At 36.7% G+C, this 144,179-nt stretch overlaps 1 protein-coding gene across 1 annotated transcript; it reads right to left on the bottom strand.

Annotated features, from left to right (window-relative positions):
* Positions 1-35,481: 35,481 nt before the first annotated feature.
* Positions 35,482-139,839, bottom strand: ZBBX (zinc finger B-box domain containing). Its single transcript, XM_027112489.1, has 19 exons — positions 139,725-139,839; positions 135,593-135,706; positions 132,831-132,921; positions 126,054-126,102; positions 125,073-125,182; positions 119,140-119,235; positions 88,670-88,828; positions 83,320-83,494; positions 75,666-75,786; positions 66,586-66,695; positions 66,106-66,206; positions 64,828-64,907; positions 62,897-63,036; positions 57,554-57,861; positions 53,727-53,880; positions 52,861-52,977; positions 46,809-47,066; positions 37,570-37,708; positions 35,482-35,795 (listed from the first exon to the last, which is right to left on the bottom strand). Exons 1-19 carry the CDS (start codon positions 139,790-139,792, stop codon positions 35,669-35,671), a joined length of 2,517 nt encoding a protein of 838 aa, XP_026968290.1. The 5' UTR covers positions 139,793-139,839; the 3' UTR covers positions 35,482-35,668.
* Positions 139,840-144,179: the final 4,340 nt, after the last annotated feature.

The raw sequence follows: 144,179 nt of genomic DNA, 5'->3' as shown, positions 1-144,179 counted from the left end.
GAGCCACTAGAACTATATCTTTCTGGTAGAAATGCAATAATGGTAAATCACTTTTGAAAATATTTTGGTAGTTTCTTATAAAATTAAGCATACATTTACCATATGACCCAGCAATCTTACTCCTTGGTATTTACCAAGTGAAATGAAAACATTTTTTCACAAAAAAACTTATACATAATGGAGTGGATGGGCAGAATAGTCAAGAAGGTACCAGTCACATCAAGCAGCCAGGTCCTGGAGGCCTCCATGGGCATGAGATCCCTCTTGCCCATCCAGAAATATCCAGTGCCCTTGCCTGGGGAAAGCCCTTCTGTCTCTGGAAGAAGCACCAACAAGAATTAGTAGGAGTCCCAGTGGCAATAAATAAACCAAGCAGACCAGAACAACATGTCAAAGGCTCTATAAATTACACTGCCTTTGGAAACACAGCCCACAATAGGCCAGGACTTAACAGGTTAAACACAACAGGGTAACTGCCTATTAAAAGATTTAAATAGGACCCCAAGTCATTGTCAAAATATTGGTTGTGCTATTGTACTATAGTTTTGCAAAATGTTACCATTAGGGAAAACTCAAGATCTCTTCATTATTTCCTACAAATTCGTGTGAATTTAATAATATCTCAAAACAATTAAAATACAAAAAGAAAATCTATACATAAATGTTTTTATAGCAACTTTATTTGTAATTGTCCTAAACTACATCCAACCCAAATGACCCTCCCCCGGAGAATGGATAAAATAATGGTGGTACATTTATACAATGGGAAACCAATAAGCAATAAGGAGGAAAGAACTACTAATACACACAATAGCATTTTAAAATCACAAATGCATTATGCTGAGTGAAATAAGCAAGACTCAAAAAGCTACATATTCTATAATTCCACCTATATAACGTCCTTTCAGAAGCAAAACTATGGGGGAATAAAATCCAAAGATGGGCATGGGAGTAGCAGTTGACTCTTAAGGACATGATAGAATTTGGGGGGATAGAACTTTATTTTATTTCCCATCTTTTCCTTTTTTAATTTTATTTAATTTTATTTTTTTTAACTTTCTGAACTGTTTGCTATAAGGGTAGATTTTGTTGTATGTGAACTTTACCTTAAGTAAAGAAAATGGAACAAAGAAGCCACATTAGTTTCCCCTGAATATGCAATACTGATTGTGATCATAAAATGTGGTCCCATTATGAAGCCTATAAAAACATTAAAACTGCAATCATAGCATTCTTTAAAATCACCCACAATCCTGCCATCCCAGGCTGTCACATTCTTTCATTTTTCCACGTATCACCTATGTTTGCTATAATTCTTTAACTGAATTCAACATATATTCTGCTTTTCCCACATAGAAATAAGCATTTTTCAATACAAATATAGTCAATATTTATAATCATCATTTTCCACCTGTACGTTATTCCATCTAGTTAAAGTATAATTGACTTAACCTTTCCTCAGTAGTGGACTTCTGGGCTGCATTAAATTTTTTTTAGTATTATAAGCAAAAATTCATTGAACATCTTGATATACATAGCCAATTTTTCTTTAGATTTTTTTCCCCTAGGGGTAAATGTCAGTGCATGGAATTATATCCATAAGCCCTTAATTTTTCTTCATGAATGTTGCCCATTTTTCATAAAAAGATTTTTACTTATTTTTCCATCCACAGTGGAAATTGAGCAATTTTATAATCTCTCATATTCATTGGGGTATATAGATGTTTATATATATAGATGACACATTATATATTTTATATAGCATAGATTTATATATAGCATTTTAAACTTAATATGTGTGAAATGGGGTATTTTGCTTTAATTTTCATTTTTTTGTGTATTACTGATCAAATTATGTCAGAAGTTTGCTTCAAACTTTTATCCATTTGAGGTATAGTCTATCCATGTCCTTTGTCCATATACATTTTTAATATATAAGCATAGCAATTTTGCCATGAATCAGTAGTCTTTCCCTAAATGTTCCCTTCTGGGTTTTGGTCAAATTACACTGGGAAACTCTACTAAGTAAAATTAAGCTAAGGGCCATGTGTTGTTCATCAGTTACTTGCATAGTGGCTGCCATATACCAGATGCTCAAAAAATATTCGTTGAAAGGAAGGAAGGAAGGAGGGGAGGAAAGAAGATAGGAAAGAAGGAAGGAAAGAAGGACTCAAGGAAAAAGCAATTATAAACAAGTACCAATCATCTTAACAGGCAGGTCTGGGAGAAGTCTTTCTGAGATAATCCCTAACACTGAAAATTATGTGGTCCTTATTCTCTCATGAGTCCCCTGGGCTTGAATCCCATAATATTTCCATTATGTAGCTACAACTGTATTGCTGCTTTTCTCTGCTTCAGAGGAACAATTACAAAGAGAAGCACAGACTTAATATAAATTACTGACCTCAGTAAATTTTCATTCTAACAGTGAAATATATACAAAAGGGTTTCTCAGCCAACAATATCAATAAAATGAAGCAGATAATTTGGAAATGAAGAATTAAAAAGTAGTACCCACCTTCAAATATATTGCTGATACAGATGGAGGAGTAAAGTCACATTGAGAAGGTTGCCATAGTCACAAAACTTCCTCTAGCTTACCATATGTTGCTGATTTGAGCTTTCTTTTCATTAGAGGAATTAGGATGCCATATTTTCACCCTTTTACATGTTGACCTATTCAACTTTAAAATGTGTTTTTTCTGGTAAGGTGAGCATGAAGTGTCATCTCTAACTACATTTCTATTCAGCAAAAAGTAACAACTCCAGGTATTTGGCTTTCGGGGTTTTCATTGTTTATATTGTAGAGAGGAAAAAGTGCTAAAAGTAGGGGAGGTTTGCTACTAGACCCAAAATACTCAGTTTTGTTGCGTTTTGTGTTTTAACTTCCACTCTGTTGCCATTATACTGTATATGATACCAGTCTTATTCAGATGAGACATTTTTGTTTGCCAAGTGAGATGGCAAATGTAACAAATACATTTCTGGCAGAAGGGCGGAAATAGTGAGAAAGCTATCTTTGACAAGGAGTAGCAACATCACAGATTGGTGGTCACATGTGAGAACTGTACTACACAGAAACATCTTCTCCCACCCCACCCCCAGAAGAATAGCTCCTGGGATATTGGTGGTCCATCTGGAGTGCTCAGAGCCAATTCTGCTAAATGCAGGAGGATGGTGTGTGCATCAGAGCAAAGCTGGAATAATCCTGGCAAGTTAGAAAATGATAATTGGTGACTGACATTGAAGGTTTTCAGAAAGGACAGAATCAAAGAACATCTCTCTTTTTACTATGAATGATGGAGCTTTGCGTTCGACTGTCACACTAAATCCCCTTGTGCTGTAGCTTTGTAAAATGAAAGCAAACATTATTTGGAACATTAGCTGTAAGTCATGCAAAATTCTGTAGCTCCAATTTGCATTTGAATAATAAATTGAAAAGAGCCCAACAAATACCAAGTCTGCAACAGACTAATAGTGGAAAATATATTCTTAAGAATATTACCATCCAAGGTCACAAGGGATACAAATGAATGTTGGAGTTCAGCATAAAACTGTCCAGTATTTCATTCATCAATATTTACGAAAATTTGCAACTGATTTATGATTTCCATTTCTGGCATTGAATCACAGAACAGGAACTTTTCAAAGAAACGAGTTAATATTGACAATATATTTCATTGTTATAAAAACTGGTAGAATGTCTCAAAGTAGAAATCTAGCACCAGAGAATCCTAGGGATCTCCAGAATGACATACCTTCCAAACTTTACCTCAAAGACAAAGAAGACAATTTGGGATTATAGTAAAAAAATAATAGAGAAAAAAATATGACTGAGGTTAAAGACAGTGTGGTTAAACTCTGTGGGATCAGTGAAACTACTATAAAAGAAATTATTTGGAGGAAAACCTTGTGGGAAGAGACCAAAGAATTTTTTGACACAAGAAAGTAGGGTGGTATTGGGGAAGATTTAGTTTATTTATTTACTCACAGATTCATTTGTCAAAATATTTCTTGAGTATATAATGCCTCTGATCTGTCTGGTAAGATCTAGAAATAAACAGGTAAATATAAAATATGCATTTTTAAAAGATTTCATAAATCAGTGGGAAGACGACATGGAGAGAGAGAGTAAAACAATGTGAAAGTCCTTCAAGGGAATTATGTACAAGGAAATCATTATTAAGAGCAGCTCTAACCTCTTCTGGCCGACTGTGATGCCTAAACTAAATCTTTTTATAAATTTATTTATTTATTTATTTATTTATTTATTTATTTATTGGGTCTTCATTGCTGCGTGTGGGCTTTCTATAGGTGCAGCGAGCAGGGGCTACTCTTCACTGTGGTGAGCAGTCTTATCGCAGTGGCTTCTCTTGTTGTGGAGCACGGGCTCTAGGCACACGGGCTTCAGTAGTTGTGGCACATGGGCTCAATAGTTGTGCTTTGTGGGCTCTAGAGTGCAGGCTCAGTAGTTGTGGCACACAGGCTTAGTTGCTCCGCGGCCTGTGGGATCTTCCCAGACCAGGGCTCTAGCACGTGTCCCCTGCATTGGCAGGCGATTCTTAACCACCGTGCCACCAGGGAAGCCCCCTAAACTAAATCTTAAAAGATGAATAAATGTTATGTGATCAGCTCAAGAAAAAAAGATCCACAATGTAATTTTAAATGTTCATTATTATGATACTGAAAGTCCGACACACATCTAATATTTATGATAAGAGATATTAAGAATACAAACTATTTCCTCATCCTTATGTTGACTCTGAAGACCTGATGACTTTAACCTTTCATCTCCAACATGGTTTTCCTTTGCTCATTTACTGCCCGGCTGTTTGAGTTAGAATACCCGTGTAAATGAGTCTGATTCTCAGGAATTGCCTGGAGGCCCAGTTGGTGTTTTCACTGCCATGGCCCAGGTTAGAGTCTCCAGGTTAAGCAAGACAGTGGTGGAAAAGGTAATGTGTGTGTGCTTTTTGCTATCAGGTGTATAAGTTCAGGGCTGCTGATTTTTGGCAAAAGGCCCCAAAAGAAGTTGTTGAGGAACCCCTTGAAATTTTAAAGGACAAATTAAGAATTTGCTGAACAAAAGTGGTTTCCATACTTTACTCTCTCAATCTTATGAAGGTGATTGTTACATGTTTGGATTGAGGGATGTGTTGGAGAATGGGAGTAAAATTACAATTAGAAAATTACAATTTGGGAGATTATAAGATATTTAGAATATTTGTTTCTTAGAATTAAGTTTGGTCTGGGATATCATCTGATTTGCAAATGTCACATTGTGACTCCAATTAAGTTGCTAGAATTTCTGGCAGGGCAAAGTCCCTGTCCCCTATAGTCTCAGATCACATTATTCCAGAAGACTGGAAGTCATAGAAAGGCCTCAGGTTTTAGAGAAGAAAACAGATTCCTGTGATCTGAACACAAGGCAGCCACTTGCAAAAATTTCTCTCTCCATTTTGACATCTAGAGACTCTTCCTTATGCTCCCCCCACTTCAGCCTTCTACATTGAAAGATGTCAACAAGCCCATGAGGAATGTGCCATATTCTTCAAAAGTTTCAAAAAGTAAAAACCAACCATTACTTCACCACCATTTTTTTAACCACAATTTTGAAGTATACTAATAAGCGAATGCCAACCACACACACACCCATACCAAATCCCCCTGAATTCTACAACCCAGAGTAATAATTATAAATAGGTACAAATATTTCCAGAATATTGTCCATTTTATATAGATATATATGTAATGATATATGATATATAAATATTTGAAAACACTTTTTAAAAAAAAAGACTTTATATTTTAGAGCAGTTTTAGGTTCACAGAAAAATTGAGCATAAGGTATAGAGAGTTCCCAGGTATACTCCAAAGTCCATGGTTTACTCTTGAATTAGAGTTTGCTCTTGTACATGCTATGAGTTTAGACAAATGTATAATGACATGTGTCCATTATTATAACAGACAGATACATTTACAATATTTTCTTATTTTACATAGTCATCTGTAATTTCCTTTTTCACTAAATATCTGTTTAGGTCCATATAGATCCACCTTACATTCTGATAACATTATAGAATTTCATGAACATCTGTACTTTAATTAGAAATACTTTGTTGATAAACATTTAGTTTTTTGGTCTACATTTTTTATCACAAAAAGGGTACAATAAATATTCTTTCTCGTATATATTACCATTTCATGTACAAAGTTCTGGAGATCATATGTATAACATCTAGGTAATACAGTAAAAGGATTATTGTCTTTGGAACCATAAATATTTTGCTTTCAATTACAGTTACATCATTTGCAATTTAAACAACTTTGACCACGTGAAACTATAGTTTCATCATCAATAAATTGGTGGTAATGATAATCTCTTCACAGGATTCTGAAGCTAGAATGACATATATAAAGTTTACTTTTGAAACTGAAAATAATGCACATGGTTTTATTGCTAGAGGTTTTGTGCAGTTGTAAGAATATCAACTTGTCAGTTGTTATCACTTATCTGAAGCAAGGCTATTCATTGAAATTCACACCAAAAAGATTTGGGGTGGGGATGCAGAATAGGGAAAGGAGGATGCCAGTGAGCTGGTCAGCCTTTGAAGTGAACTTCAGAACATCCTGGTGCAAAGAGTCTACTGGAGGTTCCTAGATTGGGAACAGGAATTGGGAACTGTACTTCTCTTCGTGAAGGCATGGCTCAGTTTGAAAGCAGAGTAGGCAACAGGAAGCATTAGACAGCTCTCAGCATGGTCCTAGAAGAAGTGGCTGCCAAAATAAATATGGTGGTTCCAATGTGACAAATCCTGAAAGGCAGCAGCCTTAAAGAGGTCTGCTGGTTTTTTTCAACTAAGTTATTAAAATAGACAACCCAATCCAGAGATCTAGAAGTGTCTCCCCTAGAAGTAAGGGGTAAGGGGAGCTCAAACAGATTTTGTCACATCCAGTCTCTGAAGAAAAAAGAGAAAGAGGCTGCATTTGCTGACAAGAAAACACATACTAATTCAGGCTATGTGTGTGATTCCTGCAGAGGAGATAGAAAATGTATAAATTAGGACCCTGCATGGCCTTTGCCACTCTAAGAGAGCCTTTCCCTCCCCATCACCACACTCCTCCATCTTCCTCCATCTCAGCAATATTGGGAAGAGATCTTGTGATCTTGTTGTGAAGGTCTGCATTTACCTCTCCCCAAGAGAGAAGGTGTGGTCTTTTGATTGGTGAAACTGGCACATGGAGCACAGGGCAGAGCAAGCCCAGTCCACACTGCCTTTCCTTAAGATCCAGTCTGTCCACAGGCCACATGTATTGTTCACTCCTCCACACTGTGAGTAGCTTGTGCAGCAGTGAGAGAGAGACCTGAGTTCTCTGCCTTCTCTGCCTATGACTGTGTGAGTGAATCAATTCATGGAAAAGGAAACAGGACCCCTTTTGATCTCAAGTCCAAGGTTGCTTCCCCAAAATACTTGGTAGAATAAAAGGGATGTTTTGGTCTTAGACTCTTGTGTGTAATTTCTCATCTGGTTCAGAATTCGGAAATGAGTGAGATGTGTATGAAACTGAACAAACACAAAGAGTGTGGCAATGATCAGCCAGGGAGCTGTCAATGACCACATTGTTTAGGCTGAAGCCGAAGAAAGGCAATGACATCATTATCGGACTTGACTAGTTTCCATGTAGCCTCCAGCACTCATTTCCTTCAAGTGGACATTTTTTACTATTTTAACTGTTGGCTTGGGCTCCACAGAGCAACCAAGACTGATCTTAGGTAGGAAAGATTTAAGGGAAACTGAGTCTAACCTTTAAGACTAGAGGCAAGTTCACTGTGGAGCTAATGAAGCTCATTCCCTTGCACAGGAACTTCCCAAGGTTTCAGTGGCTTCTCTTTCTGAAACACTGGGAGGAACCAATGACCCTGGCCAAGCACCAGAATTATGGGACACTCCTGACTTCCTGGAGATTATCCTTTAAGGTACTGGGCAATAGGAAGGGTCAACAAGCTTCTAGCATTATCTCTACTCAGTTCCCAGCAACAACCTATCCCTGAAGACCTCTTTGAGCAACCAGATTCTATCTTTGACCCCAAGGAATAGATGCTGTGAATTAGATGCTGTTTGCTCCATGGCAACCTCCTCCCTAAAGAATGACCCAAGATGAGGAGGTGATGGTGTTGAGAGAGTTACCAGCAACAAGGACCTGGCTGAGCTGGACCAGTTGTAGAATCAGAGGTAGTTCCAACGAATAGTGAAGGCCTGAAATTTCCTGAGGGTTTGCCCTGGTCAAGAACCCCCAGCAACCAACTACAGAAGTTACAAACATGGGATTACCAATAATGAGATATGAAAATGATAATAAACACATTTTGATTAACCAAGCAATAATAAATTTACTTCTCTTCTCAATATTGAAAACAATATTTTAAAAAAGCATTGTCAGATGAAGAGGCAATCATACATATGACAAATAGTGTAAAAATTATATTTTAGAGATGTACCAAGTAGTTAATAAATATGTCATTATACTGATTTGTGGCAGTTGTGATTTTGTCAACCTTTTAAAATTTATAGTTTGCTTTGATTTATTTTTTCATGGCTTAATAATCATTTATCTTTCACATCTCTGTGGGTTTACTGGGCCCAACTGAGTGATTCTTTTGTGCCAGGAAATGTGGGCTGGACTCTAGTCCTAGGAGAGCTTGCTTAGACTGGACCATTGAGATGGCTCATCCCATGGACACCAACTAGCAGCTCACCTGGCTGGCTTATCAACCAGAGCTCCTTCACGAAGGCTCTCTGTGTTCTGAGTTCTCAGTGTGGTGTTCAGAGTCTAAGGAGCATCCTGAAAGTGACATTCTAAGATTAAGAAAGCAGAAATGTCCAGTCTTCATAAAGGCTAGGCCTGGAACTAGCACAGCACCACTTCTGCCATATTGGAAGGGGAAATCTAGTCAACCTCTCAATAGAAAGAGTGACAAATAATTTGTAGACATTTTTAATCCACCATACAAGAATATGGAGTACCAGATTCCCAAACTTTACCATTAAAGTCCCAGATGGTAGTTGTTATGTGAGGTCAGTGGCTCTTAGGTGAATGGTCTTCCTCTTTTGTACATTTGCCTTTGAATTCTGCCTGAAATTGGGTAATCTTGGGATGGATTAAATCAGAGTGTATTTCCCTATGCTAAAGGACAATCTGACAACTCCTTTTCCTCCTCCCATCTATTTTTCCTGTCTAACAGAGCATTATTTTCCTAATGAGAAAAGAAATCTGTTAAGAATAAAGTTCATCAATATCATTGAATGCAAATTCATTCTTAACTCTTAGGTTAATCATTCAAATTGACATGGAGCCTCGCAATAAGAGATTAGTGTTAGTCAATCTGCTTTTGAGTAACTGTGAACTGAGAGCTTTCCTTCCTATCTAGAATAAAATAATATGAAGACTCCTCAAAAGAATCATGAATATTCTAAATAACCTGGAGACAAAACACATGCCAAACTAATCCTTTTCCAAATACTATTTTACATAGAAATTCAAGTCACACGGTACTGTTGAAAGTATACATTTAATCAGCATCAGTCTTAATCAGACTAACAATTAATAAAACAAATTTTCTTCCTGGTATATGTAGTTATTCTTATATTGAGAGTCATAGCATCTGCTGTGACAATAATATTTTGGAGATTTCTTAGAGAACAAAATCACCATGTATGCTGTTAAAATTGAAGCCTCGTTGGTACCCTTTAAATGCATCAATTCCGATGTTTATAATGGCCTACAGAGAGCCTCAAGCTATCTCTACATTTCCAAGAATCTAAAGCAGTGGTTTCCAATATAAACTAATCAAGAGCTGTCACAGGACTTTACACCATCTGGTATCCCATAAACCCAAGTCTTCACTTAACATTGAAGTTCAGGAGTTTCACTCTCTCTAGATTAGCTCATTTCGGGATTGCACAGTATATGCAATCAGTAAAAAATGGTACATGCACACTGCAACTCTCGTGGTCTGTCTGAAAGCAGTAAAGCCATTCTTCAATCATTTCTTGCCCCATTGTTGTTAAAGTTACTATGGCTGCTATACATTCTTCCCCACAACATCAGTTACTGTATTCTTCAGCTCTGATGGGTTCTTTCTTACAGTTTCTAACTCAAAGTACTAATGGAGTTCATCCATTCTTCTCCCAAGTTTGCTGAGCCTCCTTATGACCATTGCTTTGAACTCTTTATTAGGTAAATTACTTATCTCCATTTCATTTGGATTTTTTTCTGGAGTTGTATTTTGGTTTTTTGTTTGGAACATATTCCTTTGTCTCCTCATTTTGTTAGACTTTCTGTTTAGGTTCTGTGAATTAGGTGAAACAGCTACCTCTCCCAGTCTTAAAAGAGTAGGCTTCTTTGGGAGCCTCCCCTGTGTAGACTGCATGCGTGTACTGGGTGGCTTTGGCCAGCCAGCTAGTTCTAGAATGGGCCTGGGCTGCAGGAGAGTCTTGGGGTGCTCCTTGCTGTGGTCACCTTGTCGGGATGACTGGAGCTAGAGTGGGTGTGACCAGAGGGAGTCCAAGGTGTGCTACACCTAGGCCAGTTTGGCAGGATGGCTGGAGCTGGGGTGGGCACAGGATGGGATCAGTCCAAGGGGTACTCAAACAATGGCACTTGCCTGGTGCCTCCAACCTTGGAGAGAGTCCCAGCAGTTCCCCGTGCATTTTGACAAATATTTTAAGCTTAGTAATTGGATTTCCTTTCCATATAGTCTAGGTGCCCTTTCAACTGCTATTTTTTCACTATATCCCAGAGTAGGCAAGTCTGCACTTGGGCCCTTCAGTTATACTCCTCTTACTGCAGGACACTGTGGCAGGGGTGGGTTTCCTGTGGATACCATGTCTACATCTTTCCTATTCATTTCTGTGTGGTCCCTCTGTGTTCAGAATCTGTTCAATCAGCCCTCAGGTCTCCTTCAGGAAAAACTGCTCTGTATGTAGGTGTAGATCCAGTGTGTCCATGGGAGGAGGTGGTTACAGAGTCTTCCTTTGTTGCTATCTTGGACTCCTCCAAAAATTTCTTTTTTTATACCATTATTTTCTTTGACAGCCTCATGTTATACAAGGGAGTCAAGTAATATCACTAGAGTGTTTGTTTTTTTATATGAGCTGCTATTTTCAAGTTTATCTCAGCTACGTCTATGAAATGGTTAATTCTTTTAGTATATGTGTAGGGAAATATTGTTAATCATGATTAATTTCATTTCTTGATCTTGAACCATCATTCTAGCTAATTGTCTGTTTTCCACCTTTTTTTAAATTTATTTTCCACTATATTTTTATTTAATATTTTTTCTTTCAGTTTTTATTGAGATATAATTGACATATAGCACTGTATACATCTAATGACAGCACAATGACTTGACTTACATATATCATAAAATGATTACCACAATAACTTTAGTTAACATCCATCATATAGATACAAGAAAAAGAAAATAAATAAATTTTTTTCCTTGTGATGAGAATTTTTAGGATCTACTCTCTTAACAACTTTCAAATATACCATACAGCAATGTTAACAATAGTCATCATGTTGTACGTTACACCCCTAGTACATATTTATTTTATAACTGAAAGTTTCTACCTTTTGACTGCCTTCATCCAATTCCCCCATCCCACATCCGCACCTCTGGTAACCATAAATCTGATCTCTTAAAAAAAAAAACTTCTTGAATCTTATAAATATGTTATGGTTTTCTACACATCATTATTTCTAATAGAACTGCTTTTACCACAATTAAAGACATTTTTAACAGAAGAAATCTTGCCTGAGCTATCACGGTCAAGGCTCATTTATCTAAAGCAGTCTACAAAGGCAAGGTACATTGTTGGATGAAATAAATAATAAAAATGTTCATCTTTCCATCTCTCAACATGTCATTCTTTGTTCAGTTACCCTAATCAGTCCTACTGAATTACTAATCAAATGGTATCTCAATATTTGCCTCAATCATCTTTACCCAGACTGAGCTGACTTTACAAGATATATATAACTACGCACCCTTGCGCATACACACACAAACACACATATAAACTAGATGTTTCTCTGCCTTTACCTCTTTGTCATTGTCATTTTTACAAGAGTTAATCTTTTCTCATTCTCCAGGACTGCTGGAGCTGGACCAAGGTAAATGTGTGTGTTCATGATACAAGTCTTGCAGCTCAGTCTGTAAGTACCACGTAAGTACCATTGTACTTACAGGCTATTTTAGAAAAATCTCATTAATCAACACTGAAGGAATTATTCCCAGGATTCATTGCTTGATAAAAACAGGGCCATTTGAACGATCTCTTCTAGAAGACTGACATTGATTTTTCTATCATATTATTTGAGAATTAGCCAAGACCCAAGAGGGAAGGAAAACATAATAACCCTCTCCAAGCATCTTAGTTATTTGAAGAGGAATGTCCTGGTAGTCTATATGTAGCATTACAGAAATGATTTCTCAGAATCATCCCTATACTTTCCCCTTTCGGTTTGCTGTATTTTTTAACATGTGTCAATGAATGTGGGTAGAGTTTGTATAAGGGCTTTATTAACCCTAAAAAGGCCTCTGTTTCCTTTTCTATTTTATTGTCACAGACACATGGGTATCTAATATAATAATGTAAAAATTTATTTATAATACTCTTGAAACATATGTAGTGTTGTGAAGACAAGAAAATCAACAGTACTACATTTGAAGGTGGCATAGCTCTTTTAAAGGTCAATTAAAAAGTTGTTAGCATAGATTCTGTGACTATTTCAAAAGAAGAAAGTTTAAAAAAATGAAAGCCATAAAATAGTGAGGCTGTGTTTTAGGACGTGAAAGATTAAATGGAAAGGGTCTTATGTAAATGGTCCAGTTTATAATTATGACAGGTTTCCAGCCACATGATAGAGATAAAAATACTTATCAGGTCTGAATGGAAACACAAAGCTTTAAAAACAACTGGGCAAAAACATAACTGGTTTTTGACTTAGGCATTTTGAGCAACTCATTAAAATTTCAGCTGCTGGACTTGTTAATGACATAATGTACCTTCAAACGTGCCCTATACCTGTCAGGCAGCCAAGGGTTATCTTTGTTACACAGGATTCAGAAGTTTGGGCAAGTCTTTAATTTGGTTTTGAAAAAATGAAAGTAAAGCCCATTTAGTAGGAATGCATGCAGATTTAATCCTTCTGGAAAGCAATTTAATGGTATTTATTTTAAAACATAAACCTTTTAACATGTTCATTCACTTCTGTTTTTATTTGGAGTTTTCTAAAAGCAGAAAAAGAAAGAAAAAACAAATAAATTGGCATGTGATTTCAGGGGAAGCAGGACAAGGAAACAGGGGAAGCCAATGAAGGGTGAGTTGATGAGCAGGTTACCTCTGTGGATAACTTTGTCCCAAACCCACTGGGGACCATCTGAGAGACTATAAAACACACCTCATGATTGTACCACTGAGAAATGATAGAGCTGGAGGATCTATCCACCAACTCTCATCCTTTGTTGATTGAAGGTCACTTCAAGGACATGAACTTTCTGGTTCATCTGGCCTTATGTTGCCAAGTAGGCTAACTACAGCATTCAGATAATACTTTAAAGCAGAAGAACTCAGGAAACCATCAGGCTGTATAGGAATTGTATGCAGGTGACCTCCTGGGTAGGCAAAGAGGACAAGAGTGGGGCACTGATGCCCTCTGCTATGCCCTTTGACCCGGGGAATCACATGTAGAGACACATTCTTTCATCATGCCTCTCACAGTGAGTAGAGGAATGCTAACAGTAAAATTTCCAAAAGGTTTTGTTATATGCATATGATTATGATTATGGATGAAACCAGTGGAGTTTTTTTTTTTTTTTTTTTTTTTGCGGTACGCGGGCCTCTCACTGCTGTGGCCTCTCCCGCCGTGGAGCACAGGCTCCGGACGCGCAGGCTCGGCGGCCATGGCTCACGGGCCCAGCCGCTCCGCGGCACGCGGGATCCTCCCGAACCGGGGCAAGAACCCATGTCCCCTGCATCGGCAGGCGGACTCCCAACCACTGCGCCACCAGGGAAGCCCAGTGGAGTTTTTTGATGTGTTAGAGTTTACCAAAAAGTCATCTTTTCCTATACTCAATTCAAATTTCCATTGAAACTATGGTCTATTATATTTGTTTTACAAATATATAGCTATAATCACAACACATCCTGCTATCATGAGATGGGTAATATGACCAAATGAATATTCTTAGGAGGCTGAAGAGATCCTCCACAGGGTTGCAAGATTTGGCAAATAAAAATATGGGACACCCAGTGTATTTGCTTTCTCAGCAGCCATAACAAAGTGCCACAACCTGGGCACCTTCAAACAACCAAAATGTATTGTCTCACAGTTAGGAGACTAGAAGTTTATAATCACAGTATCAACAGGGCCAGGCTACCTCTGCAGGCTCTAGGGAAGGATCCTTTCTTGATTCTTCCAGTTTCTAGTGGTTGCTGGTACTCCTTGGTGTTCCTTGGCCTGTAGATATATCACTCCAATCTCTGCCTCCTTCTTCACTTGGCCTTCTTCCCTCTGCGTCTGTGTGTCTGTTTCTCCTTATAAGGATATCAGTGATTGGAATTAAGGTCCACCCTCTTCCAATAGGACCTCATCTTGACTTGACTACACCTGCAGCGACCCTATTTCCAAACAAGATCATATTCACGGGTTCCAGGTGGCACAAATTTTGGGGAGACACAATGTAACTCAGTACACCCAGTTAAAGTTGAATTTCAGATAAACAATGAATATTGCCCCAAAATATTGCAGGAAGCATACTCACACTAAAAATTACTTGTCTACTTGAAATTAAAATTTAATTGGATGTTCTGTATTTTATCTGGAAAAAATACTCCTGGAGGGAATTCAGGCTTTTCAGCATCACCTGATTTCTACCAGTCTTTTGAAGAGACTCAGCTGCACTTGAATTTTAATCCACTTTATCGACATATTTTCATAAGTAACCTTCCTCTTCTTTTGTCACATTTTCTCTTGACGTCTAAATTCTTGATGAATGCTTCCTAATAAATATCTATTGAGTTATTCACAATACATGTGAAAAATGAGTATGGGCCCTCAGTCAGATGATAGAAGAAGAGAATTAATATGTGCTCCCTGTCCCCAGAGAACCTACAAGTTAGTTCTAGTGATGAGAAGACACCTCCCCCATAAGTGCTGCAAGACAGAGCATGTACCGCCTAAGATGTGTAAGCAAAGTGGAAGGAACTTGAACTCATTGCTATCCCACCCATTCTGGAAGGTTCAGGTCAGATTTCATGCAAAGGTAGCTTTGGAACTGGGCCTTAGAAGATGGAAAAGCTGGAGAGAGTGCCCTAGGTAGAGAGAATAACTTGATCAAAGGAAGGAGTCATTAGCCTGTTTAAGGATGAGTCATCTAATTCAGTAGTCCCTAACTTCATTGTCTGTCAGAATCCCCTGTGTTCTGCACATATGTACTTCATCCCAAAGGGTGCTGATTCAGTAGGCCCAGGAGGGTTCAATTTTTTAAAAAGCTCCCTAGGAATCACAATGTACAATATAGACCCTAATGTGCAATAGCTCAAACACAACTTAAGTTTATATTTGGTTCACATAACAGTCCAAGGTCCATGTGGTAGACTAGGGTTGGGTTTGGTAAAAGTAGATTGAAAGGGGAAAACTATTTTGTATTTCCAAAGAAGAAGTTATTTTTAGATCTACTCAGTAGTTTGAGTAGAGAATTTTATAGCCAAGAAGATTTTTCATTAATACAAGTCCCTTCTTTCCTTCCTTTGACATATACTAAAACATTCTTCTCATAATTGAGGAAGAGAAGTAAGATGTGCTCCCTGCCCTCAGAGAACCTACAAGTTGGTTCTACTGATGAGAAAGACACCTCCCACGTAACAATAGGGCATGTACTGTCAAAGATGTATAAGCAAAGTGGAAGGAACTTGAACTCTTTGCTATCCCACCCATTCTGAAATATTACTCATTCCTCATTAGACGAAGTCAAAGAATAATTCACATTCCAAACTAATTTGTAAATGCCCCATTACTAATGATTTCCAATTAGTAACATAAAATGAAGACTGGATGTTCTCAGTTCTAAACATGAACAAAACTATACTAATTGGTGATTTATTTTACGTTACTGTATAAATGAGTCAGGAAATCCTAAGGTAAAAATTGCACTAAAATAGAGGAAATGGCTAATTTTTCATGTAAACCACCAAAATAGTTGTCTGAAAATAACAGTTTAAATAACTAAAAATAACAGTGTGAGTCAAACTCCAGGAAATGCAGACTGTAGCTTGCTGTGTCTCTGCATTTCAAATAATGTGTATAATTTAAAAAAAAAAAAAAGAACTTATCAAAACAGTAAAAATATGCAACTCTCCACATAGGAACGCGAATTTCTAGAGAGATGATCCCTGACAGTATGAAAAATGCTTAAGGTCTTTAACGAGGAAACGTCTGGTTCTCCTTGTTTTAGGAAGGCCTCGCATTTTAAGCACCAAGCACAAATTATGTATTACCTCTTTGAAAAGGTCAACACAGTTCTCATCTACATACTAGTTAACAATTATAAATGACGTTTGTGATTGGTGAAGCACCTGGGCTCGCTTGGTGGCATGTGGTCCCTAACAGTTGTGTTGGGTGAGGAGGGACAAGGGCTACTGTCAGCGCTACATCTATCATACAGGTAATCAGTGTGAGGCTTAAGGATGTCCTGGAGATAGCCATGGTCGCATGGCTACTTAGTGAGAGAAGCAGGGTTGAACCTGATTCACAACCCTGACTAACAGTCTGGTGGTCTTCCTATCGTGCTAGGACGTTCCAAACTGTTTCAAGAAAAGCTTATCCTCATGAAATAATGTACCAGAGCAGAGAATGGGCAACTGTTCTCTTCTACTCAGATTTGTGAGAAGTATTATCAGGATGTGGGTTAAATAGCTGAGAAGCAGCTATTGGAGATATGCAACCTTTCTTAGAATTTAATGTCTCTGTGGTTTTGTTTTAAAATAACTTAGTAAGCTGAACTAATCAACATGATCAAGTAATGGTCTATGAAATTCTATTTTAAAGCAAAGCTGTTAGATTAAAGAATCAAAAGATAAAATCTGAAATTAGTAAGCTTCTGCTCGTAATCTCCTTTATCATTTTAATGAAATTCAAACCAAGTCACAATGAAAGCTCAGAAATGAAGGGTTTATAAAAGAAAATGTGAAAATTGATTCTGCAGAGTTTCATTACAAATAAAGTCTTAATAGCCATTAAAACCCTGAAAATGGAGGTTCATATGACAGGCCTTTAACTGTTTTAGCAATAAGGAGGTGCCTCTGTAATCAACCTTTTTTGTGGTGGAAAGTGGGATGCCTATTTTACCATTCTTAGTTGAAATAACCGTCGGTATTATTATACCCCAGAAAATCAACCCAATAACTTCCTATTCACATCATCTTAAGGGACCCATGGTTTCATTAATTCTGAACTTTGAAATTTCCTTAGCAAACAGGAACAAAAGCTGAATATCCAACAATAGGGAACAGTTAATTAAAATATGATGTTTCCCTTTAGTGGCATATTAGCTCATCAAGAATTTTTATTGACATGGCAAAATGCTCATGATATAATATTAATTGTGGAAAAGATGTGATATCAATTGAATTAGCTTGTGAGGGCTGCCTTAACAAAATACCACAGGCTGGGTGGCTTAAACAACAGAAACTAATTTTCTCACTGTTCTAGAGGGTAGAAGTCCAAGATCAAAATATTGGCAGCTCGTTTCTCCTGGGGCCTCTCTCCTGGGATTGCAGATGGCTACCTCCTCACCTGGCCTTTCTTCTGTGCATGCTGGCTCCTGGTGTCTCTTCCTCTGCTTATAAGGACACCAGTCATATTGAATTAGGGTCCCATCCTAACAGCTTCATTTTTACTTAATCACCTCTTTAAAAGCTATCTCTAGGGCTTCCCTGGTGACGCAGTGGTTGAGAGTCCGCCTGCCGATGCAGGGGACACGGCTTCGTGCCCCGGTCCGGGAAGACCCCACATGCCGCCGAGCGGCTGGGCCCGTGAGCCATGGCCGCTGAGCCTGCACGTCCGGAGCCTGTGCTCCGCAACGGGAGAGGCCACAACAGTGAGAGGCCCGCGTACCGCAAAAAAAAAAAAAAAGAAAGAAAAGCTATCTCTAAATAAGGTCACATACTGAGATACTGGGCTTTGGGACTTCATCATATGAATTTTGAGGGGACATAATTTAGTCCATTACACCAATCATATGCAGAACGATTTTCCTCTGGCTAAATGTATGTATATGTTATGACAAAAACAAAAAAGAAATATGACAAAATGTTAACAGAAATAAATAAGTAGGGTAAATGAGGTTAATTTTATTTTCATCCTTATATTCTTCTAAATTTTAAAACAATGCATGTTTATTTAAAGAGAAAGGAACCAAATTATTAGTCATGAAATATCAGGGCATCTCCTTAAGGAAGTATTACAGTGGTGAACCGAAGGACTTCTACACTAATCTATCTATGTCAGTGATTATCTTTTTCTCTTTTCTTTTCTTTCCTTTTCCTTTTTTTAAACTATAAATTATTTCTTCAGCAAAAGTCTTAGACAGTCACCCAAGGTGTAATATTGGAAAACGCAAAACTACTCTAGTTAATGCAAGGCCATTTTCTTCATAACCTATAAAGAATTCTGTTGCCCACAGTAAATTTTTAAGTACTTTAAGAGCATAGACTAAATCTTATTCATCTTTGAAACTTTTAATCCGTAGCATAGTGCCTTCATCTGAACACATACTCAATAAATATATCAAAAGACAAGACACTGAAGTATCTCATAGCTATTTCTTAAATAAGAAGACAACAGAAAATGTATTGGATTTAAATGCAAGCAATTCAGTTCAAGTCCTTGTTCTGTTGCATATCATATGGGTAGCTCTCATCAATCCACATAAGTTCTCTGAGTTTTAGTTTCCTCATGCGGTGGTAATGCAGAAGAAAAATCAATTTTCTTAACAGGTGGTCTAGGTCCAGGGAGAGAATTGCCTTTATTTAGAAAAAGTCTGTGATAAGGCACTTGCAATAGAAATAAGGTCCTGAGAACAGGAACCAAGACAAAAAAAAAAAAAAGACGGCTTAGTTGTTTCTTTACATGAGAAAATGAGATATATTTGGTTCTTACTTTTAAAGGGACAGTAAGAAGAGGCAGAAAAATCAAGGAGGAACTAGAAGGAGAGAAAGATGACAGCAAGATGGCAAGAGTCTGGGGACACAATATAAGATATCATAAGCCTGGGAAATTTCTGCAGCGAGGCAGGAGCATGGAATAATATACAATTTTAAGTTGTTAGCTGTGTAAGGTCCAATCTGACCACTTGTCAAAATTTTCAAATTTCAGTGGAAGTTCTATTACACTGAAGAGTAATATAGTTACAGTATATTGATAGTTGATGGTAAATAGTAGGGGACACAGAGGGAGAAGGGGTGACTCAATGAGAAAGGGTGAGTCCTCCTCGAGAGTAGAGCGAAGGAGCAAAGGCAACCATGAGAAGGCGAGCCACGGTGACTGCAAAAAAACTTTTAGAAGAGTGTTGGGCTTCCACAGCCCATGATCAATCTCATGAAGATCTTAAGTGGTTTTGAGATCTCAAGTGATATGTGGGTCATATGTTAAATGGGATAATCATGTGCTACCGCTGACTTTATAAAATGACTGTATTAATCAAATAAGATGATAATAGTTAACATTTATACACAACTTACTGTATGCCAAGCACTTTGAGGAGCACTCTAGATATTTTTAACCCTTTAAGCACTCACAAGAATGTCAGAAAGTCCCTACTGCAAGCTTCATCTGCATTTTATAGGACAGAAGTCACTTGCCCTAGTTCACAGAGCTAATAAGTAATTGGTGGAGCCAGGATTCAAAACCTGTAATAAATACACTATTATAGCCCAGAATAATAATTTATGTAAATTAAAGTATATTGCAAGCAATACAAGGTACCGCTCTCTGGCATTTAGACAGATTGGGGAGTTAGAGTTAGGAAAAGAAAGAGTGGGAAAATTGTGTAGGATTTATCCCATCTCTCTTAAATTAATAATGCCCTCACAGATGTGAGGTCATAGAGTTTTTCCTAGTATGATCCCTCGGCATGGAACATTCTTCTGCTTACATTGTGGAGATTGTGCCTGACATAAGAATTTAGGTGCAGGGAGGAACTGTGGCTGAAATCCAGTCCTCCAGCCATTATTCAAACTATGTGCCCATTGGGCTGCATCTTCCCAAGGAGGACATCTTTTGAAACTTTACACAAAGGTGCTTGTCATCCAGAGTAGGTCCCACTTCCTCCTCTTCTCAACCTAACAATCATCTACTCATCAGTAGACTCCCTCTCCACCCCTAATATGGCCTTCCCCTCAGACTCCTCACAGCATGCCCAAATCTGGAATTCTGCTTGAGTTCACCACACTCTATACCATCCTCCCAGCCCTACTTGTATGTAAGCCCCTTGAAGCCAAGAGCTTATTGGTTCCTAATTCCAAAATGTCCAGCAAAATGCTAGGAAAACAGTAGGTCCTCAATAAAAATGTGTTTTCAATGAAGGAATAAAAAAACCAAATGGATTTTTCTTGAGAGAGATATGTTTGGAAACCATAAGTCATACATCCTGGAAGAGATTTTGTATGAGAATCCAGAGATAAAATTTAGTTTTAGCTCTGATTGTAACTTACTCCATGACTTTAGGCAAGTTACTTAACCTTTTCTGGTCTTCAAGTTTCCCTTATAAAATCATTGGTTTGGGTTAAATTGATCTTTCAGGTCAATTTTAGCTTTAACTTTCTATTAACACTCTTTCTCCTCTGTCAGAAATATGATTAATGACCAAACACACCTTATAACCTATTGAAAATAGTTCAACTTGAAAATTCAGGAAAATGTCTGCCTTTAAATCATTATTTTTTGTTTTCTTGGTCCAAGATCAAATATTTATAGCCCTTGAGAATTCACAACTTCTATTCTGTTATTCTTGCTAAATGTGTTCTTAGCTAGCCCCATGATCAAACTTGTATATCCTTATAACTAGTAGCTCTACCTAAACTATGTGACATTAAAAGAGAATGATTTCTCTATGATAGCTAATTGTTCCAACGTTTCTTTTATGAAGTACTAAAAAAATTTTAGTAGATGAAAGTGAAATGGCTGGAGATTTTAATGCCTTAAGCACTTTAAGCTTCTCCAACCGCTCAGGTTGGTCTGTTTTGGCAGACATGCCAACAGGAGGGAACATAGCAGGTGGGAAACAAAATATTAACAGGCTCAAATGTATGCCAATTAGCAGTCCATTATCTCCACATCAGGGCTAGATTGGTTTCCCAAAAAGCCTCTGAATTAACCAGCCATCACATTCCATGTAAATCAATTGAAGATATTTACTATATTATTTTCAGACTTCTCATAAGTAAATTGATTCATATTTGTTTAATTCAATGTATTTTTGATCAACTGGTATACCAAAGGTTTTGCTGTTCTGCAGATACGATAGATATCACTTTTGAATGCTATCAAACCACAGAAGAAAACAGTGTGAATCTCAAATTAATCTAATTTCATAGTTTATAAAAGTTAAAAATCATCATTAAATGCGGGAGTAGGTAGTTCTACCTCTGACCAAAAATATATATTTGAGAAATGTTATGGTATAGATTAAATATATAGTTGATTAAATACAGGAATATATAATTATATGAAATTTTCCTTTTGAAGTGTGTCACTTGTCATAACATTCCTGTAAATGTCAGCACCATCTCCCAATTTGACTTAAAACTTGAGAGCCACCTTCCATTACTTTCTCTTATCCATGACATCCATGTTATTGCCAGTCCAGCCTAATATTACCTTCTTTCCACCACCAGAGTTATAACATCCTCCACAAAACTTCTATCCCCCTTCCTGCCCCACAGAGGGTTTTAAGAAGTCAAGAGGTTTAGAGTCTATATATCTAAACTAGTCCAGGAAAAAGACTCTAAACTACTCTTCCTCACTTAGTTTTTCCCCATGATAATAAATTCTCCACAGAGAAGCAAGAGTGAGCTTTTTGAACCCTAAATTCAATCATGTCACCTGACTCCTTAAAGGCGTCCAATGGCCTCCTACTGCAATTAAAATGAAAGGCAACTACCAGCCCACTTTTTCAGCCTCATTTTCAACCATTCTCCTCCATTCTCTGTTATTTTCTGGTGACACCAATCTTGTGTATGTCCCTAGTGTCAACTGAAAAAATATATATACAACGTGAGATTTATACGTTAAATTTTGTTTGGGGCAAAATGAGGACTATAACCCAGGAGACAGCATTTCAGATAGCTCTGAGAAATTGCTCCAAAGAGAAAGGGGGGTAATTCAATATATATCTGATTTTGATGAAGAAGGATTATATACAATCAAGCACATATTTTTCGCAGAAGGCTACTTCTAGTCATGAGGAGCAGACGTCACCATGAAAGATTTTAGTGCTTTTCTAGATATGAGTAGGTGCAAAAATTGGGTTCATAAAATCTTCTCCTGAAAATATCTATCTGAAGACCTGTTCTGCCAGTTTTCCCCAGAGCACAGAGTGCTTCATTCCTGATCTCCACCCTGAGCACATTTCAGAGGGTGCTGAAGGTCAGTAGATGCAGCGGCTCGTAATTTGATACTGTAGAGGTAGATGGCAAGTGCCAATTTGTAGGTGACACTAGAAAACTCCAAGTTCACTCTTATCCATGTACGTTGTTCTCTCTGACTAGAACTTACGTCCCTTCCTCGTTTCATTGTCTTATAAAATAGCTAGCTTTTTCCTTATCCTTCAGATCTCAACTCATATATCACCTCTTCATAAAGGACTTTCTTGACTACTTAATCTAAAGTAGCCCCCCCCAATCATTCTTTATGTTTCTTTAACCAAGGAAATATGAATGGAAGTGACATGTGTCACTTCTGGTCAAAAGTTTAAAGAGGGAATATCTGATTGCCTCATCCTCTTTCCCTGTGCCATAGTAACTGATAATGTCCCAGATGGGAGAGATGTCATCAGCTTACTCTTCAAACCACAGTGATGTAGAGTAAAGCCTCAGAGAACCAGCAATGGACACATGGCATGAGTTGTATTAATCCACTCATTTTAGGGGGATGTTTGCTATTGCTGCATAACTCAGTCTGTCCTAACTAATGCAATCTCAGAACCCTACTTATTTCCTTTATCTCTCTAACCACAATCTATAATTAATTATTATCTTTATAGTTGGACTACCCTACTAGAATATAAGTTTCATGAGAGCTGGAACCCGTTATATGCCTACACAGGGTGGATTACATTGTAGTGCTACATAAGCATTTGATGAATGCAGGAGAGAACCTAGGTCCTGGGAGATGCTGCTCACTGGAAAGGAAGCATACAGATCTCCTCCCTGATGAGCTGGGAGTGGTAGTCTTTGTTAATTGCCCTAAATCTGGCTAGAAAGAATCTTCAGGAAAGACAGAGCTGCACTTTGCCTAATTTCCCCTACCTCCTCTCAAAGCAGAGGCCAGCTAACCCTTTTGGTAGGCTGACTCCTACACACATTCTGGGTCCTTCCCTGTCCTTTTGGGAAGCAGTTTGTTATTCAGATATCTCATCCTCAAGTCTACCTTTACCTCAGTCTAATCTACCCTTGGGTACCATACACCATACAAACTTTTTCACATGGACTCTTTCCACAGTACAAAATCATGCAAGTTTACGATTTCATACGATTCACAAACTCCCTGAAGCTTCTTCAGGGACTCCTTCCCCCATATTTCCAGAGACCTCAGGTAAGAAATGGACTTCAATCTGATCAAGCCTCCACGTATCCCATTGTTTCTGAGCTCTGGTTGTTTTTTGTTTTGTTTTGTTTTGTTTTTTTTGCGGTACGCGGGCCTCTCACTGTTGTGGCCTCTCCCGTTGAGGAGCACAGGCTCCGGACGCGCAGGCTCAGCGTCCATGGCTCACGGACCCAGCCGCTCCGCAGCATGTGGGATCTTCGCGGACCGGGACACGAACCCATGTCCCCTGCATCGGCAGGCGGACTCTCAACCACTGCGCCACCAGGGAAGCCCCTGAGCTCTGTTTTGATGATCTGTTCAACACCCTGCATCTTCTCTTGCTGGGGTTCTGCCTTGATCTTACTCTGTTTACTCTCCTGAATACCAGGTGGGTGGCAGGGGCTGGGCTAATTGCTCCTCCCCTTTATTTCCAGTGCATCTTCTGTAAGGCTGGACCATTGTCCTTGCCTATAGATGGATAATGGTACCTTCCCTGAGACCCAGTGCATGTCCCACCAAGGGAATATGTTTTTAGTCTAGGTCCTGGACCTTTCCAATCTCTTCAGGTCCATCCCGAAAACACTTTCAAACACTCTAAAAGTAGAAAAGAAAATCCTCTGAAATTGAATATCTCTTAAATGAAAAGACTTTTAAAATCTCTCTTATTTGTTCAGTTCCTTATAACTATAAATGAATAAAAATAGGTTGTAGAGTCACTTCACACATTAAGAGGTTATCTCTTAAACTCCTTTCAGCAGAACCAGAGGCTACAGAGTTAAAGTGCTTTTTAAATTGATAAAAGTACATCATCAGAACAATGACTCAGCTTCTGTGTCAAGCTGAGTTTTTCCAAAACAAGGTGCTCTGCAGTCTGTCTTATGGATTTGTGCATTATGCTGCCCTAAGCATGTACACAGTACTATTCCACTCAATTAGAATGGCACCCATAAGAAGGGCTCCTTTTTCATTACAGCACACTTAGGATTGAACAGTGCTATTTAAATATTTTAGATGAGAAATCTTTGGTGGAGAAAAATCTTACACAAAAAAGTGATAGGGAGAAGACAGAAGTAGAGTTTCTGAACTGAAGCGTAGATAGGGGTTGTGACCCTGCCCCCTGATGCCCTCCACCCTGAGAGGTCTTCTTAGAACCACCAGCACTCTGTGGAGCAGAGTTTGAAGCATATTGACATAAAATATTTTCTGCTTTGTTGAATCTAAGCTGCATATGACAATACAGGAGATACATATCTCAATAAAGAGTACAGATAATGCTTCCCATCTTCCACAAAATAAAGAAAGGAAGACAGCCCATGACACTGTCAATCATTTTGCTAGATTTTCCCGGTGATGACTATTTTTCCAGGAATTCAAGAAGGCAAATCAGTGCATTGCTGTTCTGCTGAATGACATACTCCTGCCATGTATGGCTGGCTTCAGCTTGTCCCCATGTATCAGTGGAGGTCCCCTTGCTCTTTTTCCATCCTGTCATCACTACTTAATGTATAAATTGAAAAATAGATTCCATTGTTTCCTGTCCCTTTAGGACAGAATGTCAAATCCCTAGAGCTTAGAAGAATATACTGATCCCTGATGTCAAAACTTAAGATAACCTTAGCACATGAAAATTCAGAATCTTCCATCTTCAAAATTCAGCATCTTCCATCTTCATAAGCTGTCTGAATACAGAATGATAATTCCTGAACTTATTAATGAGAAACCCCAAAAGGCAACTGTTGCCCTCTCTATTGGGGGCTATTTCTGTCACACAAGTTTGTCCAAGACTGCTTTTCAACTTCTACCCAACTATCTTGGTTGAGATGACAAAACCTACCTCATTCTCAAGACCCAAACTGAAGATCACTTCATCTGTGAAGATGTCCTTAACACAAATCTCAGAGAGGTGAGGTCAATCTGCATTCATTAGTGCAATTATTCATGTGTGTATCCTCCTGATCAGACCATACATTCCTTGAGGCAGGATTCACACTTTATTCATTTAGCCCCAGAGCCTACTTCAGGGCCTAGCACATAATGGATTGTCAAAAATGTTTATTAAGTGGATAATACTGACTACTGATATAAATGAGGTGCCTCACAGAATTGCTTTGTAGGCAGGCCGCGTCCCCTCCGCGGCACGTGGGATCTTCCCGGACCGGGGCACGAACCCGTGTCCCCTGCATCGGCAGGCGGACTCTCACTGCGCCACCAGGGAAGCCCTAAGGGGTGATTTTTAAGGTGAAGTTATGTATTTCGAGTTGGAAAGGGTCACTTAGAGAGAATATCGATATAGGAGGTCACAAGATTGTTCCCTGAGCACATCGATATTCAGAAACTGAGAAAAGGAGAAGGAATTTCAGACAACACTGTAAAGCTGCAGTCTGAAAGGAAAAATCATGAGAATGTTGTGTCCCAAGGATATGTGAAGAAGAGTTTCATAGAGGATGGAGGAGTCAACCACATCAAACGGTGCTGAGAGGCTAAGGTGAGCTCTGAGAGATATGGAGGTTACTATGGACAAGAACCCTATGATCAGATGGTGAGAACAAGAGCTTAATTTCATGGGTCAAAGAGAACACAGGGCGTGAGGAAATGGAAGTGTGTATAGACATCTTTCTCTAGAAATTTTACTACAGAGGGAGCAAAAGTAATAGTGAGGGGAATGGCTAATGAGGATATGGGTTCAAAGAAATCTATTTTTCAATGGAACTCACAACAATATGCTGTCCCCTCTCTAAAAAGAACTTTTTGGATTGAGCAAGAGATGGGATGAATTCTATCTCCTTTATTAACAAATCTCACACCAAATCTGTGGTGGGTATTGAAAAGGGTATTCATTCCAAAAAAAAAAAAATAGATGCTTCAACTGGATTTAAACTTTGTACAGTTGGATTCCATGAAGACAATGCAAAAACACTTCTTCTGAAGTATAATTTATGTTGACTGGTATTGTATAAACAAGTAGAATAATTTCTCTAAATCCAATTGAAAAACTGAAGCACTTCTATTTCTAGACCAGAAAATACCATACAGTGAAAATTTGACCATTTGGTACGATTGTAATCTATCATTCTTGTTTATGGAAAAATAAAATAAAATTTTATCTATTCAAAGAAGTCTCAGTGAGTCAGATACTTTAATTTATGAAAAGATAGGAAATATTTTTTGGAAATATGAAAAATTAAATTGAGACCTTTTTAACTAGCTTTATGTCAAATTTGTCTTTTACATAACAGTGCAATGAACCGTTTCACTAATATCAACTAAATGTGTTTTTAATGATGTTATAATAAACCTAAAATCTTGAGAGGAGAGTGATGCTGTCAAAGTATAATTGTCTCAAACTTGGAAAATAAACCATTTACCCCTAGTGCAATGTTTATTTGTGGATAAATGGCTCATTTTCACCTTGGTATTTAGCTGATAGCAGGAGGAGACATATCCTTGGTAAAAGTTCTGTCATCATTATTCCTTATTTTAATCACAAGCATCTGGTTGAGGTTTCATTCCTCCTCTATAAAGAAGAAAATGGGGCCATTTAAAAAACCAATAGGGCTTCCCTGGTGGAGCAGTGGTTGAGGGTCCGCCTGCCGATGCAGGGGACACGGGTTCGTGCCCCGGTCCGGGAAGATCCCCCATGCCGCAGAGCGGCTGGGCCCGTGAGCCATGGCCGCTGAGCCTGCGCGTCCGGAGCCTGTGCTCCACAACGGGAGAGGCCACAGCAGTGAGAGTCCCGCGTACCGCAAAAAAAAAAATAATAATAATAATAAAATAAAATAAAAAACCAACAAAGGGGAATCTGTGTGAGACAGGCTGTCAGACTCATTTGGCCCTGGATGGCAGGCAAGCCAAAGGGAGGCGCCTGCCACATTTGTACCATTGCTTTTGAGAGTCCGTGGGGACCTCCAGAGACTACTCTGCCCCAAGGGGAATTTGGTGTGAAATTTCCTTTCATATTTGTCAAGCAGATCAGTCCTGGAAATGAAAAAGTGTCTGTGGTGAGGACATTATGGAACAAAATTAGAATGAAGCTCCAGGTTACTCATTTCCAGCAATGGCTTTTGAGAATAGAGTAATATTTACACTCCAGTCACGTGGGGGAGGATGGCCTGGAGGAGGCCTAGAGCACCTGCACTTCACGTTGATGCTGTCTGAGACGAGGTACCACCTGCACTGTCCCCATACGTCAGGGTGATCCTGACATGCCACCAACCCTTCATACCCTCTCCTTTACTGTTCTTCTCCTCACACCCACCCCAATGTTTTTACCGCTCGGTCCTACAAACCTCCTCTCCTTGACTTTGTGCTCCTTCCCTGTGGGTCTTTCAGGGAGGTCTGTGGCATACCAGACCCACTTCACTTTTTAAAACTGCCTTAAATCATAGCCCTGGGCCTGTTGAGATGCAAAGGCCATGTAACAAGTTGCCCTTCCCTCTATCCACTCCCTCACCATGGCCTGGCAACAATTGTTTGAGCCTGACCCAGCCCTGAGCCCTCCTTAGGCAACCACGTTACCTGGTTTGCAAATATAAACTGGAACAATCTAGCTTCTCTCTCTAGAATTGGAACTGAAAAACCAACTCAAGAGACTGAGACTGTTAGCTGTCTGAGTAGTGCTGAGAGGGAGGCTGTGAGCAGAATGAGAGGCCTGCATGAACATTAATAAATTAAATCCCTGTGCATAAGCAGAAAAGACGAGTGAACGTAGGAAGTCAGTCAGTAGGGAGAAACAGAACTAACTTGCCCCCGAAAATCAAGGACCCATGTGTGTCCACGACCATCCTGGTGGAGAACTGTCTCAGGTCCAGGAACCCTAAATCCCTGTGAGGCCAACTCTTCTATAGTTCCTGTTCTTGGATTTCCATACAATTCCACTTCTCATTAAAATAAGCCCACTTTAAGTATTTTGAGTGGTTTCCATACATGAGGAAAAAATTCTAACTAGAATTCAGTTGGCAATACAGGCAGCTAAGGTTGGATAATGTTTGGATACCTTCCAAAGAACTGAGGAGGAGAAACTATCTTCTCTCTGTGGTTCTCTGGGGTCTGGTTTTAAACCAAAGATATAAAAATCCAGTCACATATCTTAACAACATTTAACATTCTGTGACAACATAAATCTCAGAATACCAGCCTGAGAGAGGGCCCAGAGACCTCCTAGGACACTAGGCCAAGGATCTCTAACTTTTCTCACAGAATTCTTTCCTCAGTTTTACAAAAAAACCTCTTTATATAAAAAAATATCCAACTACAGATGCATCTGTAGTTGGGCATTTGTTGGGCATCCCCTTGATACTCCCCCACCAGATCAAGAAACCCTAACAGTCCCCAGAACTCAGTTTGAAAGCAATTAACCTCTCATTTTATATCTGGACTATAAAGGATTTAAGCACTGCCCTATGGGAACATAAACACAAGGCTTTACCTCTGAAACCATCTGTAATCTCTGGCTCTACTGTACAAATATTCAGCAGTCCTATAAGAAGAAATTATTTTATATTTGTTCTCTACGTGTTCTTGTGAAAATTTCCAACATCATAGGTTTCAAAATAGCCTAATATTGGAACATTCATCTGAGACAAATATTTCCTATCACAGTATTTTTAACAGAATGCACTGAAAGTCTTTGCTAAAGCAGATTGGATTTGGGCACCAGCCCAAAGACTGAACTTTTAGGAGATGTGGAATGTGTTTCAAGAAGCCCTAAGGTGAAAACTTGAAGCTGAACAATGATGACGTCTCTGTTTTGTGTAACTCAAGTATGTCTTTCAGACTAAAAAAGAGGTACGGTTTCTGTAAGAAACTGAATGATATAAGCATAGCAGTGTCTCTTAAATTTGACTTATTTAAATCTCAAAAGGTGGTTTCTACCACATATTTCAAACAACATTAACTTCAAAATCCATATATTCTGAAAGCAAGAAGCTGTGGATCAGTGATGAGAATAACATTCTCTAACAGAGAGGCCAGTTGCCCCAGTATCCACTCTCCCCATCTTCCCTAGCAACACAGCCCCAGTTTTATTTTGAGCAGCAATGTGACCACTTAAGCAGTTACAGTTCCAAGCTCCCTTGCGTCTAGACATGGCTAAGTTCTGGCCAATAAGATGTAAGCAGAAGTGTTGTGTGAGATTTCCAGAAAGGCTGGTTTCAAGCAAGCTGCCTCAGCGAGGAGGTGCCTATCTTTCTCTCCCCACTGCCGCCCCTCTCGGTGCCTCAAACTCAGATTGTGATGGCCAAAGATCTACAACCTTCTCCTATGACGAGGGGACCTTGAGGATGGAAACAACGTATAGTGAGATGTACTGCCCGAGGAGCTCTTGAGTGCCTAATCCCACACTTGACATACAAGGGGAACACACTCCATGTTATTCCACTGTTCTTTGATGTTACCTATAATATAAAATTAAACCAAATCCTAATTGATTCAGTAGTCTAACTTACAAGATATTCTTCCAGGGCTACAGCATAGGAGGTCAGAGGAGAAAGTAGATGTGATGATTACTTTTGAAGAATAAAATGTGCATCTGTTTATCTCATGCCTCCACTTGCAGCTCTCTTCTTTTAAGTACAGAAGCTGTTTAAGAACTCTGCCATCGTTTGAATAAACAACAAAACGTTATCCTATAAAAGTATTACATTTACCTAAATAATGTGAAATTATATCCAAACTCACCTTAAAACATCTCTCTCATACTTAACTAATTTTGAATATATAAGGTTTAGTTAATTGTAAATAGGGATGAAATACATTTCCCCTCTTAGAAATCTTTCTAAGCATTTGTATGTAGAATAATGTGTATTTGTTTTCTGGATAGAAAACAGTTCACATATTGCTTCCTTCTGGGAGAAATAAGGGCATATAGAGAGCACTTTCACACCGATGTTTCCATAACTGTTATTGTATAGTATATGTATCTGAAAAAAAAAACCCACAAGATAATCCCATCAATCAATTAATTCTTTTCATTTTAAACATAACTGTCACTTCGTGGAGAATATTAAGAAGATTCTCTCCTTTTTCTTAATATGAAAGACATTTGCATTAAAAGAAGAGGATCTTTATTTCCTTAGAGTTCATCTATGCCTGCTGGTTATTCCCCAGCTAAAGCCATAATCCTGTTTGCAACATCATAATCATTTACCCAGCAAACAATCAGGGTGTCACTAACAAAGAATTATGACTTTAGGTAGGGGATAAACTACAGGCACAGATGAACTCTGAGGAAATAAAGATTGTTTTCATGCAAATGTGGCTAGTAATAAATAACAGGGATGAAAATTATGATGAAACAGAATACTCTATAAAAACAGATTTGGGGAGGTATAAATAGTATGTTTTTTAAATTTCTCCTTTCTGGAAGTATGATGCACAGGGTGTTTATAAAGTACCAGTGCAATTATAATACTCAAAAACTCTGAATTTGCATGATAGAAGAAATCTATAAACACAGGGAAATAACGTTTCAGAAAGATTTTTAACAAAATTAGATATTTCGATTTTAACAAAAACACCAGCTTTATACAATATTCAATCTAATTGTCCAACTCACTGAATGCATTCTTCACTTTTGATAGTGAGTTATTTTTATGGATCATTGATGTCAACTTGGTTCTAAATTCACTAATCCATCCTCTAATTTGTCTGTATATTCCATGATTGTAGGGTAAACTCATGAGAAATGATAATAAGTATGGTAGAGCCCTTTACAGTTCCCAAAGGGATTCTACACTCATTACTGCACTTTATACTCACACCATCTTTTTTTTTTTTTATCTGTGCCACGCGGCATGTGGAAGCCTAGTTTTCCGACCGGGGATCGAACCTGTGCCCCCTGCAATGGAAGCACGGAGTCTTAACCACTGGACTGCCAGGGAAGTCCCCACACCATCTTTTGAGCTAAGTCAAGACAGTCTTTTTCTCCAATTCATGAAGAAACACATTCAAATAAGTGATCTGCTGTCTAGTAAACAGTGTAACCTGATAACCTGTGTTTCTCGCACTACATATATCATGCTGCCTCCCCTCAGGAAAAGTTAGGGACTGAGACAGCTTATCAGTTGGATCCTGCACATTCATTCATTCATTCATTCGTTACTAATGACCACCCAATCTCAGCCAGGCACATGATAGGGTCTAAGCTAATAGAGTGGTGAACAAAACAGATATAATCCATGTTCTATAGAACTGTATCATCTAGTTGAGAGACATACATCAAAAAAACCCACACAAATAAATTAATAATTATAAGTGCTACAAGGAAAAAGTAGGATGCTGTGAGAAAGAATAAAAGGAACAAGGGGAATTAATTTAGATAGACGTTAGAGAGTCTCTTGAGAAGGGACATTCTGAGACCTTGGAGATGAGAAATTGCATGTGCCCACAACCAAGATGAGCTAATCATTGCTCAAGATCTTTCCAACAACTGAATCATAGGGACAAAGAGAACTGGTTTTTCTGAATCAAGGCATTATTCAAAATATTTGAGCACATTATTTCAGAGATGGAGCCATTGTGTAACATTCATGTGTTTAAGAAAAATTTTGTGTACCTCACATATAAAACACAGAATTAGGTGGTCTTAAGGGTGGGGTGTGCCACTTGCCTGTGTTGTGTGACACACTCAGAGTGCACCAGATGTGAATGACTTCAATGAATATCAAACAACATATTAAAACTATCAAATATAATTTAATTTCAATTTGTTTCCATCATGTGTATGGCCAGAGCTACAAATTTACAGAATTTCCTATGGCTATACACCAGAGGCAAATCAGCATATAAACTGCTAAACCCTAACATGCATGTAAAATCATATGATCATTTGTCCAATAGCTGCTAGAAGCACACTATACTAACTCTAGAATTAGGAATATGGTTGTGATTCTTCTAGAATGTCTGTCACTCTCTCAATTCCACAGTCAGAACTAGGTGCATGCCTTTCACAGTGATTTTTAAGCTTGATCTCCAAGATGAGAGAGCACATTGAAGCTGCTTCGGGCAAAGGCCCTAATCTTATTTAGTTTTTATTTCCTCATTAGACTAATGGCAAATGAATTAAGGAACTTTTCTAAATGTCTGGTTATGGGAAGCAAATAAAGGCAGGAGGGGGTCTGCTCTGCCCGAGGACCCTCATGTTTAATTTCAATGTCGTATTAAAAGTCAAATGACAAAGTCATTGGTACACTCCTTATTTCAAATTCTGGCCAGAAATGTACTGACGACAACCAATTACCAGCTTAATTTTTATTTCAAAATTCTTATATTGTAAAAGGTAATGGCATCTTATAAAATCTCCTTCTGAGCTAGTTTATAAAAAAACTCAAGCTATGGCCAAATACACAGAAGGGATAGTAGTGGTTCTACTTTCCTAATGAGAATAAGACAACCTCTCCTGTCATTTTGTCTGAGAAAAAATATTGGAGTTTTATAAATTGCACCCAGAGGAACAATTTTCTTTTCCATCAAAAGGGAAAAGGAAGATGTCTTAGAACAAAGGAGGAGAGGGGAAGCCAAGAAACTTTAAACCTGAGCAGACATGTTAAAAAGGAAAACAGTATCTTTTCCTTTCTGAACAGATGAAGAGGAAATTTCCATTTAAACTTAGATACTAATATTCAGAAAGCTAGCAGCCTCAGGATAAGATGCCAGAAGGGCTTTTGACACAAATGACAAAGATTCAAGGGTGACTCACTGCTGTCTCTCTATGGGATTGCAGTAGAAGTACTAAGAGAACAGTAACAATTACAGAGGAGTCACGCTGTTAATTTTAAGATATTTCTTCTGAAAAATTTTAGTCTGATACTATGATTGGCTTCCCTGATTACTTATTGTTCACTTATGTTAATCACTTTTAATAAATGGCATTTTTATGCTAAAAGACATAGAAAGGGCTATAGGTTCTCTTCACCATCATTTTCTATCCTGTCAGTAGATGATGTTTGTGAATGCCAGTACAATTTTTTGATGCTGTGAAAAAAGTATCCAAGATCAATTTACACTAAACAAACATCAGTCTTGTGTAAGGGGTTTCTACCCAGAATCTCAGAATTTAGAATCTTGGAGTACTACTCAGAAGGGTTTGAACCCCGAGATATGACTATGCTGTGGTGATAGCATAACCAACCTGTAGGGATGTTCTTCTGATAGGTCAACGGACTCCTTAAGGGGAAAGTGTCCTAAACTGTCACAAAGGGACATCCATAAAACTATCCTCCCATGTCGTCTTCTGCTCTTTTTTAAGCCCTTGCATTATAAAATTACGTAAAACCTTGAACACCTACCAACTCCAAGATCCACTGCCACTCAAGACTAGCAAAACACTTCCAAATGTGTTATTTTCTCTGGCTACCACAACAGTCCTTCAAACTATGTTTGAATTAGTCAGGGTTCTCCAGAGAAACAGAACCAATTGTGATGGCTAGCAAATTCAAAATCTATAGGGCAGGCTGGCAGGCTGGAGGCCAGGGAAGAGCTGATGTCACAGCTTGAACCTGAAATCAGTCTGAAGGCAGAATTCTCTCTTCCTTAGAGGATTTCAGTCTTCTTTCTCTTAAGACTTTCAAACGATTGGGTGAGACCCACACACACTATGGATGGTAACTTGCTTTACTCAAAATCTATTGATTTAAATGTTAATCTCATCTAAAAAATACCTTCATAGAAACATCTAAAATAAAATGTGACCAAATATCTGAGTACCTTAGCCTGGCAAAGTTGACACAAAAAATTAACCTTCACACTGACCCTCCCCAAATAAGATACTTAGGGAATCTTTTCTGTGTTTTACTAGAACAGAGAATGGCAAGTATTATGTCCACTTTATTTTAGGTCCCCTTTTTCTCTTCCAGCAGAAACTTTTGATGTTACCAGAACTTCTATAAATGTCAAAACACCAATAGAAAAAAAAAAAAAAAAGCTGTAATCACCAAAGTAAAAAATGGATTCCAGGCTCAATTAATGATACTACCAAGTATAACTTGGCCATCAAATGTACATTGATGACATAATTATTTAAAATGTAATTTAACAATTAGTGTTACTTTAAAGATAATCATTTACTAATTTATATAATATTATATATCAAATGTACTTCAATAAAAATAATTAGTTAATTAATTTTAAAAATATAATCATGTATCATCTTATAAGTTCTTAGAGACATAGTTATAACTTACTTTTTATCAATTTCCTTTTTTTAATTTAATTTAATTTATTTTTTTATACAGCAGGTTATTAGTTATCTATTTTATACATATTAGTGTATATATGTCAACCCCAATCTCCCAATTCATCACACCACCGCCACCCCCCGCCACTTACTTTTTAAATTTCACTAAATTTTACTAATATGATCTGCGATATAGATTAGTATTTGACATACAATATACCATTTGGAAGAAAAAGCCCTTAAACTTGTAATTTCACTAACTTTTATTAGTCTGCAAACCTTGAAGTATCAGAGACAATCATCAAAATCTCCAGGGCTTCCCTGGTGGCACAGTGGTTGAGAGTCCGCCTGCCGATGCAGGGGACACGGGTTCGTGCCCTGGTCCGGGAAGATCCTACATGCCGCGGAGCGGCTGGGCCCGTGAGCCATGGCCACTGAGCCTGCGCGTCCGGAGCCTGTGCTCCGCAGCAGGAGAGGCCACAACAGTGAGAGGCCCGCGTACGGCAAAAAAAAAAAAAAAAAAAAAAAAAAATCTCCAGCACCTGGACACGTAATCACTTGATTACTTTTTTCAGTTGTTCGCTTTATTCTGGGTGCAAAATGGAAAAAGTAATGAACAAATGATCATTAGGTACTCTTTGACCACGAGAGTGTAATGACATGTTGCTCGTCAAGAAAATCTTCTTCCTCCTCATCCGTACTGCTTTCAGAAACTGTCAGCAAGGACTGGATTTCAGTATCTTTTTCAGAAGAGCTGGAAATACATGAAAAGATCAATACACAATATACAGAACCAGGTTTCAACTCTTCATTTATCTTCTGATCAATACTATACACGCTGAAGTCATCGGAGGCAGGCAGACGTGAGGGGGCTGTCTTAGACTGAGACCATAATTTTCGATGTGCCCAATACACAAAGCCTCCTTGTAGTGAGAGATCCCCATCATTCTCCCTCTCCCAAGAAATAAAGCCACAGTGGAACCAAGGAGAGAAGATTTTATGGTCTCTTTTGTTTTGTCGTTCATTGATGATTCAGAAGGTACTTCACAAACTTACAGAGCCTCCGGGTCATCGTTAAGAACATTCATCATTACATTGGCTCTTTAACAGAATCCCAGTGAATAGACTGCCAGATAAATCACCTCTTTTGGGTGCGGTAAATGAGGACTATGTGGATAGCCAGTCAAGATATGCCAAAGCCAAAATTCAGAACAGCAATTATATAGTTATTTTATTTTATGGTGGAAAGGAACTCGTGGAAACTCTAGTGTGTTGCTGTCTGAAATTTGGGGAAAGACGTAGAATGGGGGAACAGAGAGGAGCCTGCATAGTTCAGATATTTTGGTCCAAGTTATCTAGAATTTCAGCCGATGTATGCTACTAAATAATATATAATAGTTCACCCTGTGACAGATAGAACTCTTCTTTGGATTTTATGCCTAACACAGGCTAAACCAGCATTTCCTAAACTCTTGTGGGTGGACCAGTTCATATCTAACTGTGATTAAAAAAAAAAAAAAAAAAAAGTTTTCACTGGCCTGAGAAAAGAAGGACAAGGTAATAACTTTTTCATGAAATTTTTCATTTTAAAGAACTGTGCTTTATTCTATTAGTATATTCTCTTTATATTTAGTACTAAATGTCTTTCCTTTTATGAAATGGTGGTGAGAGCATGAAGTTGGTTTGGTTACTTTGTTCTTAATGACTTTTTTTAGGGAAAAAATAGCAACTTTACATGATCCCTTAAAAAAATATATTCGTGGTGTTAGAAATGCAAAAATCCTCGGACCACAGCTAAATGATTTCCTCCTTCAGAAAGACAAAGTAATGGACTCTTGATTCCCTTTTACTGCAATATTAGACTTCAACCAATCAAAGGAATTTACAATTCAAGGGATTTTTATTTTACATTTATCTCAGTCTTTTTAGAAGAATCCCTCTTCCTTTTTCAGGGAATTCCAGTATGTCAAAAGTAGCCTGATATGATAGACTACTTTTCTGAAGATTTATTAGTATAACCCATGTTCCTTATAAACAGATCACCATCTCTAAATAAATGTTCTTATGTAAGGAAACAATGAAGTTATACAGATTAAAAAAATATGCTATCATTAATGATCTAGGCTTGATTTCAAGAAGACTTCTCAATATTCCATTCTATACATTGAGTAAGACGCTATTAACGCAAAGTGTTGAAATTCAGTAAGTTAATGAATGCAAGCAAGGCAACTGTTTTTCAATATAAGAAGAAATGCGAAGGATTATTAAATTCCAAATGTTTTTTTCATTTTCCTGACACACATTGTGCAGCAGAGAATTATCTCTTCACGTTAAAGTAAGAACTTCATAAGCCTTTCACTAAATCCTGATAATAGGTCAGCAAAGGACCTAAACATTTTACAAAGAATGGACATATAAAGTACACACATGAGGACAATCTTTCTTTTTGTAGTAAAGATAACTAGGTGGGGCTTGTCAAAAATTTTATTATGCACTGTCTGTACATATAAGCTGCAGATTTAACCTACCTCTGTTCCTCAACTCCACATGGGTCCCTCGCACGTGAGCTCTTATGGAAATTCTGGGTAGTCTGACTTGTATTCAGCGAATGGTTGTTGAAGGCCGATAACTCTTCTGAGGTTAGGCTGTAAAGTTTTTCTGAAGGATCTGAAATATTTTATTTCATGCATTGTCAACACATAAATTCAAGAAACACATGTACAGCATATGGTGCTGGAAGTTTACTCAAAGTAAACTACAAGCAGTACAAAGACGGTCAGTACAGATTTTCAATCACCTCAATTTTTTAGTATTGGTGGGGTGGGCTGAATGTGAGGTATGTTTGATCTGAGATTCCAAATGAGGGCATGGGTATCGTCATGTTAATCACACTGATTTATTTTTAGCAAATTTCCCAATTTTTTCAGCTTTTTTGAGATACAATTGACATGTAACATTGTGTAAGTTTAAGGTATAAAACAATGTGTTGATTAGAGACACATATATTGTAAAATGATTACCACCATAGTGTTAGTTTATACCTCCATCATTCCACATAACTCCCATTTCTTTTTTGTGGTGAGAACATTTAAGATCTTCTCTCCTAGCAACTTTCAAGTATACAATACAGTATTACTAACTATAATCACTATGCTGTACATTAGATGCCCAGAAGTTATCCATCTTGTAACTTATTCATCTTATAAGTTTATACTGTTTGACTAACATCTCCCCATTTCTCCCACTCTCCTCTCCTGGTAACCACCACTTTTCTCTGTTTCTATGATTTTGGCTTTTTCTGGGTCCACATAGAAGTGATATTTGTATAGTTTTGGATAGTGTAGTATAGACAGTATTTGCCTTCCTCTATCTGACTTACTTTACCCAGCCACATTGATTTTTAGTATACGAATTTTGATTTTTTGACATTTTAAGTGTCAAATGCCCTGAAAATTCCCAAAATTCCAAAGAAAATCAAGTGAGCCTCTTTAAAGTTACAATACTGGGCAACTCCTAAACTTGCCTGAATGTTAAATACTTTATTATATCTTTTTATCTTCTAAGAATTAAAAGGTTTGCCCACACACAGTCTGAGGCAATGGTTAGTCTTGGAAAAGCTACCCTTTCTTTTTAGACTTCCTTGCTTTGTTTGGGTAGGTAATAGCCATGTGTATGTGAAAGGGGTGAAGCCTTAAATCTTCTTCATTTTCATGAATCTGGCCAGTGATTCAGCCTGAGTAAGAACAAATAGTACAAGCTAAATAAGCAAACATATCCTTATATGAACTACCAAAAAGTCAAGTATAGAAATAAATACAATTGTTATGTTAGGTCATAATGCCCTCGTTTTGTCATTGATAAAGTTGTAAGAGCCATCTAACTTATACATGAGGTTATGTTATGGAGACTTTTAAAACTTAAAACTACTGGCTGCTCTTCCTCCCTTCACTCTTATGAAAGCACCAAGATCAGAAGGACCAAACACCAAACTACGAGTATTATACACTTGACAAAAGATACTTTTGTGGTGGGGGGCTGGTTAGAAATAACTTGAAGTTTTTTGTGTTTTTGTTGTTGTTGTACGCGGGCCTCTCACTGTTGTGGCCTCTCCTGTTGCGGAGCACAGCCTCCGGACGCGCAGTCTCAGAGGCCATGGCTCACGGGCCCAGCCGCTCCGTGGCACGTGGGATCCTCCCAGACCGGGGCACGAACCCGCATCCCCTGCATCGGCAGGTGGACTCTCAACAACTGTGCCACCAGGGAAGCCCAACTTGAAGTTTTTAAGCAAGCAGAGCTTCCCCTACAGAAGGTAACTTAGATTATTCCTCCTGCAAGATAGAGCTCAATACATTTACGACTGAAAGTGTCCTTAAAATCCCAGTGACTTCTAAATTACAATACGTGGAGAAATTCAGTAGGCTGAGGGATAAGGCTGCGGCTCCCACCGCCACCCCAAAGCAAGCAGGACAGCTTTCCCTGGTCTCGTTTATGTTTGGGAACTCTCTATAAGATTAACTTTGAGAAAAACAAAAGATTCCTCAGCTAAAATTTTTGTCCCATCCCCACTTGCTGGAGATTAGGAAATTGAGGGCCCACCGGGGATTGATAACTTATTTAAAGTCATGTAACTACATAACAGAAGAACTGGAACTCAACCTAAGCTCTTTTAGCTCACCGAAATAATAAATCACTATGTTCCAGAATCTAATTCTTTAGCATTAGGCTACTATCTTCTCTCCTGTTTTTCCACAAGATGAAAGAAAACAGGCAGGCAAGGTCCCTTCACATACCCCGGTGATAGAGAATGTTACCCGTGGGAAAGCAGTCAATTCAGAATTTGGAATTGGTAGAACCACAGTGCTAAAACCCAACGGTGATACTCAGACCTAAGGAATCCCACCAGGAGAGAGATTCAACCTCTGTTAGGCATTTGAGTCCTAACTGAATGAGTGCAGAGCTAATTCAAATTGTGCAAATAGGATGAGACTATTTTTGTAAAATTACTCATTCTCAAAATTATATTTCAGAATACCTTGTGAAGTTAGCAGGAACAAAGGTGACATCACTTGACTTTCAAGGCAGAGAAAAATAAAACTGCTAACAAAAACCCCACTGCAGGTTAGCGTTAAAACCTAAGAGGTCAACCGTACAAAAACCTAAGTCTTCTGATTTTCCTCATACAGGACCAAGGAAGACTGCATTGATGCTTACATTGGAGATTTTACTTTATAACGGTCAAGTCAGCTGATTGTTGAGGAGTGGACTGAAATTAAATCTTTTCTATCCCTGGAGTAAGAGTGTATGTTCTCTGATCACTGAAGAATCTCTTAAATGCAATAATAAAGAATGGCCAAGGAGGAAAATTGACTAAATACAAAGTTCTACAGTGTATTTCTAAAATTCAGGTCATTTAAAACATGTACATAAAACTTTATTCTACGGGGAAATAAACACATATGAATATGGGGATATATGTATACATAATAGCTGATTCACTTTGTTATACAGCAGCAACTAACACAACAATGTAAAGCAATTATACTCCAATAAAGCTGTTAAAAAAAAAAAAAGAAGTAAAGAAGAAAGGCAGGACCAAAGAAACAGGTTAAAAACTTCAAAGAACAAAAACAAAGCAGACAGGCTATTTCCCAATAAGGAATTCACCACCAACAACAAGAACTAGATACACATACAAAGGACACCCCAATGTTCGGGAGGTGTGACAACCAGGACCCTCGCCCTGTAACCTGTGAGCCTGTGCCCAGCCCGCCAGCGTCTTCCTCCTCACGCACGTCTTGCCTTCTTTATCCTCCACCCCTTCTCTCCTTTGCCTTCACTCTGCCCACACCCTCTCCCTCTCAAGTGATCACAATAGTGATTTGAATGAAGGATTTCACACTGTTTAAGTGGCACTGTGGTCTGGTGGTAAGACAAAGGAATGTGGGGCAGACTTGCCTGGGTTTGTGCCTGGGGGCTTCTGAGCACCCAGGGGAGGCAGTTACTGCCCCATCCAGAGCCTCAGTTACTGTAGCCACACAGGGGGGACTAAAAGCAGCACCGGCCCCATCTACCTCACGGGGTAGCTGTGAAGATCAAATGGAGCAACATTTCATGGAAGAATAAACAGTGATTATTACTACTCACTGAATGGTTTCATATTCCTTACATCAGAATGTATTTAATATGTTGACTTTCACTTTTATGTGTCACTCAATTTTTTTTTTCCAAAATTCAGATGCCCTAAAGCAAACAGATTGCCATTCTAACCCAACTTAACCTGACTGTCTTTACAAGGGTTATCTAGTTAATTAGCTAACTATAAATCCTGATTAGCCCTTTTACAGTTTAATATCTTACTTGATGGTCAACCTTTTCATTACTCAGGAAACTACTGCCTCACTCTTTTACTTCACAGGCAGTATGGCTACATCTGCTAGTATCAGGTAGATTTTTATTCTTTCTTGTTTAAGAAAAAGTCTTTTCCTTCCTCTCTTTAATTACTTGGCTCAGTACCTTTGGGCTCGTAGAAGCATAAGATTGCCATGGAAATGTAAGGACCACAAAAACTCTTTTTTTTTTTTGCGTTACGCGGGCCTCTCACTGTTGTGGCCTCTCCCGTTGCGGAGCACAGGCTCCGGACGCGCAGGCTCAGTGGCCATGGCTCACGAGCCCAGCCGCTCCGCGGCATGTGGGATCTTCCCGGACCGGGGCACGAACCCGTGTCCCCTGCATCGGCAGGCGGACTCTCAACCACTGCGCCACCAGGGAAGCCCCACAAAAACTCTTAAACCACAAATCAGAATGAGTTTAAAACAAATGAATCATTTTTACCTATTGAAAAGATGAATGCTTTACTGTGTATTATTACTGATACTTTCTCGTAATGCATATCTTCTGATATTTCCAAATTCTTCAGGCTATAACAATATCCCAAAACTGAAAAAAATCCCTTGGTAAGTAAATTATACTGGTATGTTGAGTTCATTAAGGGAGTGACTATAGTGTTATTTACAAAGATATTTGTGGAGGGAGTAAAAATACAGCCTGAACTATAGCTAACTATAATCCTCAAAGTGCCCAGAAAAAAACATAGTTCTAGAATAGAAACAGCTTTTATATGTTTTTGACTAAAAACTGGACTTGTCAAGTGCACCATACCTTACTGTATGTCAAAAGCACCACCCATGGGTTTCTTATATAATTTAACAGTAAAATCAGGACAGACTATGTGCTGGGCACTTAAATGTTAAAATGCATGTGTGTGTGCATGTATGTGTGTGGAGAGAGAAAATTTTTATAAATATAATATTTAATATATACCTGTACTCAAATTCAATCACTGAACAATTTTATGATAGGGCCTATTATCATACTCATCTTTCATACATGGAAACTGATGCAGCGTGAGTTTAAGAAAGTAATTTGCCCAATGTCAAGAAGGTAGGAATTTCAGAGTTTCAGAGCTGGACCCCTGGCCCCAGAGCCTGATTCTCAACCACCTGCCTTGCTGCCCCTTGTCTCCTGATTCAGCAGGAAGTTGTATCTGCAACCTGCATACATGTGCGCACAAACACACACACACATGTGCACGTGCGCGCGCACATCCCTAGCCCCCTGCCGGCCCCACCTCCTTTTGAAATGGCTCTACTGTCAGCTTTAGCAATCAGAGTCAAAGGAGAAACTACTCAATGTATTATAGTTATTTTGTGTCTTTTCTTCTCCAGGCTCCTTGGCTCTTTTCCTAGAACTTAGGGGAAGTGGATGTATCTATCCTAGAGCTAACAAAAAACAAGTCAGAAGGTCTGCTGCTCACAAAAAGGCAGGTTTCACAGGGGTGCGAACTCATATATATTTGCTTAAGAGTCCAATTGTGTAGCTGTGTCTGTGTGACATCAGACCTCATGAAGTTTCTCCAGAATGCACCATGGGTAGTGACATGTAGGTGGAATTTTTCTGCCCAGTGATGCTGAACAGAACACAAAAGCCTGTGCTGAATCAGTGAATTTTCTAGAGTAGGGCCTGATTGCACCATAGCATCTGTCCCCTCACTGACTGTTGGGACGATTCAGCTGATGTGCTGTCCTCTTCCTTCCTCAGCTCCAGGTGAGTGTCTCCAAAGCTGTGCACTCCTCCAAGGCCAATCTTCCCAGATAGAAAGAGAGCTGTTCCTGGGTAGAGTGTGTATAAGTGATTGCATTCTGCTCCTGAACTATCAGAAAGCCCTGGCGGTTCACAGGCTACATAGTGGGTGCTTGCTTTTATATATGAAAAGTTATGTATTCTAGTGAAAATATTGGTGTTGGAGTACGAGGAAATGAGTGACACGGAGAAAAAGTGAAGCATGTAAGGACAAACCTGATAGAGGAAATGGAAAAGCTGAGAGGTTAGAAACAAAGAAAGACCACTGTTTTTAAAATATTTCATTTGTAAATAATGGAACTTATCAATTTATCAAAATAAAAAACCTTTCACCTTCTGATATAAAATTGTATGATTATCCTTTTGATCCAGTTCAGACCTGACACGCTTCATTTTAGAATTGGCTTTTAATGTGAGAATTACCTCCAAGGATATTTCCATTTGATTCTTAGTAATGTGGAGTCAGGCAAATGAATGACAGGTAAAGATGGACCACAATCTCTCCTCCCCCAACCCCTAATGAAATGAATGGAAAAAGCAGAAAAATAAAAAATAAAATAAAATCATAAAAAGAACCAAAGGAAGAGGTACAAGTTCACATAATAAACTTTGACAAGGGACAACCAAAGGAATAAACAGAAGATTCATTCAGGTATAGCTGGGGGCTACTGCTGTCCACCCCCTCCCCTCCCCACCCAGTAAGCACACAAACTAGTAACAGGAAGAGGAGAGTCATCTAAGGTGCTGACAAGTCTCACTAATACCACACGGATTTAGAGAAAAGTGGGTGAAGGGGAAGTAAGGAGAAAACATTATAAATATTTTTAAGCCCTAAAACATCCACCAGAAGATCGCAGCAGAGGCAAGAAAATTGCAAACTTGCAGGTGTCCCCCCAGGGACAGAACACACTTGAAATCAGGTCCAGTAAAGTTTGGTGTTTAATAAAATCCAGAAAATAGACAAAAGAGCCCAGATCCTCCAACAAAAGAGGTTAAACTCCCCAGTCCTTCATGTATCCTTCCTGTGCCTTTGAGCCAGCAGGGTACAGAAAAGAGTGCAACAGCCAACCCCCAAATAGTAGCTCCAATGAGAAGATTAACACATCTCAGTACAGGTGGAGAGGGTTTCAGGGAGAATGCAGTCTCACTATATCAGAAAAGACAGAAGATATGAGCAAAGCCACCCACAATGCATGTGAGCAAGTAAGATACATGGAACTGACAGCAACTAGTTATGCAAACAAACTGGAATCCAAGAATCCACAGCACACAAAGAATGATTAAATGAAAGACCAATCTGGTAGATGACAGATCAAGACCATAACAAAACTCCCCCATAAGTCCTTGCGCTACAGAAGAAATAATGAAAATGACATTTTTAAAAAGAATAAAACTAATATCAAAGATCAAACAACAACATGTCAGACATCTAAAAGGATAATAAATTAAATGATCACTTGTTCCTGGACTGGATCTTGCACCAGGAAAAAACAAGCTATAATGAACATCACTGAGACAATTTGAAAACATTAGATACGCACTGTGGATTAGAGAATTATAGTGTATCATTGTTAGATTTCCTGATTTTGATCATTGTGCCATGGTTATATAAGAAAATGTTGTTGTTCGTGGAAAATACACTGAAGTTATTTTTTAGAAAAGGGTCATGATGTTTATAACTTCTCAAATGGTTCAGAAACAGTGTTGTGTTTGTGTGTACATATACGCAAATGAGGTAAGAGACAAACAGGTGGTGAACTGGGTAAAGTGTGTATGGCAGTTCCTTGTACTATTCTTGTGTTCTTGCAAATTATCTGTAAATCTGAAATTATATCAAAGTAAAAATTACCAAAAAAAGTCAAAGCAATACCTGTAAAGGGCTAATTTATTAAGTCAATCAATAAAGAATGGACTAAAACCAGCTGAAAATTGAAATTCTGACATAGAAGATGTCAGTAAATGCAAAGGAAGATAAAAACAGGTTAAAACAGTTGAAGAAAATGTAAGAAGATCCAACATAAACAAAACAGGTCTCAGCAGGAGAAAGCCAAATGGAACAGAAAAGCAACTCAAATATACAATAGCAGACAATTTCTCTGAAAATAAGGAGGAACTTAAGCGTTTTAAGAATGCTGAATTACTGGGCTTCCCTGGTGGCGCAGTGGTTGAGAATCCGCCTGCCGATGCAGGGGACATGGGTTCGTGCCCCGGTCCGGGAAGATCTCACATGCCGCAGAGCGGCTGGGCCCGTGAGCCATGGCCACTGAGCCTGCGCGTCCAGAGCCTGTGCTCCGCAACGGGAGAGGCCACAACAGTGAGAGGCCCATATACTGCAAAAAAAAAAAAAAAAAAGAATGCTGAATTACTGACACTGAAATATAATCCTGGTCCGGTAACTGAATTTCGAAGATTAAGAAGTTCTTCTAACATCCAGTCAGGAAAGAAGCAAGTCACATGCAAGAGAGAGGGTGAAGTAAAAAATTGGAGACCTCAGACTATTTCACAGCAAATTCAGACCCAGGAGACAATGAATCAGTATGTTCAAGGTTGAAGAGAAAAGTGACCCAAGGAAATTACCCGCAGTCAATCTGCCATTCAAATACAAAGGTAGCAGGCATTCTCAAACATGACAGGACTCCAGTAATAGAGCTACCATGAGCTCTACCAGAGGGAAAGAAGTATTTGACAATTAAATTCAACCAAACAAAATTTAAATGGAAAAACCATGCCAAAGGACTAACTAGCACCATATCCAGGGACAGAAGACACTGGAGAAATGTCTACTGAGCGCAGAGGAAAAGAACTGTGATCCACTAAATTAATCTAGCTAACTTGCCAATTGACCATAAAGATAAAACTCAGACATTCTCCAGAATACCACAATCAAAACTTCTAGAAAAGAATCAAAATAAAAGGTTCAAAATTGGGAAGTCTTATAAAAATGCAGAATCTCAGGCCCCATCCCAGACATAAGAATCAGAATCTGCATTTTAACAAGACCACCGGGGGATCTGCGTACACATTGAAACTTGAGAAACACTGCTTCAAAAGATCTAACAGGGCTTCCCTGGTGGCGCAGTGGTTGAGAGTCCGCCTGCCGATGCAGGGGACACGGGTTCGTGCCCCGGTCCAGGAAGATCCCACGTGCCGCGGAGTGGCTGGGCCCGTAAGCCATGGCCGCTGAGCCTGTGCGTCCGGAGCCTGTGCTCCGCAACGGGAGAGGCCACGACAGTGAGAGGCCCGCGTACTGGGAAAAAAAAAAAAAAGATTGAACAGCTCACTTCTCAAAGTGTGGTGGGCAACGGCTTTTATAAAGCAACAGAGATTAGCCACTCACTGAGTTTGTAGGAAGGAGAAAAAACAATTTTTTTATGTCCACATGAAGGATGAAGGTCCTTAAGCCACAATTTAACTGTGTATTATGTGAGCTAAGGGGACTATCTCTGATATGGCTGGGCACCCACATGTTTTATAACATTTTCAGGGTGACATTGGGGGATAGTCAAGAAAACAGACACAAAGGTTGATGGTTAAAAGAGAAGGGAAAGGCTTGTTTTCTTGGAGGATGATATGAAGAATCAGGTGGAAGGCAGAGTTAATGTTGTCTATGGTGAAAAAATAGCATTACCTGCAGGATTTCTCAGTGCATTTAATTCTTTTTCCAAACTGTCTAAGGTTTGTTGATCAGCAGTGTCGTCTAAGAAAGGCTCGTCATGGTCAGTATCATCAATATATTCAATTTCTGAAATTTCAGAAGCAGCTCTAGAGAGTGATCGAGCAGCTGTATTTCTTGACCAGGGATGAGAAGAGGAAAGGCGGCTGGAACTTCTTTTCACAGAGTTGCAAAGTGGTAAATTTGCTGTTGAAGGTCTCTGTGATGTCCAGCCTAAAATAAAAAAAATTTAAATCAACGGTTTTTAAAATTCTGAATGAGTGCTTAAAGATACAAAAGACCAGTCCCCTGAACTTAGAACAGCTAAATTCATGCAACAGAGTTTATGAGAAAATGAACTTTAGATTATCATCCATTTTGGTTTACCTCAATTTGTGAATCCCGAATTACTTTCCCTATGTCATAAAGAACACTTCTGGGTTATTCTTCCCAAATTTTTTCTACATTCAGAGAAAGGCAAGCTAATTTTAATATTAACTAAAACAAAACATCTGTAAACCCAGTCAATTCCACAACAATTCAACACCCCAATCTTATCATCTATCCCATAGCCAACCACTGTGCCCTGTATCTTCAATTCTAGGACAATGCCACACTGTGCCTTGTAAGAGGATAGGATAAACATGGTATCACTTTCTAGTGGACCAATTTTATTTGATGGTGTGTAACATTCTTCTATTAAAACAGATATGGAGACAAAATAGACCAGTATGCAAAATCTTTTAGAAAAACACAGGCTTTAAAGAAATTGAGAACACATCTCTAATTTTGCTAAATATGAGTTCACTCTCAGCCACTTTATAGGGTGCTTCAGTGGAAAAGTTCCAGAAGCACAGATCTGAGTCAGATTATCACTTTGTTCCAGTAGGGTAGTGACCACTTTATCTTGATCTATTTCAAAGGTTGACCTAGTTGGTTTCTTCAATATGTGTGTTTCTTTCATAGTAGGAAAACATAATCCGTTCAAAACATACTAACAGAACATAACTATATATCATTTGGTACTGCTCACAAGGTTCTTTAAAAAAGGCCAAGGGAATGAATATTCAAGGCATAAATTTGGAAATGCATAGTGCAGGTATATTGTTAATATCCTGAATCATTGTTCTGATTTAGATAAATATAGCTAGCTAGTGGGAAGCAGCCGCATAGCATAGGGAGATCAGCTCAGTGCTTTGTGACCGCCTGGAGGGGTGGGATAGGGAGGGTGGGAGGGAGGGAGACGCAAGAGGGAAGAGATATGGGAACATATGTATATGTATAACTGATTCACTTTGTTATAAAGCAGAAACTAACACACCATTGTAAAGCAATTATACTCCAATAAAGTATATATAAAGCAATTATATGCCAATATAGATGTAAAATATATATATATTAAATGTAAATAATTTATAAGATAATCTTGCATTCCCTTAATATAAATTGCCTTTGTGTAAAATATTGGATTCTTTAAAGAAGTGCTATTGTCATCATAAAAGTCATGAGTTGACTTAACATATGCCATATAACATTATGCCCACTCTATTGACTCAAAGGAAAATGTAAGATTTAGAAGGGTGGCTACAGGCAATTGTCATGTATTAAACGGTTAATGATTATGGAGTTTGTCTTTTATTTTTAACTTAAAAGATCTATTTTGAAGATAGCTACTACCCTAAGAAGAATCTTAATGCAGTATGTAATTATTTAAGCAATTAAAACTGACTAAGGTAAGTCCCAAAGGGCACCAATTTTAATGAACATTTCAGAAATCAATTTTGAAAACAATTTTTGTGGGAGTGAAATTGTGAATAAATTAAGATTCTGACTTTTTTGTGTCTATTTGTGCTCAGAGACAATTCTGAAGAAAAATAACTGACAAAAACGTGCCTATGTTTTTTAAAAAATAAATGTAAATATCCCTAAGATTTATTTTAATGACTAGAATTTGGAAATGATTTTACCTGTAATATGTAAGGAATCAATATTTTATTTATAGCCGTCAAGAAAAACAAACTTGCCATTCCCAAGAGTGAAGTAGGAACAGTAATGGTGGAAGTAAAGGTCAGAGAGTATAACAGTAATTCAGCTATCTAAATAGAAACTTCTAGATCTATGGAGAAAACCACACCCTTCTATTTGTATTGTGCTATGTCTCAGTCAAAATTAAAAGGAATTTAAAACTCGTTAAAATAAACAAACAAGGACACCAAGGGGGGAAATCGGCGGGGGGGGGGGGGGGGTGGTGGTGGTGGTGGTGGGATGAATTGGGAGATTGGGATTGACATGTATACACTGATGTGTATAACATGGATGACTAATAAAAAATAAATAAATATTAAAAAATAAACAAACAAAAGAAGTTATTAGGAAGAACTGGACTTCTGCCAACACAGGCAAACATGAGGTGAGAAAAATTTAACATAATGTAGATGCCCTTCAGAAAATTCAGGAGAGTACAAACGCTTGCTGAACTCTTATAACAACATCTGGCTGCTACAGTATTAGAGGTTAATTGATCCCAGCTGAGAAAAAACAAGTACACTGGGGTTGGATCAGACTTATGCTTAGCACACAGCAAAGAGACAGACCATCTTTCTTACTGGACATATACTCAAAGTGTAATTTAAAGTACCTAAAACATAGAAAGACAGTGAGGCTTCAGGTTGGTCCTTGATTTTATTTTGTTCATTTAGGTATGTCATTTCCTCTGGTGCTTCCTGTATAAGCTTATTAGGGTTATTTCTAGGGTTAAGATTAGAGAACCAGTTAAGACGGGCACTAATGAAAAATGCCACAACTAAAGGGATTATCCCATATTTTTTTTTAAAGTCCAATTTGTAGATTATAAAACATAAGAAATTCCTTTTGGAAGTAACTTATGCTATCATTGGCAATGTAAATAATATTCCCATATATGTTTCAGGAACTCTTAGAAAATACATTTTTTTAATGTATAAATTCTCAGTAATTTACACAGTGGAGCAAGAATATCAAAAGACAATAATGTTTTGCGACCTTTATCCAGGGAAAAAATATTGAGTCCTTTGGTCAGAATGCTACTTGTTATTGAAACAGTATGCAAAAAGCATGTTGCTCTGCTTATGTTTCATCCACTTCTAATGTTTTATTTAGAATAGTAATAATTACTATTGTATTAAAGACTTCAGTGCGTGATTAATATTTTTTATATATCGGCATTCTTATGCCCATTAATGTAACCCAAAGCACCATTTTACATTATTTTCCCAATATTTCACTGGTCTTATTAGTAATCATAGCCTATATTATTGAGCTAATACCAAGGACAATTTCTTCTGTTATATTTATAGTATAACTGTGATCAGTGTTAATCTATAATTTCCTCAGATTACAGAGACAGGAAGTCGGAGTCGGGGAGCAGTAGGTTTGGGCAGCGGGTGGGGAGAAGCAATGGACTTCCTGCTCAACACACATGTATTTCATAGCTATCATGTTTTTACATTCACAAACTTAAAAATCTTACAGAAAGAGGAATTCCTTTATATACTGGCATCAGTTCAGAACATAAGATTTCTGTAACTTGTGGCACAGTCAGGAAAATTTCATTTTTACTTCAGGCCACTCTCTCTGTCCAGAAAGTCATCTCTTTCCACCTCTAACTGGGAAGTCTTAATAATGCTTTAAGATTTGGCTGAAATGTCACCTACTCTCTAACATCTTAAATATCAACATGTTTCAATGGCAAAGCAATCATTTTACTATCTCCATTCCTAAAAGACTGCACATGCATCTACCTCTATTATAACTGATCATATGTACTATTATTAGTTACCTATCAGTCTCCAGAAGCACGTTACTCGTGGTTCTTTCATAAACCTTTTATTATTAATACATATGGTACAATTTATGTATTTACATGTCTAAACAGCAGTTTTCTCCAAGTATGATTTTTGGACTATCTACATCAGCATGACATGGAATTGTTGATAAAATAAATGCAAATTCCTGGACCTTATCTCAGCCTTAATGAATCAGAATCTCTAAGAGTGACAATGAAAAATCCTCATTGCAACAGGTTTCCCAGGTGATTATGTTCATGCTCACATTCAAGAGCCTTTGAACTGGACTCTAAGCTTTCGGGCTTCTGGGAAGAAGGTTTATTTTATATCACCAGCACCAGGCCTCAAGTAGGTGCCCCTTCAAATTGTTTTTTATAGTAAATTATTGATTTCAACTGATCACTCTAAGTTGATACTTAAAGGCATTTGGCTACTTACATATAAAGATTTGTCTTGGGCTTCCCTGGTGGCGCAGTGGTTGAGAATCTGCCTGCCAATGCAGGGGACATGGTTCGAGCTCTGGTCTGGGAAGATCCCACATGCCGTGGAGCAACTAGGCCCGTGAGCCACAACTACTGAGCCTGCATGTCTGGAGCCTGTGCTCCGCAACAAGAAAGGCTGCGACAGTGAGAGGCCTGCGCACAGCGATGAAGAGTGGCCCCCGCTTGCCACAACTAGAGAAAGCCCTCGCACAGAAACGAAGACCCAACACAGCAAAAATAAATTAATTAATAAACTCCTACCCCCAACATCTTCAAAAAAAAAAACATTTGTCTTAGTAACAAATTCTCATAGCATGCATGTGAACTTGTTTTTAATCAATATATAGTGACCTTAAGAAGTATCCTTGACTGCCTCAGAAGGAAGCAGCCAGAATATTTAAAGCTGCCCTAGACTTTGATGTGAGAATAGGTTTCTAATTATAGAGCCAAAAAACATTTATCATAAATGAATGGATTTTCCACTAAAAAAAATACCTTTTAAAATCTGACAGGTTCTCAACATAAATGCACATGGAAAGAATCTAAGCTAGCCAAGTAGTTTTAATCATAGGATTTAGGGCAAGAGAGACATATAAACCTTACATATTTGGACAAATCATATGTAATTAAATTTCTAGCTTGAAGATGGCCTTTAGATGAAGGCAAACAGTCCCCTTTGTCAAGTGTTTCTCCCAAAGATCAGGGAACGTGCCTTATGCAACCATTTTCTCCCAGGGCCTGGCACAGTGCTGTCATACTCAACACGTGTATTGAATTGCCTTAATTCCTCAGTCATCTATTACAACTTCATATGAAATTCAGCACAAAGCAAACCTACTTCAGAAGGTATTTTAGGATAACAATAATGATCTAATAATACTATTGATTTTAATCATGCCAAAATTCTCTGCATACCCTCACTAGGAAAATACTGCAATGAGCATTCAATATGTCGAAAGAGTTATCCTATAGAAAATCTTGAAATTATTTTGGCTAGAAGATAGAGTTAATGAACTGAAATCAAGATTCCAGGGCCAACATATTAAGCATCAGGTTTAAAGCAGAGGTTTCTTAACCAGAGCAGCAAGTAGCAATCTTATGGCTTTGTGTGATCATAATACGAATCAAGAAGAGGAGTATGCGAAATCTAGTATAGATATACTCTTTCCTGAAAGTGTAACGAAACCCAGCATGTATTTTATAAGCGTTGTTCAAAATATATGCCATATCCTGAGCTACATTTTAAAAATATTAATCTCTAATACACTGTTACAGAAAGGAGCTAAGACTGTAAAATTTATGGTTTTTTTGTTTTGTTTTTGTTTTTTTTGCGTACACGGGCCTCTCACTGTTGTGGCCTCTCCCGTTTCGGAGCACAGGCTCTGGACGCGCAGGCTCAGCGGCCATGGCTCACGGGCCCAGCCGCTCCGCAGCATGTGGGATCTTCCTGGACCGGGGCACGAACCCGTGTCCCCTGCATCGGCAGGCAGACTCTCAACCACTGCACCACCAGGGAAGCCCAAAATTTATGTTTTTGAGAAGAATAAAGACTACTCTTGGTTTTTTGGTTTTGGAAGAAAAGTCCAGGACAGTTTAAATGAGTAAGTTTAAATTAAGTAACTGCAAAAACTAATTTTCAGGTGCCTAGTAAACTGCTAAGAGACAAACTAATAAATGAAGTGAGCCACCAATACGGCACTGCAGCCTTACAGCCAATCTTACCAGTCTTTTGCTGTGTTCTCCTTGATGATGCGCTCTGGGATCTCTTCAGAACACCCAAGGCAACTGCATTATCAGCATAGGCACTTACGCTATGGTCTGGGATCCATTCTCTGTCTCCTAAAAATGGAAAAGTGGTAAAATTATATAAAGTTGACAAAGAGGAGACATCGATATTGTTGCTTTATTATATGTATTGCCTTACTGGATAATATTTAGCTAAATAAAAAACATTTATAACAGTGAGGTGTATATTATGAAAAGAAAATCTCATAATTATACAACAAAAGGAAAAACTCTAAATTTCAAAGATATTGCACACACACACATACACACACATACAAGTTTGAACAGAAACAAATATTTTTTAAAGTATACAGCAATATAACATAAAATATAATCATTTGTATGTGACAAAATATATTTGAATACATAGGAAATTTAAGAATACAGGCGACACCAAGACATGGCTTTAAAAGAAAATTATGGATATGTCTCAGAAATCTCACAGATCCTAAGATTTTAAGATGGCATTTAAGAATTATCGTACAATACTTAACATTGATTGATTGATAGTCAATCAAGTGATTTGAAGAATTACTATTAATTTATTAAGGGCCACACTTCTAAAATACGAAAATAATCTCTCTCAGTCTCATTATAGCCATGTTTTCTGACAGTAGCCTTAAATATAAATATATGGCAACTCACACAGGGTTAATAATTCCAGCCAGAAAAGAAGAAAATGATTTATTTGTTGAACAGAATTGCCCAGTATTTCCTAAGATGTTGACAAACTGTTTTAAAAAAAGGTGTCAGAAAACTGTTAGCTTGGTCCACAGGCTGTCTGATTTTATGTCTGAATTTACCTGCAATTGTAATCCTAGTACTGGAGTAGCTGCATTCTAAGCTATGAGAAGGAAGTAAGTTGAGTCTTTCATTTTTATCGAAAACAAAGAATCTTTCAAGTCCTTGATATTGTTCAGTTATGGGCTTACTTCTGAGGGCTATTTCTTGTAATAACTAGGAAACAAAATATTCAACAAAGTTAAGTTTATTTTATCTCATCCACACAAACCAGCACGTTCATTCACTGAGCGCCTACTATGTTCTTGGCATGGATTCTGCCCACATCAAGTTTAGGTTCTAGTTGTGGAGACATAAGTAATAACACAACATTTATCTAGAGTAAATTCGGAAAAATGCATAAACCACAATTACAGTAATAATCTGAAAGTTGCCATCAAATCTAAGGAGGACAGAAGTTCACGAAAAAAAAAGTACAGTTTTCCTATCTCTTTCCTTTCCTTTATTTTCTTCCCTCAGTGTCTTTGCACATAAATTACTCTGGAAAATAGAGTCTCATGTGCTGTGCTTTTGTATTAGTAGTGTCTTTGTCTATACATAAAATAAATTCAGAGACGAAAGTAAAATACTGATGGAAACACATCGGATCTGATCATGGTCACAGAGAAAATCCAAGTTAACAAAACATTCACCATGAATAAAATATACCAGTAGGAAACTGAGGCAAGGGTGAGCTAAGTAATTTGTGAAGTTCATACAGGTAGAAACTAGCAGACCTAGATTTTGAATATATAGATCTGGCTGATCTGAAGCCTAGGCTTACTCCACCACCCTATGAATTCATATTTTGTTATGCTTTCATCCTAGGGAAGAATATAAATATGGGATTTAAAAAGTACATGGGTCTCGTAGGAAACAGATTGGAGATGTACCAGTGAGAGCTCTGGATGGACTTAAAATACAATCAGAGTGGCTATCAGTATTTAACAGTTCCCTAATGTATCTAACTAATGCCCAGATGCCGTCTGTTTCAAGGTGGTAATCACACAAAGAAAATTACGATAACTCTACTCAAATGTATAAATCATATAAATGATATTACAAAACCAAGCTAGTGACCAATAAAGCACTTCCTTCAAAGACAAGTCCAAGTCCACCCTACTCATGACGCCTTCACTGGCTCTCCCAGACACTGATCAAAAATTCACAGGAATGGGTTTCCCTGGTGGCGAAGTGGCTGGGAGTCCGCCTGCCGATGCGGGGAACACGGGTTCGTGCCCCGGTCCGGGAAGATCCCACATGTCGCGGAGCGGCTGGGACCGTGAGCCATGGCCGCTGAGCCTGCGCGTCCGGAGCCTGTGCTCCGCAACGGGAGAGGCCACACAACAGTGAGAGGCCCGCGTACCGCAAAAAAAAAGAAAAAGAAAAATAAATTCACAGGACCCCTTCAGCTCTAGTGGAGCTCATATTTGGATTAGACAATTAAAAATATGGAAGTTTCTTTTAAAGCCTAGGCTAACAGAGAACAATGAGAGTGAATTTGCTTGTTTGCCCAATGTCACCAAGTTAACTATTGGAGGTTTCAGATTCAAAACCAAGAGCCCCCGACTAGTCCATGTTCTTCCTGGCACATGCCCCTACCTCACTGCTGCTGCTTTACAACTTAGTACTCAATTCCACACCTTTATGAAGAACTCAATTTCTGGAAACTGAAGTGCAAAATGTACTGTCTTATACTCCAGTTTGAAGTCAAGTAATGCCACTGCTTAAAATTGCCCTTACTGTCCACTCCTGAATTTCCTACTGGAGCAGAACTGATTTCTAAATAGTTTCTGCTCAGGGAATGGTTTCTACTAGGGCAGGGGAAGAGTAAAAGCAGTTCATGCAGAGTCATTAGGGATGAAAAGAAAGTAGATTCTACCACTAAGTGTAAAGCACTGTGGTTCTATGATATAATCATTTGCCACTTATTTCTTTTACAATAGTAGTATAAGAGATCAAAATTAGTAGTTTTTTAACATTTCAATTTTAATGATGAAATACTTTAAATATATAGATATGTACAACACATAATATAACTTTCTCACACAATATCAGTAATTTAAAAGACTTGCTTCAAATATCTATACCAAAAATATATATATTAGACTTTATAAGTAGAATTTATTATATTATTATATTGAAGTTGACATACACTATTACAATGTAAGTTTTTGACTATTATTTCATCTGAGTGTATCCATAAAAAGTTCCAATTATCTTAAATGTTTCCAAAAATGCTATCAGACTTATATTTACTCTATGTATCCTTTAATATTTAAACCTTAACATCACATTTTTGAGAATGTATCCACGTTAATAAAAGTAGCTATGTTTCATTCATTTTAATTGTTACATTGCTTTCCATTATGTGAATTACCACAGATTATGTATCTGTGAGTTTTGCCAAATGTCTTTTATTAGGTTACAGAAAATAATGTCCCCCCCAGGGCAGAGGTCAGGCAGGCTGACGCCCAGTATAAAAGAATTGGGTTCTCTATGCTCAGAATTCCTCTCTTATAACACAGCACACAGCATGGGCAGGTGTCACCTAGCCCTCCGCATGATGCCCTGTGGAAACTGGAAAATCAGAGTCCTTGTTTGTTCTGTTTGCAGAAATTCATTCTATGATTAATTGTTTTCTTCACTGGGGGAAAGGGAGAAGCTCAGCTGCCGTGGGCATTGATTTGGGGACTTTGTTATTGGCTAAATTGTGGGAATGTCTTCCTAGAAGGGATTGGGGTTTAACTTTTGCCAGATACATCAGGGCATCAATAGACATGGATCAACATTAGTGTTAATTTATTGGCTTGCAGATTCCAAGTAAGAAATGTACATTCAAACTCTGAACTGAAGCTGGATTAAAGTCCGAGATTTCCATTTTTCAGATAAGATATTTATTGACTTGGGCCAGATCCCCTGCAAAAATCAGTTTCCTTTCATCTTGTTGTACCTGTGAGTATGTCTCCTTGTGTATTCCTTCAGAGACTGAGCAGACTTTTAGGGATCTAAGGTTTTTGCAGAGGTCTCAATTCTAATTTCTCACTTTGAAAAGGAAAAAGACCTGTCACTAAGTGGGCAAAGAAATCCAAACTCCTAAGCAGAAGTAGCAGCAACTCAATATTCATTCTTCAACTTTTTTGGTCCCTCCTTCAGTTTAGGCACCATGGAGATTCATTACAAATGACTGTAAAGTCCTGTTAAAGTGTTTGACTTCCTCAATTTCCAAATAATTTAACATTTGACTTGTCCAATTTCTAAATAACTTATTATTAATAATCATAATTACTTAAGATTTTTAGTACATAGAACAGAGATTCAAATATAGTTTTTAAATTTGGCAATAATGCAATAATGAACTGCTTTATCTTTTTTTCTCTAAGAAGAAACAAAAACTACACCCCTATTTCTTTATTAGCCATATTCCTGAAGAATTACCTTTTCAACCTTATATTTACATTAAGGCACAAAAACTGGTTTTATCTACAAAACTGCATTTTTTTTCTCATTTTAACCAGTGACTATAGAGTAGAAAGCTAGAAAGGATTTATTACAGTAAATTATTCATAATAATGAATTTCATTTAGAAAAGTAACAGCACTCTTACTATGGTGCATGAGGTGGGCCTTAAATTATTTGTCATAGAAAATCACTTGTTATAATGGCATTTACCATATTAGAATTTGTTCTGCAAGTCATTTATATTCTTTCCCATGTGAGTTACTCTTCAACTATAAGGTCACACATTTTAAATTCAATAGGAAGTAACCTTTAAGAATATATTGTGTCAATATGAATTTTTTATGTTTATTATAAAATTTGTAATACAATAAACATAATTGATATTTACCAGTGGTGACTCTGTAGTTTTAGAATCTTCAGAGTTTGGCCTCTCATGCAGATTGCTAAATTCCAAGGATTCCTTGTCCTCTTGAGATAATTTCCCCTTAAAGGAGGCTTTTTCCAAATCTGTACTTGGCAAAGAATCCTTGCTCTCAAGTGATATGCAGGAATCGTCATACTTTTGACTACTTTCTATATCTATGCTGTCCTCTTTGAAATTTCTCTCAATAAAGCTGTTTTCCTCTAATTTTTCAACAGCAGGAGAGTAAGCATCAGGATTCACAATGTCACCAAAATCTGCACTTGAAGTTCCTGCTGTTGAAAACACATATTTACAAAAGTTAAATAAATATAAACAAATAAATTGATTAAACTGTTCACTAACCAAAAATTCTGTGCTATAAACCTTTATCATTAAACACTATTTTTTAACCAATGTTTCTTTACTGAGTTCTCAGTGTTAAAATACTTTTACATGGCTTATGTTCATAAATGATAATTTTATATATATATATATATATATATTCAAGCCTAAATTATTTAGAGTAATGGAGGGGGACAAGATATTGTTTTCTAATGCAATCTTGAAATTGATGCAAATTTTTATTTCAGCCTGTGGTTCAATTCCCACTTTCCTACCCTCTCTCCCACTCAAGTTTTATATCAGCAACTTATGAGAAATAATACAGAGGGAACCTTATTTCCCACATTTTACCTCTTTTGCTTAGCATGACTAGTAATGAGGAGAGGGCAAAGGGAAATCTGCCAGATGAAAGAACAGCAGCATTTAGGGGCACAGAAATGTTTAAGCTGGGACACCTGCCTCTGAAAAACTACAAAATGAGCAAAATTATATTAGTCACCCACCTCATTATGTCTACTTTAAAAAATCACTTGGTTTAGATCACTGGTTTTCAACCTGGCTACACAATGGAATCATCTGAAGGTACTGTTTAAAACCGTCAGCGTATGGGCCTGACCCCAAACTATTAAATCAAACACTGACAGTGGGACTTAAGCACTGTTTTTTGTTTTTTTCCCCCTCCACCAAGTTCTCCAGGTGATTATAATGTGCAACCAGGATTATGAAACATTGTTCTAGATTTTCTTAAGAATAAAAATTCTTTAAAAAGCTTTGTACCATATTGCTTTCATTATCTCACTCTCTCTCTCTCTCTCTCTCTCTCTCTCTCTCTCTCTCACACACACACACACACACACACACACACACACATTTATCCAGGCTGAATACAGCTTCATCTGATTATCCCGTATTCTCTTTCCAATATACATGTCTTATCTCTATAAACAGACTGTGAAAATAGTAGAGGCTATGACTAAAATAGTCTCCAGTGATACAAACTCTGCCTTACAGTCCAAAGGACTTACTTGTTGCAATCAAATGTTTATACAATTCAGCAATTATGCACAGTACTTAGAACTTCCACTTCCAATATCACCTCTTAAATTGCACAAGTACTGTGAGAAATGCAATAAGTTGTATGTCAGAGAAATATTTTATAGAAAAACTTTATAAAAGCTACTCAATTTAATGAAACTTTCATGGTAATGCTGTACTTTCCTACTAAACTTGAAAAGAAATTATCTGAATCTAATATTTTTGCGGATAGAGCTGCCATTTCCTACGTATAAATGTCTACAACGAACCTCTACAATATTTTTGCAAGATTGTAAAATTCCATTATTAGGATTTATTGCTGCTAAAAAGGTGAGAACACAGCCCCTTAATAATGTTTAAAATGCAATACAGAAAGTACAGATATGATTTAATTTAGTCTCATTAGAAGCCCTTTTAAGTCATAAAAAATAGATGTCTTGGTTCAACGTTCAAAAATCAATTATTCTAACCTGTCACATCAACAGGATAAAGAAGAAAAATCACAGGATCATATCAATAGATGCAGAAAAAGCATTCAACAAAATCCAACACTCATTCATGATAAAAACTCTCAGCATACTATAAATAAAGGGGAATTTCCTCAACTTAATAAAGACTATCTAAAAAAAAAACTACAGTTAATATCATAATTAATGATAAGAAACTAAAAGCTTTATCTCTAATATCAGGAACGAGATAAAGATGTCCACTCTTACCACTTCTTTTCAACATTGTACTGGAAGCCCTAGCTAATTCAGTAAGACAAGAAAAGGAAGTAAAAGGTGTACAGATTGGGAAGGAAGAAATAAATCTGATTTTGTTCACAGATTAGATGATTGTCTATGTATAGATCCAAAAGAGTTGACCAAAAACTTCTGGAATTATTAAGTGATTATTGAATGGTTGCAGGATATAAGGTCAACATACAAAAGTCAATTGATTTCCTACACATCAACATGAACAAGTGGAATTTAAAATTAATAACACAATACCATTTACATTAGCACATAAAAAACTGAAATACTTAGGTATAAATCTTAAAAAAATGTAAGATCTACATGAGGAAAACTAGAAACCTCTGAGGAAAGAAATCAAAAAACTAAATAAGTGAAGGGCTAGTTCATATTCATGGATAAGAAGACTCAATTTGTCAAGATGTCAGTTCTTCCCAATTTCATCTAAAGATTCAATGCAATCCCTATCAAAATCCCAGCAAGTTATTTTGTATATATTTACAAAGTGATTTTAAAGTTTATATGGAGAGGCAAAGACCCAGAATAGGCAACACAATATTGAATGATTGACACTATCCAACTTTGAAAATTATCACACAGCTATAGTAATCCAGACAAAGTGGTATTAGCAAAAATATAAAAATAGATCAATGGAACAGAATGGAGAATCCATAAACAGATTCACTTAAATATAGGCAACTGATCCTTGACAAAAGAGTAAAAGCAATACAGTGGAGAAAAGATAGTCTTTTCAACAAATGGTGTTGGAACAAGTGGACATCCACACGTCCCCAAATAAATCTGGACACAGACCTTACACTCTTCACAAAAATTAACTCAAAATGAATGATAAACCTAAATGTAAAATGCAAAACTATAAAACTCCTAGAAGATAGGAGAAAATCCAGACAATCTTGGTTATGGTAATGACATTTTAAAATACAACACAAAAGGCAGGATCCATGGAAGAAATAATTGATAAGCTGGACTTCATTAAAATTAAAGACCTCTGTTCTGTGAAAGACACTGCTAAGAGAATGAGAAGACAAGCCAAATATTTGGAGAAAATGTTTGCAAAACACATACATAAAAATACTATTATCCAAAATATACAAAAGAACTCTAAAATTTTCAACAGTAAGAAAACAGACAACCCAATTAAAAAATGGGCAAAAGGCCTTAACGGACACCTCATCAAAGAAGATATATATGGCAAATAAGCATATGAAAAGATGCTCAACATCATACGTCATTAGAGAATTTCAAATTAAAACGAGATACCACTATACAATTATTAGGATGGCAAAAATCCAAAACACTGACAATGCCAAATATTGGCAAGGGTTTGAAAAACAGGAAGACTCATTTGCTGTTGGTGAGAATGAAAAGTGGTAAAGTCAATTTGAAAGACAGTTTGGTGGTTTCTTACAAAATTAAACATACTCTTACCAACAATTGTGCTCCTTGGTATTTACCGAAATGAGTTAAAAACTTATGTCCAAACAAAAACTCAAACATGGATTTTTATAACAGCTTTATTCATAATTGCTAAAACTTGAAAGCAACCACGATGTTCTTTAATAAGTGAATGTATAAATAAATTGTGGTACATTCAGACAATGGAATATTATTCAGCACTAAAAAGAAGTGAGCTATCCAAGCCATGAAAACACATAGGGGCACCTTTAAATACATATTATTAAGTAAAAGAAGTCAATCTGAAAAGACTATTGTATGATTTCAGCTATATGATATTCTGGAAAAGGCAAAACTGGAGACAGTAAAAAGATCGGTGATTGCCAAGGGTTAGCAGGGAAGTTTGTGTGAAAAAGCAGAGCACAGAGGATTTTTCGGGCACTGAACCTACTTTGTATTATTCTATAATGTTGGATACAAGTCATTATACATTTGTCCAAACCCAGAGAACGTACAACACCAAGAGTGAACCCTAATGTAAACTGTGGGTTCTGGGTAAAAATGATGTGTCTATGTTCATTGATTTTAACAAAGTATTGTTAAGTAATTTGTACTACTCTGGTTTGGGATGCTGATAGTGGAAGAAGATATGAGTTTGTGGAGTCTGAGGGTATATGGGAACTCTGTACTTTATGCTCAATTTTCCTATGAACCTAAAACTGCTCTAAAAAATAAAGTCTATTCAAATAAATTAAGTATCTTTAAAGTAACACTTAATGGGCATTTGTATTCAGCATTTTCCCAAAGGCAATTGGAACTCCATGCCCCAGGTAGGTTAAAAATACCTTCTGGCTTAGACCTGGAGCCCTGTAAAGTCCTAAATTCCCATGTGGGTCTAGTTCATTGTCATATGATTTAGAGGCTTCGTAGCTGAAAATGTTAAAACCAGCATGATGACTACAAATCATTGCTCTCTACCATCTGTTTCCCAATGAAAAGGTAATCATCAGTTTTACAACTAGTCACTTTAAATAATGATCTCTGGCATCTCTAAAATTCTTCACATAAGATATATTTATTGGTTTTTCTGAAAATCCTAAGTAGATAATATAAAATCCTAAGTAGATAAAAGCAGATTAGAAATAATCTAGTTCCCATATTTTAGTTTCAGAAAGTGAGATCTAAGAAAGGAAGTGACATGTTCAAGGTCACACAGCAATTTAAGGCAGAAATGAAAACAAAACCTGACTCGCAGGCCAGGATACTTTGCTATGACTGTCTTTAAATGATGATCTCAGCAACTAGAAATTAAAACCAGACATTAGCACACAGTATTCTAATCTATAGATCCCAAGGGTACTACTAGTAATAACAATGTAGATATATAAACAGATGATTTGTTTTGGTTTTATCACTAATGTGAAACTTTACACAAACTTAAATATTTTAGGAAAAGATTTAGTGCAAGGGAGGGAGGACAAAAGAGTGTCAATCAGACTTTTGTCACTAAAAGCCCATCTGTGTAATCCTTTAAATGCTAGCTCAGTCCATAATAACTTTTAGAGTAGTCCTATACCGGCTGCTTTTTCCTCTGAATACAAATACCATTGTCCATTGACCAAAAAGAGTATTTGATAGAAAATTAAGTATTTTCAACCAATTTTCTCCTGAGGACTAAATCTTCTGGGTTTAAAATGAACAGCAAAATAGGCAAAGCTTTTACATACTGCAATACCTATTGGTTTTATTAAGTTACTAACATTCACCATTAATAATATTAAGCAACAACAAAAAAAGTTACCTTTTGAGTTATCTTTACAATAAGAAGTGTTGTTGCTCAGATGAAGATGTAAGAGGTGTGTTTTTCCCTTGGTGAAAATATGATGTTGACGGATGTCATTTTCATATAGAAAAGTATTCTGATAATCGTGAAATGTGCAACTTTCATGTTTAGGGACAAGCAAAAGAATAGAGTTGAAAGAAATTATATATAAAAAAGTTAAAAGACCCAGCTTATTAAAATAAATACAGTAAAACCTTAAGGGAATAGGGTTATTCACATTAATTTAATATTTGCTTCAACGTACTGTGGACAATTCTGAACTACAAGTAACTAAACAGTATTATGAATTTAAAGGAAATAGGCAACTGGGACAAACCTGATTTAACTACAAATTTTTAATTGACAGTTTCTTGTTAAAAATATTCTGAAATAGGGGCTTCCCTGGTGGTGCAGTGGTTGAGAGTCTGCCTGCCGATGCAGGGGACACAGGTTCGTGTCCCGGTCCGGGAAGATCCCACATGCCGCGGAGTGGCTGAGCCCGTGAGCCATGGCCGCTGAGCCTGCGCGTCCGGAGCCTGTGCTCCGCAACGGGAGAGACCACAACAGTGAGAGGCCCGCGTACCACAAAAAAAAAAAAAAAAAAAAAAAAAATTCTGAAATAAGTTTGGTTTCTCATGGTCTTTCTTCTAAAAATGGAGAGTTATCTTTCAATCTCATCAAGCTCATGAAATCAAGGTTTTATTGCTTAAATAAACTTTTTATTTGTTCATCATGAACTATATGAGTTCAAAAGCCTTATGTGGTGTAGGTTCAAAAGCCTTACATAGCCTTATGTAAGCTCTACATAGTACCATCATAAAAACTCATGGATTATGCTTAACCAAAAAGGTCCTCTTGTGTCACTTATGATGCTTTATGACTCTTAGAAAAGACGCTCTATGGGCACCTCCAAACCCAAGATGCAAAACTATTGCCAAACTGTAATCAGTAACTTTCTCTGCCTTGTCTAACATGGAGGTCAAAGCAAAGACTTGTGATAAGATATATAAAAGAATCAAGTTTGAGAGTAGAAATCCATTTCCTTAGGGATATAGTAGTGCATATAAACCTCTTATATACTGACCAGAAGGTTGTCTCCTGCCAAAAGCACATTTGCTGCTAAATATCTGGGTCTATGTGTCCAAACGTGGGGCTTTTCGGGTCTGAGGGCATCACTTAGGCCCACTGCTGCTCCAAAGTGCTGACAGGGGCCTAAGGTGATCTGAACATATAAACAAAGAATCGGTGTAGGGGCTACTTAATAGGGACTTCATTCTGCTGTTTACCCAACTTAATGCTTTGTAGTCAAAACATGTGAAATCCTAGCTAAAGTTTCAACAGCAAAGAGGACTTAGAATAATTTTTAGCATTACTAACAGATACAGCTAGATATTATTTTTCATTTGGAAATGACAAAATTCTAAAAAAAATTTACAAGCCGAATCATTATAATTCATTATTTAATTTATCACACAGTAAAATCTACCTAGGAAGTAATCTATAATTTGGGGGATTTTCTTGTCTCTCAACTTATTAACGTACCTGTTTTTATTTAGGGTTCATAACAAACTGAAGAAAAATCCAAAGAGTATCTTTGGAGAAAGTAAGGAAGTTCATATGAAATATATGACTTGGGAGGCCATTTCAAATAATAACAATTCCTAAATACAGAAGCATCTATTAAATAATCCAGATATTAGGTAAGAGTATAAACATATCATTATAGATAATTTTCTAATTACTGAATGCTGATAAATATTAGCAATATTGTACCCAAATTTAAACATGGCTTAAATAAAATATATTCTAACATTAAAGTCACATTTTTTTTATGTTGTGAATTTCTCAAGAGATAGTTAATTTTTGGTGAGTTTTTAATAAGTATCAAAAGTGAATTAGAAAGATCTTACCTTTGTTGACTGTCTACATCTGCTAACTCAACTTTATAAGGCACGACATTTCCCGGTTCTTCAGATTCTGCTTCATCAGTCTTATTAAACGCATGTTGTATAATATTAGTATGTTCAACAAATTCATAATACATTAACCAGCTAATTTGTGCATAATATTTAGAGAATTTTTTTTCTCACAAAGAAATGTCATGAGCTCTCTGACTATATGCCATAGAGCATTAGTTCTAGGAGAACTAAACAAATTCAACAGATATTTGCTGAGGGCTTTTGCTGTGTCAGTACATTTATCACTACTATCACACCCAGAACCAAATATAACAACTTAGGTTTTATTTTGTAACTACTAAGTGCCAAGTAGATCAGTGATTAAGATGTTTTTCATTCTCTGGCCAGCATGTCATACCATATGCATCAACAATTTAATGAAGAGCACACACAAATACACATGCATGTATGTATTTATTTGTTCAGAATCTTCAATTTATCCAGAGCAGAAATAAAAATGTTGCCAGGCATACATACACACACACAAACACACACACACACACACACACACACACACACACACACACAGCAGAAGCTATTAACCTCAAGAAGAAAGTAGTACTTAAAAAGGTACTTCCTCATTGTAGTCCTTCTCTGTGACAACCATAGTAAGAACAACATTGAGGACAGGGGGTATACTCAGCTACTAGAGGACTAGAAAGTCAGAAATGCACTGAGTTTATCACAACTTAACCCTTCAGCCTGGAGCTCTAGCTCTGACTGGCTCTAGCTGCAGCTTATTCTATCTGGTGTCTTCTAGAGGTTTGTATTCAATTTATTATTATACTAAATCCCTTAAATCTTAATACTATTTTTCCTTTAAATAGAAAATATTAAATGACATTCAACAAACTAAATTTATACAAATTTTATTAAATAAATATCATATAATGAGAATAGTCTTTGTTAAAAAGCCTGATAACACAGAGAATTAAATAAAACAAACACTAAACTACATTTCTACAAGTTAAAAGAGCGAAACGTCTTCTCATCTCCCATACTATGACACAATACCAATTTAGCTCACAAATTTACTGTCTACATTAAAATAATAGTCTGTTGTATTCCTGTCAGCATATTTAAATTCAAATACTTATAAATTTATAATACTTGTTATATACTTGTAAATTTATTTCAACAAGAAATCTTGTTGAAAATAACATGTAGTTGTAACTGTATGTTATGAATTTCCTGTTTGTTAAGTAATATGAGTGGTCATTATGAACTTACATCATCCAGTTCGACTATTTTTAGAGATGGTTCAGGTCTCTCTATGTTTAATTCTTCTACTGGCAGAAAAAGAGCTGGGGGTTGTATTTTGATATCTTCAACTAGAAAATAAGATTAAAAATAATATCATCAAAGCATATACCTTACCTGATAATTCATCTTCAAATAACATAGGCAACAATAGAAGAAGAATGTTCTCCTGTGCGTCCACACAAAGGAATAAATACTGTCAATTTTCCCAGTTCAAGTAAAATACACATTTACTTAACATTCGATTTTTAAATGAAACTATTTAAACTAAGGCAAAGTAAATCTAGAGAATGGCAAGGAGAGTGTGCATGATTTTGATCTGGGATAAAGTGTACACAGTGCAGTTGAGAATGATACAGTAAAGAAAATGAAAAGCAGATGCTGATTAATGCTCAGTGTATATAATTTGAAATAGTAAATTTGAAAATATCTAATTAAGGCTGAACTAACCATCACTATCTTCATCATTTTCATTCTGAGAACACTGTGCCTCACTACCAGTTTTACACTGAGGTATAAAGGTGTCCACTAGCATGTTTTGAAGTTGCTCCTGTGGAGTTCTACAAAACAAGAAAGAAGCAATTAAAAGCCTAAAGTACATTATCTGAAATTTCTCCAGACAAGATCTTGATTTATTTCACAAACAAGTGAGTCTACAAAATTAATAATGAAAACCATAGCCATACCTCTAATTCACAGAAGAAAAGTACAACTGTATAACATAATCTTAATCTACTAAAATAATTTTATAAATCAAATTAACATCACACAACGTTTTTAATTTCATATCTTATTGTTTTTCCTTTAGGATGAAAATCAAAGTTATGATAGAATTCGGTATTTTTGCAAAAAAACACATGGAATCCATGAAACATATCACACTGTTTAAAAAGCTAATTTACAAATGTGTGTTGTATCTCACAGACTTGGCATTATGTTGATAAGTTCTAAGAGAAATGAAGACATTTTTCTGAACTTCCACCAAGTCAGTCGCATAATAAAATAGGCTTCCACGATAAGAATGTGAGGTGTTCCGGCTGTAGCATCTATTATCTAATTAACAATGAGGTCTGATGTGGCCTGTCTCACATACAAGGCAATGAAGCACAGGAATTCTTAGAGGCCTTGTGCATTTGGTTCCAAAGGATAGTCCCAAACAATGGGGAAGGGAGTCACTTTTTAACTGCCCTTAAACCGCACAGCTTTTCTAGATTATGCATGCTCATTGAGTCCCCATATAAAAGTCAGGGCCTTCTTAATAATATTAGCTGGTGACAATAATACAAAAAATGTACCAGGCTATGTTCTAAACAATTTGGGGTACTGAATCTTAACAGGAATATTAAATAGGTGCTAATATTATCTAAGTTTGATGAGAAAATTAAAGCACAAAGAAGTAAACCAACTTGTTCTGTCATTCAGGTAGTAAATGCAGCAAAGACAATTTGAACTCAAGCAGTCTGCCTCCCTAAGCCCATGTTCTTAATCATTACTCTATATTGCCTCTCTCACAATTTGCAAAGGTACTAAAAATTTAATGATCTCCTGGCAAACTGTGACTATGTGCATTTCCCCAGTATATGTAATGTATATATCAGAACACTCCAAAATATTTATATATTATCCAGCTTTGAAGAGCATGTCATCTTACATCCAAAATTTAATTAAATGATGGAAAATATTAAAGAGTAAAGTTCAAACACAAACTGGCATCTGGTCACCAGCCTCTTTCCAGTTTGACATAGATATACTGTACTAAAAATTCAATCACTGATACACATAAATGTACTAATATCCAGATACTCCTTCATGAAGTGAAAACTTACCTAATTTTAGGAGGAAAGCCCTGAACCAAAGACCTAGAGAGTCTAGGTAATAGAGCACTGGAGCTGAAGGGGTCCCTTAGATTATTTATTCCAAACTCAATGTTTTTCAGGTGATAAAATTTGGACCAAGAGAATTAAAGTGATTTGCCCATGAACAAACAACTAGTTAGTCAATAAACTAACTCTACATTCTGGATTGGGACCCTAACATAATTGCTTTGTCAAAAGATCATGCCACATAAATAAAAGATGACATATGCTTTAGAATAGGATTACCTCACCAGATTTTCCTCTTTTAAAATTTAAACAAATATGTATTGAGCATTGACCAATTCATTTGGGGAAACCAAATTGACCAAATCATTCTTGTGATGAATGGTTCTAACACTGTGAATCAGTGTTAGGCTGTTTGCATCAGAATCACCAGAGAAGATCTTTTTGAATGCAGAGTCTCATACCCATCCTTAAAAACACTGATTTTTAGGTCTGTCTGGGGCCAGGAGGAGAAATCAGCATTCTAAAAACCTCCCCCCATGCTTCTGATGATCAGCTAGAACTGAGAAGTACATATAATAAAAAGAGTAGGGGAACTGGAGTAGAAATACCAGCTAATTTTTAATATCCACCCTTAAAATACTCTAAATCCAAATTGTATGATCTCTTTCATGAAACTTTCCTAGCATTTAGAAGAACCACTAGAAACAAAAGAGAAAATAAACCAGTGGGACTACATCAAACTAAAAAGCATCTGCACAGCAAAGGAGACCATCAACAAAATGAAAAGACAGCCTACCAAATGAGAATATATTTGCAAATCATGTATTTAATAAGGAACTAATATCTAAGTAATATCTAAGATATATAAATCAACAACAAAAATCCCAAAGAACCCAATTAAAAATCGGCAGAGGATCTGAATAGACATTTTTCCAAAGAAGACATACAGATGGCCAACAGGCACATGAAAAGGTGTTCAACATCACTAATTATTAGGGAAATGCAAATGAAAACCACAATGAAATATCACCTCACACCTGCTAGAATGGCCATCGTCACAAAGGAATAGCAAATGTTGGAGAAGATATGGAGAAAAGGGAACTTTATACACTGTTAGTGGAAATGTAATTTGGTGTAGCCACTATGGAAAACAGTATGGAGATTCCTCAAAAAATTAAGAATAGAACTACCATATGATCTAGCTATTCCATTTCTGGGTATTTATCTGAAGAAAATGAAAATAATAATTTGAAAAGATATATGTACCCCTTTGCAGCTTTATTTACAGTAGCCAGGATATGGAAAAAACCTAAGTGCCCAGCAACAGATGAATGGATAAAAATGTGGTTATACACACACACACACACACACACACACACTAGGGAATACTACTTAGCTATAAGCAAACATAAAATCTCGACATTTGTGACAACATAGATAGACCTTGATAGTATAAGTGAAAAATGTCAGAGAAAGAAAAATGATTTCACTCATAAGTGAAATATAAAAAAATCAAAAATAAACAAAACAAAACAAAAACAAACACATTAATACAGAGAACAGATTAGTGGTTACCAGAGGGGAAGGGGAGTAGAAGAGGGTGAAATGAGTAAAGGTGGTCAACTGCACAGTAACGAATGGAAACTAAACTTTTGGTCGTGAGCAGGTTGCAGTGTGAAATATAATCTGCACACATGAAACATATATATAATGTTATAAACAATGTTATCTCAACTACAACAAAAAGAACCACTGGAGATATTAAGATTGCTATTAAGGTGTATCAACACTTACGTATTGGCAGGTAAAATACAAAAATCATTACTATCCAAATCAGAAAAGTGATATAAAAACAAAATGCAATAGAATATATATTTATAAGCCTGTTAAGCCTTTTATAAAATATGACAATTATAGGCAGAAATGAAGTCAGTCATTTAACAAAAGTGTTCTTCTTTTACTGTATAGGAAACTCAGTGTGAAGGGCCTTGAAAGGCAGCCACTAAAAAAGATAAGTGACCTTGGGATTACTTTTATGTACTAATTCCTAAGCTAGAAAGAGGCAATTGACAGATATACACTACTAAGTTTCACACCTGAAAGACTGTTATGGACATAATACTTTAAAAGAGATACAGACAACTTGGACAATAGTTACATAGGAGTAACCAGAATAGTCTATGTATGAACTTAAAACCCTGCCACGTAAACCACAATGGGATATAACTACACACCTGTTAAAACAACCATCAAAAGAAAAAATAACCTGAGAATACCAGGCACTGGCAAGGATGTGGAGCAACTGGAACTCTCACACATTACAGAAAAAAATGCAAAACTATTCAGTCACTTTGGAAACAGTTTGGCAGTTTCTCATCAAGATAAACATATATTTACCATATAACTCAGCCATCCCGGTCCAGGTATTCACCCAGGGAATTAAAAACTTATATTCAAACAAAAACCTATATGCAAATGTTTATAATAGATTTAGTCATAATTGCCCAAAACTAGAAACCAGCAGGATGTTGTTTAACAGATGAATGGATAAAATATATACCATGATTATGAAATACTACTCTACCCTAAAAAGGAACAGACTTTGATTCACTCAAGAACATGGTTGAATCTTAAATGCATTTTGCTAAATGAAGGATGCAAAAAGCTACATATTTTATGATTTAATTTACATGACATTCAGAAAAAGGCAAATGTATAAGGATGGAAACAGACCAACAGTTGTCATGGGTTGAGGAAGAAGGGTTGACTAAAGAAAGAGGAAGCATGAGGGATTATGGGGTGATGGAACTGTATTCTTCAGTACTGTGGTGAACACATGGCTCTAGGCATTGGCAAAAGCCCACAGAACTGTACACAAGTTTATTCAAATTTTAAAAAGTACTCAGGATATGGGCATACCCCAAAGAATGGTAGAACCACTCTAAAGGAGATGGGAAAGTAATGAGTGCCACGGCCTAAGCAACTTTGGAAAACAAGATTTTGACTGGATACTGTAGAAAGCACTATACACAGTGTACTCTAATTGGTAAATGTTTCTCACAGTGAAATTCGTTAGAGATTCTGAAACTACTTCACACATATATTAAGGGTGATAAATTAATAAATATATTATAGATACTGAGAGCCAGGATTCTCACTGCAGGTGAAAGAAACCACAAATAAGCAAAGGGAGAATGTAAATGAACCAGTTGATGTTGGCTTGGATGTATGAATATGAACTCATGTTTACTTTAATAGATATCCAGGTAGACAGGTACAGAAGTAAATTTAGTTGTGTGTGTATCCTGGGTTAGTATATATACATGTATCTCCTAGATGTTCTCTGAGAAAACCTAGGGTCTGTGACTCCTGAGTAGCAAGGTGCACACCTAAGTTGAGATCTTGGTTTCTGAATAACAGTCTCCAGTAAAAGGAATCAGGTTTCCTTGGAAAGATGATTCCCGGGTTAGGACAGGAAAATGCATCTCAGGTGCTAGAAAAATAAAGAGATGTTCAACGCAAACCAACCAACAAACAAAAAATGGCAAGAACGTATTGAAAGGAGCGAGAAGTCAACCTGAAGGAGTTCTCAATGATCAAAGCAGGAACTTGAGTCAAAAAATAAATGACAATCGTATTGGCTATTAATCCAAAATAAAATAAATATCCATGAGTCCACATAAATAAACAATTGAATAAATAAACCAAAGTGGGAAAAGAGATATTCTTCCTTGAAGAATTCCAATTAATAAATGTAGAAGGAATAGAGGAAATAGAAAATCCCCACTAGAGCAGCAGAGTAATAACTGCTACAGGCAAAATCCACTGACAAATGCTAAAATTAGTAGATGAAAGTTTAAAGAAAAACAGAATTTTGCATCATCTCAAAGTATCTCCCCTAAAATATTTATTACTGTGATGTGATTAAGTCCCCCCCCCACCCAATTCATATGTTGAAATTCTAACACTCAGTGTGATGGCATTAAGAGATGAGGCCTTTGGGAGGTGATTAAGTCATGAAGGCAGAGTCCCCACATGGGATTAGCACCTTTATAGAAGAGGCTCATGAGAGCCCTGCGAAGACACCATGAAAAGATTTCTCCTATGAACCAGGAAGCAGGCCATCACCAGACTCTGAATCTGCTGGTATCTTGATCTGGGACTTCCTAACCGCAGGAACACTGAGAAATAAATGTTTGTTTTTTATAAGCCACCCAGTCTATGGTATTCTGTTATAACATCCCAAATGGACAAAGACAGAAATGGGTACCAGAAGTGGGGTGCTGCTATAAAATTCCTTAAAATGTGAAAGCAGCTTTGGAGCTGGCTAATTAGTAAAGGCTGGAAGAGGTCTGAAGTTCACGCTAGGAAAAGGCTACATTGCTATTAATAGACCTTTAAAGACAATTCTGGTAAGGGCTCAAAAAAAAGAGAGAGCTGTAGAAAAAGCTTCAATAGTCTTAAAGAATACCGAAGTAATCCTGAATAGAATGTCAGTAGTAATATGGATGGTAAATGCCATTTTGATGAGGTATCAGATGGAAGTAAGGAACAATTTATCATACAATGGAGGAAAGGCAATCCTTGCTAATAAAGTGGCAAAGAGCTTAGCTGAATTGCATTCATGTCCTAGTGTTTTATGGAAGGTAGAACTTGTGAGTAATGAAATTAGACATATGGCCGAGGCAATTTCTAAGCAAAGTGTTGAAGGAGAGGCCTGGTTTCTCATGACTGCTCATAACAAAATGCAAGGAAGAGAGGAATGAATTAAAGACAGAATTAATCAAAAGAGAAGCAAAACTTAAAGATTTGGAACATTCTCAGCCTATTTATATTTATATTGAAAAGTATGACACAACCTATACAGGAGAGAATAGGAAGTATATGGCCAAAGGATCATCTCACAGGGAGATCAGTTAGCCATCTAAACAGAAGATATGACCTATTATCCAAGACAATGGAAGAATGATCCCAAAGGCAATTCAGAAATCATCAGGGCTATCTCTCCCATCACAGAGAGCCCCATTAGAGCAACAGCCCAGTAAATCCCTGGGGGCAAGGCTGCCCTTGTGACCCCAGACTAGACCAGCCACACAATTCAAACCCAGGGGAGTCACAGGCATGTCACCGAGCTCAGAGCCATCTTAGGAATGGGGCCACTCAAAGCCACAGGGCAGAGCCAACCAGAGCCTTGGGGGCCCAGCCCCTGCCAGGCAAAGCTCGGGGCAGAACTGCTGCCTCAGTGTGTCCAGAAGTGGGGCTTCTATCCCAGTGGGCCTGGACAGCAGAGGATACTCTCAAGATTTAAGGTCTAATAGCATTTGCCCCGTTAGGTTTCAGACTTGCTCAGGACCTGTTACTTCTTTTTTATTTCCAATTTTTCCCTTTTAGAATGGGAATATCTATCCTATGCCTGTCCCACTTTTGTATTTTGGAAGCACAGAACGTGTTTGATTTCATACGTTCACAGTTAGAGAGCAATTTGTCTCAGAATGAATCAGACATTGAATCTCACCCATATCTGATTTAGATGATACTTAGATAAGACTTTAGAATTAAGACTTCAGAATTTTGAGTTGATGATGAAAGGAGTTAAGACTTTTGGAGCTATTGGGATAGAATGAACATATTTTGCATGCGAGCAAGACATAAACTGGTGGAGGGCAAGGAGCAGAAAGCTCTCTTCTGAATGTTTGTGTCCCCACAAAATTCCTATGTTGAAATTCTAACCTCCAAGGTGATGGTATTAGGTGGTGAGCCTTTGGGAGGTGATTAGGTCAAGAGGGTAGCACCCCCATGAATGGGATTAGTCTCTCCCCAAGAGAGACCTCTCACCCCTTCTGCCCTGTGAGGACACAGTGAGAAGACAGCCCTCTATGAACCAGGAAGCTGGGTCTCTCCAGTCACCAAGTCTGCTGGCACCTTGATCTTAACTTCCCACCCTTAAGAACTGTGAAAAATAAATGTGTGTTGTTTATAAGCCACCCAGTCTATGGTATTCTGACAGCTTGAACAGACCACAATGTTAATTATGAAAGGAAAAGAGTGGTTTTGCAGCAGGGAACCTTGGTGAGTACCACATTAACCATGTGCTCAAGGTTAACATCCAGGTGATGAGATATACTGATAGTATGATCGGGTGATATCATGCACTGAGAAGGGTGCACCCTCTCTGTGGCATTCTTCCTCAAAATGCACAACCTCAATCTAATTACGAAAAAACACCAGATAGACCCACACTGAGTATATTCTATGAAATACCCAGCAAGTACTCATGTCCAGGTCATGAAGACAAGGGAAGACTGAGGAATTGCAATGGATAAGGAGATAGGACAAAACTGCAATGTGAGATCCTGAATTGAATCCTGAAACAGAATAAGGATGTTAGTGACAAAAACTGGTGAAATCCAAATAAAGTGTGTAGTTTAGTGATTTATATTGTACTAATGTTAATTTCTTGGTGTTGATACGTGCACTATGATTATATAAGATGTTACCATTAGAAAAGCTGAATGAATGGCAAGTGGAAATTCTTCATGTTGTTTTGCAACCCTTGATTGCATGTCTTATTTCAAAATTTAAAAAAAATTAAAAGAAATCTGCCCGTGAAAAACAGCTGAAGGGGTGTGGGGGCAGATGGTAACCTGTCAAACAGAACCTTCAAGGAAGTCATGAGGGCTGATTTTTAAAAATATGAAGGGATACCATGAAGAGGAGAGATTCAATTGGCTCAGTATTGGTTTAATTGGTAGAATTAGGACCAAGTTAGCAACTAGTCAGAAAAAATTGCAGCTCACTAGGAGATATCATAGAAGACAGAATGTTCCAAGGATGGAGTGGGTCATCTCGGGAGATGGTTTTGTATGACTGGAAGTGAATGAAGCAAGGGCTCGAAAACCACTCCTCAGGTACATTCTAGGCAGGTTTTCTAACACCCTGCTCCTCAAAATGTGGTTCAGAGACTAGCATTACCCACGGCAGTATCACATGGGAGCTATCAGAAATTCAGAAATGCAAAATCTCAGGCTCCACCCATACCTACTGAAGAAGAATCTGTATTTTGCCATAGTCTCTAGCTGATTTATAGGCACAATGAAGTGTGAGTAGCACTGCTATAGGGGAAACTGAGACCATGGCCTTTGAAGGTACCTCCCAATGTGGTTCTTATATCATGGTAAAATTATGCATGACTCCAACATGTACTCAGTCATCAATTTGGTTTGATATTTAACTTTTAAACCACTTATGAAATGCTACATCTAATGATATAGCCTTTGAATAAAATATATTTGAATACTATTAATAAAACTATAAAATCAAAGGTCTGCTTAACTTAAAAGTAACTTTAAAAGTAACTTAAAAGTTTCTGAAGAGTACAGCTCAAAAATTACCTCTTCAAAGTAAGCTTTCATTTATCACATTATTTTTGCTATTATTTTTAAACTCTATACCATATTTGTGCCTTGTTTCCCACATACACATTTCCACTTCTCAAGGCAAACCCTAAATCAATCACACATTACATACATAAATAGAATTAAAATTCTTATCAGAACGGTAGAAGCTTCACAGGGATTTAATATTGCTTTAAAATTATTTAAGCAAATGTGAAGTGCATAAATAACATTGCTACAAAAAAGCATGTCACACACGGATCGTAAATAGCTTTCACATTTCTTATTAATAATGCAAAAAATCAGAAAATACCTTCTGTGTTTTTTAAGCCATAATTTTTCCATGTAGGATAAACTATCTTCTTTAAATTCAATCATAAGTGGTTCTGTCCGAATTCTCAGATTAGTTTGTACTTCACATTCTTCCAATGACTCTATAAAAATAAACATAATATGCATAATTAAGGTAACCTAGTCTACAAATTACCACATCTTCTCTCAAGATATAGAACTCACCATTTTTGAGGCAAATGTGCTTTGATATTTGTCTGTATAATCAATAGTTCTAGGCTTAAATGATGCAAAAGTGTTAAATATTGGTGATTTATTATATTACTGTATAGATAGTTTTCTTCAATAATTTCTTGAAATGAAAAAAATCTTATGATTCACAAGGTTTTTTAAAGCAACTAATTATTTTACACGATAAAGATAAATACAAATGGATTCATTATATATTCTATAAATGCACACACACATAAAGGTATGTGTTAGAGCCACTGACAATAATATTTACACATTATGGGAAACAGAAAATAAATAACTCAAAATGGCACCTGGAGGAGACAACTGTCCTCATGAATTTATATCTACATGGCAACTTACTTCCAGATGCTTAAGATGTTTCTGAAGTACTACTAAATTAAAACCACCATTCAAAGATATTTAAAACTGATGGAGATTTCTGGGAAAGAAAGCAGCATAAACACAGAGTTACTAGTCTCTCCACCCTCCTAGATATTAGCCCTCTCTCCATAATGACCACAACAGGAGGAAAAATGTGGGAGAAGATAGAGAAGTAGTAAAGACGGAAACAATTATTTTTTTATAGACTGAAACTAGAGAATAATCCCAAGCTCATACTGCAGCTTTTAATAAATAGCTTTTAGAAACAGCCAAATGCCAGCAATAGAAATAAACCAAAAGAATGTAAGTCACCCACTCCTATTCCTCCCAAAATGTAGAGCAGTGCTGAAGAAAGCAACTGGAAGATGTTCTGGGAACCACCATCAGAACGCATGAACTGAAAGAGTAGGAGTCAAGGACAAGTGCAAGTCATAGAAAAAAGGAGAGCCCTCCACTGTGAGTCCTCCTTTTCATAAGAAAACAAAATATTTCCCGGCAGGGAAGCCGAAAGAGAAAAAAAATGAGGACTCACTTTTTTTTCTGTCCAGGTCATGGAGAAGAGTCGCTTGGCTTGAGAGATAACCCCCAAGTCTAGAAGGGTGATGAGGAGGAAGGAGATGAAGCAGCTGACCTGGGACTCACTCTTCTCCCATCACCAATGGCACATTCCCAGGAAATAAAGATGGCAGGTAGCCTGGGTTAACTTGCTTGTGAATATGCTAATAACTAGACTTTCTGGCAAACAGATTAATGATATTTTCTAGAAAGAGAGACTTTAGCTACGTAATGCATTCAGCAGGATAAGCTTTGTTTCAAATTGCTTACATAAAACAAATCTAGAACACATGGATTCATGAGTCATGTCTCCCTGAACAATGCCACACAAGCTATGGAACTGAGGTTCTGGTTTGCTCCCTTGTTTAATGGTTCTCTAGCTACCTTTTGTGTGAAGTTGTATAAGACGTCCCATTGTTCATATTGAAGGGATGATGGGTATTTTCCTTAATAGACAATGCTTTTAAAAGTCTTAAGGTAAATTTGCCCAAGGTATTTAAGGAACAGCCAGGAGGCCAGTGTGGCTGAAACAGAACAAGCCAGGGAGAGAGTAATAGGAAGTGAGATCACAGAGATAGGGACTTCAGATTACATTGAACCTTCTAGGCCATTGTAAGTATTTGCCTTTCACACTGAAGGAAATGAAATTACAGTTCACTAAAACGTAATCAAGTTAGAAATCAATAACAGAATCACTAGAACACTTGAAAATTCAAAGCTAATGGCCAAGAAATACAGGGAAACATACTCAATGTCATTTGTAATGAGGTACACAAATGAAATATACAATTTCATCTCTATCAGACCAGCAAGAATTTTTAAAAACTGACAGTTAAAGTGTTGGTGATAATGGGAAGCAGCCAAACCATTTATATACTGCAGAGAGGAGTATAAACTAACACAAATACTCTGGTAAAAAAAAATTCAGGTTAACCTAGTATAGTTAAAGACACAGACACCCTATGACCCAGCTATTCTGCTCCCAGGAAGAGACACCTAGAAATGTGTACACATGTGTATTAGGACACCTGTGCAAGAATATTCAAAACAGCAGTGTTTGCTGGGTAGGGTTAAGGGAATAAGTGATGTTGAAGCACTCAGAAACTAAAAATAATGGAAAGCTGTTACCAACCCTAGGCTTGAGAGGACAAAGTAGGAGAAATTTGTAAGAAGTCATTGAAAGCAAGGGCTGTGGATGAAAGGTCATCTAAGTGCTGCTCTGTAACATAAGTAGAAAATGCAGTCACTGCAAAATCTCAGCACATAAAGGAGAGGAAAAGTAAGTACTTCTACCTCTTTCTTACCCCAAATGGGAATCAACCTAAACAAACATCAATATTTAAACAGGTAAACAGTGGTGTAGTCATATAAAGAAGACTTTTAAGCATAAGACTCTTAAGCAGGGAAAATGAATGAAATACAACTATGCACATCTTTATGGGTAAATCTCAGTAAATTATGTTGAATAAGTTAAACAGGTTGAAAAAGAGTACATATACTAGTTTTCCATTTACACAATGTTTAAATACATGCAAATTTAACAATATATTGTTTAGAGATACACACATGCAGTAAACTGCAAGGAAATCAAGGGAATGAAAAAATACAAATCCAGGCTAGTGATAATCACTTAGAGGGGAGGGAAGAGGAAGAGAACACGTTCTTATTGTTTTGTTTTTCTCCATAAGGTATATAAATTTTATAAATGTTCTTTTTATCTACTTAATATCTTAGGGAAAGGAAAATATTTACAAACACATACATATAATATACACGCACATAAACAATCACATTTATAATACTCTGAGGCAAAATAAAATCACATATTATATCAACAGAAGTCCTCATCTTAATGATTTCTCCATGGCAATCACACTGTTGACCTCATTTCTTTACTTAAAAACACTGTCCTCCATGGGTTTTTATGATAATACACTTTACCAACTTTCCTCCTATATCTATGCCACACTTTGTCTTGTTTGTAGCCTTGTCTTTCCAAGCCACTAAATGTAATTCCTCTCTAGCTTGTTGTGCTACAACCTTGCTCTCTGAGGTCCAGCCATGCACATCTACCTTCAGTTCCATTAACACGATATGCTCTCTTCACCATGGAGCCTTTGTACATTCTAATTTGTCTCCACTCTCCAACTCATTTTCTAGCCTTCAACTTGAATCTTGGCTTCTTAGAAATCCCTTTTTAATTATCAGTCAAGGTTCTAACAGGAAAGAAAAAACTCAAAGGGGTAATTTGAAGAAGATCAAATGAAGGGACTAACTTATAATCATGTTAAGGTTAAGGGAACAAGTGATGTTGAAGCACTCAGAGACTAAAAATAGTGGAGAACTGTTACCAACCCTAGGCTTGAGAGGACAAAGTAAGGCAAGTGTTGTAAGTAGTCATGGAAAGCAATGGCTGTGGATGAAAGATCATCTGAGTGGAGCTAATGATATATGCAGACAAAGCAGTAACTGCAAAATCTCAGCACATAAAGGAGAGGGAGAGTGAATACCTCTACCTCTTTCTTCTCACCCTTCAATGTTCTGCTAGTGTCTCCAACTGGTCAAACCCAACCAGAAGCCAGAGGACAAGGGAGTTCATGTGATGCAGCCTCCAAGGATCAACCTCTAGGGGCACAGAGTAGGGCAGAAATGGGAAAGAACGGATTTGGAGAGACAGAGTCTACTTAGTTTGCATCTAAGCATCCATTTGTCTGTCTGTCTCTTCACTCATGTCTGAAGCACAGGGAACACAAAGTTCTACAGCCACTATGTATCAGAGGGAGATTTCAATTTAGTGATACTCCCAACTAAATTTAAATGTTAGATACCAGTAGTATGTGTCATATTAGGTATCAGGAAAAAGAGAGGAGGAAAAAAACAATTACTCAATATCAAACTTAGCCGCCATCGTTCTTCATTTTGTAGCTGGTTTTGAAGCCTACCTTGATTTGTTTACCATAGCTTCCTTCTCTCACCACCCATTCTGTTTACCTTACTGTCTGCCAACTCCTTTTACCTGGTAGAGTGACTAAAATCTTCATTCTCAAAAGATTCAAGACCATAGAAGCCCTCTTTTCATTGGCTTGCCACATTTTTCCAATGAACATTATTACTGGACACAGAAAAATTAAGTATGCCACTGAATGGTTTGCAGATGAAGTCTATCTTTTCTTTATTGTATGATAACAATCTAATTGTTCCTTCATACTTGTGCTCAAACAACATGGTCAGTACAGTGACCCTTCCTGACTATTAACTCAGTGCTGATGAGCCCCAAATGGCAGTGGGTAGTCTCAGCTTCCTGTTTAATGGAAGTTTTGCCGGAGTTTCATGTAATATAGAGCCCCTTGTAGGAAAAGCATCCCAAACTCACAAGATGTTGTTTCTCAGCTGGAACCCATACTGAACCTTCAGCAGGCCATTCCACAAAACTATCAAGCTAGCTGGATAGTGCTGCACATGGTAAGATGAGTGAATTCCATGAGTATGAGCTTATTCCTATACCTTTTTCATAATAAAATGAGTGTCTTGATCTAAGACACTCATTGTGTAAGACACCACAGTGACAAATAAAGCTTCTGCTGGCAGATACACTACAGGAAGAGAAGGCAAATCCTTTTCTGAAATATGTAGCTTTTCCCATGAGGACAAATTACTGCCCTACCCATGATGGAAAGGGTCCAATATAATCATTCTGTAACAGATACTCCCTGTTCACAAAATCCACTTAGCATCATGCCATCAATCTAATGGGCAATAGCTTTTGTGCAATAGCAAGACAATCAAGTTCTTTGGGACTATATAATGCTAGAAAGCTGGAGAGCTAATGTAGGTCTGAAGCAAGATTGTGAAGGTATACTGTAACCCATATGATATCAAACGATCTCTGGCTATATTTATTAATAGAAATAAAAAAGAATACATCTGATATGTCAAGGAGCAGTAAACTATAGCCCTTGGGCCAAATCTGGCCCACTGCTTTTGTATGGCTTTCAAGCTAAGAATGGTTTCTACATATTTTAATGGCTGAAAAAACATCAAGAGAAGGATAATATATTGTGACATGTGAAAATTATGTAAAACTCAAATTTGTATCCATAAACAAGGTTTTATTAGAAAATAGTCACACTCGTTTGTTTATATATTGTCTTTCATGATACAGTGGCAAAGTTGTATGGCCCTTCTGAATGGCCCTCAAAGCTTAAAATATTTACTATCTGTCACTTTACAGAAAAATCAACCCCTAGGCTAGGTCAATAGCTGTCTCCCTCCTCCAACCATGGAGAATGTGTTGGTTTTCTCCAGCAAAGACACTACATCCAGAAAAGCAACTGTGACCTGTATCATCATCATCGGATCAAGTTTACTCTAATCTGTAGTCATTTTCCAAGATCATTGGCTTTTGTACCAAATAAGTAAGGTAAATGGAAATATAATAAAAAGCAGTATTCCTGCATCTTTCAGGTCTTTGATGCTGGCATTAATCTTTGCAATCCCCAGGTATTGCTTCTGGCCTGGTATTTTATTAGCATGGACATTGGCAAGGGAGGGAGACAGTTCTAGGGTCTTCTACTTACGTACTACCATAACAACCTTCATGCCACAGGTCAGACCATCAACACAGGCATTATTCCTGTTACTAAGTATATCCGTTTCCAAGCATCAAGACTGGAAAAATAACCACATAATGGTCCCACAGTTCCAATGCACTATGAGACAGAATAAAGACAAGATTCTATCTATCATTCCACTTCCATAAATCTCTAAGACTGACTGGTGGATTATGGTGGTACTTAGGGTCTCCAGGGTGTCTAACTGTCAGTTCAGACCCAGAATCTAATAACCCCTCTGAAGGTCTGGGCATTGCCTTTCCTCAGTGCATGTTTATCCTGGTAAATAGCCATAAATTCTGTAGTGAAAGCTTAGAGGAAGATTCATAGTGTACCCTGTGACCACACTACAAAATCCTGCGAAAGGACCCAGCCTCTACCTCAAGGGGCTTTAGATTTGTGGTGTGGCTTAGGGCTGAGAACTTTATAATAAACTCTGAATCCCCAGTATGGTAGCTCAAGTTGGGTCTCTGTGCGTCAGGATGGAAATTTTCTACTCAGATAGGAAAAACAGGAGTCTATACAAACTTTTTCATTCTTATGTACTCCAATTAGTACCACAGATCTCTGTGAACTGAAACAATCTAATTACTAGTCTTCCTTGCCCCTTATTTTGGTAATTTTTCCACTATAACTTTGATAATGATATGCCAACATCTGGCCTCTACTATTCCAGGTTTCCATGATTCCTTTGAAATCAGGCAGTTCAATTCCATTTAAGCATCTTTATCCACAATCTTCAGCCTATAGAGGAAAGCTACAACATATGAGTTCTTCTATTATTTTTAAATACTATGTCTTCAAAGTGGACAATCAAAAAGGTATTTCTATAGAAGACTTAATCCTTTTCAGAGTAAAAAAGTAAAAAATACATCAAAATGTGAAAGCACAAATAAAAAAGCACATAAAATAACATAGTCAATGAGAGTTATGTTGACGTACATGCTAAAACAGGGTATACAAATAAAGTCTTGGAAGTATTAACAAAATTGATGTATCATGAACAAATGTAGGAAAAATATTTGAAAGAGAGAACATTATTTAGTAAAAAATCAGATTTTAATCGGGAAAAAGGTGTGTGATATCTTGACATTAGGAATTACACTATGTTACAAAAGAGGACTAATCAGGAGAGGTCCTTCACTGGGAAAAAAATGAAATAAAAATCATAAAATTGAATGCTGTCAACTAAGTTACATGATTTAAGTTTATTATCTAATACTTTATTTTTAATGAAAAGCAATTGGAAGCCTCAACAAGATTCTGAGTAATAAAATTAATAAATTGAATACTTCTAAAGGTATGATTTCCCTCAAAAGGTACTGGGAAACAAAGAGAAGACACTGTACACTTCGGTCATCCAGATCTTCAATGTCTAGAATATGGGCGTGAAAATTACCAAGGAAAAATAAAAACAAATATTTCTTCAAAAAGAAAGAAAAACAAAAGACAAATTAATTATCCCCCTGAACTTCACAGCAGTCCCTGAAATATATTTCTCAAGACACATACAAGAAAATTCTCTATTCCTCTCATCTCATAGATCGTCCTGTTTTATGTGTTGTAATTACAGTTCAATATAGGAATAGTTGTTCTGACAAAACTTTCTGCTAGAAGAGGAGCTGAGAGAATCGAATTCTCTATTCATTTGACAGCCTGAATTTATGTAGGAAACAAAGGCAAATATATCCCCAATGCCCAATTCAGGGGGTTATAAATATTAAACCACTAAACCAATGGTCATAGAGTGACTACTCCTTTGAAGAGTTATATCAAACTACTATCCCAATGTTTCAGTGTTTCTGAACACTGCATTTATATTCATGGAGAATGGAGATAAAATAAATTCAGCTTTATTTTAAAGCATTCATTTTATTTAAAAAAAAAAAGCGGTACCTGGTTTTGCTGCATGTAACTTCTGTTTCTCATTGTCATCATGATGCCCAGTTCTCCATTGCTTTAGAACTTCTTGAAAGGATTGGGCAGAAGCTTGTTCAACAAATGGCCCTTCACACAAGGGCCTATCTCCTGTATTTGTACATTCTTCTTTTTTTGTTGTTGAAAGTTCTACCTAAAACAATTAATAGTGTATCTAAGTATGCTTTACTAAATGTTTTCTATCTTACAATACAGGTAGCATTAATTACTGAGCACTGTGAATCACACATTATTTTTAAACTTAGAATAGAATGTTTTTAAGTTGTACTTATTTATGTGCTTTACTGATTTCTTTAAAACTATAGACAGTTTTAAACGGTCTCTTCAGAAAGTACTAAAACTAGAGCCTACAGGACTGAGGGTTTATCATTAAGTTATCCACCAGTGTTTTCCCTGGAAAGCAGTGATAACCTTGTATCTAATCCTATTTCTCCAGTCGCCTGTTCCCTGCAACCTCCCCACAGCAGAAAGAACAGTTTCTTAACATGTAAATCTGATGTCACTTCTTTGCTCCAAACCCTCCAATGACTCCCTGTGAAACCCTCAGTTCCTACTAGGACTTACAAGGCTGTACACAACCTTGCACGCCCCTGCCTTTCACTTCACTTCCTTTAATTCTCCCCTTCATTCACTCTGCTCCAGCTAAACTTATCTTCTTTCAGTTCTAGGAACTCATCAAGCATATTCCACTCGAGGGCCTTGTGCTAGCTATATCCAGTGTCTGGAATGGTCCCTCTTCATATCTTCACACAGCCATTCCACTCATTTAACTCGGTCTTGGCTCAAACATCACCTACTCAGAGAATAGGTGATGACGCTACTGATGACCCTAAAAACAAAGCCCCTTTCTCCCCAACTTTCCAATCTCTTAACTGCTTTATTTTTCTCTCAATAACCTATCTCCATGGGAATTTACTCTACATGTTTGTTTATTGCTGGTCTCTCCCCATTAGAATGTTAATAGGATCAGGAATGTTGTCTGTTTCCTCAGTGCCAAGAGTAGTGCCTGGCACAAAGTAGGTGCTCATTAAAAGTTAGCTGAATGAATGGACAAATTAATGAATGCAGATGAAACACTGCCTGCTTCTCAATGTAATGACGGGGGGAAAGGATGAATTCCGTACAAAATATAGATCCACTGTGAACACACAGAAGAAAATAAAGGTAGGAATTGGCAGTTATCCAGTGAATCAGAGAAAACAGCCAAATTAGGAAACTAAAGCAAAATAAGTTCCTCACCAATGCTGAATTATCAAATGTGGATTACCTACACTGATGAAATTGCTAAATCTCCATGTGTATCTTCTAGATACAACAGTAGAATCCTCTGTGTTCAGCCCTTAATTGCAAAAAACCAGGCAGATTGTCAGAGGACAATTGAGAGAAAATCATTAAATGTATGCATATATAAAATTCAGTATAAACAAAAAGCATCTGGAACCTACAGACACTATGCTAGTCGTTGACACAGAAATATAGAAATAGAAATAGAAGCAAAGAGCAGGAATTTAACTCAGATAAACAAGAATCCTATGGACAAAAAAGTGGCAGGGTCAGTATTCCGGAGTGAGAGAATGGTATATATGTTAAGGCATGGAGTTAAAGAACACAGTGGCATGGAACTGTATGCAGTTGTGTTGCTATAGCAAAAAGTGGGATATGAGAAAATATAAAGGGTGGAAAGACAAGTAGGGGCAGATTGTAAAGGATCCTGCCTGCCATCCAGAGAAAATTACACTTAAACATATTGGAAATGCAAACCTACTGAAGAGCCCCACCCAGTAGCTACTGAACAGTCCCACACAGTAGTGTGGGAGAGAAAGAAATTGGAGAACAGTGAGTTTGGATGCAAGGAAACCAATTAAAATGTACATCCATTTCTCAATATCTATCAACATTACAAATGCATAACCCTCTTCACCTAAGAATTTTAGGATTTTATCATATGGATATACTCATATATATGCAAAACAATATTTTTCAAAATTATTTTTATACTATAGTTTATACTGGCAAAAGACAAAACAGTATAAATGCTTATCAGAGAAAACATAGTTTAAAAGTTATTTTATATCCAATACATGGAGTATTTTACAACCACTATATAGAATGAGAAAGCTGTGGAATACACTTATATGGATAGCAAAACTACTGTTTAGTGTAAAAAGCATGTTTGCAGAGCAGTATGCAACATACTAATATTTGTGTTAAGAAATACATACATACAAAAGTAGAATAATCATTAGCTTCTAGAAGGGGAGAGAAGAAAATGCACTTTTCACTTTATAGACCTTCTGCACTTTAAGCAAAAGCTAATTTCAGTATTTGGAATAACAATAAGACTAGAAGTGACCAAATATTCAAGAGTTTTCAGACGGTTTTAAGATGAGATGTGGTAACTGATTGGATATGCAAAGGAGAAAGAGAAATGACTGTAGAAAATAAATGTTCCTGGGCTTCCCTGGTGGCACAGTGGTTGAGAGTCTGCCTGCCGATGCAGGGGACGCGGGCTCGTCGTGCCCCAGTAAGGGAAGATCCCACATGCTGCGGAGCGGCTGGGCCCGTGAGCCATGGCCGCTGGGCCTGCGCATCCGGAGCCTGTGCTCCGCAACGGGAGAGGCCACAACAGTGAGAGGCCTGCGTACCAAAAAAAAAAAAAAGAAAGAAAAAGAAAAGAAAAGAAATGTTCCTGCTGGCTTGGAAAGCTAGAAGAGAGGCTGCCACCAACAGTAACATCCATAGGTTTTGGAGAAGACATGATGAATTTCGTTTGGAAATACCTCTGTCTTAGAAGTAGGTGGGAAGGTATTTACAGGTACTCAGTAAGCAATATGTGAATGCGTGTGTATATGTATGCTGCACTCGTGAAGATGCACTGAAAACTCAGTGCTTAATACAAAATGAGTCAAGTATTCTGGTGATTCTAGCAGCTTTCCAGGGCAGCTCCTTTCCAAGCAATGAATCAGAGACATTTGCATTTTACAGCTATGCCTATGGAATACTTGGCTTCCACGCAGCGGTGGCAGGATAGGAAAAAGCCAGAGGATAGTACATTGGCTCTTAAATGTTTCAGCTCAGAACTGTCATATTTCACTTCCATTCAGAGCACATCAGGACCCTGCCCGATTCTACAGGGGCTAGGAAATTTGAAGGAGCATATGGAATCCAATGCTGTGCATCCATTACCCCTCTAGGCTACATGATACCCCACAAAATACGTTTTAATATCCCCACTTTCCAGAAAAGGAAACAGAGGATCAAAAGGCTAAAGTAAACTGCCCGATGTTACAAAGCTAGAAAACCAGAGTCAGGATTTCAAACCCAGGTTTCAGTCTCTAAAATGAAAGTTCTTTCATGAACTGCACCCATTTCCAAGGATATCCACTGGCTTGAATCCATAAGAAAAGTCCTAAGACAGATACCAGGCTTTAGCACCATTTTGACTCTTCCAGGCATGCAAATTGCTTGGTAAGCCAATTAAAAATCAGATTCCTGGGCCCAACCTAGATGTAAAAAAAATCGAAGTTTGAGTGGCAGGCGAGGAATGCACATTTTTTACAAACTTACCCAGTGATTCGGATGCTTATTGCAGTTGGAGAACCCCTGCTCTTCAGCACAGAGTAGTACCAAGCATATGAGGGGGATACTTCTTTAGTGCGTGCACTGTGTACAGGTGCACACCTGAGGGTCAACAGGAGGGATGCCCAACCAGGACTACTCACCAGAATGACTGAGCAGGTGTTAAAACCACACGTCTGGACCCACCCAGAGACATGCTAAACTCAGTCATGTGTGTTTCTCTAATGTTTCTCCAGTTGATTATAATGTGCATTCCTGGATGAAACCACTGAATTAATGGCTTTAAGTTAAGACCAGGGGTGGAGGGTCTATACAGCATACACAGTTACCAATGGGGACAAGAGGCAGCATTTATTTTAGGGATTAAAAGAGCAGGCAAAAGAGTAGCTCTATAGCTTTCTAGTAGAGCTAGTTACTTAAATCTTCTCTGGCTTTCTCATCTGTTAAGTGAGATAATAATGTAAAACTTACATGGTTATTTTGATTATTGGATAAGATAAAGCAATTAAAGGATTAAGCCTAGCATACAGTGTTTAATAAATGTTAGCTGTTGATTTATCACTATTTTTATTGGTAGGATAAATTAGATAAAATGAAAAAAAAATTAGATAAAATGGCAGGCATGAAGGAGAAACCCTTAAAACCACAGCCTCTGGGTAATGGTTAAAAGCAGGTAATTTGGGGTCATAAGGCCTGGGTTCAAACTGAAGTTCCACTATCAATGATATCTTGGGCAATTAAAAAAAACGCTTTGCCACTATTTTCTCATCTGAAAAAAAATTTAAAAGGGTAAAAAGAGATAATACACGTAAAATATGTAGGATGCTGTCTGGCACATAGTCGGTCCTCAGTACATTATTATTCTAATAAGACTGTAACTCATTCAGTGATTATTCACAAGCACCCTTGGCAGGTCTATTAGTGAAATTCATGCCAAACTGCTAACCTTCCTGGACAATTCAAGTATAGTTTCTCCGCTGTAAAGAGGGCCTACTACCATAGAGCCTGTTTTCTTTCATGTTCTCTGAGCAAAGGTTAGGAACTCACGGGACTGAAGTTCAAGTCTGATTCTGTCACAAAGTAACAAGCTGTGTGACTCTGGCCAAGTTACTATTTCTGAACTACAGTGAAAAGGCGAGTGGCATCTAAAAGAATGAGGATTATTAATTACAAGGATCAAAATTTGAGGAAGTTTCTTTCTTGCTAAAGAATCAATACAACAAGTCTATTATTAAAACACAAACATGAGCTGATGAAAGCTTATCTAGTACATCATAGGATCAGTAATCAATGTGAATGACCACACAATTTGGTATAAATCTGATTTTAAATAACTGTGAAATTGCCTGTCACCTAAAACACTTGGCAAGGTTTTGTATTTTTAGCCTCTCTGAGATCCTGATTAATATAAAATTGTTATATTGCATTGTGGTTTTTTTTTTTATATTTCTCCCAAATATTCATTTCCTGATGTGGTGAAAATGCCTGGAAAGCAATATGATCAAAGGATCATTCATCAAAAAACTAGTAGCCAGAGAACTCAAAGCAATCTCTTTAAAAGGATTTTTACAGTTAAAGTGTTTCTGATTAATAAAAAAAAACAAATTCATATTAACCAACAATGTGATCAAATAATCTCCAAAACTCTACAGCTCTAGCTGAGTATATGAATGACAGTTTCCATGATCATGTATGACAGAAAATGTCTACTATATTTTCCTCAGCTTACCTCAGAGCTGCTCCCCTGAAGAAGAAGAGATTTGGTTTTATGCTGACTTTCACTAATCCCTTTTGTAGAATGATTCTCCCCTTTGGGTTCATCCGGATTAACTTTCTTTATAAACTGATGGGCAACATCCAATACATTGGATAATATTTGAGATTTTGCCTATAAGTAAACAAAATAGGAATAAAAAGCCTAATATGTCAGCTTAACTAATTTAGATATATTAAATCCTGTTTTCATTATTCTATGACTAATAAAATTCAATGCATTTTATTTAATATTTAAAAATACAAATTGTCATTTACATCAACCATATAATAGTGACAGCTGCCATCTACTGAAGGGCTAGTTTGAGCTCATACTATCCTAAGTATCTTAAAAACATGTCATTTAATCCTCAACTCTAAAGCATAACTATTTTTATCATTGTTTTAGGGATAAAGGAAAGTTTTGAGGGTTTAAATAACTTGCCCTTGGTCACATGGTGAGTGGGTGGCAGAGCTGGGAAGTGACCCCAGGTGTGTATAATTCTAATGACTCCTAGCCTTTCCACTATATCAGCCCTAAATAGGTAGGTGTGCTATTTTGCGCACATCACCGCTAAAGAACTAAATATAATCTAGCGGGAGCCTGAATAAGCCGTAATGAGTATTTTGTTGGTGATAAAACATCTTTAGAAGGTATCAACTACTCAAAAGTGCACATCCAGAAGTGCCCTAGCAAACTCCAAGTTGTTCTTCTCGCCATGCTTTTGCTCATGAGTTTCACTTACCAGGAAGGCCCTCCCTCCTCTATTATCTTCTTTGCTGGGCACACTCCTACCTCTCCTTCTAGATTCACCCCAAGTTACTCCCATGGGTCCAGGCACCTCTCCCTGCCGCCCTCCCACAGATGCATGAGGCGCCCATCCTCTGCACCCTCTTTCTACACTGAGGAGATCCCTACCAGCCCACACAGTATTGATTTTATATCATCTTTTGATGTCTGTCTACACCATAAAAGTTCACAGAAGGAAAACATCATGTCTTCTTCAATCTTTGTGTGGTTACCACAGTGCCTGGTAAATAGCATATGGCAAAATAACATAAAAATAAGGTGTTGGGGGAGGGAGAGGGAGAATTACAGAATTAAAATAAATAACTGGGAAACAAGAATTCAAAAAGCCTTTTCAAGTGCCTTCAGAGTAGCCGGAAAAGAACAGGCAAATCTCAGGAAGGCCCTATTTTCTAAAGGACTTCCCATCAGCAATAAGCCTGGTTTGCCCAAGGAGACCCTGCAGGATTCTGGATCCCATCTGAGCTTGAACCAAACAAACTCCAGAGGGAAGATGCAGACACTTCGGAGACTCTCTGAAAACCTGACATTAGGAACACAAGTAATAGGTCTTACTTCTTAGCAAATGTTCTCAAGATAGAGGAAAACTTCAGCAGGGATCAGAAATGATTATTTTATACTCTCCCATGAAAATGTGCCTATTTTAAAATTTTCATCTAGCTACCTATTTAAATAGCTAAGACTACTTTCCAGTTATGATCTTTAGTAAATCTATTAAGATTCACTGCAATCTGATTCTGGAATAAATCAGTGAACACCAAATTAACTAGTGTTACTTCATACTGAATTAATAAATTTATCTATGAAAAGTGACTAAAGTGACCTATGCACACATATTGCTGTCCATATACAAACCTATGGCATCTGCTCCAAATTTTCCCAAAGAGCATCAAAAAGCCTTTACAGACCTAAGCAGTCCTTATTTTTAAAAGAAATTCATATTTATAATACAAAATTGTTGTCTATACTCATTATACTGTGCATTAGATCTCCATGGCTTATTTACCACTTGTTGCAAGTGTGTACCCTTAAACATCAGTCTTATCCCCTTCGTGGCCCCATCCCCTGTAAACACCATTTTGCTGTTTTTTATGAGTCTGACATTTTGGATTCCACATATAAGGGATATCATACAGTATTTGTCTTTCTCTGTCTGACATATCTCACTTAGCATAATGTGTTCAAGGTCGATCCATGTTGTCACAAATGGCAAGAGGATATCCTCTTTCTCATGGCTGAATGATATTTCATTGTGCATATATACCACATCTTTTTAATCCATTCACCTATTGATGGGCATTTAGGTTGTTTCCATATCTTAGATATTGTGAATGATGCTATATAGGAGTGTATCTATCTCTTCAAAATCCTGTTTTAATTTCCTTTGGCTATATATCCAGAACTGGAACTGCTGAATCGTATGGTAGCTCTATTTTTAATTTCTTGAGGAAACTCCATATTATTTTCCATAGTGGCTGCACCAATTTACATCCCCACCAACAGTGTACGAGGGTTCCCTTTCCACTACATCCTTGCCAGCACCTGTTGTTTTCTTGAGGACATTACTTGGTTTGGGGTTAGTGGAGATTATAAAGAGACACAAAGGAACATTTGGGGGGTGATAGAAATACTGTGTATTTATTTATACTGAAGGTTACACAAGTGTATTGTAATGTATTTTCAGAACTAATCAACCTGCACACTTCAAAGGAGTGCATTTTACACAACAATGTGAACATACTTATCATTGCTGAACTTAAAAATGGTTAAGATGGTTATGTTTACATTTTTTGTATTTTACCACAATTTTTAAACAATGTGGACACAGAAATAATGTGTGATTTTATTGTTCATAAATTAAACCTGAATAAACTTGATTTATCAAGAAAAAAAAGGAAATTAAGCCAACGGTAATGTTTCATTTTTCCAGAAACATCTGCATTTTAACAAATATTTTTTTAAGAGAAGTAATCCAATTTAACCTGATTTTAAATTCCCTAGAATAAAGTACTATTGACTTCAAAGGTGGTTAAAATTTCTAGTTTATATTTTATATTTTTAAAAATATCAAAAAACAATAGTATTTTATATAAAATTATCAAGATAGAATTAACATTCAAATATATATATACATATTTAAATAGCACAGAACAAAGATTATTTCTGTCCTAAAATGAATCTTGCTATCAATGATTCTGTCATTTTTATAACAGTTTTAGGTAGCATATTAAGAGACCCTTAAATGGCCAAAAAAATGATTTTATTCTTAAATTAAATTTAGTGGGCTTCCCTGGTAGTGCAGTGGTTAAGAATCTGCCTGCCAATAGATACAAAATTAAAGAAATAGGAAAAAATTTTTTCCTTATGATGAGAACTCTTATGATTTACTCTCTTAACAACTTTCATATATAACATTGATATATACAACGACACGGGTTCGAGCCCTGGCCCGGGAAGATCCCACATGTCGCGGAGCAACTAAGTCCGTGCGCCACAACTACTGAGCCTGTGCTCAAGAGCCTGCAAGCCACAACTACTGAGTCCACATGCCACAACTACTGAAGCCTGAGCGTCTAGAACCCACGCTCTGCAACAAGAGAAGCCACGACAATGAGAAGCCCGCGCACCGCAAGGAAGAGTAGCCCCGGCACACCACAACCAGAGAAGGCCCGTGCTCAGCAACAAAGACCCAACACAGCCAAAAACAAAAACAAACAAATAAATAAATTTAGTGCTAAAAAATAAGATAAATATCATGAATAACTGATAAATTGGAACCCTATATCTAAATGTCTTAAGATTCCATTAATTCAACATAAATAAAATGCCAATAAATGTGAATTTTTTTTTCCCACGACATTTAAATATTACTCTTCTTGGTTGTTAGAGTATATATGTATACTCTATTTTTCTCATTCTTAAAAGAATTTTACAAGGAAAGTGAACAGAACTGTGATTCCCATTACTGTGGATACAAAACGCTGTGGCCTGAGTTAGAATCAAGGTCTTCCTTCTTCCAGCCTAATCCCTTTTCCCTACCAAATTATGTTAACACAGAAAATGTGGTTTACTTTTGACTTTCTGCAACTTAAAATTATTCAATTGTATCTCTAATAATGGATATGAACATTGTTCCTTCCATTTAAAAAAACTATATATATCGTGAAATGTTTACCACAATAAGTTTAGTGAACATCCATTTCTCATATAGATACAAAATTAAATAGGAAAAAGAATTTTCCTTATAATGAGAACTCTTATGATTTACTCTCTTAACAACTTTCATATATAACATTGATATATACAACTGCTTGTGCAGAGATTAGATTGTTGAGTTCTTGTTTTTAATTACATTTATTGTGCTTATTTATTTTCATGTTTGACCAAGCACTAGCACATTGAAGGGAGGAATAGAGATACTCCTTTCACTCATCTCACCGACATATTGCAGGAGAGAGGGGAATTGGAGGGCTACATGAACTTTGAGAAAACAAAACTTCTGAGTAACAAAGTTAAAAGTATTCTATAAGAGTAGAATTATACAACAAACTTAAGCCATCTATCCCCTAAGAGGTATAAAATTTAACAGAATCATTAAGATTAGAAATTCACCACAATACTATTACATGCTATTTTATAATACTTAAAAGTTCCTACATATGTGAAAAATGTATCACTCATATGTTATTTTTAACAATGTTAATTCTTCCAATGATTGCAGAATATCTTTCCATTTGTTTGTGTCTTCTTCAATTTCTTTCAGCAATATTGTTAATAGTTTTCATGCACAAGACTTTCACCTCCTTGGTTAAATTTATTCCTAGATATTTTATTTTTTTATTGCAATGGTAAATGAATTGTTTCCTTAATATCTCTCTCTTCTAATTTGTTGCTAGTGTATAGAAACACAACCTTTTTCATATTGATTGCAAATCTATGGTTATTGTTTATTATTCTAATAGCTTTTCAATGAAGTCTTTATGGTTTTCTGTAAATAAAATCATGTCATCCACAAATAGTGACAGTTTAACTTCTTCCTTTCCAATTTAGATGCTTTTTATTTCTTTTTCTTACCTAATTGTTCTGGCTAGGACTTCCAATACTATATTAAATAAGAGTAGTAAGAGTGGGCATCCTTGTCTTGTTCCTGATCTTAGAGGGATAGCTTTCAGGTTTTCATCATTGAGTATGATGTTAGCTGTGAATCTGTCATATATGGCCTTTATTACTTTGAAGTATATTACTTATCTACATATTTTATTGAGAGTTTTTATCATAAATGGGTGTTGAATATTGTCAAGTCCTTTTTCTGCATCTTTTGAGATGATTACTTGATTTTCTCCTTCATTTTGTTAATGTGGTGTATCATGTTGATTGATTTGTGACTGTTGAATCATTTTTGCATCCCTGGAATAAATGCCACCTGATCATTGTGCATGATCCTTTAAATGTATTATATCTGGTTTGCTAATATTTTGTTGTGAATTTTCACATCTACGTTCATCAGAGATATTGGCCTGTAATTTTATTTTTTTGTGCTGTCCTTGTTTGGTTTTTGGTAACAAGGTAATGTTGCTCTTGTAAAATAAACATTCCCACCTCTTCAAATATTTGGAAGAGTTTGAGAAGGATAGGTATTAAATCTTCTCTGAATGTTTGGTAGAATTCACTCATGAAGCTGTCTAGGCCTGGACTTTTGCTTTTTGGAGGGTTTGTGATTACTGTTACAATCTCCTTACTAGTGATTGGTCTATTCAGATTTTCTATTTTTTCATGATTCAGTCTTGGAAGATTGTTTGATTCTAAGAATTTGTCCATTTCTGCTAGGTTGTCCTATTGTTGGTGTATATCTATTTGTAACATTCTCTTACGATCCTTTGTATTTCTGTAGTATCCATTGTAATTTTTAGTCTTTTGTTTCTAATTTTATTTATCTGAACCTCCTCTTTTCTTAGTGAATCTAGCTAAAAGTGTGTCAACTGTATCTTTTCAAAGAATGACCTCTGTTTAATTGATCTTTTCTATTGCCTAAAGTCTCTATTTCATTTATTTCCACTCTGATTTTTATTATTTCCTTTCTTCTACTGACTTTGGGCTTCATTTGTTCTTCTTTTGCTAGTTCCTTTAAGTGTAAGGTTAGAATGTTTGAGAGGTTTTTTGTTTCTCGAGTCAGGCCTGTAATGCTACAAACTTCTCTCATAGTACCACTTTTGCTGCATCCCATAGATTTTGGTAGGTTGTATTTTCATTTTTGTCTTCAGGTATTTTTTTATTTCTCCTTTGACTTCTTCATTGACCCAACAGTTGTTCATTGGCAAGCTGTTTAGTCTTCATACATTTGTGACTTTTCCAGCTTTCTTCTTATAATTAATTTCTATTTTCATATCACTGTCATCAGAAAAGGTGCTTGACATGATTTCAATTGTCTTAAATTTATTGATATTTGTTTTGTGCTGAAACGTATGGTCTATTCTTGAGAAAGTTCCATGTGCATTTGAGAAGAATGTGTACTCTGCTGCATTTGGATGGAATGTTCTGTACAAATTTATCAAATTTGTCTGGTCTAATGTTTCATTTAAGGTTGCTGTTTCCTTGTTGACTTTCTGACTGGGATGATCTATTCACTGATGTAAGCAGGGTGTTAAAGTTCCCTACTATTAACTATTTTTGTGTTGCTGTCAATTCCTCCCTTTAGGTCTGTTAATAATTGCTTTATATATTTTGGTGCTCCTATGTTAGGTGCAAATATATTAATAAATGTTATATATTCTTGATAAATTGTTCCCTTTATCATTATATAATGTCCATATTTGTCTCTTGTTACTTTTTTAGCTTGAGGTTTATTTTAACTGATATGAGTATGTTTACAATTACTTTCCTGTGGCTACCATTTTCTTAGAATATCATCTCCCATCCCTTTACTTTAAGCTTATGTCTGCTTTTAGAGCTGAGATGAGTCTCCTGAGGCAACATGGAGTTGGTTCTTGTTTTTTAATCCATCCAAGCCATTCTGTGTCTTTTGACTGGTGAGTTCAATCTATTCACATTTAGGATGATTATTGACAGATGAGGACTTAGTACTGCCATTTTATCTTGTTTTCTGGTTTCTCTATATCTCCATTGTTTCTTTTTCCTTGTGTTTCTGTCTGCCACTTTACTTTGGTAGTTTCCTACAATGTTTTTCAGTTTCCTCTTGTTTTATATTTTATGCCTCTGCTCTAGATTTATGTTTTGTGGTTACCATGAGGTTTATATAAAAGTCTCATAGATAAAATAGTCCTTTTTCTGTTGATGGCATATTATCTTCATTTGCTTGTCCTCTTCCCCTTTATATGTTTTTGTTGTCTCAAATTATCCATTTTTATGTTGTGAGTTTGTAACCAAATTGAAGTGTCTATACTTATTTTTACTGCTTTTTCCTCTTTAACCTCTATGCTATAATTGTTTAACAACCTAATTAATTTATCATTTTTGGTAAGGCAGGTCTAATGGTGATGAACTTCCTCAGCTTTTGTTTGTCTGGTAAATGCTTTATTTCTCCTTCATATCTGAAAAATAACTTTGCTGGGTAGAGTATTCTTGACTGACAGATTTTATCTTTCAATATTTTGAGAATGTCATTCCACTCTCTTCTGGCATGTAGAGTTTCTGCTGATAGCCTGATGGGGTTCCTTTGTAAGTTACTATCTTTTTTCTCCTGGTTGCCTTAGAAATTCTTTATCATTGCCTTTTGACAGTTCTAATATAATGTGTCTTAGAGAAGGTCTTTTTGCACTGAGATAATAATAATGTGTTCTCTTAATTTCCTGGACTGGTATCTCCAGATCCTTCAGATTTGGGAAGTTCTCAGCTATTATTTCTTTAAATAAACTCTCTGCTCCCTTCTCCCTCTTTTCTCCTTCTAGGATACCCATTATCCTTATGCTGCCTTTCCTAATGGAGCTGGATAGTTCTCATAGAATTTCTTCATTTTTAAAAGGTCTTAGTTCTCTCTTCTCTTCTACCTGAATCACTTCTATATTTATATCTTTGAGTTCACTAATTCTTTTTTCCATATGGTCTCTATTTCCAGTGCTTTCTAATGCCGCCTTCATCTCATTTATTGAGTTCTTCAGCTCTAGATTTTGTTTGTTCTGTTTTTCAGAGTTTCGGTTTTGCTAAAGTATTCCCTCTGTTCATTAATTTTATTCCTGAGCTCATTTGAATGGTCTTTCTGAGTTTCCTTGTAACTCACTGACTTTCATCATGACAGCTATTTTGAATTCTCTATCAGTTAGATTGTATTATTCTATGACTTTAAGTTCGATTTCTAGAGAATTGTCATTTTCTTTTTATGATACTGTGTTATCATGGTTTTTCATGGTGCTTGAGGAGTTGTTCCTCTGCCAGCGCATTTGAAGTAGCAAACACCTGTCTTATTTAGATAAAGCTTTATAGCTTTGATTCTAACAGTTAAACAAGTTGGTATATATTAAAAGCCTTTCTTTTGTTTTTCAGTAGGTGGCACTACAGCACAAGTTTTTGGTTTCTCTTACCTGAGCTGCCTCTGGCTATATTTGAGAATGGGCATTTCCCACCCTCCACTGCCTCTGTCAGAGGTGAACTCAGTATCCAAGTTGTCACTGTTTGGGTCTCCGGGGTTGCTGGTGCCTTGCTGTGCCAGTGTCACTGCTGTTGCTAGCATTGCCACTGGGGACACCAGGGTAGTGGACACCCCACCGCATCCAAGGTCACCCGGATTGTGGGGAAAGTAGCATGGGTCAAGAGTACCCCTGCTGCATCTGGGGTTGTCAGGTTCAAGGATGCCACTGCCAAAGGTAGGGGGAGGCCAGAATCACAGGCACCCACCAAGGATGGAGGGACCACGGTTGTGGGCCCTTGCCGCCAGCACTGCTGCCTGGTCCCCTGTGACCATGGGTGCCACTGCAGTTGGGATTCTGGAGTTATGTGCTCTGCTACTGGGTTCTCTGGGGCTGTGGGATCACCTGCCATGGTCAGCAGGCTGGGATCATGGGTACCACCTCCAATGCTCCAACAGTTCTGCCTCTTCTTTGTGTTCCAGTCCACTCACTTCCAGATGTACAGATGTGTGGAACTCTCTGGCATCCTAGTGTGTTGGACAGAGGAAGCTTTGCTGAGTTATGGATGTTTTACTAGTTGTAGACTGAAGGAGAGAGACAGAGCATCTCATGTTACCATGATGTTGACATCACTCCAAGAGCAAACTGTTTATCCTTTTGAGATGATGTTTTCTTACTTAACTAACCACAACAAAAAAACCTCATGTCTTCTGGGTGCTCTTATAACTCCCAGCTTACATCTATGCTGGAGCTTTGCTTTTCAGTGTGATCCATATATCAACAGTATCATCGTCACCCGAAAGCTTGCTAAAAATATGAAATCTATGTCCCGCTCAGACTCACTGAATCAGAATCTGCAGTTTAATATGTAATTTAACATACATTAAGGTTTGAGAATCACTGTGTCAGAACACTTAGCTGTGTTACAGTTGTTTGAAAATATCTATCTTCTCTTTTGTGATGATGAATTCCTTGATTCCTTGAGAGGGGGGACCATGTCATATATATAAATGTGTACACACACACATATATATAAAATTCTCCCTGCAGCCCTGTCCTTCATGCTTTGCAACTAGAACATTGTTTGATGCTGGTAAGTACTTGAGAAATATTGGTTGAATCTAATTTAACTGACTTACTGAGATAAAAATGACTAAAAATTCCATTTGAACATTCATTCCTTATACCCAAGCTGAGTCAATGTCAACACAGGCAAAATAAGTGGAACTATTAATAACAGCACAAAAGGGCAAATCATTTACCTCTCTAAGCCTAAATGTTTACACCTGTAAAATGAAGACAATCTCTACCTTGCAGGGCTGTTGTGAATACATATCTTTTAAGAAAAACACCTAGCAGAGTGATGACATAAAGAAATGCATTCAAATGACTGCTATCATTTTATCTAGATCACGATAGCGTACTATTTCTCTGTAAATAAGGTAAATAGTTTAAATATCCAGAAAATAGAATTCCTGCCAAATTCAATAGACCTCTGACGATGGTATAATGAAGAGGTCAGTAAATAATTCTATCACCATAAAACAAATGCTAAACTGGATAAATTTGTTAAAAACCATTTCAGAACTCTGGAAACCAACCAAAAGCAAACAAATTAAGAAATATTTATTCAAGAAAAACTATGCTGAAATTAATGAAGAACAGTAAAAGTGTAAGGCTTCCCTGCATGGGGCTACTCCTATATTAAATGTCCCTTCCCAAGTCTGTCAATTACTAAGGCAAGACTGGCCTTGCTGAACAGGGAGTGTGCCTGATTGCCAGGGGAGGACAGAGTCTTGAAGTTACATTGGCATTATCAGTGAACTAGAAAATTTGGTTATAAATGAATGGGGAAAACCTTCGGTTCTGACAGCCTGAGGTTTTGGTCCCAGTTGGGAAGAGCAGTGGACCAGACAAACACTTAAAATGGAATGATCCTGAAAATGAGATCTATATAAGCGCTGATTAAAAAATGGAAATCACAGAAAAAACCCAAGTGAAAATTCTTGAGTATGACTTATATAAACTAACAATAGATTTGAAATGAAAGGAAGAAGATTCAATCAACTTGAAGACAGACCAAGATAAATCATCTGAATTGAAAAGAAAAATGTAAAAGATTAAAGAAAAAGAACACAGCTTTAAAGACTTATGGGACAGCATTAAGCATCCAACATTTAGTGGGAATATCAGAGGGGAGAAATGAGCATAAAAATTATAAGAAATGAGGGCCCCAAATATTCATATTTGATGAAAAATTATCACTTCAAAAATCCACAAAGCTCAACAGGTCCCAAGAAAGATAAACATAGAGAGATCCACACCAAAACATATCATAATCAAATTACTGAAAGCCAAAGACAAATAGAAAAATTTGAAAGGAAAAAGGGAAAAATGACTCACTACATATAAGGCTACATCAGTATGAATAACAAGCTGATTTCACATCTGAAAAAATAGAGACCCGGAAGGTAATGGAATGATACAAAGTGCTGAAAGGAAAAACTGCCAAAGATAATTTTATATTCAGAAAGAGGATCATTCATTTCTAGCATATCAGCCTTACAAGAAATACTAAAGAAAGGTTTTAAGGCTGAAAGGTATTAAATCTACCAGAAGAAAGATAGAGGCCTGGAAGCATAAATACATGAGTAAATAGAAAAGACGCTTAAGTATTTATTTTCTTAATTTCTTTTAGAAGCATAAAATCATATATAGCAACATCATTAGCATTATCATTAACACTATGGCCTTACTGATTTTCTGCCTCGCTGTTCCATTAGAAATTTCAATACCTCCTTCTCAGAAATTAATGAAACAGCTAGGCAGAAAATCAGTAAGGCCATGGAAAACTTTAACGACATCAAGTAACTCGACCTAAATAACATTTAAAGAACCCTCAACCTCACAACATCAGATTACGAATTCTTTTCAAGATCACATGGAGCATTCTCCAAGACAGACATATGCTCCACATAAAATAAGTATTAATAAATTCATAAGAATTGAAATCATAGAAAGTATGCTCTCTGATCTCAACAAAAATATATAAATCAGGAACAAACAGTTTTGGGAAATAATAAAATATTTAGAAGTTGAACAACCCATTTCTAAATCACCTTTGGATGAAAAATAAGTCACAAAGAAAATCAGAAAATTGACTGGAAATAAAAACACAACATATAGAAATGTATGGTATACAGTAAAAGCAGTGGTTAAAGTGACAGTTATAGCTTTCAGTGCTATTTTGGAAAGGAAGAAAAATCTAAAATCATAATCTAAGCTTCACTTCAAGAAGGTAGAAAAAGAAAAGAAAAAAGTTCAAAAGGAGGTAGAATTCACAAAATAAGGATCAGAGTAGAATCAATGAAATAAAAACAACTGCAAAAAAATCAAGGCAACTAAAATTGGAAAGACTTAAAAATTTATAAACTTTTAGCTAAACTGACCAAGAAAAAAAACAGAGTAAAATACAAATTAACAAATCAATAATGAAATAAGAAACATCGCTATAGACCTACAGTAATTTCTGGATTATAGTGGAATTTGAAACATTTACGCCAACAAATGGACAACTTAGACTGAATGGACAAATTCAATGAAAGACATAAATTACCAAAATTGACTCAAGAAAAAGAAGAAAAGTAGAATAATAAGGTAAAGAAATTGAATTAGTAATTGAACATTTTCCCATGAAAAAAATCCCAGACTCAGATTGCTTCACTGGCAAATTATATCCAACATTTAAGGAAGAAATTAAACCAACCCAATACAAACACTTACAGAAAACAGACAAGGAAATACCTCTAAATGAATTTTATAAGGCTAATACAACCCTGATACCAAAGAAGATAACCATATTTCAGGAAAACAAATCTACAGCTTAATATGCCACATGAATGTAGACACAGAGTTCCTTCCCAAAATATTAACAAATTCAATCCACCAACATGTAAATTATGCATCATGACCAAGTGAAATTATACCCCAGTAATGCAATCATAACATCTGAAGATCACGTACTGTAATAAGCCATGTTAATAAAGGACAAACAGCATGATTATTTCAGTAAGAGCAGGAAACACACACAACAAACAGGAAATACAAAGGAACTTCCTCAAACTGATAAAAGCGTCTACAATAAAACCTATAACTAACATCAGAATTAATGGTGAAAGACTATATGCTTTGCCCTTAATCAGAAAAAAAGCCAGGAAGTAAACACTCACTACTTCTTTTTAACATTTACTGGCAGCTCTAGGTAACACATTAAGACAAGCAAAAGAAATAAAAGGCATCTAGGTTGGAAAGGAAAAAGTAAAACTACTTTTATTTGTAGAGGATACAATCCTTTACGTAGAAAATCCCAAGGTACCTAAAAAAAAACTATTATAATAAGTGAGTTCATCAAGGTCACAGAACTCAGGATCAACATTCAAAAATCTATTTTATTTCTACATACTAGCATTGAACAACCTGAAAATAAAATTAAGAAAAGAATTACATACACAGTAACTTCAAAATGAATAAAATACTTGGGAAAACATTTAACAGAAAAGCACAAGAACTTAAGACTAAAAACCACAAAACATTGACAAAGGAAATTAAATGAGATCTAAATAAATGAAACAAAATCATGTTCATAGACTGAAAGACAATATTGTTAAGTGGCAATTTTCCCCAAATTGATTTGTGGACTCCATAAAATCCTTAGCAAAATCCCATGAAGGGGCTTCCCTGGTGGCGCAGTGGTTGAGAGTCCGCCTGCCGATGCAGGGGACACGGGTTCATGCCCTGGTCTGGGAGGATCCCACGTGCCGCGGAGCAGCTGGGCCTGTGAGCCGTGGCCGCTGGGCCTGCACGTCCGGAGCCTGTGCTCCGCAACAGGAGAGGCCACAACAGTGAGAGGCCCGCATACCGCAAAAAAAAAAAAAAAAAAAACATGACCCATGAAAGAAAGATAAATAGAGGTTTTGTTATGAAATTTGATCAATGAAACTTGATCTGAGAATGTCATATATTCTATACCAAAATTCCATCAAGTTTTGTGTTTGTTTGTTTGTTTTTGTAGTAATTGACAACCTTATCCTAAAATTGACAATCTTATTCTAAAATGTATATGGAAATGTAAAAGACCTAGAATTTGAATTTTTCAATTTGTATTAAAAAATAAAGTTGAGCCATAAACTAGGAGAATATATTTGAAAATCATATATCTGATAAAGACATATATCTAGAATACATAAAGAACTCAAACCTCAATAAACAAAGACAAATAACCCAATTTTAAAATGGTCAAAAGATATGAATAAACATTTCACCAAAGATATATAAATGGCTAATAAGAAAATAAAAAGATGTTCAACTTCATTAGAGAAATGCAAATTAAAACCACAATAAGATATCATTACACACATAGTAGAACAGCTATAATGCAAAATACTGACAGTACCAAGCTTTGGCAAAAATGTGGAGAAAATAAAACCCTCACATGTTACTGGTGAGAAATGTAAAATGGCAGACTTCCCCTGTTGTGCAGTGATTAAGAATCCACCTGCCAATGCAAGGGACACTGTTTGAGCCCTGGTCCGGGAAGATCCCACATGCCATGGAGCAACTAAGCCCATACACCACAACTACTAAGCCTGTGCTATAAAGCCCGCAAGCCACAATTACTGAGCCCACGTCCCACAACTACTGAAGCCTGCGTGCCCTAGAGCCCGTGCTCCACAACAAGAAAAGCCACTGCAATGAGAAGCCCGCACACTGCAATGAAGAGTAGCCCCCGCTCGCCTCAACTAGAGAAAGCCCGCATGCAGCAATGAAAACCCAACACAGCACCCCCCAAAAAACAAAAAAGAAATGTTAAATGGCACAGACACTTTGGAAAATAGTTTGATAGTTTCTTGAAAAGTTAACAAGTACTAACCTTGGGACTCAACAATTCCACCCCTAGGTACCTACACAAGAGCAGTAAAAATATGTCTTCACAAGCACCTGTACACAAAGAAATACCCCTAGCATCATTATCCTAACAGCCAAAAGTCTAAAAAAAAAAACTATATGTCCATCAATTGATGATTGAATAAACAAAATATGATATATCCATACAATGGAATATTATTCATCATTGGAAAGCAATGAACATGCAACACTGTGGAAGAACCTCAGGAATCTTATGCTAAGTGAAATAAGTCAGACACAAAAGATTGCATAGGAATGATTCCATTTAAATGAAATTTCTAGAAAAGACAAATCTATAGCAACAGATAACGGACCAGTGGTTGCCCGGGGCTGGAAGTGGTAGCAAGGATTGAATGCAAAAAAGTACCAGGAAATTTTTGGTGTGATAGAAATGTTCTAAAACTCAATTGTAGTGATTATTGCACAGGTTTGTAAATTTACTTTAAAAATCATTGAATTGGTATTTCCCTGGTGGCGCAGCGGTTAAGAATCCGCCTGCCAATGCAGGGGACACGGGTTCGAGCTCTGGTGCAGGAAGATCCCACATGCCGTGGAGCAACTAAACCCGTGCACCACAACTACTGAGCCTGCGGTCTAGAGCCCACTAGCCACAACTACTGAGCCTGAATGCCACAACTACTGAAGCCCGTGCGCCTAGAGCCTGTGCTCCACAGCAAGAGAAGCCACCGCAATGAGAAGCCTTCGCACTGCAATGAAGAGTAGCCCTCGCTAACAGCAACTAGAGAAAGCCCGTGTGCAGCAATGAAAAACAAACCCAGCACAGCCAAAAAAATAAAATCTATTTTTTTTAAATCATCAAATTGTACAGTTATAATGTGAATTTCAGAGTATGTAAATTAAACCTCAATAAAAGGAATTTAGACTAAACAATAAAACAATAGACAAGACTAGGCTGACTGCAGCAGAGACTTGTATTAGGGTGAATGTTCAGTCTCTTGTCATGTCCCCTTCTATCATAATTTCTTCCTGACCCACAGCAGTGCTCATCCTCACCAGCCCCACCATGGAAAATACAACTGCTCAACATATTTCTGCTCTCTGGGCCACGGTTCACTGGACAATAAGTGGGCACCAGGTTGAGCTCATGAAGATTTAGATTTGAAATCAAGAAAGCAACATTGGTCTCTCTGTCATTGATCCTCTATTATGTATCTTCATAATTTGTTAATTACAAGAAAAAAAAATAGATATACAGGAAAAAATAATAAAAAGTGGAAGAAGGAGTCTGCCTAGTCTTTCAACAATTTCCAAAATCCAGTCTTGGTTCTTACCATGATTCAGCTACATGACCCCTACTCTCATACAATGAGACATCTGTGAGGTCTTCAATAACAAGAAAAAACTCTTTTTGACCAAGTTAGTGTAAAAAGTCCTAACTAATGCAAGGATCAGTGCTTCCCAATTGAGGCAAGGAAACCTGAAGAGTGGGGAGGTGTTTTGGGTTTTCACAAGCATTGGAGAGCATTACTAACATTTAATGGATGATAACCAGGTTTACAGGTTACATATTCTGAAATGTGAGAAATGGTCCACCTCAAGAAAAGTTCCTGCCCCAAACACTCAAGAGATTCCCATTGAGGAATAGTAACACAGACCTAGACTTACACTAGCAACATTTAAAAAAAAATTACAGAAACCCAGTGAAAATAAATCATCATGCCATCATACTAAAAAGTAAGAAATAGAGGTTCCTTCCAATTCATGAATACTACTTCTCAGGGGTAACCACTATTAACAGTTTGGTGTATATCCCTGCAGCCTTTTGTCTTTCCTTAGAAGAACACATCTAGATTTTCAACACAAAACACATTATCTTTCACTTAAAAATATATCAACTATCACTTTAAGTAATAAGTAACCAATGAACAAGAATGTAAAGGTTATTGTTATAAAATATTTAAAATAGATAACTATAAATGTTGTGTCATAACACTGTCTGATATGTATTATATTTTCAAATTTTAAAACTTAAATATTTATGTCAAATACTGTTCTGCCTATGTTTTCCTCTAAGAGTTTTATATTGTCCAGGCTTACATTTAGGTCTTTAATCCATTTTGAGTTTATTTTTGTTTATGGTGTTAGGGAGTGTCCTAATTTCATTCTTTCACATGTAGCTGTCCAGTTTTCCCAGCACCACTTACTGAAGAGACTGTCTTTTCTCCTTGTTTATTCTTGCTTTGTCATAGATTGGGTGACAGTAGGTGCACGGGTTTATCTCTGGGCTTTCTATCCTGTTCCATTGATCTATATTTCTGTTTTTGTGCCAGTACCATACTGTCTTGATTACTGTAGCTTTGTAGTATAGTCTGAAGTCAGGGAGCCTTATTCCTCCAGCTCCATTTTTCTTTCTCCAGATTGCTTTGGCCATTTGGGGTCTTTTGTGTTTCCAAACAAATTGTAAAACTTTTTGTTCTAGTTCTGTAAAGAATGCCATTGGTAATTAGATAGGGATTGTACTGAATCTGTAGATTGCTTTGGGTAGTATACTCATTTTCACAATGCTGATTCTTCCAATCCAAGAACATAGTATATCTCTCCATCTATTTGTGTCATATTTGATTTCTTTCATCAGTGTCTTGTAGTTTTCTGCATATAGGTCTTTTGCCTCCTTAGGTAGCTTTATTCCTAGGTATTTTATTCTTTGGTTGCAATGGTAAATGTGTATAGCACAGGAAAAAAAAAAAAGAAGGTACAATCTGTTTGCAGGACATTTATTAAGTTAACCTTAGAAATACATTTCAATATACATTAGGTGCAGACAAATACTGTTGATTCCACTTATACGAGGTACCTAGAATAGTCAGATTCATAGAGTCAGAAAGTACACTGGTCGATGCCAGGGGCCGAGGGGTAGGGGTGGGGAGGGGTTGGGGAGGAAGAATGGGAAGTTAGTGTTTAAAGGGGACAGAGTTTCACTTTCAGGAAGGTTAAAAATTCGGGAGATGGATGATGGTGAGAGTTGCACAACAATGTGAATGTACTTAGTGCCACTGAACTGCACAGTTAAATATGGTTAAAATAGTATGTTTTATATTATGTGACTTTTACCACAATAAAAAAAAATTTTTTAAACTCGAAGATAATTTCATTTCCATCTTCATAAAAATTTACATATAGCAGTACTCATAGGTAGCAACTAATAGGAGGCAGAGGGGACTAAAATTGAATAAAATGACCTGTGCAACTTCTCTACATGCCAAAAATGTTTAAAAATCAAGACAAAACAGCCTTCAGGGCACACAGTAAATCATATATCTCACTGTAAGAGAGAGGCTTAAACTAAAGCCAAAGAATGTGATTTACTACCGGCATTTCCAGAGTTTCCCACAGCCTTCACTACACTGCATGATGGTAGGATTTCATCGGGTAACTGTTCTAACTTCTCGCCTGAACTTTTTTTTTCTCCCTAGAATGATATTATCTTTCAAATTACACTCTAGAAGAATTCATCACTCTGACAATGTATCATTAATCAAAGTAAAGAGGGTTGATATTTTATAGCATTTTGGAATGGATGGCACCTTACAGAAGTTAAGGTCCAACAGTAAAAGTTCCAGTTTAGTTAGAAAAATGATACACTTTATGGTAGTGTCAGTGTTTCAAAACTCTAGCACCATCATCCCAAACCCTGGCTATCCAGCAACATTAATAATCATGTTGACATAACCATGCATCCTTATATGATCCAGAAGTTCCAGCTCAAAGAAGTTCACATGTGATTTAGACCGACGTTACTTCCTAAGTTTGAAACAAAATGTTGAAATGTCTCTTTTCATGGTCCTAACTTTCACTGATTTTCCAGTTGCAAAATTTTAGAAGAGATTTACTGCAACCACAGCCTTGTATTAAAAATGGAAAACTCTACTGATGTGTATAAAATGGATGACTAATAAAAAAATAAATAAATAAATAGATAAATAAACATTTTAAAAAATGGAAAACTCTAATTCCTGTAGAAGAGTTTTGTTATTTTATTGGTACTTGCTAGGCAAATAGATAATAGAGGTAGAGACAGAGGTGTACACATATACACATACACAGAAAAAATTGTGTTACATATACACAGAGCCCAAGAAACATTATGAATTCACTGGTTACAATGACTGTTGAACACAGTTGGAATTTGGATAGCTTTTAACTATAAAAATCATTTCAGGAAGATGAAATTATGCACTAATGGAATTTTTAAAAAAGGAAAAAAAAAAAAATATATATATATATATGTATATATATATGTGTAGGTATATAGGGTTTTTTGGCCTTACTTTTGAGAAAACACTTCCCTCCCATATAGAGAATATTTTCCCAAGTACAGTTTTTTCTGGTTTCTTTGATGTGAATTAATTCATATGCAATTGGTAAATAAGGGAATGATGTCAGCATAAAACTATGGAGTTTTATTGATTCTTAAGTTTTTCTTTTCCAGCACATTACTGTTTTGAGGCAATCGGGGGCAAGCTGTCTCACAATTAAAGCCAAAATCTTAGCAATTTATAAAGATCTTAGGGGGAAAAAAAAGCTGAAAATCTATAAAAATGCCTCCCCACAGTGCAAGTACAGACTACTTTAATGACTTTAATGACCATGCATTCCACTAAGTTAAGCTATCTGGAAAAAATGTGAGTGCAGATAAAGAAGTAATAAAGATACTCTCTGATTTGAAACACTGGATTAAGAAAGGAGGCAACAGTTTGATTCAGAGTTTGCATTTTGACAAAAATGATGTCATTAGAAGTGAATTACTACCAGAACCTATATCACAGAGAAGGAAACACAAGTCCTCAAGGAACATGTGCCAGTGGTTTTATAAGGATGGTTAACTGTTTTTCTTAGGGCTCTGATTACAAAGTGCCATGGGATTTGAGTGGCCTTCCCCTAACCCTAATTTTTCCTGGAGTCCTATTAGATAGGTAGGGGATTATCCAGAATGGGAAGTTTTTCAGAAATTGTATATTGCTACGGCAGTAATACATGTACACTAAAGAACTGTGCTTTAATTTATAGTAAAATATACTTTTTTATTAAAACTCATCAAAACATTTGCTCAAGGTATATTTATCCAAAGAAACCTCCACAAATTATCTTGCTAGCATATTTCTATTTATATATTTTTATATATATATATATTAAATACAGTGCATGATGATAATGTAAGGATCCCGTTAACTAAAATCAACAATAACAAACCAGACTAAATCTCTCGGAGTTGGAAGCTACATAGAAAAGAAGGAATACTAAACATACCAAGCAGATAAATTTTCTCAAATTATCATGTATCTATGATAAGATGCAATAAGCCCATGAAATTTCCACCTAGTAAAACTATCTTTGCAGAGTAAAAATTATTTATAAAAATACAAAACTATGAACATCCTAACCCAATAAACAAGAATGAAAAAGACTGAGGTAAGAGGTGGATGGGCCCCTGGGCTGGACAGATGGTATTTGTCAAGCGCAGTAAAATTGGAGCTTTGTTTTCCCTAGACATTTCAAGGACCAAGTTAATGACAGGAGCTGAGCTCTGCTGGAGTAAAGAGATAAGATGACCACTCTTGAGGTCAAGGAGACCTCCCCGACTGCACATGTGCAGAAAGGCTCCTTGGGGGTCAAAAGGGAGGGGCGCCACCCCATAATAGGTGCTGTCAAACCTCCCACTAGCCTCTGTGCTGGAATCCATCTTGGTAAAACTCAACATGCGCAGGCATGTTGAGGAGTGTCCTAGAACAGGTCAGATGTGGGAAGAGAAGTGAGATAATTGGTCAAAGGTAAACAAAGACCCGGACTAACTGCCCTGTACAAATGATTTAACCATCTCTTTACTACACTCTTCCTCATTAGGGAGGACGTCCACACCCTTTCTCTCCAGGTGTGTATTTCTGCCTTGCTTCTGTCTTAAATAAAAAAACAGTTTCTCTGTGTTCTCCCCCACATGTTGCACTGTGTCTCTAATAATAAACTTTGTACCTGTTTTTACAGTTTTTGCCTCCTTAAGAAATTGATTTTTCAAATGGGGCAAGAGCCAGGGGAACTTTGCTTCTAGCCTCTAGCCCCTGGTAGCTAGGATTCTGCTCAGGTAGCTCAGGTAGCTGAGCCCTGGTTTTCATTGAGGCTACCCAGGTTCGATTCCTGGGCAGGGAACTAAGACCCTGCTGCTGGCTCTCTCAGATCAAGATGGAGCTTCATCTCTCAATTTTTTCACATTATTAAAATATATACTCTATTCTTAGAGCAAATTGTTATTTTGCTTTTCTGATGAACCCACCTTTACAGATAGTCTTAGTACAAATTTATTCCCTAAAAATAGGCTTTACCATAGGGTCAACTCTGAATTTTCCATGAAAGTTGAAGTAAAAGGTATCCATAAATAAAGGACTTGACCAAAGTTTTCGTCTACTGTTAGGATCAAAAGAAAGAAAGAAAAAAGTCAACTTCAGGCCAGCTGAAAGGTAAAGAAACAAAGGACAGGAATTTCCATATAGCAGACACCAGAAAGAAAAACAGAGTTTGACTAAAAGTCCCCATATAAATACATGAAGAAACAGGAGAAAACTAAATATTTATAGGATGAAAGAAAATTGCAACAGAGAAACTCACAACAGAATCATGTTTCAAATCCAGTTCTGCTCATCATATTTCTAAAAACAGATACGAAATTTGCATGAGTACTACAAAAATGTCAATGGTATAAAGAACTACTTATTGCAAGCTAGTTAGGAATCAAATCCTGGAAGTGTGAAATTCATGTGACTGAAGTTTATTGCTTATTCCAGCATCATTTCAATATAACTTTAAGTAGAACTTAAAGGACCCTTAGATTTACCTTTCCTCCAAAGGTCTAATGGAAACCACAGGTTTTATTAATCAAGGATTTATGTGTTATTATTCCTTCTTGACACGTAAGGGATAATAAAAAAAAAAGCAAGTACCTGGACACAGGCCTCAGATAATAAATGCAATTTACTATTCAATAGACAGTAAATGTCAAATAAAAGTAATCTGGACTCAATATTTAGTACTATCATAAAGTAACGTGAGAGTAACAAAATAAAACACACTTAATGCCATTAAACTATTTAAAAATAAGACAATATAGCATATAAATGTAATAGCTAAAAAATAATATGTCAAAATTTTTAAATCACTTGCTATTAAGAAAAATAACAAAATGTGATCTCAGCCTTTCAAATTTTATTGCAACATTAAAAATTCTATTTAGAGAGCATTCTTAAAAGTGAGCCAGAATAGCAACAAGAAAACAACCTAGGAAATTCACACCTGCAATCTGCTTTCTATTTGCAGTTTTGATGCCATATAATTATACACTATATTAATTATCTTAGCAAGTACTTACTACTGTTTTCAACTAATATTACATGTATAATGTATCCAGATGAGTTAGCTGCTTTTAGCAATTACACATATTTGAGATACATGAAGAACAAATGATTTAACATGCAATGATTTGAATTACAGATTTTTAGGCATAGCAGAATAAACTCACTAATAAATAACAATCAATAGTTTTTCATTCGTTTTCTTATACATAGTAATGCTACTACTATGTATAAGTAGTACATCACAATTGACAATTTTTATCCCATAAATACCAATGAACATAAAATATAGTAAAAAAAAAAAAAAGAAAAAACTACTGTAAAATTTGTCAGACTCCATGAAAAACCTGTAAGATAATATGGGTAGCACCTGTAAATTTTAAAGACTCCTCAAATAATCAGCATCAATGTGATTGATTAAAGGGTCAGACATGTGGTTAGACTAATGATTTTTTTTTAAACAACACACATTTATTATCTCATGAGTTCCATGAGTCAGAGTCTAGTTCCAGCTTAACTGGATGCTCTGCTCAAGATCTTAGAAGGCTGCAGGCAAGGTGTGGGCCAGGCTGCATTCCTTCCTGAGTTTGGGTTCTCTTCCAAGCTCACAAGGTTGTTGACGGAATTCAGTTCCTGAGGCTACAGGACTGAAGTTCCGGTTTTCTTGCTTGCTGCCAGCCTGAGGCTGCTCTCAGTTCCTAGAGGCTGCCCACACTTTCTTGCTATGTGGCCCTCTCCCTCTCCCAGGCTCTCTCACTACAGGGCAGGTTACTTCTTTAAAGCCAACTAGAGGATCTCTCTGACCTCAGGGAGGGCCTCGGTCTCCCTTTTAAGAGCTTTCATGTGATTAAGCCAGGTGCACCCAGAATCAACTCCTTTTTGATAACTCAAAATCAACTTATTTGGAACCATAATTACATCTGCAAACCCCCTTGACCTTTGTCACATTCTATTGGCAAGTCACAGGTTCTCAGACTAATGATCTTTATGGTCCCCTCTAATATTGAGCTTCTATTATTTTCTATTTGGATAAGGAAGAGGTCTGTATTTTCCTAAAATTTTACCTCACTGTATTTTCACAAAAGTCTTCCAAAATATGTATTACTATAACACTTTTTAAAACTCCCTAAAACCAAAAGTAACCATTTCATTAATTCTTTAGAGTCATTATCATTAAAATACTTTGTTTTCTAGACTCTAAATTTAGATGGTCTAAGAACTGCATTGAATTTCTACAAATACTATATCCTGACTAATAAAACCTAATGCATGGAGCACCTGCTATGAGCAGAATACTTTTATATTTGTTGTCAGATCCTCACAACAACTCTGCAAGCTTCTGAGCTTGCATATATGAGTTTTATCTTAAAGATTCTTTTAGCATAAATATTACAGAAACACCCTCTTTTCCCTTTGAGATGAATTCAGGCCACCTCTGCATTAAACCCTAGCACTGCAAAATGGTCACAAGCACATGAAAAGATGTTCAACATAATTAGTAATCGGGAAAATGCAAATGAAAACCATAATGAGATACTACTTCACGCCCACTAGGTCAAAAAGTGAGATTAATAACTGTTGGCTAGGGCACAGAGAAATCAGAACTTTCATATTGTGTTGATAGGTATGAAATGGAGCAGCCACTTTGGAAAACACTCTGGCAGTTCCTCAAACAATTAAATACTAGAGTTACCATACAACCCAGCAAGTCCACTACTAGAGATATAGCAACGAAAAATTAAAACATATGCCCACAAAAACCTGTCCATAAATATTCACAGCAGCATTATTCATAATGGCTGAAAGATGGAAACAGCCAAATGTCCATCAGACAATGAATGGATAAATAAAATGTGATATATCCATACAATGGAATGTTATTTGGCCATAAATAAATGAAGCACAGATACATGCCACAACATGGATGAAACTTGAAAACACTATACTAAGTAAAGGCAGCTAGTCAAAAAGACCACATATTGTATGATTCAATTTATATTAAACATCTAGAATGGGCTAATCCATAGAGACAGAAAGTAGATAAGTCATTGCCAGGGGATTACAGGGAGGATGGTAGGGGGGATGGGAATAGTAGCAAAATGGTACAGGCTTTCTTTTTGAAGTGATAAAAATGTTCTACAATTAACTGTGGTGACAGTTGCACATACCCGTGAATGTACAAAAATCTATTGAATTATAAACTTTAAATGGATAAGTTGTATAGTATGTGAGTTATATCTTAATAAAACTGTTTTTAAAAAATTCTTGTCTATGATGCCTCTATAAGTGCTCTTGATCTATCTTTTGGGTAAGCCATCATTCTGTCTTTAGAAATTTTGGTTAATCAAAGACTTAATTGCAATGCCCTCCAAGGAGTCTACCTGGGTAAACTAAACTTTCAGACTCACCAGGCTGTCAGTAAACCACTCTTGGCAACAGTCTGCTCACAAGGATAAGAACAGGAACAACAGTTTACCAATGAGACGGCATCAGTTGTTATTCTTGGGAGTCTTGCAATAGTTCACACAGAAGTACAGCTCAGATAGATGAGGGACAGACCTGTTTTAGAAGCCTTATTTCCCACCAGGGTCAATCCCCATCTGCAGGTTTCCAGAGCCCCACAGCCCACGTGTCAGCTACAAAGCTCGCCATGTTCAGGGAGCTGTGGCTTACCCCAAGTATTTATAGTCCTCCATTAGACGCAATTTGCCAATGAGGAGTCACGTTTACCGTGAATATGTTGTCTAGGGACATAGGTGACACTAGGACCTTTATCTGTTTCCCAGGAAGAGAGCTAGAAAGTTAACTAAAGGTCAAATTCTCAGACACAAGAGGAAAAGCTTTTCTTAACCCTTCACCAACATAACATATTAACATACCATACATTCTTTTAATTGTCCAATCTTTGGTTTTCAAAATTTAGAGAGAAATAAACTTTGCCATGTAAAATGTAATTTTAAATGATTTCACGAGCTTGATCATATCATTCAGGATTTATTCATGCTTTCACTCATTCAAAAATGAGATTTTTACATGCCAGGTACAATGTTAAGCACTAAGAATACAGTGATGAACATGACAGAAATAGTTCCTCTCCTTACAAGATTTGAAATTTATCAGAAGAGATAAAAGAGTAAAAAGTCAATAACAATATAGTTTAAAAAATCCTTTGACAGAAGTTCAAAGTTATAATCATATTGAATCATACAGAATTATTTATATTTAAGAAAGAAAAGCATGCCAATACTCAGTTGTTTATATATATTTTAAATACTTATTTTTTTTTATGTGTAACACTAATATTTATAAATAGCAAATTTATAAATTTTTTAGGATATTGACATTACCTGGACTCTAAAATCATGTGAATTTACGATAATTCCTTTTTGAGGGAACATTTACTCCCCATGCTTATATTTCTATCTTATTTGTGAGACTTTGGGAGAAGAAAGTGAGTGTGCTGACCTCTGCCCTTTCTGGGTTCTCCAAGGGCTACCTGTCCAGAGAGGGATGTATTCCAGTCTCGATCTCCATTGAGGAGTTTTTCTGGGTAGGTCCTGCCCTGTCTATAACATTGGGGCAGGGGGGAGGGCAAAAAGTTCAGTTCCAGGAAATATCAGGAAGCTGATCTGTCTGAACACCCATGCTACAACCACCAATTCTGATTGTATCGATAATAAAACTGATATTTTGATTTCTACCCTCTGACTCTAATACCTATTTCTCAATTGGTTTAGAACATGGAAAGTGAAGAAAGAGATGTTATATATTGCCCTTCAAAAATTGCAGTACACTCTGAAACTGGCCAACAATTATCTATACTGTAATCTCATTCTGAATTACATATTGTCACAAGTCAGGTTGGCCAAGAAACCAATTCTGAGATTTGCCTGCCTGACTTTTACTGGGGAGTTCTCTGAGAAGAACACCTGTGGGCGAGTGAAGGAAGCAGAACTGGGCAAAGAAGAGAGTTGAATTTGATGCAACTGCCAATCCCAAGGGAGGAGCTGTGATGGCCCATCGGAGTTGTCCCCAATTGAGGCAAGAGGTAGCTGGGAATTTGTACCCTAACACAGACCAGATATTGGCCCAGAGGATTGGCTGCCTCCAGGGATGGAGTGTAGGCTTGGAGGTGGCAGTTCTCTTTGGGCAAAGGCAATTCCAGGGGAGAGGCTCAACTATGATACAAATGCAGGCAACATTCCAGGCAGCTAGGGCGGTGAGTGTCTCATTTCTAAAGAGGAAGATCTGGGTGGCACACATAGCATCTACATTATGTGTGTACACAGCATTTAAAACGGGTACATTAGGATCATCCAAGTAAGCAACCACGATATTATCCAAAGGACCAGCTATGGCCTAAAATTACTGTATTATCTTGAACATTAACAGAATAACGGTAGTGTGAGCCTAAAAGCTGATACTGGTCATTGTCAAATGAAAGAAAAAAAATCGACCATTTTTCTACCAAAGTCGGAAAGCATAAATAGTATTATAACTGAGGTTCTGCCTGGTAATTATTTTCCTGTAGGTATGTTCAAGCAAACTAATACTCCCACTTATAATCCATATTTATGTAGGTATACCTTACTTCGTAGTTAAAAAAGTGAAGAGGCTGCATATAGATGCCTCATATTAGAAAACATAGAAAGTCTACATCAGTTATCTCTTCTCTCATTACTAACCACCCCTCTTCCCAAGGTCTCTCCTTTCCAGTTAAGAAAATCTCCATTCTAATTAAGAAAATATATATACCAGAATCTATTAATGATTTTCTTAATCCAGCCTCCCCTTTCGCATGTCACACGTCGCAATGAAATGCCTTTTGTTTGTTCCTCCCCCACCCCGCCGTTTTCCCTTATCTCTGATTAACCTTGTCTCTTCTTTGATCTTTTGTTGTTAAAAGGAAATAGGAATTCCTGATATATTGAGGCCTTATTTTTCACCAATGTGAGGCTTACCAAGTGAAAAAACCTTTTGTTTTAACCCTTAGTGTTGAAAATCATTCTAAATACAGAAGTAGAATTTTCATCCTTGGTAATTCCCCTCATGAATTTACACATCATTTTGCAGATAATTAACTATTTCACAGAGGTTAGAGAAGGTTAAAAAAAAAAAAAAAAACTTGTGCTGAAATCACTTCCAAGTATTAATCAATCGTAAATCAAAAGAAAGACCCTTTGAAATTATGTTAGTCAACATGGAAATGGTAATAGTTTGTCTTCAATTTTTCAGGGATTTATCTCTTAAGTGAAACAAAATATGCCAGGACAAAATGGTCCCTACTGACTGTGAACTTTGTAAAGACTCACTGGTATGTAGGCTGGGGGCTGAAATGATTAACAACACTCAAAATAAGCTATTCTTCATAATAACCAGAAATGCCAACATAGGTTAAATAATATAAAGTATAGCAGTCATTAGCCTAGAATGCTTGCTTTTTATATAGTAATGCTTAATATTCAGATATAAGATGTCTGCTCTAACTTCTCAGATTAGGTATGAATTCAACAGTCAACAACAAAAAAAATCTCATGACTTCTTTTTCTTCACAGTTTGCGTATTTTTAAAATTGAGATACAGTTGCTGTACAATATTATATAAGTTACAGGTGTACAAAAAAAAATCTCATGACTTTGACAGTTACCAAAGTGGTGGAAAACTAAAAATGCTATGGCTGGTTAATGAGGGCTAAACAGAAAGAGGTATCCACTCGGTGCTGAACAATGGCCATCAGGCCAAGACACAACAGCATCAAGAACCTTACCTTAATGCACAGGGAAGAATGATGGAAACAAGAAGAAAAAAAGCAAGATGACTGGAAAAAAAAACAACAACAAAGGGCTAAATAGTGCACAGAAATAATAAGAAAATGGCAGATAGCTAACGGGACAATGGATTAAATTCAAGATGGGATGGCAGAGAATGGGTAAGGCCATGATAGAGGAGCAAAAATAAAGTACTAACCGGAAAAGCAAATCTCTGAGGATGAATGTGTAGTGACACATATTACATCAGCTAGTTGAGACCTCCTATTAACTGTTATAACAGCTACTGGTCAACATAATGGGCAGGAGTCACCAATATATAGTGAGACTCTGTCCACTATACACTTTACTAAGATCGGAGGGAGTAGGTTATATATTCTGAAATAGCTTCCTTTAAAAAAAACTTTTTTTAATTTTAAAATTTTAGTTGAATAAAATAAAGGCTCAAATTTTACTTGAATTACCTAAAAAAAGATAGCTCCTTCAAAGTATTTCATTACGTAGCAATCTGGGTACATAAAATGATGTTATATACAAAGAGAGTAGTAACCATGTATGTTTAGCTCCCAATACAGGTGGTCTCTGTTTGCTCTTTTCTAAGGGTCAGCCTCACAATCTGACTTCCCCAGCAGACAATGAACTTCCCAGGAAAATCCTCAAGATAGCACCAAGTAGCAACTTTGGTCTCCACAGACTAGAGGGCAATCCAGAAGAGTAACATAAATATAGAAGATATATAGCTATTTATCATTATTTAACTTTAAAATATATACATAAGAGAATCCCTGTGTTTGAAAAAAACTCTCAAGGATTCATTATTACCTGCTATGTTCTTTGATTTGTATACATATTATGAAATTCATTTATGTTAATTTCTAGAGATGAATGCATCTTCTACAATTAGAAATTCACTAGGAACTTAAATACCATTCTGCTATTTCTGGCTTACCAACCTTTCCTCCCCTGCAACCAAAACTAGAAAATGTGATGCTGGGATGAGATGAAGCTTACACTCAGTTAGTATTAATTCTCTCACTTCAGCATCAATTCCACATTTAGAATTTTATAAGAATATAATTTACAAAAATCATCTTCTATGTTATCTAATATATCCATTTTAATGACATTAACATGGAATAGAAAAATACTCAATGTTTACTATACATATGCTATGTCACATAACTTTTAGTAAGCACGATTTGACCCATGTCATATCTGCCTCTGGATTACAATAAACCATATCATGGCAAAGTCTGACTGTGTTTTGAAATTGAATGTGGGGGGTGGGGGAGGACTGAGAGAGAGAAGCAGAAAGGGACAGAGGTCTGGAAGAGAGAGGGGAAGGAAGGGAGAGAGAAAAGAGAATCAGACTTAGATAAACCTTGAAGGTCAAATACTGAAGTTGAGGGAAGGAGCCATGTCTGATTCTTCTTTGTATCCTCCACACCAGCTAGCACAGTGCCTAAATTCACTGAGCGGTAATTCAGAAAATGTGCTGAATAAATCATTGAATGGAAAATTCTAACAAGAATTCACAGTGGGAAATTACACTCCTTACCCTTACAGTGGAGTACCTTTAGTTAAATTCTATATTATTTGCATATTAACAATTACACTCACTTTTGTATACATTAATTTTCATTTCCTGTGACTGTCCAGTCTTAGGATACTTCCTGAGGCAGGGGAGTAGTTGGTGGATTTCCTTTGGTTTTCCCTCCATCACTTCTGCCAGAAGGCTCTCAACACTGACTAGCCACTCAAAAGTTAACAGACTTCGGTAAATACTGATAAAAAAGTAAGGTCAGTTTTATGCTTTGTGGTTATCATGACGTGGGTCATCAGCATCTGTGAGAGCTACCAATATTTATATATGTTGAAGCAACATGTAAAGATTGAAGTCTACCAGTGACCTTTCTAAATACAGATATCAATATTAAAATTTACAAGATAATATTTAACCCTTCAATCCATTATACAAGGTACTCAACTCTCACTTTTATTTCCAGGTCCTTAAGAGGAGGATCCTAGTGTTATTCATCTGTGTAGGGTCACTGCCTAGCACTGACCCTGCACAATGAATGAAATCTATGACAAAACAATGCATCATCAAACGTAACTGGTATAATGTTATATCAATATTTAACCATAATTATTGTCTAAGTATTAGAATCTTAAAGCCATCTGACAGGGTTTGAGTTTAGGCATTTCAAAAAACAACTATATGAGGATAAATAAAAGTTTGTGATATGTAGGAGGAAAAGTAGAAACCTGAGAGATAAGCGTATTTAAAAAATAGTGGGGGGCTTCCCTAGTGGCACAGTGGTTGAGAGTCCGCCTGCCGATGCAGGGGATGCGGGTTTGTGCCCCGGTCTAAGAGGATCCCACATGCCACAGAACGGCTGGGCCCGTGAGCCATGGCCGCTGAGCCTGTGCGTCCGGAGCCTGTGCTCCGCAACGGGAGAGGCCACAACAGTGAGAGGCCTGCGTACCGCAAAAAAATAATAATAATAAATAAATAAAATAAATAAAAAAATAAAAAATAGTGGGGGAGGACAAATAAAAGACAAATTTTTAAAAAATAAACATGAGAAGAAAACAAGAGATTTCTATTTATAAACTAGATAGAAGTAATACTTAAAACAAATCATGTGTTCATTTGAAACCACGATAGATAAAAATATTGTCTAATTTTTAAATGTCAAGTTCACAGATAGAATGTGTAATGTAAAAACTCTAATCAAGCTAAGTGTTCCAGGAGCTATATTAAAGCACAGTTTAAACAGCAAAATAAAATCCAGATTAGCATTCAGTAAAATAATTTTAAGTTATATGTAAAGACTGTAGATAATAGAATTTTACAAATTAATGCAAAGCATCCTAAATTCTAGATAATTAAACATGTTTTATATGTCTTTGTGTGGAAACATTTTATAAATACACTACAAGTAAAGAGTTTTAAACAGTCATACCTGCAAAAGAGTTGTTCTATGGAGTTTCAGTGCCCCCTTTTGATGAATTTTAGCAAAGCATCCTGAACAATAATCTTCTCCACATTCAAGGCATACCTTAAAAGATATTGAAAAATCATACAATCTTATAAAATATGACTTTGAGAAAACACTTGCATAAAAAATTCATTGCTCTCATCTTTACTTCTCCAATTACACACCTAGATGTCGGCCGAACTGAGAAGCCCAAGGAAACGGGACAACATTTGTCTCAGTTAAGATGTAACTTTGAGAAAAATTAACTTATAAACTTTAACTACTCTCATAGCAAAATAAATATAATAGCTGTAAGTAGGTTTTAGATATATGTGTTAGGTGCATGTATGTATGTACAATTTCTGAATAAATCACTAAAAAAACGGCAACCTCAGATCAAACTTCTTAACCTGGTAAAAATTAACAGCAATATCTCTGGGTCAAAACTATTTCATTATGAGTTCTTTTATCTTTCTGTATTGATTTACATGACACAATTAGTTTCAAAGGATGTGTATACTATTTGTCTCCAAAATTCCCCACAGTCTTCTTTGAACGGCACTACTTCACTGGTGATTCTCAAAATGTTGTTTTAAAAGCATTCTTAGGAGATTCCTCAAAGGAAAAAAAGTGTAAGAAAAAAAACTGGATGGATCTTCATCAACATGTCAGCAATGTTTATGACTGGTGAAATGATTACAGACAAGTGTATATTTGTCTTGCAAGTTCTCTATGGTGCTAAAATGTCATTCTTTAAATTTGCGGATAAGTTGGAAAATGTGATATATCTCTACCTATGATGGTGCCAAGCAAGGGTGAAAGTGAGAAAAGGAAATGGAATTTTTACTGCAAGAGTAATTACTACTGTGCAGACATACAGCCACTCTAACACCCTTTACAGTATGATAAAAAAAAATAGTGCAAATGGCTAGTAGCCCCCCTTTTCTTGAGTTTGGCCTAGGTTGAGAACATCCAGTAGTACAAATAAGAAAGCATGAGGCCTGGAGAGACAGTGTCAGAAAGTCTGTGCCAAGGAGCTCACACTCCCTTTAGCTCTCTTTCATTTCCTCTCCCTTTAGGGTGCCCACCACCCTTCTCCCCCTCCTTCCTCTCCCCTCTCTCAGGGTATAATAAGCATAAAGCAGCTGGGGCAGACTGGGGAGAGACAGACCAGGTTCTTTTGCCTTGTACGGGTCACTGGTGACCTGATGCGCAATTCAGTGACACTTCTCAAACTGTACCATGCATACAAATCTCCTGGGATTTCCTTACAGTGCACACGCTGGTTTGGGAAGTCTGGAATGGGACCCAAGATCCTGCATTCTAATAAGATCCCAGGTGATGCCCATGCAGCTGCTGGGTGCAGACCACACAGGGAGTAAGAAGGCACTAGAGTGTATTGGATGAAGAAAAGGAGACTAAATTTAGGGGGGTATAAATTAGGAGTTTGGGATTAACAGATACACACTACTATATATAAAACAGATAACCAACAAGGACCTACTGTATAGCACAGAGAACTAGTCTCAATATTTTTTTATAACCTATAAGGGAAAAGAATCTGAAAAAGAATATATATACAGGGCTTCCCTGGTGGCGCAGTGGTTGAGAATCTGCCTGCCAATGCAGGGGACACGGGTTCGAGCCCTGGTCTGGGAAGATCCCACATGCCGCGGAGCAACTGGGCCCGTGAGCCACAACTACTGAGCCTGCGCGTCTGGAGCCTGTGCTCCGCAACGGTAGAGGCCGCGATAGCGAGAGGCCCGCGCACCGCGATGAAGAGTGGTCCCCACTTGCCGCAACTAGAGAAAGCCCTCGCACAGAAACGAAGACCCAACACAGCCAAAAATAAATTAATTAATTAATTTTAAAAAAAAGAATATATATAATATATATATCACTTTGCTGTATACCTGAAATTAACACAACATTGTAATTCAACTATACTTCAATAAAAATTAAATAAAACCCAATAAGAGTCCATTAATTTTTTAAAATTGTATTGCAAGTTCCCACATGATGATGCAGTTACCTACAATAATGTAGCCATGTTTATTAAATATGAAATGATTAGGACAACACTCCAAAAATAGGTTAAAAGAGTAGGAAGTTGTATATAACTAAAATGAAACTAAAAAGGAAGGGTCAAATAACAGTAACAATATCCACAACATTCAGGGAGCACTTACTCATTGTTCTAAGGGCTTTGTATGTTCCATCTCATTTAATTCTCACAATAACCCCATAAGGTTAGCATGACCATTGTACCTCCATTGTGAAGATGAGGCAACAAAGGAACATAATGATTGAGAATTTGTCCAGTCATACAGCTAATGGAGCCAGGATTTCAACCCCAGAGTCTGGTTCAAAGCTTAAGCTCTTACCCAAGACCCACATTACTAATAATCATTGACCATTAATTTCAGTATTAATCATTTATTAGAAAACCTTCATAAAATCTGCAACAAAATAAATCCAAAATGTCAAATGATTGCATGGTCTGGTATTTATCAAAATCCAAATGTATTTTTCAAATGTGATTATAGCTACACAGAACTGGATTTATAATTTTAGTGGAAGAAAAATAAATACTATCCCTAGTATGGGAACTAATCCTAGCCTTTCAATTCCTGTTTCAAGAGCTATAGTCTCTTAGAGAAATGATGATACAAATATTATCTAAATCCATAACTTTTAAGTGAAAAATTAAAAGCTATAATTTCACATACACATATGGAAGTATTATTGTATTAACGTAGACTTCAAAATGTATTCTACAACATGTCAGCTAATATTTTAATGAATTTCTCATAAATGTTCGGCACCATTTTTACAATGTAATATAGAGGACTGAGAGTCAGTTTCAGCATATAATTCTAAGCCAAATATTTGCTAACAATAGACTTTCAATGAAAGTAGCCAAACAGATGTTATACTGGAAGATCAAAGCTGCAGTCACAGAGTAAGCTTATATATTTTGTTATACAAGCATATTTGGATTTAAATTGGGTTAAAATGACCGCCAACTGGAAAATCTTTTTAGGTAGTTTGTATAACTGGCAGGAACATACTAAAAATGTGGATGAGGACGCCATTCCACCACAGATGCTTCTTTGACGATGGAGTACTAAAGTGCTGTTTTAGCAAATATCTTTTTAATTTGTTCAAGGCTAGATCACTTACACTAAGCCTTCAGAATCCATTTGAGTTTAATTAAATTATCCACATTTGCCAAATTAATATATAATTTTTAACTATCCATTTCACTTTTGTTATGTAGAAACAGCCTAAAGCCACTGGAATTTCTTTTAAAAATAAGAAATCTGCAAATTTGGGGTTTTATTTTTACCACCAACATATATGAATGCAACATATATAAAATGTGCCAACAACAAAAGGCATACAATTTACTATCTCTTCTCAATGTGCTAGGCACAATGCTAAACACTTCACATGCATTAACCATTATCCTCAATAACTCTGAGGTCGTTATACTACTGTTACCCGTTTTGTCCCATTTTACAAAGGAGAAGACAGAAACAAAAGAATTAAGTCATTTGCTGAAGTTTACATAGCTAACAACAGGTAAAGTTGAGATTCAAACCCCCAAAATGCAAGCTCTTACTCCCTACCTCCCATCCCTGTACAATTTTCCCTGATTAAGGTCCTGTCATAAGATATAGAAAGGTTGACTCTGATTATCCAGTCAGCATGACCATCTAGAATGATGGAAGCTAAGAACACAAGGTAACCTCAGAGTTCAACACTATAGAGTTCATTACATCTACCGAGCTTGAATTTTTAAATAATTTTTGTGCTTTTAACAAGTATCATGGGATATTATTTTCATTTCAAATCAAAGAACATCTTTTCTTAAAATCTTAGTAAATTCTTTAAGAATGGTTAGGGCCTAAACCCTGACTTCTATTTACAACAGTTTTCAGGCAAATCAGTTTTGTAATCACTGCACACTTCATCACTCTCATCTGCTTTCCAGCCAAGGCACGTGCCATTTATACTGTCCAGGAATGTCCTTTGCTTGCTTTTCCTTCTCTCTGGAAAAACAGATCCTTTATTTCCAAGTCAAATCTTATCTACATATGCCATATTGTTTGAATTCCATGGCCTTTAAAAAGTGCTCAACATAGAAGAGGATTAATAAGAAATATTGACTCATAGCTCCTATGCAAATACTTTTTCAGATCATGAACAGTGGAATCCAACAATTCAATTCTGCCATAAGACCCTTTTAGCTTTCATACTTCAAACTTCAGGAATATTAGCGTTTGTTTATATTTTCTTAACTTTTCTGGATAGGTATAACTTGTTAAAATTCCACCATCATATCAAGTAAGGAGAAAAATAGTATGATGTATGATGTAAAAGTAAGAGCATTATACCAAGAGCCAAGGTTTTACATTTAATATTATTAGTGCTTTATTAGACTTAAAGCACTCTGACTCTCTGAGCTCAGTTAAAACTGCCATGAAATACGGCTAGTAATACAATCTTAAACCAGAAGTGATTATAACTAAATTCTCTGAAATTTAATAAATATTAGTTATAGTGATCCACAAACATTAGTTATAATCAAATTCTTTGGGGGAAAACTGCTTCCTAGGCATGTATAATATTTTAATTGCAAAATATACTGGATATCTTCCTTTCAGTTAGCTTCAATGATAACAGTGTTTCCAATAACAGAAACGCTTTAAAGAAATGACTCATTAACAAACATTTGCTGAGTACCTATTAAATTGCAGGCATAATTCAAGGTGGTAAGCACACAGCAGGGAACAAAAGTAAATCCCTACTCTCATGAAATTTACATTGTGGGTGAGTGGACAATAAACAAATAAACATACACTAAAGGGTGATAAATGTTATGTAGATGAATGAGGCAGCTTCACAAAACTATAGAGAGTCATCTCAGCTGTTGCTATTTTATAAAGAGCTGTTAGGACAGGCAATGTTTGAGTTGACCTTTATTGATATGAGGAGACCTTGGGGGGAGAAAATTTGATGGGGAAATATTAAGAGTTGAATTTTGAACACACTAAATTAGTGATTTTGGTTAGAAATCCAAGTAGAAGTGTTGATTAGGCAGTCTGAGTTGAAAGTTCAGGGGAGAGATATGAGTTAAAGATGTAAATTTGGGAACCATCAAAATAAAGATGGGCTTTAAAGCCAAGAGAGTAGATGAAACTACCTAAAGAACAAGTATAAACAGACTAGAGAAGAGGCCTGAGGACTAAGCCCTGTGGCACTCCAACGTCAAGGGGTCAAGAATACAGAAAAACAACAAAGCCCTACACAGAAAAATACATACCATACGATTCCATTTATATAAATTTCAATAGGTTTAGCACCACTACATGTATGCTGCTAAAAATCAGAATAGTAGTTGGTTTTGTAGTGGGAGTTAATTGGAAAAGGCACAAGGGAACCTTCTGGGGTATTCTATTATCTTGATGGGGATGTATACATTTAAGATTTGTCCATTTCACAGTAGGTAAATTATACCTCAATAAAAAAAAGAGAGAGAGAGAGACAATGGGAGGAGATAATGTGATGACAACAAGTGTAGACAACTCTTTAGAAATGTTACTAAAAGGGGTACAGGGGGAGATGTGGGGATCAAAGAAGAATTTCTGTTCCAGTTTTGGTTCGAGAAATACTGCATGTTCTTGTGCTGATAGGCACGATCCAAGGGAGAGAGGACAAAAGTTAGGTGGTGTCTTTAAACAAGAATGAGAGGATGAGATTCAGGGCATCATGTAGCATTGGCCTTTCCTGGCAGCCTGCACACTTCACCCTTAGTAATGATCATGAAGAAAAAGACATGGCTACCAAGCAGGTTAAGTCGGGACAGGTGTATGAGCCCGTGTGAAAGTCTGATCTTACTCCAGTGTACATACTAGCAGAGCAGCTTTGTTCTCACACTGCCCACAAACCTTCCCTTTTATCTTGGGTTTTTCATATTCAGAAGAATTTGCCATTTTATAATTAGATGGTTTTTTCACTGGCTCTGAAAGGGAAAAACAAGACCAATCACATTAAAATACGATGTTCAGTTTTCTGATTGATAAAGGAAATTATGCACATTTCTAAATTCTCAAACTGTATATAAATATTAGTTGCCCAATAAGAATGGCATGTAGCCAAGTCTAATCTTCCCAGTAGACTAGGGAGCCCACAGTCCCCCTCCCACCCACTGTGACCACAGGGCCACACATATCCACCCATATCCATTCTGCTGTAAACTCAGTTGAACTAGACATGTAAAATTACAGAATGTTAAAAACTATGCTTTGGATAGAATTCCCATAGTGTTCTGCCCCATCTCTGGATCAAACTAAAGCCCACACAGAACAACTTCTATAATAAATGTTATATATATTTCTATAATTTGTTCTATCAAATTATCTTAACTATCCAAATTAAATGTTTATCCTCTATTTTAAAAATCTTATTTCTTTTAGAAGTACTGTAAATTCAAATTTTATTTTTGGTTTTTGCTATTTTCAAATAATGTATTAAAATATAAAGCAATTTTCAATATTCTTTTAATTTCCCAGAGTAAAATTTCAATCTATAATTTTATACTGCTAAAATTTTCTTCCTAGAGTTTAAGGAACAATGCTATGAAAGTCCTCACTTTTCAAAAATACTATTATTATGATCATATCCTAAGTTGATTTTTGACATAAAATAAGCACACCTCCCCAAAATACAGATAAAATATATTTTGAGTATCAAAGATAAAGAGTCACCATTTTGGGGTTTAGAATCTTTATGCTGCATGAACATTTCTAGCACTTAAATTTTCTATGTAATTCAAATGTAAAAAAAAGAAATTATACCTTGAGCATCTAATAATACAATGGTAAACTGTTTACCTTGAAGCTGCTCCTTCAGTAATTTTAATTTCACTTTTCCAGCAGAAAGCTGTATTAATAAAATAGATATTGTATGTCAGGTATACAAACTCAAATAAAGTTTAAGTTACTAATAAAAATATTATAAAGCCATAACATTTTGGTGCATCTTGAACAAAACAAACATTTTGAAAGAATAATATGAGATCTTTAATGCATATATAGGAATTTTAATTAAATCAAGAGAAACTTCATAAAAGAAAAATATATTTTGGAAATATATATAAACCAGTTTTTTTTTAAATGTCACAAATTATCTTTAAACAAAAATTACATATCATCATGAAATGATTTTAGGAAAGCACTAGCATTCAGATGTTGTAAAGGCTCAGTAAGCCTTTTCTATCTCTGATCTTTCTGAAACACACAAAGCCTAATATTTGTGTAGACTGAATCTAAGCTGAATTCTGACTAAGCTATTCTGCTCACATAACTGTAGAAGCTAATATTATTATCTTAATTGCCCAAATCAGAGAACCACATGTTTAACCATCATAGGCATAACCTTCAAATATATTATTTGTGATCCCTGACTTACCCAAGTTGTAGCCAAAAAAATTGAGTAAGTAACAATTATGGATAGGTATTTCAAATAAATAATCACTTAAAATCCTTGGATCTTAAGAAACAAAACAGACTCTCCAATTGCACATACTTGCCTTGGTCTTATTAAAACCAACGTCTGAAGTACACAGACATTCACGGAGCATGGCGCACACTTATACACACACTGTCAATTCATGCCTCATTTTCAATTTTCAATTTGCATGCTCAATTGCCCAATTTGTACATGAGAATATGAGAATAATGGTTGCCTCTATGTCTATGGCTGTACCAACTGCAGTCATCTTTGAAAATTTAGGCGTAATTATTTTCAGTGAATCTAGTGCTTTTGCTTCAAAAGGGCATTTGTTTGTTCCCATTCTTTAAGGAGCTGCTCAAATGCTATGTACCAAACACAGCAGACAAGAGAATAGAATTGAAATAATCAATTTTTATGTGAACCACACTTTTATTTTTAAACTGGCAGTGTTGTACAAGTTACAGATAATTTAATCCTATTTTTTATAACCAAATTATCCAATACTATTACCTTAATGATACATCTGAATTGCAACATGATCTATGTGTTTATAGGCTACCTGGGCAGAATGCATATACCAAAGCAAAATGAATTCATTATTAGGGACATGTTATACTTTGTTCTTGTTACTGTGAATAATATTTTTCTGCTCTATGAATATAGCCATATTTACTTCATATGAATCAAACTGTATACAAATATTTCAATGAACAAACTGCTAGCTTACTATTTTTAGGCAAATAGAATTTCCTCCTAAGTCTGATTTTTATCTGTTGGGGAAAGAGATGAGGGTGGAGTAGGGTTGGACCAGGGATACACACACACACAGGCAAACACCATAAAGATATATGGATATGCATATGTGTGTATATATAAAACACCAGGAATTCAATATACTGAAGCCTATACCTTATTAACCCACTTATGACTCCACCAGGAGATGCTGAAGGGGTCCTATCAGGAGTCAGGGCAGCTTAGTGTCTCTAACACACAGACATATCATCTGGGCCCTTGGGGTCAGACTACGTTGTATTCATCGGCCTCCCTGGCATTCACAAATGCCTCCATCCTGCCACTAATGTCCTAATCCACCATGCTGGGCCCACACTCCTTCCACAAGCCACCTTTTCAAATATCCTCATTCTTAATCCAATTAGCTACTCAACCTTTGCCATTCTCCACTACTTGTCCTTCCGTCCAGGCTGCTCTGCCCTTCCATGAAGCCCTTATTAAAGAGTCCTTTAACTCTCTTATGCCTTAAAAATTTCCTTAAAGTATCTCTTCCAAAAGTTCACAGTAACTGGACCCACCTTTCCTCACACTCAACCTTCTCCACAGAACTCTCCAGAGGAAAGAGCTCCATTTCTACCCCCTTTCACTCACCAGGAGAGAAGGAAAATGTTCTCCCTGTTTGCTCCCCAGTGCTGCTTCCAGAATACTGGTCCGCTTTCACCAATACGCGAAGTTGCCTCTACTGAAGGTCCCCACCATCCATTTACCACCTTTATCAATATCCAGGATCCTGTTCCACCTGAAACCTCAGCAGTCTGTTCAGTATTTCTCTCCAGCACATTTCTGGGTGATGATCGTGGAGACTTTACTGTCCATGTTCACCTAATATCCTGATGCTGAAAACCCTCCGACATGTTGACTACTATGAACATCTATCTAAGTGCCTCCTCAGCCACCTGACCATTATGACCAAACCTTGGACCTAAGCAACAATCTGAATGGCCACACTTTCAAAATCCCAAACTCAGAGTTTCTCAGTGCAAACTGCAATCTCTTTACCTCCTTCCTCTTAGACCTCCCATTATCTACCAACCATTGTGATGAAATAATAGCAACTGGGTCCCCTACAAATCCATGCTGAATAAGCCCCGTGGGCTCTTATGGCTCTTCAGCAATCCATTCATCCATTTGCTACTAAACCTCAAACATGATTCTCACATGATCTGGCTACTCCAAATCTTCTCCATTCCAAAAACCTCAGATCCACCCCATTTCCTTTCCTTAATCTGAACAGATGATCTTGCCTTCAAATTTACTAAGAATGTCAAGGTCTTCCTATTAATATTTTTCCACAGCTTCCTGCCTTACCGCCTGTCAAAAACAACCTCTAAAAATATACCTTTACTGCCACCTGTTTTCTCTTCCATTTTTCTTGTCTCAGAGAAAATGTGCCCTCCTTCCCTTGGCCAGGCCCTCCTCAAGGAGCTACCTCTTCAAAGCCCTCAGCAACTGGCACCTCTCTCATTTGAATCTTCAATCTTTCTTCCACTAGTGAATCTATCCCTCAGCTACAAATTGGCTCACATCTTCCCCCGATTCTAAATATATATATATACACACACATATATATATATATATACATACACAGTATTTATATATATAGTATTTGTTTATATATTTTTGTATTATATATATAAAGTCTCCTTGATCCTATTAAAGCCTTAAGAGATCACCCTCTGTTCTCATGTTTACTGAAACTTTAGCCTTTACTCATTGCCACCTGCCTTTCTTTTTCAACCACTTGAAATATATTTTTACATCTGATAACAATCCAACCATAAAATCAAATTTATTGTTTTTAAAAATTCTCATTCTCCGTAAACATTTTAATGTGATTTTCAGTTAATATTACAATTGGTTTCACACGTATTATCTCACACCTTGCTCAAAACTCTGTGAAGTAGTCAGCAAGTACTGTTATGCATGTTTACAAATATGGTAACAGTAGCCCAAGAAAGGTTACATCATTTGTTTAAAATCACAAAGCTAATGAGATGAGTCAGGATTTTAATCTATATAGTCTACCAAAGGGTTTCTTGTCTTGGTACCACTGACATTTTAGGCCAAATAATTCTTTGTTGTGGGGTCTGCCCAGTGCATTGTAGAATGTTCAGCAGCACCCCTGGCTTGTAGCCACTACACACCATTAGCCAAAAAAATCCCTCTCAGTGGTGATAACTAAAAATGTGTCCAGACATTGCCAAATGTCTCCTGGGGGACAAAATTGCCACCTGTTGAGAAACACTGCTAAAACTAAACCCAACTTTTTCATTACGAATACATCAATCAAGGTTGACTTCTCCATTTTTTCTCTAAAAATGTCCTCCTTTACTTTCATCTCCTATGAAATTACATTACTTTGACTCTATTTCTCCCATTATTTCTCTTCTCAGGCTCCCTTTACTGGAGAGCTGGCAAATTATCTTAGAACTAGCCTGAAAGCCTGCATTTCAAATCTTGGCCCTGACCCTTGATGTGAGCAAGTTATTTAACTTTTTTGATGTTAAATTACTTCATTTGTGGAACTGGAAAAAATAACAACTGCCTCTTATGAGTGATATAAGCACTTAATGAGATATAACAGGAAAAGCACTGTTGACTGGTATAAAACAGATAGTGAATAAATATTCAAGTTCTCTTTGCCTCCATATTCTCTGGGCTTTATCCTTCATACCTGCCCTTTATCCTTTACACCTTTCTTATCCTTTTTATAAATTCTTAGAGAGCACATTTACCCTCTCAGCTTCAATTAACACATGAGAATGCAAACAAAACTCTGAAATCTTTGAAATTTGCTAAGAGAGTAGAACTTAAATGTTTTTATTTAAAAAAACAAGGTAAATATGGATGTGTTAATTAACTCGATAGAGGGAATTCACTCACAATGTATATGTATATCAAATCACCGTGTTGTACACTTTAAATATCTTACAATTTTACTTGCCAATTATACAATAAAGCTGGGAAAAGAAAGTAAGAGAAGGAGGGTAGAAGGGAGGGAGAGAAGGAGGAAGCCAACTATCTAGCTCTAAATCTAAACACCAGAACTTTTCTTTCCAGCTCCTTCATTTTTCTATCTCCTAGGCAATTCATCCTGGAATACCAGTTATATATTTGACTTCTTCTTTTCCTTTCTCACTGTGTTTTGGGTCCATGTTTCCTTTATATTTCTTCTGCTACGTTCTCATTCAGACTCTTCTCATCTGACCTTTTAATAGACTTATAAATAGTCTCTCTGCTTCTATATCAGTGGCCTCCAAAGTAGCATGTATGCATGCCTGAGGGAGCTCGGAAAGGATCAAAGAGAAGAAAAGAAGCATCTATTCATGTTTATATCATCCTTGATTAATTTCCATATTTTGTTTTACAATGAACATGACATATTAGTATGTATATAAATAAATTATATTTATAAGTAGATAAAAAATTCATGGATAGAAAGTCCATTCTCAAAATATATTCTTTTTTTTTTTTTTTTTTTTTTTGCGGTACGCGGGCCTCTCACTGTTGTGGCCTCTCCCCTTGCGGAGCGCAGGCTCAGCGGCCATGGCTCACAGGCCCAGCCGCTCCGCGGCATGTGGGATCTTCCCAGACCGGGGCACGAACCCATGTCCCTTGCATCAGCAGGCGGACTCTCAACCACTGCACCACCAGGGAAGCCCTCAAAATACATTCTTTATTGCTGTGGTACATGATCAAAAGAGTTTGAATATCATTTGCTCTAAACTCTACTTATATAAACTTCAAATGCGCTGGATATTAACAAGATCAACCATCATACATCATTACCTTAAACTTGCTACTCTCCTGCTTCAAAGTTGTCAGGGAATTCTATTCACCCAGTGAAAAAGTCAACACTCCTGAGTCTGGTATTCAGGCCTCCTACCCTCCTGCCCAATCTTATTTCTACTCCCACCTTCTGTAACTCCCCAACCCCTCATGCTTTCATCATCAATTATGAGGTTTATGGGAATGGGCACTATGACTTATTCATCACTTTTCCTTATAAATATATCTAGTACACTCTCAAATATTTGTAGAGCTAAACTATTACTTCCCAAGCACAAATACACTACATGGCAAAAATGACATAGTGAGTTTTCCTATAAATATTTTCATATGTGCATCATCTTTTACATTAGGTAAGGATATCCTTGAGAACAAGGATAATTCAGTATAAGACAAAGAAGCATTAATAAATGCTATTAGTAAATAGCAGGGCTTCCCTGGTGGTGCAGTGGTTGAGAGTCCGCCTGCCAATGCAGGGGACATGGGTTCGTGCCCCGGTACGGGAAGATCCCACATGCCGCGGAGCAGCTGGGCCTGTGAGCCATGGCCGCTGAGCCTGCGCACCCGGAGCCTGCTGCTCCTCAACGGGAGAGGCCACAACAGTGAGAGGCCCGCATACCGCAAAAAAAAAATAATAAATAAATAAATAGCATTAATAAATGCTATTGAATAAATAAATCAATAATCACAGAGTCAGCACTTTTAATATATTATATTTACAACAACATCTAAAGTATGGAACACTGTCTCAGAAAGATAATGAAAAATGCAAAGTGGATTATAAAACTTTTAATGCAAAAATTAAAGAAACATATCTCAGTAAGAGAATGACACTAAAGAATAAAATGCCTTTTCTAAGCCAAAAATGTTAGAAGTGCCAAGATGTCTGTAGATGCCAACTGACCCAATGAAAGTTTAATGACAGGTATATAAAAAAGAAAAAGCTATAGAAGTTAAAACTTACAAAGTCACAGATTTTGTACTAAAGAATCCAGAAGCAAAACAGTTTTCTTTACATAAGGACACTCATTTGCCTTTAACCTTAAATATAATGTAATGTTATATTTTACAATACACAGTAAAGATAAAGCAATTCTATGGCTGGGGAATTTTAAAGCATTTTCCCTTGGGTATCTTCACATATGGAATCAACAGTTTATGAATAATTATTATTCCAGCAGAACATAAATACATTAAATAAATGTGATATAACAAAAAGGCAGAAAAAAGTCTGTCCTTTGTTATATCAAATAAGTTTGCTTTCACCTTAATATAGAACTACATAGTTCTATTTCACATACTAAAAACCAGAACTGAACTGAATGGAAAAATTCAGTTTAGAAAATTCACCTGCAGGTGAATTTTTAAAAATCAACTTTCAGATGAAAAACAAAAACATATCTGAATAGTGAAAGTTGCATATTAGCCCATAAAATATAATTGAAATCCAATAACATGCAAACTTGTTAAAACAAGAATAGGAGGTTCTTAAGTATGGAAGGGAATGCAAGATCTGAAAAAATAATTTATATCTTCTCAGCAAACTGCCTAAGAATCAAATGGTATTTTCTTACCTTAATAACATTTCCTTTATTTCGTGACATCATGCATGATTGATTACCCAATCTGCCCACTTGTGCAGATTTCCAGTGACATCCACTTGACCTTCAATATATATGAACAGAAGACAAAATGTAATTACTAAATATATTTCTCCTTTTAATGAAAACAAATATATTTTCCCTGTTTCAGAAAATGGAAATTCAGTTGTTAACATTTAACAGACCACCACAAAATGAAAATGAAATATCAAGAATGCCACAATATCCTCAGTAATTCTAAAATATAGCTCTGTTATATTTGGAACTTTTGAGAAGAAATGAATAAAAGTGAAATGTCCGAACACAGATGAAGAATTTCATTTTTTAGACATTTACAATGACTAAAGATAGCTTTACTGATTTATAGGAAATGTTACAGATTGTCATGCAGTTTTAAAAGCTAAGTGTTCACAAATGCAAAGAGAAAAAGGAAGCAAAACAAGACCCCCCAAAATTCAGCAGATCTACTATGTGATGAATTCCTATTAAGACTTCAAATTAGCTCCCACAGCAAAAGGTAACAGAGCTTGCAAAGAAGGCAAACTGTTTTGTTTTACAGTTTTCAAAGTACTTTTATTTGAGCCTCACAAAATCTTTTGAAGTCAACAGAGCAGGGAGGCCAATTCCCATTTTAAATAATAATGAGAGAAAAACTTGCCCAAAGCCACAGAAATAATAAATCATAAAACCAAGATTGGATAACCGGACTTTCCGTCTTCCTGACTAGTGACTAGCAGGTTCTCATTCTGGCTGTGACATTTACTATCTGTGTTACCTTAGAAAAGCATTTAACTATTCTGAAAACCCAGTCAAGCTTTAGAACATTTTTGAAAACATCTAGAAAAGGTTCCTCAGCTAATGAAAATTTACTCTTGGGGGCTGATTTCAGGAACTCTGATTCACAGATATATTCATGATCCACTGAGAAGCCCAAACTAAATCCAAATTAGTGAAGGTTTAAAAATTAAGAAAGAGGGCTTCCCTGGTGGCACAGTGGTTGGGGGTCTGCCTGCCGATGCAGGGGACGCGGGTTCGTGCCCCGGTCCAGGAGGGTCCCACATGCCGCGGAGCCGCTGGGCCCGTGGGCCGTGGCCGCTGGGCCTGCGTGTCCGGAGCCTGTGCTCCGCGGTGGGAGAGGCCACAGCAGTGAGAGGCCCGCGTGTCGCAAAAAAAAAAAAAAAAAAAATCTTTAAAAATATAAGAAAGAAAATGAAAAACCAAAAAAAACAATAAAAAAAGAGAACTGGCCATTGGATCATTAGGATAAGAGCAGCAAGATACAGAATAAACTTTGTCACCTGGGATGTACTACATTGAGATGACTTTGATTAAACCAATACTCTGGTTATTAGAAAGGTTGTGTGTATAGCTCATGAATACTTTTTCACAGAGTTAATCTCTAAAGATAAACACTACTAAAACTATAATAAACCTTTGAATTTTCTTTAATGGTTCAGAAGGTACTTTATAGATATTTGATGATCATCATTTTGAATACTAAACAAAAGCAAACTTAATACACAAAGAGTCTGGTAATATTTAGTACCACCAAAAGCATATGGAATATGCCCACTCATTCTCTGTAGGAGAAAGTTATACACTTTTGAAGCCTATTTGAAAGGAGTTCTCCAATGTCTACCAAAATGTAAACTGCCATATACTTTGACCTAAAATTACATGGGTGGAAATTTATCCCATAGACACTGTTATAGATGTAAGCAAAAATATATGTAGAAGCATATTCATGGCAGCATATATAATCACAAAATACTGAAAACTTAATAAAGATATGAGAAATAAATGCTATTATAGCCACACAAAGAAATACTATGCAGCCACTAAAAGAATGAGATCACTGTGCACTGACATGGCAAGAGCACTAAGATATATCAAGTAGAAAAGTAGAATGTGAATCCATCCACAGACTTTTATAGATGAACTCATTTGAAAAATGTAAAAGACATGTCAGATACAAACCTACACACACACACACACACACACACACACACACACACATTCAAACACATATATACATAGGCTTGAACAAAGACAAGACATTTGTGGGAAGAAACATTTTAATTGTTAAAAGTGGTACTACACAATGGGCTGGGAGTCAGCCTAAAGTGAAGAAGAGATAATTTTCATTATATAACTATCAGTTATACTTGATTTTAATTATATTTATGTATTATTTTTACAACAAAGCAAAATGCTCAGTAAAATTAGTACAGATATGCAAGCATAATATTAGAGAAGTCTCATTAATAAAATTTCAGCTAAAGCACACTTGCTAAAAATATTTCAAACATACGTGAGGGTCTGAATGATTCTTATCTGTGTGCGTGTTAACCCCTGCCCCCCAAAAGTCTTTTAATAAATAAAAATGCCCTACACATAAACTGGCAGTCTCCTATTCATGGCAATTTTATGGGAGCAAAGGGCAAGTTCTGCATTGCTGTCCTCAACATTCCAGACTATAACTGGTTCAGAAGAGGAATGTAAGAAGAGAAATAAGAACATGTAAGACCAAATAAGGTTCAGAGGAAAGGGACACAAATAGAAAAAGTAGGGGAAATTTAATATCGCTTGTTCATCAGGAAAAGCCAGAAATGATTCATTCAGGACAGACAGTCATTGGAATGACAATAATATATAAAATAGTTCTTGACATAAGGACTTCAGTTTATAATAAAATTCATTTTATTCCTCTAAAATCCTCTAAAAATGTCACCCACCCTCTTTCTTCCTTTTCTTTGCTCCTTGTTGCTTGGAATTCTTGTAGTTTCTTTTCCATCTCTTGGTTCTCCAACTCTAACTGCACTTTCTCCATTCTCAGTTCTTGAGCATTTCTGGATAAGATTTAAATGCAAAATGTTCATTTGGGGTAAACAAACAAACCCCCCAAAAAGAAAAAAAAAGGCAAAGTAAGTTTATATTATGGCTTGCCCTTAATTAAAATTATGAATAATAAATATTGAAAAACTATTTTAACTACTTCCTTTGTAGTCTTTGAAATATGGTTTCTAGAGTTAGCATTTGCCTTCAATTAATATTCTCCTGAAGCAAGGTATCGCTCCAAATCTTAGACTTTTGTTTTATTACATTGTTAGAGGTCTCAAATCATAATTCATGTTATACATGAGCTATGTCTTTATATATGTACAAATATCCATGACACACAAATAGAAAATAAAATAAAAATTATTTTCTAATTTTCATACTGTCCTTAAAGGATTCAAGTATTAATACTTTGAATCATAGTGTTTAAAATAACTATTCTGTATGGGCAGAATACACATTTTTGCTAAATTAATCATCTTGGAAAACTTCAATAAATTTCTACCTTTATGCCATGTATGTATAATACAAAAAGAGAAAGAGAGAGAGAGAAAGAGAGAGAAGGGCCTGCTTGGAGCCTATTAGGAAGAAAACACCTATCAAGGGTTTTGGAACAGGACCCATCAAAGGGATAAATGGGAACTGAGCCAAGCATCACCTATTGTTTCCACTGAAGGAAAGCAACAAGAAGAAAAGTTTCTGAGGACAGAGCAGAGCCCCCTTACAGATTCCTGTACAAGAGCTTTCGTAATAATATCTGAAGTTCATCAAGCTTTTGACACAAGCTATTTTCTTCATTCTACAATTCTGGTCCCTTGTCAGCATTAGTCACTGAGTCTCTCTTTCAAGAAGTAAACCAACCTAGTTCTCTAGCTTTCATTCTCTATCATGAGTTTAAATCTCTTCCTTCATTATTTCATTAGTGTCTTATTATAATCAAGTAGTGTGGTCTACTTGGGTATGTGTGCCATGGCAAGGAACCAGAATAAGAATAATGAAGATAAGAGAGGGAAATAATTGAGAGGTGGTGAGCAATCCACCAAAGAGCAAGCAGGCCAAAGATATGTCCCCAGGTGGACAGTCCAGGAAGATATATGGAAAGCGACAGGAGGCGAAAACTGTCTAGAGCCTTCAGAGAAGCTGATGAAGATATTGAGAGAGAGAGGCATTATTTTCATTTTATCTGTTCCCCAAGGAGTAATTCAGCCCCTACTACAAACAAGCACTGTCATAAGTGATAGGATGTGAGACCCAATGGAGCTTCCATTATAGACAGGAACGTAGACAAGCGTGAAGGTAATTGAAGTATAGTATAATGGTGTTTTCATTGGAGAAGTACAGGGAGATACCTAAGCACACAGAAAGGGCACATACCCAGCCCATGGGGCCATAGGAACAGTAGCTGGTGGAAGTGAAGACTAAGCTGAGTCCCAAGGGATGAAAGGACTTAGCCGGTCAAAGGGAAGTGGTGAGAGCAGTGTTCCAGGAAGAAAGAAAAGTGTGGGTACAAGTAGAAAAGAGTGATGTGTGGGTCCAGGAACTAGAAGTTCCATGTGCCCAGGCATTAAGTGCAGGACGGGGAGAGTGGCAAGAAATGGAACTGCTGAGGTGGACAGTGGCCAGATTATGAAGAGCTGTGTAGGCCATAATGAGGAACTGGGATTTGTATTCTATGAGCAATAAGAACTTTTAAAAGGTTTTAAGAGAATTGAGACTTGATAATACTTGTACTTTAGAAAGATCACTCTGGCTGTATAATGGAATATTAATCAGAGGGTGTAAGGCTGAGAACAAGGCAGCCAGTTAGGAGACTATCTCAGTAATCCTAATAACAGAGAGACTCTGCTGGTCTGACTGGACAGAGACAGTGGAGAGAAAAATGGGAACATTTGAGAAATATAAGAAAATAGAATTAACTGGACTTGGAGACTGACCAGAAGTAGATGACTGACCAAGGAAGGGACAAGGAAGGAACCTGAGATAATCCCAAGAGCAACCAGGAGGCCAGTGATGCCATTTCCTGAACTAATTCACTCTGGGGTGGGCTGGGGACACAGTTCAGGATTAGTGGCCCAAAGTCTCAGTGGCCCACAACACTTTCCACATGGTCTCCAGAGGAAGAGTTCAAAAGCACACATGTGATTGTGTCACTTGTTTGCTTATAAAACTTTTGATGTTTTGAAAGTCCCCACTACAGTAGAGGAAGGGGGTGCGACTGAAGAAAAGCAACTGGCCTACTGACCAAGTGGTCAAGTTGACGATGCAATTCCGTGGGTCTGGAGCAAGACAAAAGATTCTTCCTGGAGACATCCTTAGACACAGAGCCAGAAGGGCAACTAAAGTTGATCCCACAGGGACCGTGTCAACACAACAAATCCAAGAGGCAGAAACAGCCCACAGAAATGGTGTGGAGGCTGGAAAAGAGTAGAGAGGAATTGGAGAACACCAAAATGTAAGACAACATTAAGACAATTACTGAGACAATGTCAAATAAGAAAGACTTGGAAGAAGGAAAGGGCAAGAAAAGAAACTCCAGAGCAATTACCATAGAATGGGTGTTCCCGCCCTAGTTTCTATGGGTTGTGGTTCATGGGTGGACCAGGGAGACATGCAGGCCAGGGAACAGTGATTCCCCCTCATCTCCAAGATAAATCCCAAACTCCTTAGTGTGGCATACAAGTTAATTTATTAGCTACATGACTTGCCATTCTCACCAATTTTGTTCTATAAATCTTAGTGAACTGGATATGTCTGAAAGTCCCCAGACTATGTGTCTGTGTGCCTTTGAACAAGTTTCACCCAGTAACTACCCAACTAACTGCATCTTTCAGGCAAAGCTTGGAGACCTCCTCACCCCTGGCCTAGCAGTTTGGGCCATGTTCTCATAGCTATCTGTGCTTTAATATCACACCATGTTTCACACTACTTTGTAAATGTAATTTTACTTATTCACATTCTCCAAAAGCTACCTGAGGGCAAAGATTATGACTTTCTTCTTTTGTACCCATTGTTCCTTAGCACAGTGTATAGACTATGTGTACTTAACAAATGTTTGTTGGATGAATGTTTATAGATATATACACACAGACTTAAAACATATCACCAAAATGCATTGTCCCTTCTCTTTTTGCATTAAAAAAGTAAAATTAGTAATACTAGCAATTGGATAGCTCCCCTCCCTACCAAAAACTAGTAAACCTAATAATGATAATGCCATATAACTTTTTCCAGTTGACAAAATGCTTTTCCACACAGTATCTCAAAAGTAAAGGGAGAATTAGGAAAGCTCTGAAGACACTGAGTACCCACAGGACTATTTATCTGGATCAGGGAACTCAGAAACTAAAATTAAACATTGACAGTCTGCCCCCAACCCATGATGGCTGGCCCTGAATCATATTTGAGAGGAAGGCCTTGGGAATTCCCAGTAACTCTAGATGATCTAAAAGGGAAATGGTATATTGAACCTTCTGGTACCCCTGCCATGTCCTGAAATTTCCAGGATACCCAGAATTGCTTGAATCAGGCCGAATGCATCTCCAAGGCAATCTAGGACAGAAGATACCTGTCCTGGGAAAGGTGAATTCAACATAAAGTCCTTTAAAGATGCAAAGTGCGAGGGTAGTTAGTGATTTCTATTCCCTGTTTAAAGGTCTCGTCTCTCACTTTTACAGTCTCCCTAAATTTCAATTTCTTTCAGTTTCTTCAGGGTGATTCTTTTCTAATTTTGTATAAGTGTTACAAAAATATTTGTAACTTTCTGTTGTATTGCTTCAATAGTTGATGAACCCAAGTCGCATAGATTCTTGTGTCATAAGTATTTTTAGTCCTCATTTTTAAACCATTATAGATTTATAATATTTCAAACCTACTCTCTTAAAATAGAGCAATGTGAAGAAAATGGAGATGAGAATTCACAAAATTTTATTTCAACTCTAAACAGCCTCATATGAAAAGAATACTTTAAATTATAAAATACAGAAACTTTAGCAACTATTCTATTTAAGTAATAAACACATATGCACTTACTTATATTTTAGCTTTACAGAATTTCCAGCTTTTCCCCACGGAAGAACCACAAAATCTTTGGTGTTCATGATTACTATCTTAGTATTGTCTAAAAATTATTGTGATTTGTGGAAACTTCTGAAAAAGTAACAAAGGCAAAAGAATTATGTCAACATAAAGTGGTTAACGTTACAAATTTGAAAATACATATAACTCAGGAAAATTTTTAAACAAGAAAACATTATGAGGGAAAAAATCGAATCAATGGTTAAACAACAAGAAATTATTATAAATGATAAATGTATTATGTTATACAAATATTTATATGCTAATATAGTTATAACTATAACATATCTGATGGAACTAAAATTTTGCCAATAATTATATAGCAAAAGACTGTGGAAACTGAAAGTGAAGAATGAATTCCTTAAGACAAATAGAGCACATATTCTGGCTCTTTCTATGATTAAGATTATAACAATATATATCAGGTATTTGTTCCCAGCCAAAAATAATATCCAAAGCTAGGTAGGTAGTGAAAAGAACCTTAGAAACACAATCCAAACTCGAAAACCTTTTTTTTTTTTTTTTTTTTTACATATACGGTAATGTAAAATGAGAACGAAGGTATGCAATAATTACCCAAAGGCATTCAAGTATACTCATTTATCAAAGAAAAATTTAATGATGCTCTTTGCCTAAGATCAAAAATTAGCATATTTAGAAAGAATTTTTCAACAAGAAATGAAACAAAAAAGATTTTTTGCCTAACTCCAAGTTAGCCAGAAAATTAAATTATTCAGAACACCCTATTTCCTGAGTATCCCAATTACTCACGGTTCTACAATAATTTACTCTGTAATGCTGAACTGCTGAATCACATGCACAACTATTAGATTTTTATATGAATAAAAATTCCTAAATTCCAAACACTCTTAAATATGAGGCAATATAATAGAGTCCATAGTCATAAATGCCCAAACCATTTGATACCGTCATTTTATATATGTGCTCCCATGTGCTCATAACCCCTATAAATATTTATTAAGGCTCTGCTATATGCACAGCACTGTACTGAGAGACATGAAGGAGTCAAGGCCCAAGGAGATCTGTTCTCTGGGCTCAAATAGTGTAGAGTCAAATACGGCATATAAGACTTATATATCAAAGCCATAAAACAAGGTAGGAATTACAAAGGCTATAAAACTTACAGATATAAGAGGGGAGCAAAAGAAGAGAATTCAAGCTGGATAGCACTTAAAGTGGGGCTTTAAGGTGAAGGGGGTTAATATATATAAAGATATGGATGGGATGAATTTTCCTCACTGCTAGAAGAAAACAGCTCTTGAATGGAGGGGGAAAAGTAGGTGTAAACTTGTAGGCTGCGGCCCAATAATGGGTGACATTAAATCCCAAGTTAAAGAATTTGGAATGTGTTCTGTAGCTAATGAGAATCACTGAAACTTTTAGAAGAACAGGAAATAAGCCTAGAAGGTATGCTCAAAGACTTAAGCAGAGAAGACATAAGAACAGGAGTAATCAAGTGTAAGTCTACTGTGACATTAAAGTCAACACAATCGAATGAATCGAATCTCTGGGAGATTATTTTACAATTCCAATGATGCAACCACTGATCAAAACATTTTTGGAATGCCTCTTTTGAGACTGTCTGCAGAGTCCATCATATATCCAACAAACACACAAATCTACTTTGCTATACCTCATTCAAAACTAAAAATGATGGTGGCCAGCAGAAGCAACTACTTTGTTCACTCAAATCTAGTTTCAAATTACTCTACCTCCAGAAATCAGATTTAGCCTGAAAGGGTAGATTTTTAATTCCTTAGAGGAAATTCTAAGGGAATTTATTCTCTGAAGAGAATTCCAAAATGGAATTATACAAAATAATTTTATACTGTAAGTAATGTAATGGCTGCATCATAGGACAAAGTATATTTGTGCCTTCAGTCAACAGTTATTTAGCTGCTCCTTTGTGAGCCCTATTGTGGGTACTGAAGTTACAATGGTAAATAAGACATGGTGTCTTCCCTCAAAGGACTCACAGTCAAGGGGAAAACACACAAATAAAGACAATACCTTGCGACATTCTGAAAGAAGAAAGTACTTAGGGGAGATGTCTAACTCAGACTCATTTCTCAACCACCAAGTCCTGTCTCTCAAAGCTAAAATCAGTGTCAAAGAAAACCAAAGATACCACAGGAATGAAAAACAAAATTTGGTTTGCTTCTGCCCCTTCTCTGTAGATAAAACCTTTGTCTCATTTCTATCAGAGACTACAAAAGGCACCTTTTAAAAACTTCTAGGACATAGAGTAACAGAGAGTCTATGTATCCCTTTTTGATCTAAATCAGGAAATCCAACAGCTGGACACTCATCTACTGTCAGTAAGTTTTTCGTGAAAAGTTCCATAATGTTATCATTACCATTATCATCAAAAATTAAAATAGGGCTTCCCTGGTGGCGCAGTGGTTGAGAGTCCGCCTGCCGATGCAGGGGACGCGGGTTCGTGCCCCGGTCTGGGAAGATCCCACGTGCCGCGGAGCGGCTGGGCCCGTGAGCCATGGCCGCTGAGCCTGCGCGTCCGGAGCCTGTGCTCCGCAAGGGGAGAGGCCAAAACAGGGAAGGGCCCGGCAACCAAAAAAAAAAAAAAAAAAAAAAATTAAAACAAAAGAATCCCCAAAGTTAATATGTCTGACTAATTAAAATAACTTAAATTGCCTTAACTTCATTTATGCATTGAGATATACAATTTTATATGTGTGTGTACATTATGCATAAAGCTGAACTGATACACAAGGACTGAAATGAATGAAAGAAAAATCTGTAAATTTCATTAGGATGAGATGATTCAGATTTATAGCTCTGCTGATAATGTGATTTAGCCAATAAATAGCCTTATTCAGGGGGCATTTCACTTCACTGAATGCAATTAGTAAGGTTTCTTCTCAATTAAATGTTTTATCAAGCCACAAACAAAGGCCAATTTTCTTGCATGAAGAAAAAAAGGAAGATTATAATTGTGAGTCACGCTCTTCTGCCTGTTTCCTTTCCTGAAACCAACAGAGAATTAGTCACCGTTCTTGGGACAGCAAGGATATAACAATGTCAGCAGGAAAAATAGCAAGGCACAAAACTTTAGTCACTTAATGGAACCATGGAAATACAGATATACTCTCTGTTATGCAAACCTCATAATTCCATGTGTCCTTTGATCAATAAATTTCTTCTTATAATTGAATACCAAAAGTTCAGTAGTTATTTGGAAAATTTTCTAGTTACTGATTTATTAGACTGCATCATTTTTGTCCCCAACCTTCTTCTTCCCCAGACACATACACACAATATGACCCAGAACTGCCCATGATGGTTTGAAAGATCCTTCTACATAAGTTCCCATTTTTGGGAAAGCAACCCAAGCATCAAGGCCTGCCGCGACAGAATGGAAACAAGGAATTTATGCTCTATAAATCTATAAACTCAGAGTATTCAAGAGCTGCCCTAGGCTCAGAGAATTTATCATCACACCATTGGCAGAACGGGATATTTGGGAAACCACTGTTTTCATATAACTGAAAACTTATCTAAGGTTAGTTGATTCTTCTAACAACCCAGATCATCTTAGAGCTGAAAACTTAAAAGCCAATAAATAAGGATTTTTCTTTACTTTAGCACATACTTTCAAGGGGTCTAATAAGCAAGCTTTTGGGGATGGGTATTTACCATAGTATTTAGAAATCAAAGGCCTAAGCAAAAAATGTTAAATGAAAATGCATTTAATTAAAAATAGTTAAATTGACAAAAGAATTTTAACAGTTTCTCTGCCTGATATAATCCTTATTTTAAATATATATGTGTATATATATGTATATATATATATATATATTTTTTAATCTAAGGAAAGGACTAATCTAAGGACATGTGGTCCTTAGCATAACATCTTATGCTTGAGTGCCCTACTAAATAAATATATGTCATTTTCTCCTACCATAGACTCTGAAAGTAAATCAGAGATTAACATCCAGGCTGCATTCAATCTTTAACCAACCAAAATATCTGATAATTAAACACTGCTTCAGGGCACTAAATGGTACCCAAGTCACCCACTTTTTACCTTCTATGTGCCAGTTCCCTTGAGAACAACTGAAAAAGTTTGGCTTTAAATATCAAGGGGCAAGATATCCTTTTAAGATAATTTCTGACTAAAAATGATAAGCAGTTCCATGAAGAATAACAATGGAATATTACTCAGCCCTGAAAAAGAATGAAATAAGGCTATTTGTAGCAACACGGATCGACGTAGAGATTATCATACTAAGTGAAGTAAGTCAGAGAAAGACAAATATCATATGATACCGCTTATATATGGAATCTAAAAAAATGACACAAATGAACTTATTTACAAAACAGAAATAGACTCACAGACATTGAAAACAAACTTGCGTTTACCAAAGGGGT

The sequence above is a fragment of the Aethalodelphis obliquidens genome, unplaced genomic scaffold, assembly GCF_003676395.1.
Source record: "Aethalodelphis obliquidens isolate GAN/ISIS:26980383/991018 unplaced genomic scaffold, ASM367639v1 scaffold1, whole genome shotgun sequence".
NCBI classification, from domain to species: domain Eukaryota; kingdom Metazoa; phylum Chordata; class Mammalia; order Artiodactyla; family Delphinidae; genus Aethalodelphis; species Aethalodelphis obliquidens.
Note: the sequence above shows the minus strand (reverse complement) of the source record. Positions and strands in the feature narration are given on the sequence as shown.

Bases quoted from the DNA above. Each gene is read 5' to 3' on its own strand.
- ZBBX (XM_027112489.1), bottom strand. From the start codon at position 139,792: ATGAACACCAAAGATTTTGTGGTTCTTCCGTGGGGAAAAGCTGGAAAT. The intron at 126,103-132,830 runs GTAAGAAAATAC...TTATTAATACAG, and splicing joins ATAAAGGAAATGTTATTAAG to CTTTCTGCTGGAAAAGTGAA. The intron at 57,862-62,896 runs GTAACTTTTTTT...TGTTTTCAACAG, and splicing joins TTGTAAAGATAACTCAAAAG to CAGGAACTTCAAGTGCAGAT.